At 40.4% G+C, this 107,946-nt stretch overlaps 3 protein-coding genes across 7 annotated transcripts; all 3 read left to right on the top strand.

Moving 5' to 3' along the window:
* The first annotated feature begins 8,877 nt into the window (after positions 1–8,877).
* Positions 8,878–24,817, top strand: LOC101594274 (putative dimethylaniline monooxygenase [N-oxide-forming] 6). 2 transcript variants are annotated; one of them, XM_045135346.1, is made up of 9 exons: positions 8,878–9,015; positions 13,285–13,473; positions 16,585–16,747; positions 18,061–18,203; positions 19,745–19,944; positions 20,922–21,277; positions 22,306–22,378; positions 23,895–23,899; positions 24,453–24,817. In XM_045135346.1, the coding sequence occupies exons 1-9, from the start codon at positions 8,884–8,886 to the stop codon at positions 24,815–24,817; spliced, it is 1,626 nt and encodes a 541-aa protein (XP_044991281.1). In that variant the 5' UTR covers positions 8,878–8,883. The 2 variants fall into 2 exon arrangements, with proteins under 2 accessions (XP_044991281.1, XP_004658946.2); XM_004658889.2 differs by lacking the exon at positions 23,895–23,899 and having other exon boundaries at positions 8,884–9,015; positions 24,475–24,817.
* An 11,785-nt stretch (positions 24,818–36,602) lies between these two features.
* Fmo2 (flavin containing dimethylaniline monoxygenase 2) lies at positions 36,603–63,138 on the top strand. The gene is made up of 8 exons (XM_004658794.2): positions 36,603–36,737; positions 46,539–46,727; positions 52,392–52,554; positions 53,946–54,088; positions 57,117–57,316; positions 59,078–59,433; positions 61,571–61,643; positions 62,787–63,138. The coding sequence occupies exons 1-8, from the start codon at positions 36,606–36,608 to the stop codon at positions 63,136–63,138; spliced, it is 1,608 nt and encodes a 535-aa protein (XP_004658851.2). The 5' UTR covers positions 36,603–36,605.
* Positions 63,139–70,950: 7,812 nt separating this feature from the next.
* Fmo1 (flavin containing dimethylaniline monoxygenase 1) lies at positions 70,951–103,975 on the top strand. Of its 4 annotated transcripts, none has more exons than XM_045142186.1 (9): positions 70,951–71,065; positions 77,589–77,726; positions 89,019–89,207; positions 92,263–92,425; positions 95,664–95,806; positions 97,685–97,884; positions 99,724–100,079; positions 100,681–100,753; positions 103,253–103,975. In XM_045142186.1, the coding sequence occupies exons 2-9, from the start codon at positions 77,595–77,597 to the stop codon at positions 103,593–103,595; spliced, it is 1,599 nt and encodes a 532-aa protein (XP_044998121.1). In that variant the 5' UTR covers positions 70,951–71,065; positions 77,589–77,594; the 3' UTR covers positions 103,596–103,975. The 4 variants fall into 4 exon arrangements, with proteins under 4 accessions (XP_044998121.1, XP_044998120.1, XP_044998119.1 ...); XM_045142185.1 differs by lacking the exon at positions 70,951–71,065 and adding an exon at positions 77,248–77,385; XM_045142184.1 differs by lacking the exon at positions 70,951–71,065 and adding an exon at positions 77,254–77,409.
* Positions 103,976–107,946: the final 3,971 nt, after the last annotated feature.

Genomic DNA, 107,946 nt, shown 5'->3' with positions numbered 1-107,946 from the left:
GTTCTGGAATCTAGATGGAGTCAAGTAGTCCAGAAAGCTGGTTTCTTCTGTGGCCCCTCTTTGTGGATTGTGTAAGGAATCTTCTCTCCCTCTGTTGCAGTCCGGTTCACATTGCTGGTAGAAATCACCCAACCAAGAACAGCTTCTGGGAAAAAGAGATTTGTTTTGGCTTACAGGCTCGAGGGGAAGCTTCACGATGGCAGGGGAAAAGATGGCATGAGCAGAAGGTGGACATCACCCCCTGGCCAACATAAGATGGACCACAGCAACAGTAGGGTGTGCCAAACACTGGCATGGGGAAACTGGCTATAAAGCCCATTAGCCCTCCCCCCAACAATATGCTCCCTCTAGGAGGCATTAATTCCCAAATATCCATCAGCTGGGAACCTAGCATTCAGAACACCTAAGTTTATGGGGGACACCTGAATCAAACCACCACATTCCACCCCTGGCCCCCATAAACTGATATCCATACATGATGTAAAATACAATGCTTTCAGTCTGACTTTAAAAAAATCCCCATAGTTTTTATCAATTCCAATGATGTTCATACATCCCCTTAGTTCAAGATTTTTTAACTGAGCCATAATACCAAAAAATAACCTCAAAAAACCCATAATGGCATAGAATAAATATTCACACTGTAAAAGATGGCATTGGGCATAGCAAAGAAACATTCAACCAATACAAGATTTAAAACAACCAGGGCAAATATCAAACTCTGTAGCTTCAAGTCCAGTAACTCTAACCAGTGACAAATCAAGTCCGATAATTCTAACCAGCAACAAGTCTCTGGCATTCCAATTCCGCCCCTCCAGCTAGGCTACTCACAGTCCTGGGAAACTTCATCGGGGCCGGCAGCTCCTTAGCAGCCATCTCATGGTCCCGGCATCTCGACTGGGTCTCCACTGCAAGCCATGGTTCATCCTCATGGCCCCATGGGGTCTCTATGCAGGCAACCAGCAAACCCGCTTCACATTGCCCATGGCCATTTCCAAAACACAAGACCATGTTGTAAACTCAATGACCCTCTTACCAGCATTTCTTATACTCCACAATACCAGGTAGGGTGCCAATCTGTTAATCCAGGGGGGAATAAAGCAGACTTTGAAGAACAGGACACCTTGAGCATTCAGGCCCCTTCAAAAGAGTCTACATTCTTCTTGTTGCCCCAGTGCAGGTCAGCTAGCCCAGTCTCAAAGGTCGTAATCTATCAGTTGCAGCTGAACGGGCAACAGTTCACCCAAAGATTTTTCTTTCTGTGCCATATCCCTCTGCTCACACCAGTTTATTTCTACGCAAAGCAACCCTGCACAACTTCTCAGGACATGGGCACAAGAGCAAGCTTCTCACACAAACTGCTAGCCCAGTCTAGGCACAGCTCTTTCTCACCCTCATAAGCCAAACCTCACAGTCCATAGTTGTTACTGCCTTCAGGTCTTTCAGCTCTGACCAGGATAGACCATCAAGCTGAACTTACAGCACTGCAAGGCATCTCTTAGTCCAAGGTTTTAAGTCCTCCCACATTCCTCTTGAAAATCAGCTCCAAAAGGCTGAAGCCACATAGTCAGCAGCAACCCCACTCCTGGTACCACTTTACTGTTGCAGTCCGGTTCACATTGCTGGTAGAAACCACCCAACCAAGAGCAGCTTCTGGGAAAAAGAGATTTGTTTTGGCTTACAGGCTGGAGGGGAAGCTTCACGATGGCAGGGGAAAACAATGGCATGAGCAGAAGGTGGACATCACCCCCTGGCCAACATAAGATGGACCACAGCAACAGTAGGGTGTGCCAATCACTGGCATGGGGAAACTGGCTATAAAGCCCATTAGCCCACCCCCAACAATATGCTCCCTCCAGGAGGCATTAATTCCCAAATACCCATCAGCTGGGAACCTAGCATTCAGAACACCTAAGTTTATGGGGGACACTTGAATCAAACCACCACACCCTCTCTCCACATGGTCTCACTCTGTTGGTGCCTATGTATGTGCTCATCTCACCTTCTTATGAAGACATCAGTCATGTTGGATGTGGACCCATCCTAACATTTTAAATAGGCTATGCCAAAATATAGTCTCATTCTGAAGTACGGGGAGTCAAGTCTCAGAATGTAAATTTAGAAACAAATAAATCAGATCATGGCCTCCTCCCATCATGAACTACTTTGTAGGGTCAGCAGAAGAGTATCTGCTGGGGACTTGGTTGTGAGAGAAATAGGATGATGTTGGTCAATGGATAAAAGCTCAGTTATGCAGGATGGATAAGCTCCGAGAGCTAATATACAGCATGGTGAGTTTAATTACAATACAGTACTGTATTCTGTTTTTAGTTATTTTAGAGAGAGGGAGAAAGAGAGAGACAGAGACAGAGAAGAGAATTGGCACACCAGGGCCTCAGCCACCTAGTGGGCATGTGCGACCTTGCACCTGCCTCACCTTTGTGAGTCTGGTTTATGTGGGATCTGGAACATCGAACATGGATCCTTAGGCTTAGGCAAGCGCCTTAACAGCTAAGCCATCTCTAGCCCACAGTACTATATTCTTAAATGTTCTCCACTTTAGAAAAACAAAGGTAACTATGTGAGGTGATGAATATATTAGTTAGTCTGCTTGTTATTACTTCACAAGGCATATTGCCTCACATTGTACATCTTAAATATACACAACTTTTATTTATCAGTATTACTTCAATACAACTTTAAAAAAATAAACCCCTTAATTTTTGCAACCATCTATACAGCAGCAATAATAAAGCTCCTAGGGTTTTCAAGTTAAATCAACATAAACCTATTGAGTGCCTATTGAATATTCTTTGTTGGGTGTTGAGGAAGATGAAGAAGGACTTTCATGTTGGCCCCTGACAGGAAGTCTGTCTACAAAGGGAATAATCAGCACTTATGTGACAATTCACAAAACCTCTTGATAATCTATAGCTGTTATGTAGTGTAGGACACAGCATTTGGATTTGGTCTAAAGAAACATCAAAAAGTAGGTAAGCTCTAGGAAGCTTTCTTTAGAAGAGTGAATTTTCTCAGCCTACTGAAGCATAGGTCTTGCTTGGAAGAGACTCCCATCCACAATGTCAAAGGCCTGTGCCAGGAGGGAGGGAGCATGCTGTCTTTCAGGGAGATGGAACAAAATGCAGTTGAGTGGTAGGCAGTGCTAGACATCATGGCACACAGATATGTGGAGAGACTGGAAAAGTGCGAGAAGACTGTGGATGTCAGTGTGGATGCTCTAAACCCTAAAGAGGAGCATCACAAAATCTGTGGTTCAGCCAGCTTCAGAGTCCAGTTTCAGAAGGCTACATAAACCCTGACTAGGAAAGGGGAAAAGCAAAGAAACTTCTACCAAAATCGAAAGAGCTCCATAGGAAGAACAGGGTTGAGCCAAAGTTTCTTTGATAGAGCAGGGGTGGTACCAAGAAGACAGGACGGAAGATAGGACAGGAAAGGGGATTCTAATTTCCACCTTTTACCTGATAAGAGAATAGCTGCTCTGCTTGAACTAGAACTTCCTCTTGGCTAACAAGAGGTCACTAAAAGGTGATGTGTCATAACATCTATTTACTGATGGAAAGCATTCCAAACAGAGAAAGGTAAAATTTCTTTTTGCTTTCTTCCTATGACTGGACTACAAGAACTGAGCAGGTATGGCTGGACCCAACGAAGTGTCTGCAGTGACAGTGAGCCAGAAAGAAAGGAATAGAGAGATGGACAGAAGTCTCAGCTGTTAAAAGCACTTGCTTACAATGCCAGCAAGTAAGCCAGTGGCACAAGCATCTGGTGTCTCATACACACACATAGGCATTAATACACACATGTACACACACACACACACACACACACACGCACACATACAAACATAAGTATTAGAGATAAACAGACATATAAAATGAAGCCCACAGATCTGAAATCATTATAAATCAAGGCCTCTGGCTATGGTTATGAATCCCCCAACACACTTTCAGTCCATAAAAATACACAAATAAGAATTATATAATGTGAACTTATCTGGAAAATCCCCCTGGTGTCTCATCGATTCTTTAGAAATTAGCTTGTCTGGAAAACACCAGCACTTCCCATGCTCCATCCCCTCAACTCCTTCAAAATCCAAATCCATGGCTCGGAGAATCCAGTAGAAGAGCCAGTAAACTGCCTGTCACACTCCCTGTTCTCTGTGACAGTCACACTGCACACCAACCACCAAGCTTAGAAAGTAGAGACAGGAATACTACCGGAAACCTAAAACCGACCAGGTAGTTGTGATTTTATCTCTCACAGTAACCTCTTACAGCTCTTCAGAAGAAGGGGTGGAGATCTTATAGACCTTCTGCTCCAACACCCTCATAAGACATGGAGCTCTGTAACCTCACAGCACACTACACTCCTTACGTCCTAAACTGCCACTTAAATGAAAGGTTTCTTTGTTTGTTTGGTTTTGTTTACTGCCAATTATGTACCATTTGCTTGGCTGGGTACCATGCAGAGGAATAAGACAATGAGTGAAGCTTGGTCTATAAGCTGAAAAAGCTCATTTTTGAGATGGAGCCAAGTTAAACACTGGTTTGGAACACTGTGAAACCAATCAGTAAAATTAGGAAGTCGGGAAAGGAAGAGCCTGGAGGAGGCTGAACTATGGGGGAAATTTAATTGACCACTAACTATCTGGGCTCCTTCCTGCATCACAGGGATGGAAAAGCTTAAATCATTTCTAAGGTTTCCTCTCTGTTAGAGCTAGCATGCCATCGAGATGTTGCAGGAGAGACAGACGTCTGTGGTCAGGAGGAAAGGGGAAGCAAAGACTGAAGTCTTCATGACGTGTTAAAGGACAAAAAAGAAAACATTTTAACAGATGTGCTCACATCAGCTGAGCCCACCCCTTCACAAGATATGGAAGTTGCCTGCCCTCTGGTGGTAGCTCTTGGTGGTGTGACCTCACCTGTTCTGTGCCAGTCCCCCCCTCACCCTGCCCTCCTATCTGTTGCAAGCACCCAGTTCCTTGTATTATATCCCTTTCCTCCTGAAAACTTGAGATGTTCCTTCTTCTTGTATTAAGGAATAAGTGAATGTATATGGCATAAACAAATCTAAAAGGATGGCAAGGACCTTTGAAACATCAAGCTGTAGTCAACAGATTTCCAAATATCCATGATCCAAATATTTTAAGTCCCATTTCATATAAATACATGAGAATTTTAGAACATACTCTAACTTGATCATATTCCCATCCTATTATCCTCCTTTGATCCCCTTACATCCCATTTCTATCATCCAATTCTTTGACACTGCTCTCCGGATCATTGATCTAAGCTACTGAAACAGTATGGAGTGTGTGTGTGTGTGTGTGTGTGTGTGTGTGTGTGTGCACATGCAGACTCTCCACCTTATGGTTTGAGGCAAGGTCTCTCAGGGAAACCAGAGCTCAACAGTTGAGTCATCCTAGATAGCCAGCTTGCCCCAGAAATCTGCTTATTTCTACCTCCCAAGCACTGGGATTCCAGGTGCACACCACCATACAGGGCACTTACGTGGATGCTGAGGGTCTGAACTCAGGTCCTCGTGTTGCATGACAAGTTCTTTATCCACTGAGCCATCTCCTCAGCCCCAGAGTGTAAGTGTGTTTTAACTAATAACATATTTTGTATTATCTCAAGAAAAACGATCCTTGGCTGTGATATAGCATCTGTAAATGCAAACACATTACTGAAAGTTTATTTTCAACTTTCTATCATCATGGAAATGAGTCTTCAGAAACTGGGAGATATGGTGGAAGTGAAATGTGTTCTGTCCTTGCTAATCTACAATTTCAGACAATTAAGATTAAAAAAATTACTAAAAATTTTTAAATAGTCCTCTCTCACCTCTTCTCCCCATCCCCTTCCAATGAACAGCTTCTTCTTTCCTACTTTCCCTTCTACCATATCGATATCTCCTTCGTTTACTCTCCTGTATCATCCATAACAAACTTACTTTTATGACAACCTTATTTTTATTAATTCATCTTTATTGAGTATATACTTTGTATGGACGCATTATTTGTTAATACCAGCATTTCCCTCCTCCCTGTCCCCATTCCACTGAGGGCTCTTCTCAGTGGAGTTGCTGGTGTTCACCATGGGTTTGGGGGTTATGAGTTGTGAGAGCAGCAATCAGCAGTCAATGTGTGATAGGGGAACAATGTCTCTGGATATGCCCTCTTAGCCTGTGCTCTTACAATCTTTCTGCTCCCTTTTCCACAAAATTCTCTGAGCCATGATGGGTGTGTTTTAAGTCTACAGCATCTGTCTCCTTCACTCTAGTGCTGATTTTCAGGTTCACCATTGAGGCAGCTCTGTTGCTCATCTCTCCAGTTCCTCCGTGGTTTCACTTAGGCTCTGGCTGATATACAAGGGGTGGTTTATCTCCACGGCTCTGGCTACCTTCTGAAAAAGAAAAACATATTTTCCAATAGAGAATGGTGTCAGCATAGGTTAAACAGAATAAGCATTGTTAATTTAGAGAGATTTTGATGGATGTAGGCCCTTTTTTATCCAAAGACTAGTGAGAGTGAGAGCTTCTTGATGGAGACCATAATCTTGGTCTTCATAGGATTGTGACCTGGTTCCCAGTTCCAGCTATGGGTTCCTTTCCAACGAAAGATCTCTTAGCCAATCATTGGTTACCCATCAAGGCTGCATGCCACCATTACATAGGTGTGTACTTCTTGTCAGGCTGGTTGCTTTTGAATAGTATTGTCCCCTGATACTCACAGCATTGTTGGCCACTTTTCCCCAGCAGCTCATGTAACATTTTCTGGCACGATATGGACTAACCATCTGGGAACTGGCTCCTTTCCTGATTCTAGCCAGATCTCGCAGCATTCTGTGTCAGCAGGATGTGATGCTGGGACAACCTTTTATGATGGGCCTAATATTCTACAAGCCTTGTGCAGGTAATTATAGCTACTATAAAGTCATGACTACAGCAACCAGTTTGTACAGTGTTCCAAAGCACTCCTTCCCATCCTTTGGCTCGTACAATCATTCATTCTATCTCTTCCACTATGGTCTTTGTGCCATTGGAAGGTATACTACAAATGTCTGACTAAGCACTGAAATCTCACCTATTACTACTTATCACTTTGATGAGTCTTGGGTCTCCCCAGCAGTCACAAATTTTTGAAAAGAGAAACTCCTCTAACCAAAAGTGAAATCAACACCAATATATGAGAAAAAAAACTTAAGTATTTAGAAGGAAATTTGGTGGGCATATCTATGTAACAAAATAGTAGTAATTTCCTGCCTAGGGCTTGTGATCTTCCCAGCCATAAGCTTTTGACCAGATTTTTTATGAATTCCCACCCATGGAGTACACTTCAAGTCTGATTACAGAGCAGTTGGTTACCCTCAGAGTAGCCCCATAGTTCATGAATGGATCACCGTAACCTAGAAGATAGCCAAACCTTTGTGTGTGTGGCATTCAATAGCCACAGAATTCAGTAATTCTGAGCAAATTACAGCACACTCTGTCATGTTCTCTATGTTGTGAATTTGCACATAATTTTTTCATTATACTTGTTCTATGTTAATTATCATCTATGAAAAGTTGTTGTTCCTTCAAAACTCATCTGTCTTCTTACTTCCTCAAGAAACCATTCTTATTCTTTGCCCAGATGGACTTGGGTATTCTTGCCTAAGTGCTGGCACTACTCTGAACCAAGCTTTCATTGTCACATTCACAGTTTCTCTCCATTAGACTTCCTGTTTCCAAAAGTAAAGCAGTGTGTCTGCTCCTCCCAAAACCCCTAAGAGAATGTTGTGATGTTTAACATATAAGGAGTACTAAAAACGTAGAAGGAATGAAGGAAGGGAGGCAAGGAAAGAGAAACAGAGAAATAGGAAAGGCAAGGATAAAGTTGGAGGACATAACACTAAATGGCTTCACAATTCTGCCTGTTTGTTTATCACTTTTACAAACTCTACAAGAGTCAACTTGGCTCCCCTAGTCAAGCCCTCTGAAGTTTCCAGAAATATGAGCTAATTTTTCAATGCTGACACACAGGCACTTTGCTTACAGCCCAGGTGCTTAGCTTTTGTTTATGTATTCTAGTTTATAATTTCAAAGCAAGAACAAATAAAAGAACTACTGGTGCCCTAATCTCCCAGGGGTTTCGCCTTACACCTGGGTAACCATATCAGTCACTGTTTTATTTTTTTTGAACCAACACCAGAAACCTCAGTTTTCCCTTCCTTCATCCCTTTTCTTAACCTCCGCCCATCCTTTCTCATGTTCTCTTATTCCTAGTACATTCTATTCTTCTCATGCAGGTTTTAACAGAATTCTACACCATGAAAAATTCTAGAAATAGAATTTTTTACTTTAAGAATAATAGCTCCTCCCCCTTTCTCCATTTTAACATCAAAAGACATTGTTTAAAGCCATTTGCGTCTACATTTAGACAGTTGCTGGTTCTCTGGTGAAGGGAAGGTGGCTGATTAAGAGGTAAGGTCCCTTATAGCCAGGCATTCCATGTACACAGGGGTGACTTGGTTCAGTGGTCCCTATACCTACTTTCTAGTTCTGACTCCTTTATGTGCTATCTCTGAAACCTTAGAGTAAATTGGAATTTCAGAATGTCAGAGCTTCATTTGAAAGTGAGAACACTGAGTTGATCTCCAAGGTCTCACAATAGCAATAGCTGGCTGGCTGTGTTATTTATTGGCATATTGAATAAGAAGAGGCCAAAATAACAAGCACAAACTTTTAATGTGCATCTATACCTTCTTATGTTAAGGTGAGGATCCTGGTACATGAATTTTGCCCAGCAATTTCTACTGAGAAACACTTAGCATTGAAAGGATATTCTGCTGAAGGCCTTTTCAGACTCTCCTGCAGCTAACCATGGGCAAGAGAGTGGCCATCATTGGAGCAGGTGTCAGTGGCTTAGCGGCAATCCGGTGCTGTCTGGAGGAAGGGTTGGAGCCCACCTGCTTTGAAAGAAGCACTGATGTCGGAGGCCTATGGAAATTCTCGGTGAGTCACACATCTCTGGAACACTACAGGAAGAGAGATGGGTTCCATTACAAATCAAATCTGATCAGTTCTAAGTCATACCTGGAAGATCAAGCACTAAAGTTCCAGAGCTAGAAAGTGAAATCTTACCTTTCTCATCATACAACTATTTAGCCTTCCCATCATACTAATAGCTGATCACTCAAACTACTTCACACCAGCAGAGCTTGTCCTGGAAAGAGCATTCTCAGCTCATCAGTTACCACCTGGCTGGTAGAGTCCAGGACTCCAGGCTGAAAGGATAACAATGTTTGGCAATTGGCTAAAAATACACCACTGCTTTCCTGTGTGATTTAAATTCTGTAGTGTGTTACTCCTAAATGCCAAGAATATGGTTGAAAATCTGGACTAAGATCAGAAGTCCTGAGCCCTCATGTCAGCGCTCAGGTTTTCTCAGGAGATTTTAAGCAAACTGCTCTTTTCTTTCTGGAGTTCAAGGGCTCATTGTCAAATGCAGAGGCTGGAAATTAAGCTACCTCTAATGGACTTCCCAATTCTAACAGGATATGACTCTATAATTACATGTTGATTTGAACAGACACAAACTATTATAAGTGTGCATATGTAGTTATTGGATAGTCTATCAATTCCAAGTAAAAAATGATTTTTGCCATCTAGTGTTATTGGTATAAAAATAATACATTCATGAATTATTCATATAAACATAACTCATATTTTAAAAGCAAGGTTTTTGAAAATTGTTAGCTTCCCTGTCTTTGAATCCCAGTCAATGTTACTGCACATAAATGATACATATTTTTGATACCAAAAGTATTACATGAGATATAGAACCAATGGTTTGTATTTTTCCATTAAGGAAATAGGTTTTATTGAGAATTCCATTTGATAGTTGTTTAGGAAAGTGTGATCAACTTAGACTAATTCATGAAATTGCTTTACTGTTCCATCATTAAACTAAATGTCACATGGACACTGAATGTGACAATTCTTTGCTAGGCTATAGGATGATAAATATGTGGCATAGTCATTCTATGTACATAGTTTCCACTCCATTTAATAAAGACAGCTATAATATAACTCTATAATCATCTGACAGCAAATGGGCAAGAACTCTTTTGTTAGAAAAACCTTTCTTGAGGTTATAAAACAAGAGTATAATTGACATGCAGCTATGTTCTCCTTTATGCCCTGCAGAAGTTTTATCATAGTTAGTTACAGATTGATATCCCAGATCTTATTAGAACTTTTATGGAACAAAATCTAAAATTGTACATGTTCTAAAATATGTCAGGTCCTACATATTTCAAGTAAACAACTGGAGAACCTTCAATGAATGTCAATCCAATGGATAAGTGTCTTGATTTTCTACAGAAAGGTGTGTACTACTGAAAGCTTAGTGAGTCAATGGTAAAATGTCTCCAGAATAGCACTTTGATTAACTTCAAAGGATACCCTCAAAGAAAGTAGAAGAAGCCTTCCATAGCCTTTGAAAGGTACTGAACAGACATATTGACTTCCCAGCAATGTGCCAATGCCAGTACTATAGGGGAAAGGCAGCAAAGATGATGCTGATCATGCTGTAGCCAGGGAGAAATCCATGAGTTGACCATTACTGCTAAATTAGAAAGTTTATTTAAGGAAGTAAAAAGTGCTATAAAGTCAGACTCTGGTTATCCACAAGAAGGAATGTCTCTTTTCCATAAGATTATGTATATGAACAAAATTCTACTCTGTTCCACTGCGGGGTGGGCAGGAGTGATTATATTCAAATTCTTGACACTTTAGCCTCCTCCACATACCTACAACCCTTCCCCTTTTTCTAAGAAATGTTGCTTGGCCCAATATATGATCAGACAGGAATTTTTGAAAAATGTGTTATATAAGCTTTCATCTAGCAAGCCCCTGCTAGGCAGAAGATGTGCAGGAAGACAGAAACCTGATCCTGCTGAACTTTTCACCATGTGCTTTATCTAAGAAATGCAAACGAAATGGAGTTTAATGGCCAGCAGGCTGAGTTTTTAGTTTCATATACACTTAAATAGAGCCTCATGTCCTCAAAAGATTTTTTGTTGATACTGCAATAAGAAACTTCTCCCATCCAAGCACTAAGGAGGCCTAACCCTACTTAGCTTCCAAGATCAGACAAAATGGGGCACATTCAAGGTGGTATGATCATAGATAGAGATAATAAATTTCTCAACAAGCACGCAATAGATTAGCAGCAATTTGACTGAAAGGAGGAAACAATAGAACCAGAACTGTCTAGACCCATTTATTCTTTCATCTCTCTCTCTTTCTCCCCTCTCTTTCTCTCTCTCTCTCCCACACACACTCTATCTCTGCATATGTATATGTATGTACATATGTATACATGTATATATGTTTAGTGAGCACACTATTTATCCCGTACTATGTTAGCTTCAGATATGAAGTGTGCCAGGCAGCCAGCATTTTTAAAGGAGAGAGGGAACTAAGATTAAAATACCTATGACATAAGAGAACATGTAATCGGGGTCATAAAGACAATAGGAAGTTGGCAGACACAAGGATGATTTGGCTACTGGTGAAGGGAAAGAAAAGGAGTGTAAGATAAAGAAGGCAACTTTTGAACTGGGACTTAAGGTTTATTTAGACAAATGGAAAGGAACAAAAAGTGGAGATGGAACATGGGAGGAAATCAAGGAAGACTGCTAAAATGCATGCACATTCTGGAATTAGAGACCGGCCTTGCCCTAGAGGGGAAGATATGAGACGAACACAGACATAACCCAAAATGGCATGACAGTTACTTGGACTCTGGTGCTAGATCAAGGGGTCTTAGGCCCAAGACATAGTCTGAGCTAAATTTCCTCCAAACTATCCTATATATTAGAAAAATGAAAAGGCATGTTCTGTGGAGCAACTGACTATTATTATTTAATACATTTGCTTTTCCTTTGAAGAATAGTCTTTTAGGGAAAATTCCAAGTTCTCTTTTTGTGATAAGATTGGCTGGAGTCAAGGGACAAAAGAGCAGAGACTTATTCAAGATGAAAACAATCATAGGCCTTTTCATCTCCATTCTCAGAGTAGAGCCTCACAACTTTTTAACCAGTCACTTGCCCACAGTTCAGCCCTTCATCCTTTCAATGGGCAGCTGAGCAACCTCCTTCCCTCCTGTGTCAAAACAGTCAACAGAAGGCATCAGCCATGAGTGAACAAGAATGACTAAGACTCAAATACTGGAAAGGAATGAGCTTTCACCCCTTTTCTGACTTCCACAAAATTTTCCAAGCAAGTAAAATTACAAGAAATCCAGCAACCATAAGTAGGCAGGTGTATTTTCAACTTGAGGAGAAGCCCAGGGGAGAACCCTGCCCTCCTTGAGACACAGACCTTACAATCCTTTCTAAGTCTTTGGTGTGTCTCCACCTTACAAAGGCTAGCCAGGGTAGGAGAGAGCTAGAAGTCTTGAATCCAGCAATAACATGACATCCCATCCTTTTCCTCTATTACACAAGAATTCCTTTGGGCTTTGGGGATGTCAAGGCTGCCAGCTTTTAAATGTATCCTCAAGATAGCACATTGTGTACACTGTTATCCTGTCCTCTTAAGAGACAGGAAATGTTTGTTTTCAATTTAGCTTTCAACTACTCCTCAACAAGAAGTCACTTTTCAATTACACAGTGGCTTCAAAATGAAATGACAAGATGGAACACATGTTCTAAGTCCTGTGCCGTTTCCTTACTGAAGAGTGAATACCCATACCTAGTGAATTAAAGAAACTTCAGACATAGAACTCATTTACAACTGTGCAGTGTTTCCCCAAGCGTGACTCCTGGACAAGCCACATCAACATCCTCTGGCACTTCTGAGACGTGCACATCCACAGGCCCTGCCTCAAGTGCAATGAATCCAAAACTGTGAGGTTGAGAAACCTCCTATCTTCTAAGCAACACTCTGTGATTCTGATTACACGGGGTTTTGTTACAGGTGAAGAGATTACTGAGCTGTTGTGCTCTTGCTGGTTTTAACATGGGGCAGAACAGGTGGCAGTGCAGACGGGAGGAGGTGAACCTGGAGCTAATGGTAGTAAAACTGTGGTAAAGGGACTAATATGCAGAGAAACCCAGTTCTGTGATTCGTACTAGGTAAAGAGCTTTCTATAGCATATCTTAAAGATAACTTAATTTTTTAATATTAAAAATGTTGTAGCCAATGAAGAATTGATGCTCCTCAGAAGGGAGCACCATTCTTGGCTTCTTTTCACAGCCTTGTTCTCCTTCCTAGGACCAAGCAGAGGACGGCAGAGCCAGCATTTACCAGTCGGTATTCACCAACTCTTCAAAAGAAATGATGTGTTTCCCAGACTATCCCTACCCAGATGATTACCCAAACTTCATGCACCACAGCAAGCTCCAGGAATACATAAAGATGTTTGCTCAAAAGAAGAATCTTTTAAGATATATACAGTTTGAGGTAGGGATTTCCTTGTAATTGATAACTTTGGTATTAATAGATACAAATAGAAGAGATAAAAGTCAAAAAGAAGTCCTCATCAAGTGTTTTGACACCTCCCCAGTCAATTTCTGTGTCAGGTTATAAAAGAGTTATGCACTGGTCTCCCCCAAATCTCATGCTCCGCAATTCTCTGGAGCTTTTTTAATACCTGTGAAAATTAGTGAACTTTTAATATTCTTATAAAATAATCTAAAATTTTCTAGTCCATATATAGACTTCTGTGGGATTAATGCCAATGGGTTATGGTTTAACCAAATGTGACATTTGTTAGTAATTCTAACATTATAAAGAGAGTATGAACTGAAATGAATGGCCAGTATGCTCATCACCCCCATCCTTCACCCATTTAGTTCATGAGATTTCTTCTTAAAGAGTGTAATGTTATGCCAGAGACATCGTTCCTGTTGGTGGCAATAATGTTGTGTGGAAGGCTTGCCTTGCTTACAATTAAATGCAAAACACATGCATACAATGAAGGAAACCATCAACAAAATTATGAGTTGAGGTTGTATTTTCATAATTATTTTAATGTATAGTCAAAATAAAATTTTCTAGTTGTCACTTCACTCCATTCGTTCATTGATGCATTTGTGGCATTCCAAATGCAATAAATGGTCAAACGTTAATCAAGTTACTAATATATGCTTGCATCATGCTGTGTGCTGTATGTCAAAGAAAAGCCTCACACTCAGTTCTCAAGAAAACCATCTAATCAGGATTCAAAATGAATATATGGAAAGTAACAATATTAGTTTCAAATAAATGTTACATTTAAAAAATTTTAAAGCTGTCTGTAGTTTATAAAATTGAATACTATAAAAAAATCAAAAAAGCAAGTCAATACTTTGGTAAAGGAGAATATAAAATTTAAAATGATACCTAGGGCCATTCCATCCTGAATGTGCCTGGTCTCAGCTAAAATGGGGCTGAGGTTATGACTGTAATTAAAATGTTTACCACACAAACATGAGGAATTATATTAGACTCATAAACTATATAAAAACCAGAGAGAGGGTATACACCTACAACCCTAGTGCTGGGGAGGTGAGAAGTTAGGAAGATCCATCACTGAGGCTTGCTGACCAGCAAGTCTGTATGAATCAGTGAGTTCCAGGTTCATGGAGAGCCTTGTCGCAAAAAAAATCAAATAAAATAGGGCTGGACTGATGTCTCAGTAGTTAAGATGTTTGCCTGCAAAACCCAAAGACCTGAGTTTAATTCCCCAGTACCTATGGATGTGTGCATATACATATATGCCCACACAGTCATATACACATGCTACACACACATGCAAAAAAAAAATAGAGGGTTATTTTGCAAGCATATCAATGATGGTGAGGTGCATACATTCACGATTGATGTGATGGCACAATATCCATCAAAGTCAGTTTTGCTTCTTATATCATCAAAGTTTTCTCATGATCAAAAACAGTTAGTGGAACTTCTAGACAGGACAAAAATAAAGGATAAAATTGGGAAGGCAGACAAAGGACATTTTCCATGCTGAAACAGCTCTTTTTCTCAAACTTTCTCAAAAAGTCTATGCAATATCTACTTATATCTCATGAACCACTTGAATTGCATAGGAGCCTTAAACAGGTACCTTTGCAGTGTACTTGGTAGCTTTGAACAAAATCAGGCTCTGTTAGTAAGAAAGAGGAGAGGATGGGTATTAGAGAAACCATTGGCAGTCTCTGTCCAAGAAATTAGTGAGAATATCAGAAAGTAAGACTTGAAAAGAACTTGGACCAAAATTATGTGTATTTTCTTTATCGCAATATGTTTTATTTATTTATTTGAGAGAGAGAAAGAATGGACATGCCAGGGCCTCCAGCCACTGCAAACAAACTCCAGAAGCGTTAGCCCCCTCGTGCACCTGGCTTACATGGGTCCTGGAGAATTAAACTGGGATTCTTTGGCTTCACAGGCAAATGCCTTAACTACTAAGCCATCTCTCCAGCCCTGGATTTTCTATCATAACATTAGTGGTGTGGAATAAATCCTAGAGTCTGCGAAGTATCAGAAATGCATTTGAGCATGAAGCACAGAATCAACACGGTCCTTTTAAAAGATCAATCCTACAAGTAGCACTCAAGAGGCAAATGCAGGAGGATTGCCATGAGTTTGAGGCCACCCCTGAGACTACAAAGGGAATTCCAGGTCAGCCTGAGATTCAGTTAGACCCTACCTCAAAAAGCCAAAAAAATAAAAAATAAAAAATCCTACAAGTAGGATGAGAGATGGTTTGTAAGGAATTGGCGACTGGAGGTTACCTAGTTGTAGACTCTTGAAACACTGTTTCCAAGAGTTGTACCAATACTTGAACCCTGACAGCACAAGTGATCACAGAAAGAAAGCATAGAATAGTGAGATTCTGAGAAAACAAACGATTATCTAGATATAAGGCAGAGATGGAAAAACCAATATACAAAACTAGTTGTGTGTTTGGAGTCTACATGGCCAGGAAGTTCATGTCATCTCTCAAAGAATTAACTGCAAAAGTCAAAGCCAGTTAGGGAGAAAGCAGAAGTAGGTCCATCGAGCATGCTTCCTTTGAAAAAGCACTAAATGGTTGCCCAGACCGAAAGTTAAACTAGATCGCAGAGGAAGAGTAAAGCTCAACATACATAGATGGCCATACAGAGGAGGTCAGTTATATTGCAAAGAAAGGGCTAGGATCAAACCCTGAGACACACCTATATTTAGAGTAGAAGGAAGACAAGACCAGAGAAGGAGGAGGCCATGTTGGTGCCAGGCAGCGGTAAAGAAACTACGAATTTGTTGTGTAGTACCACTCACAGAATGACTTGGTATTAATTGCTCCCATTGTCAACTAACCAGATGTCAAAAACTAAACAAACCCCAACTAGTAATTTTCTTTCAATGAAATCTGAAGGCTCAGTGAAGATTCACTGTGAGCTCTATTTCTGTGTCTTTCTATACAGTTTTCAATGACAAGGATAGCTCATAATCATTCTTTCCTTTACAAAATAAATGAATAAATAACTACAAGAAAGAAATAAAACAGATCTATAGATAAAGGTAATTCTTTTTCTAATTTTTGTTCAGACCCTGGTTTCCAGTATAAAGAAATGTCCCAGCTTCTCAGTCACTGGCCAGTGGGTTGTTGTCACTGAAAAGGATGGGGAGCAGACGTCTATTGTGTTTGATGCTGTAATGATCTGTTCAGGACATCATGTATACCCAAATATGCCAACTGATTCTTTTCCTGGTAAGTCTGAAAAGTATATGTAATAATATTGGGACTTAGATGCATACATTAAGTGTTGAAACATATCTTTACATAGATTATACATCATAATCATGTTTAAGGAACCAGAAATTTCAAAAGAAAATATATTTATGTCTGATGATACACTATACAAAGAGTAATAAATTGCCTCATAACCTGATATTTTCAAAGTATCAAGGAACTGTAAAGCCAGAGATAAGAAGACACTAAGTATTTCAGAGACAGTAACTCCAAAACAAATTCTGGCAGTTCATGAAGTCTCTGAGCAGACTTGTATCCAAGGGTGTAGACAAAATCCAGCCAGCAAATAATTTTTTTAAAGGTGCATCTTATTATATACAGGAAAAACTTCCTAATTTCATCTTCATCTATAATTAGCAAATGAATTTTAGTCCTATAGCATACTCCACTACCATCCCAAAATGACAACATTATGCAAATGAAATACATACAAAATCTTTCTACCCTCTTTTTCTTCCCTTCCACCCTTCTTTCCTTCATTCCTCCCTGCCTCTTTCCTCTTTCCTACTGTTCTTGCCAAAGATGTGCAGTAGAGTTAAAGATGGAGTATCACCTCTAGGCATGATGTTTATTAGAAGACCAGTGGTTCAGGAAGAGTAGACTAAACTGTTCATGCTAGTAGGCTGTACATTTAATGGTTATGTGTATGAAGTCAAACTACATGATTCCCTTAAGTTCTTTATCCAAGCTTCCTTATCTTTTTAAAACAGGTAACAGTGTATACCACTCAAGGATATTAGCATAATGAGAAAGTTGTTGAAATATGAAAAGCATTCAGCAGAAGATCTAGACTACAATTGGTACCTAATATTATTATTGGTAAAATAAAAGTTCTAATATCTTTATAAAACTTTAAGATACCAGAAGTGATCAACTAGGCACTTTAGTACCAAATAAAAATAAAAATAAGGGGCTGGAGAGATGGCTTAGCGGTTAAGCGCTTGCCTGTGAAGCCTAAGGACCCCGGTTCGAGGCTCGGTTCCCCAGGTCCCACGTTAGCCAGATGCACAAGGGGGCGCACGCGTCTGGAGTTCGTTTGCAGAGGCTGGAAGCCCTGGCGCGCCCATTCTCTCTCTCTCCTCTATCTGTCTTTCTCTCTGTGTCTGTCGCTCACAAATAAATAAATAATTTTAAAAAAATAAATAAATAAATAAAAATAAACACTACGTGGATAAATGTGCTTCAACTAGGGAATTTTTTGCAATTGAAACTGATACTGTGTTTAAACAATGAAAATTGAACCTATTGTAAATTTTTGAAAACCAATTTAGGCCTAGACCAGTTTCAAGGCAAATACCTCCACAGCCGGGATTACAAAGGTCCAGAAGTCTTCAAGGGGAAGAGAGTCCTTGTAATTGGCATGGGAAACTCAGCCTCAGACATTGCTGTTGAACTCAGTCGTCAGGCCACACAGGTATGCGATGTAAGAGGTTTTGGTAAAGGTGCATGCCATGTCACACCACCTGTTATCTACAAGATTTGAGTCAAGGATGCTGAGCATGATAGCACACATCTTTAATACCAGCCCTCAAGTGACCAAAGTAGGAGGACTGCTGTGAGTTTGAGGCCAGCTTAAGCTGACTACTTAGTGAATTTCAGGTCAGCCTAGACTAGAGTGAGATCCTACCTCAAAAAGTCAAAATAAATTGAGGACATGAGATATTCTCCTTAGAAATGAAGGAATGCATTCGCTGTTAAGTCCACGCTGATGACACTGAAAGTAAGTGTGTGTATACATGAATATGTAAATGTCTACTTTTTTGTTTTTATTTTATGTTCTGATTAATCTCAAATCAATTAGCCAGGCTCTGTCTTTATTTATTTAAAAACATTATATACCATCTAAAGTATGAAAGAGTGTGTGCTACCAGTGAAAAGCTCTAGAACATCACACAAGGTGGTTCTCACTATCCTTCATTTATTCAACAACAGGTATTCAATAAATATCAGGCACTATTATGTGTCAGAACTATGTTAAGCTAAAACCACAGGCAGAAGTTAGAGTCTCTCATGACTTCACAGAATAGCCAGTGGGTGGAGATGAGGTGACAGATGTGCAAATCATCATTAGAGGAAGTCACACGTCTTCCAGTGAAATTAGATGTGGCAACAGCATCACCAGGAAAACCTAACAACTTGATAATGTCAAGGAAGGCTTCCAGAGGACTCAAATTGCTATCATTAGTAGATCATTAAGAAATTCAGTATAATATTAAGAAAACAAGTATTTGATAAAATAAGAAATGGATATAAAGGAAACCTAACTTACTGAGTCTCTACCAGACCTGTCATCTTAGTCTATGAGTGTGAAAAAGTTAAGCCAGTCACAGTTGAATATAAACCCTCCTGTTCTAAGAGCTAGGATTATGGTTCTTTTTTATTTTAATTTTTGCATGAGCAGGGGCGTGTGCATATGTATATGCATGTTTGCATATGTGTAGGTGCATATGTATGCACAGGTGCATGTGGAGGCCAGAGGTCAGCAATGCTTGTCTTCCTCAATTCCTCTCGACCTTACCTTCTGAGATCAGGGTCTCTCACTAAATCTGGAGCTCACCCGTTCCACTAGGCTAGCTAGCCTGCAAGCCCCAGAGAATCTCCTATCTCTGTCTTCCCAACATGGGGTTACAGGCATAGGCCTCTGCACCTGCCTTTCACGTGAGAACTGGAATCCAACTTCAGGTTTGCGTACTTGTGTGGCAAGCACTTTACCAACTAAGCCATCTCCCCAGCCTCTATAATTATTTAAACTACTCACCAGCCCTTTGAAATGGCCAGCGAGGAATCTTGCTTCTACCTTGCTACAAGTATGACCTGTTCATCCGTACCTACATCTTTGAAAGTATTCCTAAGTGGATATTATAGTAATATATAGAAGTACCCAAAGAATTGTTCCTTTACTTGTATTATTTCTCACCGAGAGATACTAAAATCTGTGTTTTTTCTCCCTACCAGGTCATTATCAGCACAAGAAGTGGTTCCTGGGTCATGAGTCGGGTTTGGGATGACGGTTATCCTTGGGATATGGTATATGTTACCCGATTTGCAACCTTTCTCCGGAATGTGCTTCCTTCATTTGTATCTGACTGGTTATATGTCAAGAAGATGAATACGTGGTTTAAACATGAGAACTATGGCCTGATGCCTCTAAATGGGTATGACAAATAACACACTCTCTTTTTTTTTTTTTTTTTTCATTTGAAACAGTATGTTCTAGTTCAAGTGAATTCCTTCTGCCTAGCTCTTATGTTAGTCATTGAAGCTGGTGGGACTAAATTCTAGACTGCTTGGGTGACACAATTTACCCAAAGATCACGTATGGGTTGGAAATTAGTCTAGTGGAGAAAAGAATGGGGTTATGCAAAGTAGGGATGGATTAAGCAAAAAGAACATTTAGAAAAGATGGTTCATTTAGGGTAGTTAAAATCCATGGCATAGAACTTAGAGGGCTGGGCTGGAGAGATGCCTTTAGCAGGTTAGGCACTTGCCTGTGAAGCCTAAGAACCCAAGTTTGATTCTCCAGGTCCCATGTAAGCCAGATTCAAATGGTAACAAATGCCTCTGGAGTTTGTTTGCAGTGGCCACAGGCCCTGATATGCCCATTTTCTCCTTCTCTCTCTCCTTTCTCTCTCTCCTTCTTTCTGTCTCTAATAAATGAATAAAAATAAAAATTTTAAAGTTTTAAAGAACTTAGAGGGCTGAACAAACTAACTGGACTTGTTTGAAGACTATTATATCCATGTTCGTAAGTAAATGAGAGTATTATTAATAATATCTGCTTTCAAGACTGCAATATTTAGTAAGATAAACAATATGTGTCTGACTTACTTTGTAAGTGATGAAGCTTCACAAATATTGGTTCTTCTTAACCTCAAATTTTCTAATGTGCTTTGACAAAGCATTTAACAAAGTGCTATCAACCCAGACAAAGGAAGAGTTTCAGAGTTGCAGAGGTGATAAACAAAGAAATGCCAAGATTTACAACATTTCTATGTATGAGAGATACTTGGAGGAAATTCTAGAATCTCTGAGGGAATTTTAAGTCAACATGAAATATGTTCTCATGAAAAATACCATTGCTAGAATTATGTCAACTGAAATGCAAGAGCATTTCTGTCTTGTTTTTGCACAGTTCCCTAAGAAAAGAGCCCGTCTTCAACGATGAGCTTCCATCCCGCATCCTGTGTGGCACCTTGTCCATCAAGCCCAGTGTGAAGAAATTCACAGAAACCTCCGCTGTATTTGAGGATGGCACCATGTTTGAGGCCATCGACTGTATCATCTTTGCAACAGGCTATGGCTATGCCTACCCCTTCCTAGATGACTCCATCATCAAAAGCAGAAACAATGAAGTCACCTTGTATAAAGGCATCTTCCCTCCTCAACTAGAGAAATCAACCATGGCAGTGATTGGCCTCGTCCAGTCCCTTGGGGCTGCCATCCCCACAGCTGACCTGCAGGCCCGCTGGGCTGCTAAAGTATTTACAAGTAGGTAGGCCATTCTGCCTTTTTTGTTTTTGTTTTTGTGTTTGTGTTTGTTTTTTGAGGTAGGGTTTCACTCTAGCTCAAACTGATCTGGAATTCACTATGTAGTCTCAGGCTGGCTTGAATTCATGTCAATCCTCCTACTTCTGCCTCCCAAGGGCTGGCATTAAAGGTTTGCATCACCATGTCGACTGTCTTTCATTCTTTAAGTCAATAAGTACTTGCTATGGGCCAACTACTGGGCTTACAGATCCAAAGGGAACAAAACAAACATGACTTCACACATGTATCTACTGAGTACCTACTACATGCCAGGCTCTGTCTTGGCACTTAGGTCACAGTGCCAACTTAAACAGACCCAAATTTTGGCTCCTTCCTTTCTAGCTGAGTGAATAGCAAATAACAATAATAGGGTGCCATCAAGCAGAGGTAACATGCTAACAGTGACTGGGAAGTGTTCATGCACTACAAATGTCATATAGTAACTCTCTTTCATCAGTATAATCATCAGTCAGAAATAGTGAAATTTGAAAAAAAAAAAAAAACTAAAACTTTCCTGCTTCAGCAAAACACTAAAATCCCATGAATCTTTTCATTATCTATTCTACATATTATGTACCTTAAAGTCAACTATTTTTTCAGATTATTACTTGAGAGAACTTGTAGTTAGAGGATATGTACAAGAAATATGAAGAAATGATTCCACTATCATGTGCATGTGGGGTGCCGGAGGTATGCTAGGGAGTAAGCTCTCTATAATGTTACAAGCAATGTGTGATTTGGGTGATTTGAAGCCATCACTGCACTTCAGGCCAGCTTTCCCCTCTCCATGAATTCATCACCTTCTCAGGACTTTGTATCTGTGAATTGTTACTCTACAAAAGGTTTTCTTTAGTACACTTAGAGCTCACTGTAATACAAAATGTTTTAGGAATATGTCTCACAAGCACTGAATCAATTTAATCCCATGTCATCATATATGACTGATTTCTTTGTCTTTTTCAATGTTCTTTCTTCATTTTTTTTTCTAGACACATGTACCCTGCCAACTACAAACAACATGATGAATGACATTGATGAGAAAATGGGAAAGAAACTCAAGTGGTAAGCAACTACACTTGCTAATGAAATAAGTCATAAAGTGTATATAACATGCAGAAAACATTAATGTGCCCTGTAATATTGGTACCAGGAATAGGTCACATTATTTGGATTCTTGCTAAAATGGAACTACAGTAGGTGAGGAAAGTCATTACTCTTTGTCCATATAGCCTTAGTAGAAAGGTTCTCTAAACCTTGGGTGAACTTTGCCCTCTAGGAAACATGTGACAAATATCTGGAGACATGAATGTTCATTTCAAATAAAGATGCAAACTAGTGGCCCCCTATGAGTAGATACTGGAGTGCTGCTAATCATCCTATCAAGTGAAGAACAGCCACAAAACCAAGGAGTGATCCAGCTCTAGATGTCAGTAAATATCTGAGAAATAAATCTGCATCTTTCCCCAAAAGATCTCATAACTCTGCCAGCAAGCTAGCCACCTAGAAATGGTCTTTGGATCTAGTCTGCTACATAGAAACAAGGCAAATGAATCTAATCTGTTGTCATGAGAAATTCTAAAAGAAAAAAGTAGTCATGAGCTGGGCATGGTGGAACATACTTTTAGCCCCAGCACAAAGGAGACATAGGTAGGAGGGTTGCCATAAGTTTGAGGCCACCCTAAGACTCCATAGTGAATTCCAGGTCAATTGGGCTAAAGCGAGACCATACCTCAAAAAAAAAAAACTAAAAACTAAAAACTAAAAAGTCATGTTTTCAAGTACAGCATCCATGTGGTTAATCATTTAATGGCTGGATAGATGATATTTAAACACTCCATGAAAGAAAATCTTTTCAAAATAAAATATATATCAAAACCTGTGGTGATACATGCCTTTAATCCCAGTCATTGGGATATCAAGGTAGGAGGATCACTATGAATTCCAGGTCAGCCTGGGCTAAAACAGGACCATACCAAAAAAAAAAACAAAACAAAAAAAAAAAAACTGTTGAAATTTTAATAAATATCAAATTTTACTAGGATGAAAAATTATTTTATAGGATGCTTCTTTCATTTTCCAAACCTCCAATATGTTATTCATTGAATGTCACAGGGTAGACATCAGTTCAAAGGCAAGGGAAGAGAAGAAATGGAATCCTCAGATCCACATAACCTCATGCTACAGAGATAGGCATTCCTATCTGCTGGTAATTCGTAATTCATGCAGCTTGACAGCCTATCCTTTAGAGGCCAATAATAATAGAAAAGGAAAAGAAAGTTTAAACACCAATTTTGTTTCTTAAATAGCAAGCTTTTCTTTAGATTTCTGTAAATCACACAAGGCCACACTCCTACTATGAAGGTGTGGAACTATTTATATAAATATACTCCAATAGTATAAAACCGTATATAATATCTCAATTTTAAACAACCCCATAGAAAAAAATCTAACATTGGCAGATTCTATGCAATGCTATATGCAAAATACACCTGTGCACTCAAGAGGTTGAGGCAGAAAGATTGTCATAAATTTGAGACCAGCCTAGACTTAAGTTTCAGGCCATTCTGGGCTACAAGAGCATGTGTTAACTAGTAAAGCAAGCACACTTGCCTAGCTTTAGGGAGGCTGTGGGTTCAGTCCCCAACACCACACATTTACAAAAGCAAGCCAAGTGAATCAGTTGCTTTAATTCAGTCACTCTAGCCCATATTGTCAGAAGTAAAAGGTCAAAATTACAGCCACTTTACAGATTAGGAAAGAAAAGAAAGAAGAAAAATAACTCCATTAAATTCAAGTTTTTAAGAAAAGAAAGAGAGATAAAGGGGTATAGCTGGAGATGTTAACAAAATTTTATTTTCTTTTTTAATAGTTTTAGTTATTTGAGAAATAGAGACAAAAATAAAAACAGGCAGTTATAGAGAGAGTGTGTTTGTGTCTGCATATGAGCTCCACATGAGCCACCCTGTGTATCTGGTCCTATGGGGGAACTGGGGAGTTGAATTCAGACTGGCAAGCTCCACAAGCAAGTGTCTTTAACCACTGAGCTATCTCTCCAGCCTCTAAAATGTTATTTTCTAATACATAATTTTTTTAAAAAATGCAATACTTCTGTCTGCAACTGGGATATTCATTTCAGTTTGTTTGTTTTCTTTCCTCAGGTTTGGCCAGAGCCATACCTTGCAGACAGATTATATCACATACATGGATGAGCTGAGTTCCTTCATAGGGGCCAAGCCTAACATACCATGGTTCTTCCTGACTGATCCTAAGCTGGCCCTGGAGGTGTACTTTGGCCCTTGTAGTCCATACCAGTTTCGACTGATGGGACCAGGAAAGTGGGACGGAGCCAGAAATGCCATCTTGACCCAATGGAACCGGACAGTAAAGCCAACTAAGACAAGAGCAGTGGGCAAAGCCCAGGAGCCCCATCACTTTTGCAACTTGCTAAAAATGCTTTTTCTCCCAGTGCTCTTTCTGGCTGCTCTACTCACACTTTATTAATGATAAAATCTGGCTATCAGAGTTCAGCCTAGAAGTGTGATCCCAAAGTATAACTCACAGCACATGTAGACACACATAATCACTGCAGAGCTAACTCCTCCTTTCCTTCCTGCAGATGTAAAACCGAATTCTGAGTACTTTGAATCAAAGTACAAATAAAATGGAAAATACCAGTCTCTCTGTTTCTGATGACAATGTGTTCTCTAAGAGGCTTTTCACATGTTGAACTCAAGTTCAGGGGTGTTTGAGATAAGGAAAAGAGATAGGAAATTTAAAAGTCACAAGCACGGATTTTCAGGCTGGGCAAAATTTAACAAGCTTTGTAAAGAGCATTTTGTCTTTTAAGTTATAGGTAGCATGGTAACCCACATGTTTTCCATAATATTAACTGAAATGCTTGACAATAAATGAACAGAGCAAGATAAATTTATACAAATGTAACAACTTAAGTAAAATGAACAAACAGTAAACTGCTTGAAGGAGTTCTGGGAGAGTTTTCGGTGGTTGAGTGCTTCTTCTGACAGGTACAGAATTCAATTCCCAGCACTGAGGAAAACAATAAATTCTCCCATGAGCTTCAGGCCAAGTTGGCTTCACTCATGAATCCGATAAAACATTTTAGAAGGCAATAATGCCAATTATGTAAACAAATAAAACTCTGACAAATGATTAAAAAAACAGATTCCTCCCTGAACTCATATGAGTTTCAGTGCAATACTAATTAAACTTCCAACATGTCTTTGTAGAAATTGAAAGCTTATTCTAAAATTTTTTAAGAATGCAAAAGCCTAAAATTGCCAAAACAATTTTGAAAGAAATAAAGTATTAATCTATGATGTAACATTGCATTATTTTTAAATGTATTATTTTATGGAGACATAGTAATCAGGAAGTGTGTTATGGATAAAGATTTTAAAAACCAAATCAACAGAACAGTCCACCCAGAGGAAGAACCACACATAGGTGGACAACAAAAGACAATTCAGTGGAGACAAGATAGTCTATTCTTCCAACAGTGGGTTAAGGAGTTGAATATTCATAGAATGGTAGGAGGAGAATTTTGGGTCATGTTTTGCAAAATGTAACTCAGTTTGAATCAAAAAATTAAGGGGAAAAAAAGCCTTTAGAGAAAAACAAAGTAAAATCTTTGATTTAGGCTACATCTTAGATAAAATATCACATGCACAGTCCAAGAAAATACATATAAATTAGACCTCATCAAGGTTAAAAATAGTTACAAAATTCCATTAGGAGAGAAAATGTAAGTATACTGATATGTAGAACATCTATACTAAGTATACATCTAATAAAAGCAAGATTAATATTCTAACTTGTTAAACTGGAAGACTAAGACATAGAAATATTCTGATTTGAGAAAAAAAATAAATCCATACCAATCTATCCCTATTCAGTTGTAGATATAAAAATTTTATTTTAATTATAAAAATTGTTTTAAACAATATGTGGCTTCAGGGAATTCATGTGTATGTGTGTGTTTGTGTGTGTGTTTATGTTTGTTTTGTTTGTTATTTATTATATAACAGAACAAGAGCCTATAAAAGCCATAGTGATTACAATTACAGTCTATCAATATGTCTGTGACCCTGGGTGTCATCTGGGACCATGACTCAAGAGTGATCTATTGGTAAGAACAAGAAAAATGAAATTTTGAATGGGGATGTCTGCCTCTGAAGCATGTACTGGGCATGAGAGTATCTTCCTCCACTAAAGACTGAGGAACTGGCTTCTCCTCCATGAAAATGAGTGGACAAGCAGCTAACTTCAAAGTCTTGAGCCCATGACATTTGCAATATTTTTGCCAAATTGATACTTCTTTGGTTAATTAAACTTGATATCTTATTCATTCAAATGAATAGTCTTCTTTTTATCATTACAGTAAATTTGATGTAAAGCTATTTATGCCTTCTATGTACCTGGTCTTTATATACACATGACCTTCCCCATCATCTTTACCTATGGGGCAAAGAAGAGAGCAAAGAATCACTGGAGAATAGCAAAGGATGAAGAAATTTACTCACATAATGGACACTTCATAGGCTTCTGTGCATGTTCTGATCATCTGTGAAATCTGCTTGTGGACATATTTGGACATAGGGTGTACTTATGACTGAATCTAATGTAGTAGTTACCCCAAGCAAAGTCACTCACACTCAATAATACCCTTGTTAACAGGTCATTATGAAAGGCAATAATTGATTTTCACTTAAAATACTGCTCTGCTCTGTGTCTAATGGCCTATAAGATACTACAATTGGTGTTATAGTATGCTTCTAAAATCCTAACATAAATTAACATATTAAATAAAATAGCAGAGATAGTACTATTATCCTATAACTTGATGTTGACTGTCTTCTCTCTTATGTTTGTATCTTGTGTCATGTCTGAATCTTCTACAAATATGTCTTCCTTAATCTTTAAGGTATGTCCTCTAATTACCATTACCCTGCCCTACTTTACAATGAGGAAATAAAACTTGGATATATCATGAGGATTAAAGGCAAAGCTAAGCCTCTTGAATATTAATCCAGTGTTAATTCCCAAAGCTACTTGCCTATCATTTCCTCTAAACAGCTCATGAGGGCACTGCAAATTAAAACAACATAATTGTGTCACCAACTGTGTAATATTATTCATATATAAAGTAGGCAGCACTCTGTATAGATATGGTTAAATGCATTTTTTGTTTTATTATACATGTATGCAATACTTATATATGCATTCATATATACAAGCATGTATATGTATATGACAGATTATGTATACATGTGTATATGTACCATCTATACATACTACATCTATGCATGAAATGGGAACAAAATGTGTAATCATGCCTATGAGAAGTGTTACCTACTTCATATATGAACAATATTACATGAGTACTTATGTATACATGTTATACACATATATGTATGCATATTGACATAGAATAAAAAATAAACATTTGGGCTGGAGAGATGGCTTAGCGGTTAAGTGCTTGCCTGAGAAGCCTAAGGACCCCGGTTCAAGGCTCAATTCTCCAGGATCCACGTTAGCCAGATGCACAAGGGGGCGCATACATCTGGAGTTCATTTGCAGTGGCTGGAGGTCCTGGCGTGGCCATTCTCTCTCTATCTACCTCTTTCTCTCTCTCTGTCTGTTGCTCTCAAATAAATAAATAAAATAAACAAAAAAAATTTTTTTAAATAAACATTTGACCAAGATTACAAAGGAGATGTGAAGGGACTCAATGTTCTTAACTTCAAGCAATGTTCAAAGGTAAACTACATTTACAATTTATATTTTGAGCTGTGGCTGCAGTTTTTTTTATTATTCTTTAAGATTATACCCCTATATTCCCTGTCCCTTGTTTCTGTTTCCCTAGGGCCCTCCTCTGTGGAGTTATGGGATTTACTGTGGGATCATGAAGGCTTCAGTCAGTCCCCATGGGATAGTGGGGGGACTGTGACTTTGAATAATCCCACCCACTCTGTAGCTCTTATAATCTTTCTGCCCCACTTCCACATGATCACTGAGTCATGGCAAAGCCTGTTGGCAGTCGGATTTAATGTTGAGTTCTTTGTAGCCTCTGGATTTCTGCTTTGATATGTTGTGCTTGATCATGTCTGCCACCATCACCCTGGAGCTGGTTGTCAGGTTAGCAGTAAGCGCAGGTGCTGCTTTACTGCAAATTCTCCTGGGCCCTGGCAGATGTGGAAGAGGTGGCAAGTCTGTGATAAGCAGTCAGCTATCTTCTTGACTTATTGATGGATCTCAACTCTCCTCTGTTCTAAAATAAAGCAGATTCTCCAAGCAAGTGTGAGAGCAGCTTGGGTTAAAAAAGGGTATGCAATGATGTTTTTTGTGGGCAAGCCTACTCTCCTTTTCCAGAGAACAGTGGGGTCTTCTCTGTGAAGTATGATCTGGTAGCTTTAATAAATGTCCCCCAATAGATTTAGAAGTTTTATTACAGCTTCTTAGATATCCAGCTGGCTGGCTGGAGGAGTTATCACTGGGTGGATCTTAGGGTCCAGCCTAAGTGGTAGATTTGGAATTCCAATCTAAAGATACTTAAAGTGTCTGAGTTCCACCTGGAATTCCTAAGTGTGCTTATGTGTGCTGTGGCTTTAAGAATATTTTTGGCTTGGGGCTTCTCTCTGCTTGGTCTTTTAAGAGGGGTTCAACTCTTCTAAAATTATAGAACTTCCTCTGGATCTATAAGCTTCAATAAATGTTGGGTCTTCTGTAACTGTGCCTGGTTTGGAAGTTCATCTCAGTGACCTGAAGCTGACTACTATAGAAATTGGTACCAAGAGCGGGATAGAGTGCTGAGATGAATCTGACCATGTGGATTTTGGTTTTTGGGAATTTGCACACTCAAAGAATGGGAAACTTGGTGTTTGCAACTGAAGATGCCTTCTGGAGTAGTAAACCAAGTATTATGGACAATTATGATGAGAGTTTGAGAATGCTAAATTCAGAGAGAATTGAACTTAGAGACTTGGCTTATGAACTTTCTCTTTTTTTGGTTCATTTTTATTTATTTATTTGAGAGCAACAGACAGAGGAAGAGGCAGAGAGAGAGAGAATGGGTGCACCAGGGCTTCCAGCCACTGCAGATGAATTCCAGATGTGTGTGCCCCCTTGTGCATCTGGCCAACGTGGGTCCTGGGAAACTGAGCCTCAAACCAGGGTCCTTAGGCTTCACAGGCAAGCGCTTAACCGCTAAGCCATCTCTCCAGCCTGGCTTATAAACTTTCTAAGGGGAAGGAAGACAGAAAACCTTGCTGGACCTGGGCTACTGACATAGGATGGCCACATTCTGCTTCCCATGCCCAGAGAGTTTGATTAACATTAAATTTGTAATGGACATTGATGTGCATGGCTAATGATATTGGACTGAGAGATTTAAGGGTTTTTTTTGTTTTGAGGCAAGCTCAACAGACTAGCCTTCTATAATGAGAGAGAGAGAAAGAGAGGGAAAGAGGGAAAAGAAATTTGACTCTACTCTGGTCCACAGAATATTTCCCTTTATCAGTGTTCTTAGGTGTACATTTTTGCCAAGCTCCTTCACCACTTCTATGAGGTGTGAAAAGGAGAAGTAAAGGTGCTTAACCATTCACTTGATTGACCTGAATTTCTAAAAGGAACTGCCCTAGAACATACAGGGCACATAGGTAGTGATGGAACTAAACACATCACATAGTAAACAAGGATGGTTCATCTAAAAAGAAAGCAAGGATGATTCGTCTAAAAAGAAAACAAGTTTGGCTGGTGGTTTACCTATGCTATGAAGTGACATAATGAGAGCACCTGTTCTCCCAGCCTACAGTAACAAGGCTTTAAGACTTCTGAGAAATGGCTTAAAATTAAGGAGGGAATGAACATGGCTTATATGTTCATGTTCTCACTGGTGTTCCCAACAAACTGAGCTTGAACACTTCCAGGAATGGTTTAGGGTCAGTCCAGGACTCCTGACCATATGAATCTGTGAATAAGCCTCTCATTCCCCCAAAGTAACCAGATGTCCTCAGCATGTGTACACCTCTTGTACAGCATTAACTGATAATGATAGAATTTCTGATCTCAGACCCTGGACTCATTAGTGACAACTTTATTTCACTGTCACATACTGAATCTCCCTATGATTCTTGCACACTTGTTCCTCTATCTGTTTAAATATGCACAGTAATGTTGAATTCACTCTCTTATAAAACACCTCATCCTATATTTATACAGCACTATTTGCTAGTAAAGTCTTCCTCAGATGGAGGGCTAATTTAATGCAATTTCTCTGGTCCTAGTTAGATTTACTATGTTATCAAGAACAGGCTTCCATGATGTTTCCCACAGATCAGACTTCTTTCCTTTTATTGGGGTGTGTGTGTGTGTGTGTGTGTGTGTGTGTGTGTGTGTGTGTGTGTACATGAGGGAGGGACATGTTTGTACAAGTGTATGAATGCCAGAGAACAATCTCAGGTTTCATTTCTCAGAAATGTTGTCCAACTGTTTGATGGGGGTCTCACAATGGCCTGGCATTCACCAAGTAGGCTATATTGGCTGGCCAGCAAAGTCCTGGAGTACTACTGCCTGTCTCCACCTCCCCAGCATTAATATTACAAGTACATGCCACTACACCCAGCATTTTTACTTACTGTAAATTGAACTCTGGTCCTCCTGCTTTCAGGGCAAGCACTTTATTAACTGAGCTATCTCTTCAGCCCCAGATCAGCCTTCATTTTTTAGCAATTATTAAACAATTATAATGCATATCCTCTAGGCTAGACTAAACCCCAGTTTTTTTCCTCAGTGTGTCCTGACGTACTGTTTACAGAAGCTTATTACTATACTGGTTATTCTTAATCTCTGTAGCAATATGGAATAGATTTCTACTTCCAAAGACCAGGGGTGATAGTGATGCCTGTGTTCCTGTACTCATAAAATGAATCCACATAGGTGAAGGTCTTTATAACTTAAAAGACTTTGAAGTACAAAACACTATTAAAAAACCCATACTTCAGGCTAAAGCAATGGCTTAGCCATTCAGGCTGTTGCCTGAAAAGACTAAGGACCCATGTCCAACTCCTCAGATCCCACATAAGCCAGACACACAAGATAACACATGTGCAAAGTCACACATGCACACAAGATGGTGCACAAGTTCAATTACAGTGGCTGCAGGTCCTAGTGTACCCATTCTCACCCTCACTCTCATAATAAAGGCCAGTCTGTTGGGCTTGCCTCAAATATATATGTGCCTGCTTCATAAAGGCAGCTGGGGAAGGCCTATTAGAAACTTACAACTCAAGATGTGATCTAAGAACACACCTGGAATCACCAGGAAGCTTGTTAGAAATAAACTTAGACCAACCTTATTTCTGTTAAAAATTTATCGGCATGTTAACACCTCCAAGTGTTTCCTATGTACATTAAACTTGAAGGAGTGCTATAGGCTCAAAAATCTGCACTTTCACGCCGCAGTTCCTGTTATATACATTTATTCTGAGAAAATGACTTAGTGTAGAAGAAATGTATAATAGTGCAGATAGCTTTTAAGACAGCAAAAATATGAAAACCATTAAGGAAGATCTGCTAAGAAAACTGGCCAAGTGCTCACTGGTTCACTTATGAATGATCTCCTCCCCGCCCCCGTGTGTGTGTGTGTGTGTGTGTGTGTGTGTGTGTGTGTGTGTATGTGTGTGTATGTGTGCATGCAGGTATGTGTCTACCAGGAAGCTTATTTGTACTTTGCACACCTAAGAACCACTGGCCAGGCAGCACTTAACTCTGTTGGGCATGCTTATCAGCTGATACTAGTTCCAAGAAGATGCAAGTTTCTGAGGAATAAGGTATGCCTGGGACAGAACAAAACCACTTGCCTCTGCCATCTCCCATGGATCCAATTGGTTAAAAGTTTTCCCAAAACATCTAGAAACTTCTTCTGAGTATGATGCTCAGGTACAATCACTATCAACAGGGCTTCTGCAACATCATAACTTAATTATAGAGGGCATCATGAAGACATAATTGGAGAATTATTCATAGAATATTTCCAAATATTTGTGACCCAGCTGTCCTTTGAGTAGTAACTGAGAAATGAGTTCACCTCTTTTGAATCTTAGTCACTGAACATAATCTTTGTTGGTCTGTTACTCTTATCATAGAATTGCTGTATTTATGAAACAGAGAAGCTTTCCATTATGATCAAGTTAAGCTTTAGTGAAAATGCTATCCCTTGGACACCTTATTTAACACTATTAAATTGCCCTTGAGGACTGGAGGTATGGCTTACGTTTGACTACAAAGCCAAAGGACCTAGGTTTGATTCCTCAGGACCCACGTTAGCCAGATGCACAAGGTGGCACATGTGTCTAGAGTTCATTTGCAGTAATTGGAGGCCCTGGAGTGTGCTCTCTCTCTCTCTCTCTCTCTCTCTCTCTCTCTCTCTCTCTCTCTCTGCCAAATAAATAAATACATAAAAATAAAATATTAAATTGCCTTGACTCCGAGTCTCCAGTGCTTCCTTCCCGTCTGTATTTTTCTCCATATTGCTCATCAACATCTACTGCTGATTGGTTATCTGGCTCCTTCCACTAGTGACTGAGTCAAGGTCCACAAAATAAGGAGATTTGCTCATCATTCATTACTGAATCTACAGCCTACAGATTTGTGGCACCTAGGAAGTGATTGATATTTATTTAATAACTTATGTAACTAAGTATTAATAAGTACTGTGTGTATTAATTTATAGGAAACATCTCAGGGCCTCTAGTCTTCTCATCTTCTCAAATCAGAAAGCAGAGTCCCTTACCTTCATCATATTTTTAAATTTTATTTTTTTGCTCATTTTAATTTATTTATTTGAGAGCGACAGAGTGAGAGAAAGAGGCAGAGAGAGAGAGAGAGAGAGAATAGGCACGCCAGGGCCTCCAGCCACTGCAAATGAACTCCAGACGCGTGCGCCCCCTTGTGCATCTGTCTAACATGGGTTCCGGGGAATCGAGCCTCGAACCAGAGTTCTTAGGCTTCACAGGCAAGTGCTTAACCACTAAGCCATCGCTCCAGCCCACCTTCATCATTTTGACTAAATTCCAGATACAAAAGGGCTTTTTAGCTCTTGATTTACCCTTCTAAAGCTCATCAGTACTGGGGCTGAAGATGTGACTATGGTTAAGGCACTTGCATGGATATCCTTACAACCTGGGTTCAGTTCCCCAGTACCCACATAAAACCTGATGCACAAAGTGGCACATGTGTCTAGAGTTCATTTGCAACAGCTGGAGGCCCTGGAGTGCCCATTCTCCCTCCCTCTCTCTCTCTCTCTCTCTTTTTCTCCTTGAAAATAAATATTTTTAAAGTGTCAATGCTAAATGAGATTAGAAGCAAGAAAAGCTATCCAGTTCTACATCAAGGAGAGCACTGTATAGGAAACTTGAGAAGTCCCAGTAGGCTTGCCCAAGCTAGCATACACTAATAGAGAAATGCAAGAAAAAAGGGGGATCTGAGCATAATGAGCAATTTATGAACAGGTGACCATGGAGGGCTGAGATTCAGAAGTCATGAAGTCTAAGAGATCCAGGCCAGAATAAGAATTCAAATTCCATGAAACCAAGAACACAATATGTTTACCCAGACCAAGTGTGAGGATAGAAATAATGCTTACATAACTGAGTATTAGTTAGGTGGACAACAAACACCATCAACCAAACATAACTCATGCAATCATTAAAAATGCTCTCATAGAACCACCCCATCATACCTCAAAAGGGCCCCAGCTGAAACTAAGAAAAATTGGCGAAACAAGCAAGGGTGATGTTTTCCTGGTGAACTGGATGCCAGCACAAAGGGGAAGGAGACCAACACAGAGAAAAATCAACTCCTACCAAATCAGAGAGCCAGAGACCCAGAGGCCCCCAACACCTCATCACTGAAGCAGACCAAAATTGAACCCAACATGGCTCAGGGAAATTTTGTGGAAGAGGGGGTGGAAAGAATGTCAGAGCCACATGTTGGTTATGATATGCAGAGACTCTTATCTTACCCGTAACTGTGGGCTAACTCCACAATGCACGACCCATATACCTCAACAAGGAGGAGCCAAGGGGAGGGGGGAGGTCATGGATGAGCCTAATAATGGTACCAAACTGACTGTATTTGCTGAATACAAAACTAATTAATAAAAAAATTAAAAAAATAAAATAAAACATTTTACCTAATTTAAAAAAATGCTCTCATAGGTACAATGTTATTGGTGTAATGGAGTAAAAAAAAAATCAAGTTGGAAATTATACTTAATGTGTGATTCCATTTTGGAGATTATATATCTATATCAATATATTCTATAAATAGGTAAATTTATCTATTCCTATCAATTTGTGAATGTGTATTTATTATACCCATTATAAAAAGAATTCTTTTAAACTATCTGTATGCATTATGCTCATTGTTGTTGTAACTGGTATTCTGTAATTACTCTTGATCCCAAGACTTGAGCATCTTGCTTAATTCCAGTACTCTTATTAAGCCCTTGAAGGTTCAGTTGGCAGGGCTTTCAAGGAAGAGGGCAAAGCTCCTCCCATTCCTCACAGCCTCTACCATCCCCTATAAACTTCCTGTCTCTCAAAACAAGCTACAGAGGAAACTTGTCTGTCTGAAGGACCGTGCTCAAGGCAAAAAACAAAGGTAAGAATGATAGCTGGGAAAAGAAACAGAGGAGGAACTTCTCAGAAACTCTAGGGAACATAGCCAGCTTTGGATCACACCCCTGGGACTGTCTTATTGGATAACTTGGCTTTATTAGATGGGGTTCTTTTCCCCATTAGTTCTTTATTTATTAATTATGGACATACTTAATATGGATACATCGTGAGGTGGTACCATCCTTTGCCTCATCCCTGCTCTCCCTTCTGCTGGAACCCCTCGTAGTGGGCATGCAGATATTCTCCATGGAGTTGTGGGTAATGTGTTGTGAGAGCAACAGTCAGTTGTGGGGGGAGGGGGGAGGGAGCAATGTCTCTGGGCATGATGTACCAGCCTGTGGCTCTTACAATCTTTCCACCCCTCTTCTGAAAAATTCCCTAAGCCATAGTGGGTGTGTTTTAAGTCTACTTCAATGATGAGCTCATAGGAGCCTCTGGATCTCTGCTTTGGTAGGTGTTGAGTATCCTCGGGGTCTGTCTCCTGCGCCTTGGTGCTGATTGTCAGGCTCACCATGGAAGCTGCGCTCATGCTCATCTCCTCTATTATTCTGCGGTTTCAGCTGGGGTTTGGCTGAACTGCAAGCGGTAGTTTATCTACTTGGATCTTGCTCCCTTTTGAAAGAGAGAAAAACAGATTCTCCAGGGGAGAGTGAAGTCTGCAAGGCTAACTGGCATAAGCCTTATTAATTTAGGTAGAATTTGATGGATGTAACCCCTCTTTTAACCAAAGACTAGTGAGAGTTTGACACTGGAGAACATAATCTTTGTCTCCATAGTATTCTGATCTGGTTCTCAATCCCAGATATGGGTTCCTTTGCACTGAGGAAACCTCTTAGCCCAAGTTACGTGTCGCCATTTCACTTGTCTTTACTTCTCATCAGGGTGTTTGCTCTGAGTAGCTTAGACCCCTGATTGCTCACACTGTTGTTGACCACTTTCCCCCAGTAGCTCATGTAGTGCTTTTCAGTATTAAACAGGCTGTCTGGGAATTGGCTCCCTTCCAGATTACATCCAGTTATCTCCATGTTCTGTGCCAGCAGCATATGGTGTCTTCAGCAATAGGGTCTCTTACCTTTTGCCTCAGGTGGGTAATCAAGAGCTTTGATAGAAAGCTATTTTTTTGGCCGGGGGTGGGGAGGAGCCTCATAGGTCTCTCCAACCAACAAATCACTGTGGGTAGCAACCTCATTCTGGTCCTGTAAATTATAGAGCTTAAAAAGAAAAATTAAGGTTAGACTTTATCCTATTCTCTCCAGGGCCCTTCTTATCAGGTGCTCTCCCCATGCTCCTGTTGAGGATTCAATCTTTTAGTCTATCTTCAGGGATAAAGGTTTCTCTGGTAATGAGGTGCTTTTTAATGTCAAACCAGACCTTGCAAACAAGTCTGCAAGTCAAGTCCATAAGAGGTCAAGCTTCTGGAAAGGAAGAAAGAGACCAGGATTTGAATAATGAGATAGTTTATTCAATTAGTGCCACTTATTAAATTACTACTGATACAGTGTTTAAAACTACTTACCTGACCACACCATAGGATCCTCTTACTTTTTTCCCAGGTGAGCAGTACTGGCTTGTAGACTCCTTGACAGGAGACAATGGCAAAGAAAGTGGCAGTGATTGGAGCAGGGGTCAGTGGCCTGATCTCTCTGAAGTGCTGTGTGGATGAGGGGCTTGAGCCCACCTGCTTTGAAAGGACTGAAGATATCGGAGGGCTGTGGAGGTTCAAAGTAAGTGACATTGGTCTCACTTGTTGATAGATTATGCTGCTATTTCAAGATGACTCGTAGCTACTGATGGGCCTTATTGAGAGGTTTCTTCGGGAATTTTAGTTCGATTGTCTTTTTATTTATTAGTAAAGCTATACAGAAACTAAGTTCATAGGTTGGCATTTCTCCTCAGGTCAATAGTATGCCAATCCAAGTAGACAACCCAGGCATGTAAAAATAAAAATCTCTTTTGTACCGAGCAGTTGACATATTGTCCATATTTTTGTCCTTCTCTGATATACTAGAGGATATACTAATAGTAGAAAACATTTTATAAAATGTAATGGACAGTCCTTTCAAGGCATCCTTTATATTCCAATAATTGAGCCAAGTATTTCTTTAGCAAATATACCTGCATCACTTCTGACTTTATTTTCCTCTGACAAGTAAACATTTGTTTGCTGAGCATTACTGAGTATACTGAAAATAATTACTGTGAGATTCTATTAATTAAATTCATTCTATTCATCATACCCAAATTTCCATAATGCTAGCTGTCCTCTGGAATTTTATTAAAACTATACAAATACATGGAGAACTACAAAGATTTATAATTTTTCCTTGCTATGTTGAACAGGCTAGTAGCTTGCCCCTTCCCTGCTTTGAGATCTTGAGCAAGTTATTTTTATCTCTGTGTCTCAATGTACTCAGTTGTATTAGGAATAGTGACAAAAGCATAGAGTTTTCTTTTAGTATTGATTTGAAAATTAAAGGAAATAAAACACATAAAGAATTTAGAATGGGGACTGGCGAGATGGCTTAGCAACTAAGTGCTTGCCTGTGAAGCTTTAGGACCCTGATTTGAGGCTCAATTCCCTAGTACCCACAGTAGCCAGAGGCAAAAGGTTGCTCATGCATCTGGAGTTCATTTGCAGTGGCGCATCGAGACCCTGATGCGCCCATTCTCTCTCTCTCTCTCTATCTCTCTCCCTCCCTCTTTATCTCTCTGTCTGTCACTCTCAAATAAATAAATATTTATAAAAAGAATTTATAATAGTTCTTGACTCATAATAGAGTTTAACAAATTAGCTCCTAATAAGATCTATATATTTTATAGATAAGTAGAAAATGAAGAAGGTTAACTGAGAGCCAATGTTACATTCAAACCCAGGCCTACATGACTCAAAAACTATCTCCCTGCAGCGTGAAGCACACAATAAGCAAAGTTGCACAGGTAGCCACTGGGCGTTTGGAGGCTGGGAGACTAGAGTGTCAGGCAAAGGATAGCCTGATTGTAGTGCTGGGCACCGCCATGCTTGTCCAGGGAAACTCTGATCTTCACAACTCTATTGTCCAAAATGAGCTGTGATTTGTTCTCAGGTTCACACACAATCCTTCTGGGATCACTTAATACATACAGTCCTGAGGCGTTAAAAAACAAAAATTTAAATATGTATACCAAGGCCAACTTGGTGCTGGAAACTTCCAGCACATTCTCTAGCACCCCCTAGTGTCATTTTTGGAACACAAGCAGGGTAGGTAATGTTTCTTATATTTAACAGTTCTTCAGAAAAGGTGCACATCATTATTCTTCATAATGCCCTCGGGAAGTAGGCCTGATTCTCACTGACATATGGGTAGGAAACTAAGGTTTGAGATATATAACTTGCACCAAAAATAACAAAAATGAAAGTCTGTGTGATTCCTAACCCTCACACTTAATCTTACTGAAGTATTAGGAAAGGAAAAAATAATTTTTCTTCAGCCATTAACTTCCTCTGCCTCCTTTACTGTTCCAGATACCTTGTCTTCACCAGAAAATTAATACATAGCTCCTTTTCTGATTTTTTTTAATACATGGACTTTCTCTTTCCCAGTAACATATCTTCTGTTTCAATTAAAGCTTCATGTACTAGTCTGTAAATGCCTTCTTGTTCTGGTCTCTTTCCTCTAGAATCAATCTGAAATGCCATTTTGTCTCTAAAACTATAAGTCTACTAAGATCTGGTATTTAAAATTAATTTATTTTCTCAAAATATGTTTTTCAAGATCACTTCACTAGACAATGAAGAATGAATCACACACAATCACTTCCCTCAACAAATTTGTGACCTACTGGTCTACTGACACTATGAGTTGCATTGTACTTGGTGTAGATACACCAGCTCCCCTAGAATAAAGTGATTAATAAAATGCAAGCTAACGTTTATATAGTTACTGTCTTATATATTGTCCCCATAAAAACCTTCTACACGACTTACTACAAAGCCAAGAATAGCTATCTTTCCTATCACGATTAATTGATGTGTTAAGTCTTAGTTAGAATTGGCCATAATATTGAGAACAGATAAGTGAATTCACCATCATGCTTCCCCCCCATATGGAAGAGAATTTTTCACCCATTAATGATTCATATTGAGATTGGAAGCTTAGCAATGGGTGCATTCATGACTCCATGGTAGTTACTGATATCACCACTAGACCTGCATTGTCCTGAGCCCACCAGCATTGTGACATGGAGGACAGAGGTGGACAAAAGGAATGAGACAACAAAACAGAGGAAGGACCAACTTGAAAGAGGGTCCTCAGTAGGTGGGGGTATGAAAGAGAGGGGACAAAAAAGTAACTGGCCAGGAATACTGTCAAACTATAGTATGTTCATATATAAAAGTTATAAATAAAAAATAAAATTCATGGCTGGAGAGATGGCTTAGCAGTTAAGGCATATGCCTGCAAAGCCTAAGGACCCAGGTTCAATTCCCCAGGACCCATGTAAGGCAGATGCACAGGGGCACATGTGTCTGGAGTTTGTTTGCAGTGACTGGAGGCCCTGGCATGCCCATTCTCCTCCCTCCATCTCTCTCTCTCTCTCTCTCTCTCTCTCTCTCTCTCTCTCTCTCTCTCTCCTTGCAAATAAATAAATAAAAATAAATTTTAAAAATATTTAAAAAATAAAATAAAATACAGACATCTAGGTGCTACACATACCAAATCAGATTTTAAATTTTTTGAAGTTCCCCTGAATTCTAATACAACTGCTCCTCTGACAGATTTCGGGACCATAATTTTTCCCTCTAGCTATAGATCAAGGAAGAAAAAAAAAAACACATTTATTTCAAGTAATGGAACAGAAAGACATAGAGTGAAAAGATAGAATGATAAAATATTTTTTAAAGGCATCATACCCTTTTACTTCCAATTTTCTAGAGTAACTGTGCATGAGAATGAAGTATGACTGGTAGTGTCAAGATAATGATGCTTCATAATGAAAAAGATTAATTTTCAACTTTTTGTATTTCATACTTGTAATAAGTGAATCTGTTTCTACCTGATAGGTTTGTTCCCTTGAATAGCTTAAATATTAGCCCTTGTAATCTTCTTTAAACTTGGTTTAATTTTCATCACTCCTTTATGCTTATGGAGTCAAAGATAAACTTTGAATCAGCCCATGCTCAAAAGATCCTCATTTCAAAACCACTGTTCTCTGAACTAACTTTGCTTTGTTATACATGGCTCTGATAGCCTAAACAATGCAAATTAAGAAAAAATTAACACAAAATTATATCTTAAACAAGTAAACTATAACAAATTCTACTCATAAGAAAATGACTATTTTCGTTTTATATGAAGATCTCTTCAGGCCATAACTGTCTTTTAAGTAAACATGGTGGTTGTAGTTCTGTCTCCCTGTCTGTCTAGAGGACAGCAAGGACTCTCTTCTTCCTTGTATTCAATTTCCTGCCTTGAGGCCCATGCGCATTTTAAGTCAACATAAAATAAGCTCCAAGAAGATAAAAACTGGAATGTGGGCCTGGAGGGATGGCTTAGCAGTTAAGGCATTTGCCTGCAAAGCCAAAGGACCTTGGTTCGATTCCCCAGAACCCACATAAGCCAGGTACACAAGGAGGAGCATGTATCTGGAGTTCGTTTGCAGTGGCTGGAGGACCTGATGCGCCATTCTCTCTCTCCCTCTCTTTGCCTCTCCCTCTCGAATAAATAAAAATAAAGTTAAAAGAAAACTGGAATGTACTGTTCACATCCTATCCCTAACTCCCAATACAAGGCCAGGCAAGATGAGCATTTGATTAATCAATATTAATCAGCTTTGCTTTATAACTCTAGGAAAGTTGTGCCAGTTTTACCTAAATTTGTCCAAATACATAAACATAAAATATCTACTCACTTCAGCCAACTAAATAACACTTGTTTTTTTTTTTTTTTTTTGAGTATGGTTGGAGATGAAACACAGACAAGGCCTCATACATATGAGACAAGCATTCATTCTGCCACTCCCAGCCAGATATAACTTTTTTAAAAAGTGCCATCTTGGGAATGTGGCTCAGTGGGTAGAGTGCTTGCCTGGCATACACGAAGCCTTGAGTTCCACCTCAGGAACCAGGTGTAATGGGACACACCTGTAATCACACCACTTAGGAGGGTGAGTCAGGAGGATCAAGATTCAAAGTCATCCTCCACTACATAGCAAATCTGAGTCCTAGCTGAAAAAAACAAAAAACGTCTGTCTACCACTGAAACTCACAGTAATGACTATCACTTGCTCTTCAGAAAAAGAACTACACTGTCATTGCTACTCTCTGGTAGACTATACAAGTAAAACCCAAGGACAGTTTTGACCTGCCCCTAAAGTTAATAGAAGTCAGAATCATTTCTTATTCTCAAGTGCCCCTGACAATTAAGCCAATATAGAGTCCAGCTATCTTTAAACCCAATTTATTGAGCCTTGAAAATGTCTTAACATTTGGCTTTGTTTAACTCTAGTGGCCTATTACAATAGTGGGAGAGGAAAACATTTACTTTTCACATATTTTGAGCCAAGTTTGTAGTAAGCACTTTATCTCATCTCAGGAAAGCCTCATTGATGTTGGAGTTATTAACAAGTCTCTGGTTACAGAGAAAAATGGAGGAACTGGCTTATGTAATTTGTCTGTGTTTGCAAAGCCATTAAAAGTGGTGAAGTTAGGGATCAACCCAGTTGGCATGACTCTAGGAACTTCGTTTGCTCAGTGTGATCTTGAGGAGAAAAAAAGTGTTTCTTTGCTTAATGAAAGATTTCCCATTTTGAGACTCTGGTTGGAAAAGAAACTCTCAAGCGTTCAGTCTTGCCAAGAACATTCTGTTCAGTCTTGTTCCAACAACCACGAAAAAAAGAAAGCTTATATATCAGTATAACTGTAGTATCATGCAATTTGAAGCTAGTATTTAAAAATGAAAAACACCAGGGCTGGAGGGATGGCTTAGCAGTTAAGCTGTTTGTCTGCAAAGTCAAAGGACCCAGGTTCAATTCCCAAGGACCCACGTTAGCCAGATGCACAAGGGGGTGCATGCGTCTGGAGTTCATTTGCAGTGGCTGGAGGCCCTGGCATGCCCATGCTCGCTCACTCTCTCTCTCCTCCTCCTCCTCCTCCTCCTCCTCCTCCTCCTCCTCCTCCTCTCCCTTTCCCTCTTTCTCTGTCAAATAAATAACTAATATTTTTTAAAATAAAAACACTGTTACCTCTTCATCTAAAGCTCAGATAATCACATCCCCATGTATAAATCAGAAAGCCCACAAAAGTCTATTGAAAACTCCTTTGGGATTATATGCTTACTTTTATTCATTATATTTATTTTTGATGGACAGAGGAGAGAAACAGAGAGAATGGGCACGCCAGGGCCTCCTGCGTCTACAGATGAACTCCAGACACATGTGCCACTTTGTGCATCTGGTTTTACATGGGACATTGGGGAATCAAGCCCAGGCCTGCAGGTTTTGCAAGCAAGCACCTTTGACAACTGAGCCATCTCCCCTGCCCTCTATATTTACTTTTAGTTAACAGCACAGTAAATACTAACAACCCAAAAAAGCCTGTGTACTCTACTTTGACTCCCTTTTTCTTAACTGTAACAATGTCATTCATGTTTTTATTCTGGTTCATAAAACTCAAACACAATGCTCATGAAAGAAATCCTATCTCAAGCATGAATGAACAGAAAAATAAATAAATGGTTGGGTGTGGTAGCCCATGCCTTTAATCCCAGCACTTGAGAGGAAGAGATAGGAGGAGCACCATGAGTTCAAGGCCAATCTGAGACTACATAGTGAATTCCAGGTCAGCCTGAGCTAGAGCAAAACTCTACCTTGAAAAACCAAAAATAAATAAATAAATAGAAGAGAGAGAGGACATGAGAGAAAGGTATATTTGAAAATAAGCCTACTACCCAGGCATAGTGGCACACAGCTTTAATCCCAGCACTTGGAAGGCCACCCTGAGAATTTATAGTAAATTCACAGCCTGGGCTAGAATGAGACTCTACCTTAGAAAACTAATAATAATAATAATAATAATAATAATAATAATAATAATAGGCCTATTTTAGCAAGAATTCTGAATGTTTCTCTTAAAAGACATTATGAATGAAGCATCATGTTGATGTTGATAACTCTTGAAATTAGGACAGTGAGAGTCCAAATACATAGAGAGCATTTATCTTGGATAATAGACAATAAATCACATATATATAATTTTGCTTTTTTTAACTCATTGAGATCACATGCAACCTCATGTATAGAAAAATGTCAGAAAACTCATGTGTAATAACAAGTGTGCTGGGTCTGCTATTTGAAGCTGCCTAGGTAACCTTTGGTACTGCTGTGAGCTGTAATAGCTGTGCAAGGCTTTCATGTCCTTAGTAACAACAGACCACACTACCAACACCTCATATACCCCTCTCATAGAGGAGGGGACTGAAGCTCAGGTCCAGATGTCAGTGCTTACTGGTCCAGACTTCTCTCTTTAAAGAAAAAGGGTTTGCAGCTGCTGAAGGTCCTACCATGCCCATTCTCTCTCTCCCTCTCTCTCTGTCTCTCTCTCTCTCTCTCTCTCTCTCTCTCTCTCTCTCTCAAAATAAAATTCAAGAAAATTTAGAAAAATAGATGGATTCAAAGTCCCACCTCACTCTAAGAAACTAAGCTCCTTTTTCTAGTCTAGACTACCTCTTATTTTTTTGTTGTTGTTGTTATTATTTTGAAGTGCTTGCTGTGTTACAAGTGACCTTTCTGCCTCCCCACCCCTGCCCAGGGTGGCCCACACACCCACACATCCTCCTCATCCTCAGCTTCTGCCTACAAACCCTCTATATCTTTACACCCACCCTAATGCAGAATTAAAACCAAGCTACCATCCCATTTTTTGTCTTTTTGGCTTAAAGGTATGCATATTTGTATGTGTGTGGGCACATATGTGTGAGAGAGACTGTATGTGCAGTGTTTGCACATGAGCACTAGCCATCAATAACAAGTACCTTCCTCTATCACTCTCCACCTTGTTTTTCTTTTGAGACATGGGTCTCTCAATTAACCTGGAGCTCGCTATTCAGCTAGAATACCTAACCAACTTGACCCAGGGATCCTCTTGTTTCTGCCTCCTGAGTGCTGGGATAACACACCTAACATTTTCCACAGCTCTGGAAATCTGAATTCAGGCTCTCATGCTTACACAGCAAGCACTCTGCCCATGTAGCCATCTTCCCAGCCCCAGAGACTACCACTTCTCTGGACTGTGCCTTGGTTTCTGCACATGCAGAGGCATCTGTTGAGGAATTCTTGGAAACCATTATTTAAATGTTCTATAAAAGCCTCTTTGACATATATATGCTGATTTCACAGCCTCCATATCATCAAAATGTGACTATTCTCATGATTTAGCATTAAGCACATGATGCAAAACACTGCTTTAGAAGAATGAGAATCTCAGTCATAGCACAAGGGGTGTTGGTTTCACCCACATACACTGGATAACATTAAAAATAAAGTTTAAGCCAGGTATAGTAGTGCATGCCTTTAATCCCAGCACTCAGGAGGCAGAGATAGGAAGATGCTGTGAGTTTGAGGCCACCCTAAGACTCCATAGTGAATCTAGGTCAGCTTGAGCTAGAGCAAGACCCTACCTTGAAAAACCAAAATTCATAAATGAATAAATAAATTTAGGTCAAGTGTGGTGGCACACACCTTTAATCCCAGCAGTGGCAGAGGCAGAAGGATAGCCATGAGTTCAAGACAACCCTGAGACTACAGAGTGAATTCCAAGTCAGCCTAGGGTAGAGCAAGACCCTACCTTGAAAAACCAAGAAAAATAAATAAATAAAGTAAAATTTAAGATTTAATTGGTACAACTCATCTTAATCACCTGAAGAAGCTTGATTAGAAAATAAATAACACAAAGTAAAGATGGAAAGATTCAAATCAAGGTGTGGAAACTCCCTACTCCCAAAAGCACTTATATGACCTTAAATTTTCTATTATGTTTTTTGCTCAATGTCCCAGAATTTATGAGTTCTTAAGAAGTAGAGTGCAGCAGTCAGATTCAGGTTTGCTGAGATGAACTTCCAGACCAGGTACAGTTATGGAGGAAGAAATTTTTATTGAAGCTCAGAAATCCAGGCGAAGTTCTATAATGGCAGAAGAAGATGGCCCGCCTTCACAGGACCAAGCCGAGAAAGAGAGAAGAAACACAAGCCAAAAGCCATACCACACTTTAGTCCATAACAAATTTATTTATTTGGGGGATTTTTTTGTAAATATTTTATTTTATTTATTTATTTGAGACATAAAAAGACAGTGGTACACCAGGCCATCCAGCCACTGCAAATAAACTCCAGATGCATGTGCCACCTTCTGCATCTGGCTTACATGGGCCCTGGGGAATCAAACCTGGGTCCTTTGGCTCTGCAGGCAAGTGTTTCAACTACTAAGCCATCTCTCCAGCCCTTGTTTTTGTATTTTTTTTAATATTTTATAGAATAAATTTAACCTTGCTCAAACTCTCTAGGCCTGGGCAGCAGAACACAGCCAGCCCTTATGCCAGTAGCCCAGTTCCAACAAAATCCTCTGCAGTCTTTCCTTCCCCTTAGAAAGTTCATAAGCCAATCCTTAAAGTTCAGTACTTTCTCAAACTCTCATCAGAATAGTCCATAAAACTTGGCACACCACTCCAGGAGGCATCTTCAGTTGCAAGCACCAAGTCCATGCTCATTCCTCCAAAACAAAAGTTCCAAAAGACCAACACCCACATGGTCAGGTTCATCTCACCCCATACCTGGTACCAACTTCTGTTGCAGACAGCTTCAGGTTTGCTGAGATGAACTTCCAGACAAGGCACAATTATGGAGGAAGGGATTTATTGAAGCTTATGGATCCAGGGGAAGTTCCATAATGGCAGAAGAAGCTGGCCTGCTCTCACAGGTCCAAGCAGAGAGAGAGAAGCACAAGCCTAAAAGCCAAAAGCCACACAGCACAGCACATTTCAAGAACTCCAGCTAGGCAAACTTTTCATATCTTTAGATTGAAATCCCAAACCCATCACCATACCTTAAGACCAGCCCAGTGACATCACCTCCAGCCAGGTCTGCAGATACAAACTACAAACTAATGAAACACTAAATATACTGGAGACTATCTATTCAAACTACCACATAGAGGATCTACGAAGCCTCCCTGAGGGTGGGAAATTTGGGAAGGCAACTGGTTCATAAACAACTGATATTAAACAGGTAAAAGTCTGAGATGCTAAGTGTTCTTGCAATGTGCTAAAAGAATTGCCTCCACCCACGCCAATGGCACTTTGAGTGAGCAACTTAAGCAGGTAACAAACAGATTCCATTACACAGCATGATGGACCTATGTGGCACCCATCACTCAGGCATTCCAGCCATGTCCCAGCTAGAAAGAAAATCACACCACTGGGGAGTCAGAGGCAGGAAGATGGAATCCAAGGAATTGTTGAAATGCATGAAAAACACTAATAGTTTCACTTGCTCCTTTAGGAAAATGTGGAAGACGGTAGAGCAAGTATCTACCAATCTGTCATCACCAACACCAGCAAAGAAATGTCCTGCTTCAGTGATTTCCCAATGCCTGAAGATTTCCCAAACTTCCTGCACAATTCTAAACTCCTGGAATACTTCAGGATTTTCGCCAAAAAGTTTGATCTTCTAAAGTATATTCAGTTTCAGGTACTGTATTTTCATGGAAAATTGATTTCTCTATATAAGTTCAGTTGATATTTAAATAGGAAAGGTATCCTGGTGTTGAAACAAATTTTAAAAAGTTATCCCACTTTTATGCATTTATTGAAAGGAAAGAATATAATATTGAGCCCCCCAAAAAGTGTCATTCCTCCAGTTATGACAGATGGTGTACATGAACAGAAGGGAAAAACATCTGTTAAAACTGGAAGTTGGGGTGATGATAATATTGACGGTGAAGGCACACTGGAACTTCAATTGCATTGATCCTAGCCTCTTATCTCTTGAAAGGACAACAAATGCAACAAAATCAAAGTATTCCTTTTCAACATCATTCTAGAATGTATTTCTTAGATATGTGCTAAATAATTTTCTACTTCATTTCAGAAGCCTGTGGTAACTATTTTTGCCAACTGTTTTCTGGTTGTAATCTCTAGCAACATAAAAATAATCAGATCATTTTGAAGTATACTTAGAATTATCTTTTCCTGTGCTTTCTCAAAAAATAATAAGAAGAAACAATATTCTGGGCTGGAGAAATGGCTTAGCAGTTAACATGTTTACCTCCAAAGCCTAAGGACCAATGTTCAACTCTGCAGATCCCACATAAGCCATATACACAAAAGATGAGGCAAACATAAGGTCTCACATGCCCATTAAGTGGTGCAAGCTTCTGGAGTTCAATTTCAGTGGCTAAGGTCCTGGCACACCAATTCTCTTTATATATCAGTTTATCTGTCTTTAAAATAAACAAATAGGGCTGAAGAGATGGCTTAGCAGTTAAGGAATTTGCCTGCAAAGCCAGAGGATCCTGGTTTGATTCTCTAGGACCCACTTAAGCCAGATGCACAAGGGGGTGCATGCACCTGGAGTTAGTTTGCAGTGACTGGAGGCCCTGGCATACCCATTCTCTCTCTCTCCCTCTTTCTTTCCTTCTTTCTCTCTCTCTCTCTCTCTCTCTCTCTCTCTCTCTCTCTCTCTCTCTCTCCCTCTGCTTCTTTCTCGGTCTCAAATAAATAAATAAACAAAATATATATTTAAAATAAATAACTAAAGTTGAAAAAGGAAGCAATGTTCTTATTAAATATGTTGTAATGTGTCAATGACCCTCACTGTGAAAACAATGACTACACAGAAATTTGAAATTACATTCCTGAATAAGTAACTATTAGTAAGGCTTTTTTTTTTTCTTGGTGAAGCAAAGTTTTATTGGGTAGAAAGAAAGGAAAAGAGGAAATCTGGTGTACCAGGTCTGCATCTCAGAGTTCAGGATCTGAAGATGCAGCCAGTAAGGCTTATTTTTAACATACTTCATTTTCTTAGTACTTCTAGCTTTGCATGTATCAGGTTTATATTGTGTTAATTTAAGCTGATTTTGAAGGAAGTCTGTATTTGCAAATAATATTTTTACAATTTTCAGTTTTGCCTAATGTGATTTTCCCCAATTTGTGGTGGGCCCATCCTGTGAATAATAGGTTCTTTATTTTAGAGCCTTTGGTAGGTGTTCATAGATTTAGCTATCAACCTACCTAACATATATAATGCCCTCTTATTAATTGTGACTTATTTTTCCTATTCTTGTAAATATTATGCTAAAGTTGCAAAGGAGTTATTTCTCTTGTTCACTGTGCTGCTGCTGCTGTTTTCTGGATGGTGGAGGGAATTGGGAAAACTCTTTTTCATTTCTGAGTTGATACATCACAGATGTAAGGGCTCAACTCAGTAAGAGACAAACTGTAAAGGGCCTTGTTGCTTAAGTGACAATGTAGTCTACTTCACTGCTTATACGTCAATATGTATAAATTGTAGATTGGGACTGATTAAGCATATGGAGAGTTCTGAGATCCTAAATGTCTGACAAGCTGTGGATAACGGTAAAGAGATGGTCCTCAAACCACATTTTGAATAGCAAGGATTTACATAACCTTGGCTAATATATCACTCTGATCTATACATCTAAAATCTTTACTCTCCACTGAAAATTGTATACTTGCAAGTCCTTTTGCAAGCTTTACACATTTAGCACATATGCATTTATAAATTAAGAGACCTTTAAAATTCCCTAATTTAGTATGTTGAAAAGCATCTGAAAACTTCAAAGCCATATTGTGTTTAATCACCTTTCAGAAACTGTGACATACTTTTCAAGTAAGTAAACTTGAAAAGAATAAAGGGTGTTTATGGATCACAGTCTCAGAATTCCAAGTTCATGGTCATGTGGCCTCACTGACTTTGGGCCTGTGTCAAGGCAGTACAGTGTGGAGGAGAGTGCACGGTAGAACAAATCTGATCGGGTCATGACAGCTGGCGAGCAGGAGTGGGGTCAGTTTTAAAATGCCCCTCAAGGGCACACGCCCCATGACCTAACCTCCTCCACTAAACCCCATCTCTTAAAAGTTCCATCTCCCAAAAGTGCCATGGGGGACACTTTTCCAAACCATAGCACATATATAGAAGACTTCAATACTTTCAAATAGGAGTGGCATGTCATGTCCTCTAGAAATGTAGCAAGCTTTATTTCCACTTGATATCACTTCAATACAACAGAGGTGAAACATTTATGAACACTTTGTAAGATACCTCTAGACTGCATTTTTTATATTTTTTTATTAGTTTCGATTCAGCAAATTCAGGCAGTTTGGTACCATTATTAAGCTCATCTGTGACCTACCCCCTCCCCAATGGCCCCTCCTTGTTGATGTAAATGGGTCGTGCATTGTGGAGTTAGCCCACATTTATTAGTATGATAAATGTCTCTGCAGATCATGACCCAACATGTGACTCTGACATACTTTCTGCTCCCTCTTTCGCAAAATTTCCCTGAGCTATGTTGGATTCATTTTTGGTCTGCTTCAGTGATGAGGTATTGGAGGCCTCTGGAGCTCTGGCTCTCTGATTTGATAGGAGTTGATTTTTCTTTGTGTTGGTCTCCTGACCCCTTGTGCTGGTATCTGGTTTATCAGGAAAACAGCACCTTTGCTTGTTTTGCCAATTTTCCTTAGTTTCAGTCAGGGCCTTTTTGAGGTATGATGGGGTGGCTCACTCCTTAGGATCTGCATCTATCTGAAAAAGAGAAGCAGAATCTCCAATGGAGAGGAAGTTAGCACCAGGACAAATGAGATAACCCTTACTTTTTTAATACAGAGTTTAATAGGTGTAGGCCCTCTTGTACCCCAGAATTGATGGTAGCTTGATATTGGAGAGCGGGCTTATGTTTGGATATGGTTCTGACTTGTTTCCCAGCTCCAGCTATGGGTCCCGCACCACTGAGGGGATCAGCTAGCCAAATCAAGAGCAGTTGGTTCCCCACCATGGCTGTGTGCCACTATTGCACTTGTGTGGGCATCACAACAGGTTATTTGTTGCTAAGTAGGTTAGACCATGAGTTGCTTGGAAAGATATTGGTCATTTCCCCCAGTCGCCCATGTAGCACCTTCTGGCACTAGACATGCTGACTGTCTGGGGACTGACTCTCTCCTGGCTTCCAGCCATGCTGTTCCATTTTACCTGTCAGCTGCATATGGTGTCTTCAGCAATAGGGTCTTACCACTCATCTTTGATGGGCCATCACGTGTTCTGACAGAAATCTGTCATTCTTTTGGGAAACCTTGTAGGTTTCTTTGATCAAAAGCTCATTGTGGATGATAGCCTCATGCTGGTACTGGGAGTTACAGGTCAGTGCCCACTAAGAAAATAAGGAAAAAGATAACTAATATACAAGAGTTAGGGAGGAGAGAAAGAGAGGGGGTGGGGAGAGGGAGGAAGAGAAGATGTAGAAGATTTAGGTTAGTGTTGCAGTCCGGTTCGCATTGCTGTTAGAAATCACCCAACCAAGAGTAGCTTCTGGGAAAAAGAGGTTTATTTTGGCTTGCAGGCTCAAGGGGAAGCTTCACGATGGCAGGGGAAAACGATGGCATGAGCAGAAGGTGGACATCACCCCCTGGCCAACATAAGCTGGACCACAGCAACAGGAGGGTGTGCCAAACACTGGCATGGGGAAACTGGCTATAAAGCCCTTAAGCCCGCCCCCAACAATATACTCCCTCCAGGAGGCATTAATTCCCAAATATCCATTAGCTGGGGAGCTAGCATTCAGAACACCTAAGTTTATGGGGGACACCTGAATCAAACCACCACAGTTAGACTTCATCCTACCCTCTCCAGTGTCTTGTGGTTTAGCTGTTTCCTGTAAGGGCCTGGTGAAGGTTCAGCCATTTGGTCTGCCTTTTAGGAAGTAGAATTTTATGGTACCATTGCCATTTGGGTCTAGATTAGTGTTTCCCACCCCTTCGATGCCCTCCTCTCCCTCCCCCTCCATCCTAGTGTCTAGTCCATGAGATGCTTGCTGGGTATGTAAGGTATCTTGGGTAGATTAAGGTTAGGTGCTGTAGGTGACTGAGACTATGTGGCGATTTTTTTTTTTTTTTTTTTCTGTGATTGGGTAAGTTCACTGAGAATGATCTGTTCTAGGCTCAACCATTTTTCCTCAAATTTATTTGTATCATTTTTTCTTACTGCTGTATAGAATTCCATTGTGTAGATATACCACATCTTCGTGATTCATTCTTCTAGTGATGGTCATCTGGATTGATTCCAGCTCTTAGCTATTACGAATTGAGCTGCTACAAAGATGGTTGAGCAAATCTCTCTGGCCTGTAGTTTTAAGGTTTTAGGGTAAATGCCCAGTAAGGGAATAACTGGGTCTGTTGGTATCTCTATAGTCAGCCTTTTCAGGAGTCTCCATATTGCTTTCCAAAGTGGTTGTACCATCCTACATTCCCACCAACAGTGGATGAGTGTTTCTACTTCTCCACATCCTCCCCAGCATTTATTTTCATTTGATTTTTTGATGTTTGCTGTCCTTATTGGGGTAAGATGGAATCTCATAGTTATTTTAATTTGTATTTCTCTGATGATTAGGGATGATGAACATTTTCTTAAGTGTGTATTTGCCATTTGTGTTTGTTCCTCTGTGAACTGCCTGTTCAGCTCTTTGCCCCATTTTGTGAGTGGGGTGTTTGACTTCTTACTGTTTAGATTTTTGAGTTCTTTGTAGATTCTAGAGATTAGGCCTCTATCAGTTGGACAACCCACAAATATTTTCTCCCATTCTGTGGGTAATCTATTGGCTTTGCTTATTGTATGCTAGACTGCATTTTAAAGAATTAGCCAATATGTTATTTCATCCAGATGAGGTCATGAGCTATATGGAAACTAGCAGCAATCATTCAGCTAAGGGCTAATACACCAGGCAGTCTATAAAGTGCTTTGTGTGAAATGGTTTCTCTGATACAGTCCACAGAGGTGGACAGAGAAAAGTGTCTTGACAAATGCTCTCTGTGGAATCACTTGAGTGACTGGTAGATATTTTGTATCCTTCCATCTCTTTTCTCCCTGGAGTCCTTATTCACTACTTAGATCCCTTAACACACTGGTTCCCGCAGCTGAGTCAGCCCTTTTGCACAAAGCAGCTTGTCCTAAGTGCTGCCCACCCAAAAATAAGACGGGCACATTTGGCAGACTTTGCCCTCAGTGCCTATAAATGAACTCAAAAGAAAACTAAATGTGTTACGCATTACACCCTCCCCATCCCTACTTCGCTAGCCCTGAGCAATGCTAGAGTAATTAATGATGACTTTGTGTTTGTTCAAGACAACAGTCCTTAGTGTGAAAAGACGCCCAGATTTCTCATCCTCTGGCCAGTGGGAGGTTTGTACTCAGAACAACGGCAAGGAGCAGTGCGCTGTCTTTGACGCGGTGATGGTTTGCAGTGGCCATCACATCCAGCCCCATATCCCATTGACATCATTTCCAGGTGAGGCGGGTGTCTGGGTGTTCGAGTAGGTTTCCCGGAACCTCACATTCAGTTTGGGTCATCATCAGGCAGGGGAAAAATAGTAAGATTGGAGTAGAGTTGGAAAAAATGTAAAGCTCTGAACATCATAATCATTTATTTTGGTCTCTTTGAGTCTTGAGAGATAACTCTTCTAATTTCTTCCAGTGCCACTAATTTTTTCATATAAATTCAGAGAGTTCTCACAAAAGGCAGTTCTTTGTTAGTGGTCTTTTGAGCTATGTGCCTTCTTGGTGTCTTTCTATCCTGCTAAGCCCATGTAAATTTGTTACAACTTTGGATACTTTTCCATCAGGTAGGGGGTACTAGAAAGAGGGATGGAGGGGGGCTTCAAAAATATAGCCAGTTGTCCTGTTGCCCCCGGCCCTTCCCTCCTGGTGCACTTCCTTCCCAGGGATGTCAGGAGAGCACCTGACAGTGAGGAGGCATAGTTCAGGCCTCCCAGGATAATCACCCTTGGGGCCTCTACAGCCCTGAGGCCTGGAGCACTTCCCTCAGAGATTCCAATGCCCAGTTAGAAAACAGCAGTTTATTCAGGTGATTTTGATACGCATTCACGACAGAGCCCTACTATTCTAAAGCCATGTACCCCAAACAGAATGACCTAGATGATCTTCAAAAACGCAAGTTGTTGGTTCACATCCCAGGATTTCTGGTTCTGATTCTGTTTGCCTGGCACAAGGCTTTGGGTTTGCTGGTGCTGCTAGCCAAGGGACCTCATTTCAAGAACAAATGATCAAACGGTTCTATAAGAGAACTCCACCCCAAAGACAGAGAAATATTCTAATAAGGTCATGAATTCCTGGGAAGTGTGAAAGTGGCTAACCAGGAAGGACACAAAGAGGAGTAGAGTGATTAATCATCAGAAGGTTACTGACTTAATGTGTGACTTCTCTGTGCCTGCCTGGTTTTAATGTATTTTCATTTACTTTTGTGAAATGATAACTATCATTCTCATTGTTGTACAATTGTGATAATAGCATGCAAAATATTCATAATGATATATACTATGTGAAATTACAGTGTCATTAGACAACCAAAAATAGAATAACAAGCAGCCACAAGTTGGCCTCAGACCTTGGTCTATGCATCAAAGCCATTTGTTTACCAATGATAAATACATATCTTGTAGCCTCTGTATTTAGCTTCTCATGTGCACAATACCCAATATTTCTTCTGTGATTTTTTTGTACTTGAATTTGACTGTTGACAATTATAACTTCTGTAAGAAAAGATAAGAAAAAGCAAATGACTGATGTCCAAAAAGGAATGACAGACAATGTAGCTTTCTCAAAATTAATTTGATATATTGCTAACTTGGAAGTTCACAGCCCTCCCTTCTTCCCTTAAAGGTATTGAGAGATTCAAAGGCCAGTATTTCCATAGCCGCCAATATAAGCACCCAGTTGGATTTGAGGGAAAACGCATCCTGGTGATTGGAATAGGAAACTCAGCCTCAGATATTGCCTCTGAACTGAGTAAGAAAGCTGCTCAGGTGGGATGCTCTACTTATCCTGCACTTTGGGGTGGGGGCCACAATTGGAGCACCCAATTGTACAATCAAAGCTCCATGACCCATGGGAAGCTTCCCACTGTCATATCATAGAAAATCTACAAGTCAAAGAGAGAGTTTAACTCTCAGCTCTGCTACTAACCAGCCACATATACTAGAATGAACCATTTCACTTCTCTGGGTTGTGGCTCCCATTTAATAAATAGGAACTGTCAACTAGATATTTCTTTGTTTGTTTCTTTTCTTTTGTATTTTTGTTTTGTTTTGTTTATTTGTTTTCAAGACAGCATCTCACTCTCACCCAGGCTGACTTGGAACTCACTCTGTATTCTCAGGCTGGCTTTGAACTCACAAAGATCCTCCTACTTCTGCCTCCCAAAAGCTGGGAATAAAGGTGTGTGCCACCACACCCAGCACAACTATTTCTGATACAAAGGGTATAGTTTTTAATAAGAAGCTGACCCATTTATATTTCCAGGAACTCCTTTTAGAAATTCAGTGTTTATGTGAATAAAATTTGAAGTAAAATAATCCTCATGTACCCAAGTATCATGAGAAGAAGACTAGATAGTAAGACTCATAACCAAGACCGCAGATATTTAGCTGCTCTCTTAAGCCATCTTTATACCTGCTCAGAGGTGGCACTAGCTGAACTAAAAGACTCAAATGGTGCAAGATGGAGATCATGTTAACCAAGATGGTCAGGCGTGTCAGAAAATAAGTCCCTTCTAGGGCAGACCAAGGCAAAGAGTCCTTTCCCATAGCAGTCCCTCTCAATAGGCTTCCTGCCATGCTGGGTTTCATGGTACATCCCCATAATCCCAGCACTTGGAAGGCTGAGGTAGTAGGATCACAAGCCTGAGGCTAACCTGGACTACACAGTGAGAATTTGCCTCAAAAAAATAGTGAATAAATATCAAACTTTCCTCCCTAAATGTTATACTCTGAGAGCTTGTGATGTCTAGTAGCAAATGTGAAAAACAAACTTGGTACTTTCCCTGTAGGTGAATGAGGGGTTATAGTGGAACATTTCAGGTTCACTCATCAGTATTGCTTAGAGCCAAGCCTGAGAACATAACAAGTCACAGCACCAAATATATATATATATTTCTTTGAAAAGTAAGTCAGTTTTCACTTTTCAAAACTTTAAGCCCTACATTTTACTATGACCTCCATTTTACTATTTATTTTACTATTTATTTACTATTACCTCTATTTTAAATAAGGAGAAAAGGAGGCAGAGGGGGTTGCCAATAACTCACCAAAGCACACAAACACAGTAAGTATTGAGGCTAGGAACGTGAAGTCCATGATCGTAACCTTTTAAGTGTGTTGGATCCCTTGTAAGTGAATCTTATTTATAAAGGACAGCCTTAAACAACAAAACTAATAAAATGATATGTAAAAACATGAGAAGTTGAATTAGGCATTTGGACAACTGATGGAATAAGTAGAAAAAAAATAAACTTTAAAAGAGATTTAAATGTTTATTGTGAAAACCAGGTAAATCTTACCCAAGATTAAAAAAAAAAAAAATCTGAAAAGAAACTCAGATGTGCGCTTGTAGAGAAATAGAGGAGCTATGGCACAAGCACAGAGGCTTTTAACTGTGGTCACAAGCATGGGGGAAGATAATTTAGCCCCCAGAGATATACAGATCCATACCTGTGTGTCCATTCCACAGTGGTCACATGGATGCAAGGACATGCATGTGTTTGTGGCCATTCCATATGGTCACATGTCCCAAGGACATGCATGTGTATGTGGCCAATCAGATTGTGATGATTCACTAGCACTGTCAAAGAAAGGTGCTAGAGCCAGTCATGGTGGTGCATGCCTTTAATCCCAGTACTCGGGAGGCAGAGGTAGGAGCTCGAGGCCACCCTGAGACTAGTCAGCCAGCCTGGACTAGAGTGAGACTGTACCTCAAAAAACCCAAAAACAAAAGAAAAAACAAAAAGGTGCCAGCCTTGGGTGGGCAAGGTGAGGAGAGGTGGGAAGAAACTCTCAAGGAGCAGTCAACCTCAACTCCAAACACGGGAAATACTGGTGGATTGATGCTGCAATTTTCTCATGTCTCCATGAAGATCTCAGGATTTTGTTGCACTTGTCTCAGTGCAAAAGCCACTGGGTACCCCTTCATGACAGTTACCAAAGAACTATAAAAAGGAGAACTTCACTTTGAGGACAATTTTTTAAATATATTTTTTTAAATATTTTTTGTTCATTTTTTATTTATTTATTTGAGAGCAACAGACACAGAAAGAAAGACAGATAGAGGGAGAGAGAGAGAATGGGCGCGCCAGGGCTTCCAGCCTCTGCAAACGAACTCCAGACGCGTGCGCCCCCTTGTGCATCTGGCTAACGTGGGACCTGGGGAACCGAGCCTCGAACTGGGGTCCTTAGGCTTCACAGGCAAGCACTTAACCACTAAGCTATCTCTCCAGCCCAATTTTTTAAATATATTTTATTTATTTGAGAGAGGCAGGCAGAGAGAGAATGGGGTGCTAGGGCCTCCAGCCACTGCAAACGAACCCCAGATGCATACGCCCCCTTGTGCATCTGGCTTACTTGGGGCTTGGAGAATTGAGCCAGGATCCTTTGGCTTTGTAGGCAAATGCCTTAACCACTAAGCCATCTCTCCAGCCTGAGGACAATTGTTTTTTAAGTGGAAACTCAGCCAATTGCCACTGAACACATTACATATCTTCTGTACAAAAGAGTCCCCCAAAGGGATCAAAGCCCTGGTGTTTGTTTGTTTGTTGTTTAGCTAAATAGATATGTTGTTTACCCATCTAATCACTCTCTAGATATGGATGTCTATGATCATAGATGAGTACTATTCTCATTTGTGGTTTGAGAAGTTTCTCAATGCAGATGGTGGTACTACTGATGACACTCAAAACTCTTCCAAGTGCTATAAATAAGTGATTCTGGGGTATTTAGTGCAAAATGAGATGACTTTATCAGCCTCTCTGAGGTCCTTACTACATTCCCTTTTGTTTTCCAGGTATTTGTCAGCACCAGACAAGGGTCTTGGGTCATGAGCCGCATTTCCAAAGATGGCTATCCTTGGGACATGGTGTTCCACACTAGGTTTAGCTCCATGCTCCGAAATGTCCTGCCACGCATGGTTGTCAAATGGATGATGGAACAACAGATAAGCCAATGGTTCAACCATGAGAATTACGGTCTTGAGCCTCAAAACAAGTAAAGTTATTTCTCTTTTCTATGGTACACTCATTGGTCAGCAAGGGTTGTCAGAAGTGCCTCTCTTTTCATTTCTAATGTGGTACTATAACATGAAAGTATATATATATATATATATATATATATATATATATATATATTATTGCCTGGAGAGATGGCTTGGCAGTTAAGGTGTTTGCCTATGAAGCCAAAGGACCCAGGTTTGATTCTCTAGGACCTACGTAAGCCAGGCACACAAGGTGATGCATGTGTCTGGAGTTTGTTTACAGTGGCTGAAGGCCCTGGTGTACCCATTCTCTTCTCTCTCTGTCTCTCTCCCTCTCTATATAGATAGATAAATAGATAGATAGATAGATATACACATATATATACATATATACATATATATATATGTATATATATATATATATCCCTCTTTCTATCTCTCTTTCAAATAAATAAAATAAAATACATAATTTTAAGTATATATATTATATAAGCCCTGGAATTTAAATTCCACATTCATACCACATGTAAAAATACTTAGGAAAATATTGCATAATACTTATAAGCTATTCCAGATAGAAAATTTGGATTGGTGGAAGAACTTTCTAACATGCACCCACCCCCAAGATAACCAACATGGCAGCTTGAGGAGAGTATGCCCTGCACAGAGCAGTGTGAGAAGCTCATAACTCTCCATCTTTCCAGTTATGCTTTTTATAATTCTATACACAATGAAGGCTGTTCCCATGGACAGCTTTTGAGAACTCATTCCATTCTCTTTGCCAAAAAACAAATATTTGTTTAACCCAAAGTTACACACCATTGATATTGTAAGCATTAATAAACATTATGGTGGCTTATTTTTCTTTAGTTGATAACAATCTCCTTCTCTTAAATTCAGAATCTTATAACAGAAGCCATGTTATTGCTGTATTCTGAGATGCAATGCATTTGAAAAATGAACCATGTATTGTAGAGGGATAATAGGGCTGGAGAGATGGCTTAGCAGTTAAGGTGCTTGCCTGTGAATCCAAAGGACCCAGGTTGGATTCCCCAGTACCATGAAGGCAAATGCAAAAGGTGGCATGTGTGTCTGGGGTTTGTTTGCAGTGACTAGAGGCCCTAGCATATCCATTCTCATTCTCTCTCTCTCTCACTGCTTCTTTCTCTTTTTGTCAAATAAATATATATTTTAAAAAAAGACAGTACCTCACAAATCAAGAACTGTAGCAATAAAAGCAGTGTTTGCTCCAACAGTCATGCTATCATAAATAGGCTTTCCATGGATCAACATATATCAACAAATATAATTTTATGCATTAATTTTCACATTGATCCCATAGTAGATCACATTGCTAATTTAAAGTGCATGCCCTTCCTTACCTATGATCAGACAGACATGAAATGAAACAGCATGGTTATAAAAGCTAGATTACATAAGAAGCAGTGAGAGTACTGGTGAGGTAATAATGACCAGCAAACTCCGAGGTTAGCCATAGGTGCTGGCATTTTATCTAAGCCCTTGGGGATGCTTCCATCTTTGATACACCTTTTTCTTAATATCATCTGCATGTTTTCCTTTGTTTATTGAGGAAAGTTACTAGCAACACTAGAATAATTTCAGATAGCAAGGGTTGGGGCATGCCATCTAGCTGAAATAGAATTTTGTGTATATTTGGGAGACTCCTTTGTTTCCAGAGCCACTCCTACAAGTACCACAAGGATTCAAGATTTCTCAGTCTAAGATCCTCTGTTTTCTCTTTCTGTGGGTTGCAGATACCTTATGAAGGAACCTGTACTAAATGATGATCTTCCAAGCCGGATACTTTATGGAGCCATCAAGGTGAAAACAAGAGTGAAAGAGCTCACAGAGACTGCTGTCATTTTTGAGGACGGAACAGTGGAGGAGAACATTGATGTCATTATCTTTGCCACGGGATATACTTTCTCTTTTCCTTTCCTTGAAGATTCACTTGTTAAAGTGGAAAATAACATGGTCTTGCTTTATAAATTCATGTTCCCGCCTCAACTGGAAAAGCCAACCCTTGTGTGTATTGGTCTCATCCAGCCTCTAGGTTCCATTTTCCCAACTGTTGAACTTCAGGCACGCTGGGTGACAAGGGTTTTCAAAGGTGAGTGGGCCACCTAATCTCATAAAGGCATGAAAATCATCGAAAGGTTTCCTCTGCAGCATTCTGCCCTCCTCAGAAAGATTACTTCCCTGCTTCTAAGGTTCAGTTCTGTATGACAAACATTCATGCATCACCTAGACCTGATAAGTATATGCCTGGACCTGATAAGTTAGAAGGAAATTTAAACAAGTCGTTTTTAACATTCCCTGGTTGATGCTGTGATGGAGGAGCAACATGCATGCTATTAGCAGGGGAAGGTTGTGGGAAGGCATGTGGTTAAGGAAAACTTCCTGGACACCTGAGCTTCTCAGGTGCAGAAAAGGAATATCCTGAGCAATAGTGCAGAGGCAGGATGCATGTGGAGAGCTACACTACATGACACTGCTAGAGATGATGCATGAGGTGGAGAGGAAAGGAAAGATTAATTGTAGAGAAGAAGCAGGCAGGACACAAAAAAAAACTCTGTATGCTAAGCTAAGGACCTGGATTATAATGTAAGCGTATTGTCAGGTATAGTGCTTTGTGGCAGGAAGGAGGGAGATAGATTCTCATGGTAGCCCAACTGGTTTCCTACTCCTAATATCATCTCATCTCTACTTTAAAAGGATTAAAGATTGTAATGCCCATGCAGAGAGAGACAGGAGCATGGCCAAGAGTTCAAGACCAGCCTGGGATACATAGAAAGTTCCAGCCTATAGCCAGAGATATACAGTATAATGAAAAAAAAAAAAAAAGGAAGAGAGAGAGAGAGAGAGAGAAGAGAAGAAAGGAAAAGAAAAGAAAAAGAGAATGGAAAGAAGAAGAAAAGAGAAAAAAATGTAAATCAGTTCTCCCCTAATTTGGATGTACATAAGAATCACATGACAGAAATTTAGGAACTAATGATTAAGTCTGACCTGAGGAACTAGAAACTGTGTTTCAGGAAACTCTTAAGCCACAGGCACCAAAGAGAAGGCATGCTCAAAGATGGGCACTGTCCGATGTGCATTTAAGGTGATGATTGCAGCAGTAGAGTGGATACAGACTTGAAAGGCAATAATAGCCCAAAGACCACCGAGAAGACTGTTACGCTTGTCTGTGCTAAAATATGTTGCAGCCTGGACCAGAGCAGGGAGGCAAGGCAGAAACGAGAACAAACATGAGAGAAATAGTTAAGGATAAAACTAGCAGGACTTTAATGGTTGGTTCAATGTAGGAAAAGAGAATAATGAAGGTCTCTAGCATTGGAGACTGAGTATATGGCCATGCTGAAAGTAAAGGTAGGAAGGTCTCTGCTAGCAACAACCTAGCTTTGGACTACTTGAATCTAAGATGTTGCATGAGTGGAATTTGACCATTTTCTACCTTTGAAGCTCATGGGACACTTAAGCACAGGAAATGGTACCCAACACACAACAGCTTGTGTACTGGTCTAATTGCTCTGCATCCACTGCCCTTCCTTACATAGGACCACTCTCGTCTCCCACCGGGTTTATTTCAACAGCATCTTTACCTGTTCTCCCTGACTATGGGTTCATCTCCCTTGAGCAAATCTTCCCAAATTCAGTAGCAAAACTGATCTCTCCAGAAGGCAAATCCAATCTTGTCACCTCCTGCAAAATATTCTTCAAGTTCTTGTCACTCTCCAGATAGAACTCAACCCACTGGGCAGAGCTTCCAGGCTTCTAAAGCATGCTTGCTTCTCTCTTTTTTAAAAAATATTTTCTTTTTATTTATTTGACAGAGAAAGAGGAAGAAAGAGAGAGAGAATGGGCATAGCAGGGCATCCAGCCACTGCAAACAAACTCCAGACACATGCACCCCCTTGTGCATCTGGCTAACATGGGTCCTGGGGAATCAAACCTAAGTCCCTTAGCTTTGCAGACAAATGCCTTAACCACTAAGCCATTGCTCCAGCCCCTGGCTTCTCTTCTTTGTCCCCTCTCCCTCTTCTGTGTCACTGACTTTGCTCTGTGGTCTGCATCAGGTACATATAACATGATGGCAATCTTGCCCTTGGAGTTGAAAATCACAGTAGCCCTTCCTAGTATAACATGATTAAATGGCCAGAGATTAATTTTAGAAAACAATTATTAAAGTAATTATATTGAATCAAACTCACTATTTAAGCCAAACTTTTTTTTTTTTTTTTTTGTAGGCTTATGTGGCTTGCCCTCAGAGAAGACTATGATGGAGGACATTATCAAAAGGAATAAAAAAAGAATTGACCTGTAAGCATGTTTTCTAAACAAATTGGTTACATATAGCAGTGTTTTGCAAAGTACAGTGATCTCAATACCTGTAGGAAAGTCCTAGCTGTTACTAAGGCAATTCTGGGCTACAAGCCAGCTCTGTGTATGAGACTGGGAATTTGCATTTTGATACCCTTCTTAGAGATACTTGTACATTCCATATTAAGAACAATGAAATTGTGTTATTCAAAGTTGTACCAAGTCAGAACATTTTTCCTCAGGTTAATTTCATTTGTATTTTATAAGATACTCTGTGAGATTTCACAAGTTCTCTGACCACAAACATTCAAGGGAATGTGATTAGGCAGTAGTGGTGACAATAGCCCAAGGATTCCTGGAAATCTAACTGCATGTTCCCTTCAAAATAAATCAGGAAGGAGTTCCTATGTTAACATTCAAGGATTTGTCCTTGAATTTTTGTTGCGCTGAAACAGGATTCAACAGTGATCAAGTACCCTTGGAAAGTTGACCAGGAGGCCTTATATCTGGTATAAGGAGTTAGCTCATGTTCAAATTCCAATTCAACTAACATTTAGTGAGCATCTAGAGCATGCCAACCAGACTGCAGGGGACTTTAGTAATTTAACAGAGTGAATACTAAGCATTCCTTCTGCAGCAGACACTAGCTATGTCATCTCAGGAATCTCTGCAGCAATCCTGAGTTGTATATTTGGAGATTTACAGCGGCTTTTAAAATACTAAACTAAGCCGGGCATGGTGGCGCACGCCTTTAATCCCAGCACTCGGGAGGCAGAGGTAGGAGGATTGCTGTGAGTTCGAGGCCACCCTGAGATTACAGAGTGAATTCCAGGTCAGCCTGGGATACAATGAGACCCTACCTTGGAAAATCAAAAAAAAAAAAAAAAAAAAAAAACTAAACTATAACCACAGTTATCCATATTGTTACAACCCTAGAGTTTCTACGAACTCCTATCTATTCATTTTGTAGCTTTCTCTGATTTTGAGATATGGACCTTCTGGTAGGACAAAAGCTGAGATTCATTCAAAACTCTTTTATTCCTTCACCCACTCATTCCTCTATTTTCTTAACAGGTATGAGTATACCATATTCTTATATAGTTTGAGCATTTTGTGAATCTGTCTTTCTCTTTCTTTATGAAGGTTTAGAGAAAGCCAGAGCCAGATATTGCAGACCAATTACATCGACTACCTGGATGAGCTTGCCTTAGAAATAGGTGTGAAGCCAGACTTCGTTTCTCTCTTTTTGAAAGATCCTAAACTGGTTCTGAAACTCTACTTTGGACCCTGCAACTCCTATCAGTACCGCCTAGTTGGACCTGGGCAATGGGAAGGAGCCAGGAATGCCATCCTCACCCAGAAGCAAAGGATCCTGAAGCCCTTAAAGACTCGGGCTCTGAAGAAATCATCCAGTGTCTCAGCTTCTCTCCTGCTTAAAGCCCTGGGCCTTCTTGCTGTTGTTGTAGCCTTCTTTTTCCATCTTCAGTGGCTCTAAACTTTCAGCACAGCATGGCCTTTATTATTTTGTCTGTCAGTATCTCTCTTTTTTTCTAAGGCTAAAGAGAAGAAAATCATTGCATCTAGATAAGACATTTTGGAGTTAAAAGGAACAAGTAGGGCTAAGTGCAGGGAAATTAGAAAAACTAGGACTATATATAAAACCAAAATTATGTCATGAAATTTCTTTCTTCCCTGTCTACAAGTTCACCAGACTTTAAACAGTACTATAAAATAACCCTGGCCCAGAAAGATAGGGATGACATCCTTGGCAGGTTTTGAGTTATGTGAAAAATGCAGTAAAATTACACAGAACAAAAACAGGTCCCATAATTTAAGTGACTGAACAATGAAATTGTGGCGTGTATTTAAACATTCTGCACAATATGCTCAAAAGTATTCCTACCCAGACTCTAGTAGTAGAATTATCAGTTTTGTCCATACTTCATTGTCATGATGAGGCTCACTCAAAAATACCAGAGAACGGGCTGGAGAGATGGCTTAGTGGTTAAGCGCTTGCCCTGTGAAGCCTAAGGACCCCAGTTCAAGGCTCAGTTCCCCAAGACCCACGTTAGCAAGATGCACAAGGGGGCGCATGCATCTGGAGTTCGTTTGCAGTAGCTGGAAGCCCTGGTGCGCCCATTCTTAATCTCTCTCTGTGTCTCTTTCTCTCTCTGTCACTCTCAAATAAATAAATAAAAAATGAACAAAAAAATTTAAAAAATACTGGAGAAAAAGAAGGATAAAAGACAGAAAACAATACTGAGAGAGATTTTTAGGACCTTATACTGAAATCTATGCAAAAAGTTACATTTCTTGTATTTGATGCAACTGCCAGGCATGGGGGCACATGCCTTTGATCCCAGCACTCAGAGGCAGAGGTAAGAGGATGACCGTGAGTTCAAGGCCACCTGAGATTGCATAGTGAATTCCAGGTCAGCTTGGGCTAGAGTGAGACCCTACCCCCCCCAAAAAAGAAAAAGAAATACTGATGTAAAAATAAGTAGACATACCCTAATAACTAATTAAAAGATATATATAGCTATGAATATGGATATAATGATAGGTACATAATGCTTTTCACAGATTTGACATTGTACTATGTGTTTGTCATGTACACATATATGACTTAATTTTCACAATTCTGAAGTGGGTACATATATTATGTCCATTTTATAGATGATGACACTAAGATTCAGAGAACTTGTGTAACACACCCAAGACAACAGAGCTGGTCTTGAGATGATTATTTGTAGGCAAATGCTTTGACCACTAGGCCATCTCTCCAGCCTTCAATATGGTCATTTGTGAAACCTCACTGTTGATAAAGTACTTACTAATAGTTACTTTTATTCACTATAACATTATAATATAGTTTTACTCAATAACATAAGGTTTCCAAAACTTATATAGAAAGTAGCACTTTCCTTGCAAATATGATCTGATTAATTTTATTTATAATATATTTAGGTTGTACTTCAACTAGATCTAAGAAGGTATTTGAAGGAACTTATAGCAAAAGGTGCCTATGCAATAATGCTTAAGATAATCATTAACATTTAAAAAAATAAGAATTGAAAGAAAGTGAATCTCCCAAGCAGGTTATAATGGTTGAGCCTATGCATAGTGTATCATTATGGATAACCAAGGCAAAATGCTCAACTGTTGTTCTTTGCCATCCAGTGAAAGGAAGTGTATTGGTTATGAGAGACATCTTCTTGGAACTGAAGATTAAGAGACAAGCCATTTAATGTCAATAAACATTGAGCAATGCAACGGACAAACAAGGACTGGGGAGCATTCATTCCAGCTTCCCTTCCCATGAGCCTCACTTGGAGAGATAAGCTGTGCCCTGAGCCCAGGCCAAAGCCTTTGAACAGAGGGCAAAGATCAGGCATACAAACTATTTAGGTAAATTTCTCTTCTTTATTCCTCCAAAACTTTCATGGTCATTGTTCTTACTTTTGGCCTGGGTTGTTTTTTCTCAAGGGTGGTCTGATGGCTTTCTCAATCAATGGAAACATTCAAGTGCATTGAAATGGAGCTGGGGAGATGGTTCAATGAATAAAGACCTTGCCACAAAGGCATAATCATGGGAGTTTGGATTCCCATTATCCATAGGCATGGTGAGCAGGTGTGGCGACTACCTGAAATCCAAACACTGGGGAGAGTGCCCCCTGGGCAAGCTTGGCTAACTAGACTGACTGAGCCAGAAAACTCTATTCAACTGAAAGACCCTGCTTCAGTAAATAAAGAGGAGAGCAGAGGAAGAAGACACCCAACATCACCCGCTGGCCTCCACACACATATGTGTACACGCGCTCGCGCGCGCGCACACACACACACACACACACACACACACCACATCCATGCACACATTAAAAATGTACACTGAGGGCTAGAGAGATGGCTTAATGGCTAAGCTACTTGCCAGCAAAGCCAAAGGACCAAATTCAATTCCCCAAGACCTATGTATATGCACAAAGTGGCACATGCATCTGGAGTTTGTTTGCAGTAGCTGGAGGCCCTGGTGTACCCATTCTCTCTCTCTCTCTCTCTCTCTCTCTCTCTCTCTCTCTCTCTCTCTCTCTCCCTCTCCCTCTCCCTCTCCCTCTCCCTCTCCCTCTCCCTCTCCCTCTCCCTCCCTCCCTCCCTCCCTCCCTCTTTCTGTCAGATAAATAAATAAATAAAAATTTTAAAGAACTGTACTCTGCAATTGCACCACTTCATACCATTTTACTGAAAGAAATTTCCCTTATTCTGCAAGTATGTGTGTTGTGTGTGTACATATAGGAGTGAACAAATGCCTTTAAAACATCATAAATGAAATATACAGTTAATTATTAATTTTAAAACAGATTGCTTTTTCAATTACTAGAGCTTCTTAATAATCACTTTTAAAATTATCACGTTTTAATATCAAAAGTAGTAGAACAACCTCCTGTGAGCCAGATCCTATCATCTATTGCTGTAAATAGTTTGATCCAGTACAGACACACCCATTCCTTTGCTGTCTTTCCATGGCTGCTTTGCGCTACAATGGAAGAGTGCAGCATTTGCAACAGAAATGTGTGACCCTTAAGTCCGGAAACATTGACTATGTGACCCTTTGCAGAAAAGGTTTGCTAATCTCTTCTTTACAGGACACAAGGTATTGTCCCAATTATTTCACATAACTTGCCTCACTTTATCATGACCACTGCCCACGGAAGCAGCAACAGCTATTATCCCATTTCTACAATGGAAGAGACTGAAGAACATTCGTGAGGTTGATGCTAAAACAGTGGGGGGAAGAGTTCCACTAAGACAAAGTATTATTTAAGTTACGGTACCAATCTCCTGAAGTCTTTCCAATTATCAGATATCCTTTTCATCTTTGTAATTATTAGGTTATTATATTTATTTAGAGAAGTATAAAACCAAAGGAAGGAAATAGATACACCCATATAGTCTGACAGCCAATATGGTGGGCCTGGAAGAAACATGAAAAGGGAGTTAGAGAGGAATGAAAAGGAAGTGCAGAGAGCCCCTGCCATGTGGAGGGCAGAAGAGGGTAGAGAGACCATGTGGGATTAAGGGGGGCAGGGGAGAGTCTTCTGTCATTGCAGCCAGCTGGGCTGAGACAAGGAGAGATTACCAGAACATCGGAGTTCAGCTGCCAACCAAGAGAGAGGCTTGCAGGCATCTATTTTATAACCTTATTGTGCAGGGTTCACTTTTTGCTCAGGTGAGCAAGCATGAGAACTGATTAGTCTGGGCTAGGGGCGGGCTCAGGAAGAGGCCAACCATGACTCCAAGTTCTGGGGGCTGAACTTGACCAACCACAATGTCAGGATTAGATTTAAATTCTAGATTAGATAGATAGATAGATAGATAGATAGATAGATAGATAGATAGATAGATAGATAGATAGATAGATAATCAAGATATAGATTTAAAAACAACCATCCAGCAGATAGCCTTTTAAAATACAACAGTCATTCATTTCCAAAGAATGGTACCTCCAAGGAGGACTCACTCAGTCCACCCTTCTGCCTCCATCCAACCTGAACCTGAAACTATCAACCTAATCTACTTCAGAACCTCTCAGTAGGCATACAGAAATACATTATTGGGCTCGAGAAATGGCTCAGCATTTAAGGCACTTGCCCACAAATCCTAAGGCCATAGGTTTGATTCCCGAGTACCCATGTAAAGCCACATGCACAAACTGGCATATGCATCTGGAGTTTGTTTGAAGTTTCTAGAGGCCCTGAAATGCTCATTCTGCCCCTCTCCCGACCCTCTCTCTCACTCTCTCAAAAATAAATTAATTTTTTTAAAAAAGAAATACACTCTTGAACATACACATAACAGCAACCCAGACCTGCTAAATTAGAATCTCTGCTGGGATTTCACAAGCCCCTGTACTCATGAAATTCAAGAACCAGGAGTTTGTGGTATAGCAAAAAAACAAGTAAAAATACTTTCAGCCAAGTGTGGTGGCATATACCTGTAATTTTAGCACTCCAGACTCAGACACAAGGATCATGGTTTTGAGGCCAGCCTGGAATATATAAGAAGATCCTATCTCAATAAAAATAAATAAATAAATTTGGTAAAGCTGCTTTTAGAGATGAGCCCATGACATTTAGCTTTCCTCAGGGCCAAATTCCTCCTTAGGTTTGGCTTCAGTGCTTCCGGCTGCAGGTTGGCGTTTGCGACTCTTCATCTCCACTCTCCTCAAAGCTCTCCCCTGGACTTCTCCTTACTAACCTTCCATGTGAACACTTGACTGATGCTATCAAGGCCAAACATGTAACATCTGTTCTGTATAGAGAAACAAATATACTGTTGAAGAGAAAAACCCCGACTGTGACATAAAATAAAATTTCAAGCAATAACTCAGAATAATAAAGATTTTTAAAACTTAACCAGAAGGAACACTCTTCTTGAAAGCCTCATCCTGGAGGATGTGGCCACTGGACTGCAGCTTTGGGCTATTTCCAAGAGGTGAAATGTGGTGGCCCTAAACAAAACTCATCCTCTTGTCCATTCTGCCCACATGACCTGGGAATGAATTCATGCAGCTAATGGAAAAACTCCTGAGATTAGACTCCACTTGATCTAGGGCAGGTGCTAAAATGTGTCATAGTCTTGGAATCCTCTCCAGCTTCCCTCAGGACTTCAATTCTGCAAGTGCCTAGGCACCAAAGGGAATGTATGTATGTATGTATGTATGTATGTATGTATGTGTGTGTGTATATATATATATCCTCAACATGTAAGGAACTTAAGGAATTACCTCCTGTTAGAAGTGCATGTGTTTTCTTGAATAGACTGCTGACCCAGGTTCGATTCACCAGTATCCACATAAAGCCAGACACCATATGTATATAGCAGCAAGAGGCACTGGTGTGCCCATTCTCTCCCTCTCTCTCTCTCTCTCTCTCTCTCTCTCTCAAATAAATAAATAAAAGTAAAATATTTTTTACAAAAATAAATGGGACTAGAGATGGCTCAGCAGTTAAGGCACTTGCCTTCAAAGCCTAACGACCTAGGTCCGATTCCCTTGTATTCATGTAAAGCCAGATGAACAAAGTGGGACATGTGTTTGGACTTCAATTGCAGTGGCACTATGCCCTGGCATGCCCATTATCACTCATGTTCCCTCCCTCCCTCCCTCCCTCCCTCCCTCCCTCTCTCTCTCTCTCTCTCTCTCTCTCTCCCTCCCTCCCTCCCTCCCTCTCTCTCTCTTTCTCTCTCTCCTTGAAAATAAAAAATAAAATTATTTCTAAAAGGAATGTATGCTTGCTTAATAAATCACTAAAAGCAGGAGAGTAAAAGAAGTGGGGTTTAAGAAGATGGTTTAGAAACACAATGAAGGAGCCCAGAACTTCAGCCAGTAAGGCTGGGGATAGTACATTAACGAGCACTCGCTGATCTCAGTGCCATGGAATAAAACAGGTCCTTTGGGGTAGGCTTTGTTCTCCAGTCTCTCAAGAATCCAGGCTAATAGAATGGCTTTCCTGAAAGTTAATGATTGCCACACTGAAGAAAAAAATATCACATAGGACCTTGCTCTGGCCATCAAATGTTCTGGCTTTCATGGTGGTTGCTTTGGCTCACAGTTCTTTGAGCAGACTAATCACGCTTCCAACCAGCCACTAGGGGGCCATGAAGTAAAATCTAACCGTGTTCTCAAGAGGCACAAAGTCTGTCAATTTCCTAAAGAGATCCTGTCTACCAGTTCTGCCTCTTGGGGTGGAGATTCTCTTGATTAAAGGGCTACAATGCTTTCCTCAGCCTGTGTCCTAAAGTTTGACTAACTGAGCAAGAAAAGTGAAGCTGATAAGCTGCCACTGACAGACAGACTTCTCATCTGACCCATCATGGATGGGAGACAATATGATAAAAATGATCATGATTATGCCTAGCCAACAGCTTTAAGCCCTTGAATTCCCCCATCCTTGTGTTGGCAGGGTCCGGGAAGCACGTGGGTATGCTCCATGTACACATAAAGATGAATGCTTGAATACTAAGTATTGAGATACTAATGGTATTCCTAACTCTCAAGGTTAGAACAATATCAACTTGTTTTTATGTAAAACATACTTGAACTAATAGCAGTCTTGATGTCTTATTTTGTGATGAAATTTGTTTGAAATCATTCAAATGCTGTCATCTTCAGAGCTTCAGGAAGACAGCTGACCTTAGCGCTAACAATCTTGTCCCTTGCCAACTATTCAGTAAGCCAGAAAGAAGGCCAGAGGTGAGCCCAATAAACAAACAAATGCTCAGTAATTTATCAGGCCAAAAGCGGTGACAAAATGCAAGGCTTTATAGCTGTGATTAAATAACACTAAAATCAAGAGAAAAAAGTCATCCTTCTAGCACCTTCTCACTGCTTCTTTCTACCAATATCTCGTGGAGTTTATTGTCACTATATGTGGGATTTGACACTATGAATAGAAATCATCAGGCACCTTGTCAGGCAGTACTGTCACCACCACACACAGCGCTTTCTGTTCATAAGGCTCTTGACATAGATGACCTCATCCAATCCCACAATAACTATATGAAGCAGACATTATCGTGTCTATTTTAAATTGAGGAAGCTAGAGCTGAGAAAAACTATACAGTATTTCCAAGCTTATCTGAGAATAGGTGACAAATACAATATTTGTACCCTGAACTTGTGACTTCAAAGACCATATTCTTAGCTGAGCATGGTGGTACACACCTTCAATCTCAGCACTCAGGAGGCAGAGGTAGGAGTATCTCTGTGAATTCAAGGCCACCCTGAGACTATATAGTGAATTCCAGGTCAGCCTGGGCTAGAGTGAGGCCCTACCTCAAAAAACCAAACACACACACACACACACACACACACACACACACACACACACACGTTCTTCTCATACATCTGTCTTGTGTTCCCCATGTGATTGGTCAATCATCTGCTCTTCAGAGCTTTGATAATAACATTTAATGAGGTGAGTGACATATGATTGTTTTAGAAATAGCAATTTCCTCTAAGTATGAAATGGATCAAAAGTCTTCGAAGTAGCGTTTTAATGTAGCTGCAGTTATCATGATGGCCCTGTTTCATCCATAGCCCTTTGAAGAATGAAATTCACAATGCCCTTGTAAACACCTAACTTAATTTGTAGTTTGAAAACAAAAAAAAATGCATTTAAAGTACATATAACCAGTCTTTGTCTTAGCATGTCACTGTTGCAATTAATCAGCAAGTTAAAATATAAACAACAGCTAACCTTGGATTCCAATTTTTGCATAACACTCCTTATCTCCTAGACCAGGCTCGTTCTGTGTGCTAGGAGCTCCTGGGCCACACTGGCTCACAGAGACTAGTTTGATTTTTGCTAGCTCCAGAGTCCTACCTGTGTCAGGGCCGTTGGCACAAAGAATTACAAGTACATAAAGTAAGTATCTAGATAAAATCTCTGATTCCTCTGGATGAAGAAGGTGGGGCTAGGATTGTCTTATTTTGTTATTGCACTTCAGAGAAGAATCAGCTCACCAGAGCTCTCACAGCTCCTCTGCCAGTTAGCCCGGAGCAACTGTAAAGCCACTCTTTACTCTAAAGTAATCGTGCTTGAGCACCCGTCACAGGAAAGTAAAGTCAGATATTAGTAAGACCTCTGGGCTCACTGGTAAGTCCTCGGCTGGGTAAATTATTGTTTCCTTCCACAGTTTCTAGCATAGTGAGCGACAGTGGCTTGTCTACTAAATATGGGTATCTCAAAAGAAAGGACAAGAAGAAGGCCACTCAAAATTTGGTTCTGTCTACATGTTATCAATGTTCTGATGCTTGATGTTTTGTGTCCTAATAATCAGAATTATAAGTGCTTGAATTTTGTGTTATTGCCAGATCTTTTCTGCTAACCCTGCTCCCTGTTCAATTAAGAAGCTTATTAATATCAAGGGGTAGAAAATCACTTCTATATAACCAGTCCAATGGCATGTGTCTTACAGATGGAAAAACTAAGTGTCATTCCCTGCTTACTCCTAGAGTTTCTGCTCTGTCTTAGTGAGCCTGCTCCATAAGTGACAGAATGTATATCGGATGGTGGTTGTGTTCAGAATAGAAATGAGGGAGTGGGAGGCAGAATGTGGTCCTGTTCCAATCCAGGCCTTACTAGCTTCGGCCGCTGTGTTGCCAGGGGCTCAGTGGTACCTTCAGCCTCCTTCAGTTATCATCCAGCTCAATCTTGTCTGTCTGAGTACATTCGAAGTGACACCGCCACATAGGAGATGCTATCACTGTGCAGTCTGTGCCAGCCATTATTCGAGACATTTGCACATTGTAAGGGCGTGTGTGTGTCTGTGTAGGGAGGAGGGCAGGGAAGGAAAGAAAGTGGGATGGAGAATGCATAAATAAAGTCTTACAGCTCCAATGAAAATGGCTTCCTAGTGCATGCACAGGTGAGACACAGTGGAAACAATTAACTCTGGTTAACTGATCCAGGGCTGTGCTCAGATAAAGAATCATTTCCTCACGTTGTAGATAAGGGTGCCTAGTCAACTAAAAACTGCAGAAAGTAAGAGATTTGCCTCGAGGTTTCCAGATTTTCTAGGTTCCAGGTGCTCTTAGTGTGCAAGTAATTCTTTTACAGTGCTCTCAGATCGAAGCAACTTAATATGCATTTATGTCCTAACAAAACTCACAGTTGCTTAAACAAAAATAATTAAATAAAAGAAAAATCGTATTTTTATTTCACTGTTAATCACAATTATCCTATAATGGATTTGTATGCCTGCTGAGTACTGACAACCTTTCAAATGTTGGCCTCAGACAAGATATGTCCTCTTCATATCTATTATTACTCGATTTTCTCACAAATGTTGCATGTGTGCATAGAGTATGTGTGGAGTAGACTCGCAGATGTATGTGCCACCATTGAGCATGAGGCGGTCAGAGAACTCCAGGTGCCCTCTCAACCACATACTTCCTTGGAACATGGTCCCTCCCTCAACCCAGAGCTGATGGTTTAGGTCAGCAAGCCCAGGCAATTCTCCTGTATCCACCCCACCCCACCACAGGTGGGCATGATCAGTCCCAGATGGTTTTAGAAAAACTGAACTCTACTGGTCTCAGCCCCTCCTAAGCCTTTATACTTAAGTGGCAAGCACTATTAACCACTAAGCCATCTTTCCCACCCCAATTTTCTTACTTTTTTACATGAATACTTCCTTTGCAAAGATACTACATCATGAAATAGATGTTAAATTGTGAGATGGGCACCAGGCTATAACCTATAACCTATAACCCAGCACTCAGCTTAGGCAGGAGATTTCCAGATGTCTGAGACTAGCCTGGACCAGCCCTCCAATGACTAGTAACACTATGCCTGTTAGCATCAGTCTCTCTCTCGCTCTCGCTCTCGCTCTCTCTCTCTCTCTCTCTCTCTCTCTCTCTCTCTCTCTCTGTACCCTAGCTCACCCCAAGTACTGTGCTAGGTGATTTTTATACACTGGCTGATTCATCACAATATAAGACCAGATGTGCTTCTAGCTTCATGGTAAGGAAAGCGAACTTCAGACACAGAAACATTGAACTACTTGTCTCAAGTCATACCACTGATAATTATCCAGAACTGAAATTCAAATTCAAGCCTGGTCTCTGACCTATAACTCCTTAAATATGCATGCAAAACCCTAAGGAGACACTTCTCTCAGAGGAGACTTGGTGAATCTGATCCACATGAAGTTACAGTGCAGCCTGGTGAGACATTTCTACGTATTGTATATTTGATAAGAGAGCATTCTGAGGCAATACCCTCTGACTCAGGATATTAGCTGCCCAAGCAAATATTTGCTTAGTTAACTTTTAAATTAAAAAGTATACAAGATGATAAATCATTCATTTGACCCAATAAGAAATCAACCCATTGCCAAACATTTATGCAACAACTATTAGAGCCATGCTACTAGATGCTATGGAAAAACAGAGTCAAATCCAAGAAGATACCCTTCTTTGGGAAAACACAGTCTTGTGCAGAGAATTGACCCATGGACACAGGTAAGTTATAACATATCATAGGCTGCTCTTGTGGGAACCACTGCAGTTTCCCTATGAGTTGAGTGAGAAATGAGCTCATCAGAGTCATAAGGCCACCCATGTGGCAGGGGACCACCACCAGCCCTGACATTTGCTGCTCCCTAGCTCTGGACCCAACTCTTTCCCCTCCTATGTCTACCAAAGTCCTATACATCCGTTCAACTCCTGAAGCACATAGTATTCTCCTCTTTGGTTTTCCTTCCCCCTCTAGAGTCAGTATTAGCTCTTACTGCAATTTGTACATAAGAAATATCTCTGTCCCAGCACTTTACACAGAATACTGAAATGCATTATTCTCAAGTTTTACCACCCTACCTGACTGTCACTACCCAACAGAAGGCTTCCATCCTGCATTATCTTTAGCACCTGCAATACAATTACTGAGGCTTAGTAGTGCAGAAGGTACTCTCTGAGGGCTGCAGAGATGGCTTAGCAGTTAAGGCGCTTGCCTGCAACGCCAAAGGACTCAGGTTTGATTCCCCAGTACCCACGTAAGCCAGATGCACAAGGGGGCACATGCATCTGGAATTTGTTTGCAGTGCCTGGAATCCCTGGCATGCCCATTCTCTCTCTCTTTCTCCCTCTTTCCCTCTCTTAAATAAATAAATAAATAATAAAATGTTTTTTTATAAAGAAGGGACTCACTGAGTGGGTGATACCCAATTAACTGGAGAAGGAGCCATGGGATCTAAGTCTAGGACCCTAGAGGACAATTGATTCCATCCTCTCCATGAACTTCTAATTCCATGTTTATGCTGTCTCTAAATATTGTCATCTAGACTCTACCTAAATAAGCAATTGCAGAGCTTTAACTATTAATGCTTATGCTGAGCCTCTTCTGTTGCACCACAGGCCACAAGTCTAACCCTTTTCTCTGTGACGTTAAGGCAAATGTTTACATTATTGTGTCAGGCCCTTGGGTTAAGAGTCATGACTACATGTTATTTTGCAGAGTGATCCTAGGACAATTCAGTCCCTGACCAAGGCCTCCACAGGTGGACAGCAGCTGACCATCCCTGTGCCCGCATTAACAACTAGAGTAGATGCACTCCTTCTTACTTGCTTTGTGGAATCAGCAAGCCCACGCCTACAGCTTCAGCTCCCTGGACAAGGAAGTAGACAATGCAGGGTCGTGCTGTATCACTGTGCATGCATCCTGCCAGGACACCTTCCCTGGACACTCTGACAGGGAGCACCACCAACATTTTTCCAGGGAAGCCACTCTCCCTGCTGACCTCTTCTCCAGTTTCAATAGAGCCATTGGGGACATTACCTCCCCTTCCTTCTTAACCCAGCCCTGGAAGAGGACTCCTTGCCTGCCCAGAAAACAGCCTGCATTCCTTCCTGTTGCCCTGCCAAGGACACAAATGTGTTGTTCTAATCATACTTGCTGGCTTTCTAGAACCATCATGCTTCTGTGCTATAAGCATAGGGTCACTGTCCTCCCTTGTACCCAAGGACAGGGAGATTATTAGATAAGTTCTTGCTTGACTCTATAGTATCCATTATAGAGTAGCAAGGCTTTTCCTAAAAAAAAAAAAAAAAAAAAAAAAAAAAAAAAAAAAAAAAAAAAGAAAGAAAGAAAAGAAAGAAAGAAAAGAAAAAAGAAAAAAACACCTCCTCTAGTCTTCTTTGGTAAATCATGTCCATTTAATGTGTTACAGGAAGCAACCAGCCCTCTACCACTCTCACAGACTCCTGCAAAACTGGACCTTTTTCACACAAGATATGCATCTAGTATCTCGTATTCTCTGTACTTCCCTTAGGAAGCAGGACATGACAGAGGACCAGTAAGATTAATCCTATGTAGTTGAATGGCTTCTTTCAGGTTTCTAACCCTAAAAACACTACTAAGCATATCCAAGTTTGAGGAGAACTTATGTGTGAAACAAGAACATGGAAAACATTCAGGACAACTGCGTATGTGGGAGCACTTTCCCATGCTTTTAAAATTAACATACTGGATGGCTATGGGTATGACTCAATTGGTAGAATTATTTCCTAATATGCATGAGACCCTGGGTTCAGTTCCCAGCACCACATAAGCCAGGTGTGGTGGTACACACAGCACGAAGGAGGTAGAGGCAGGAGGATCAGAAAGCCAGTGTCATTCTCAGTGACATAGCAAGATGGAGGCCAACCTGGGGTACATAAGAAACTATGTCATCAAACATTTATTTTACAATCTAGAAGAGATAAAATTGCCTCAAAAAATACTAGGAGGCTGGGGAGATGGCTCAGTGGGTAAGGTGCTTGCCATGAAAGCCTGAATACCTGAGTTCAGATTCCCAGTACCCACTTAAAATGCTGGACATGGTGGTGCACACCTGTAATCCCATCCCTGGGGAGGCAGAGACAGGGACTCACTGGGGTTCAGTGACTAGTTAGTCTGACAAAACCTGTGAGCTCTAAGTTCAGCAAGAGACTGTCTCAAAGAATAATAGAGCTCTACTGGAGAAAAGCCCCAACATTACACTCTACATACATACACACACACTTGCACATACACGCACACATGCACATACACACACACATGCACCCACACTTGCACATGCACTCACACACATGTATGAACCCACACTTTTCCATACACCCGCCACACATATACACACACACACATGTGCACCCTAACTTGCACATATACCCACATATACATGCACCCACACTTGCTCATACATTCACATATATGTGCACCCACAATTTCACATACGTACACACATGTGAACCCACACTTGTACATGTTCACATATATGAACATGCATATACACTCATACATATATGCAAAAAAAGAAAGAAAAACATACTAAGAAACAACATCTAACATTTGGTGGAGGCTGAATGTGCCTGCTATTCATCAGAAATGCAGAATAATGATGTAAAAAGCAGAAAAAAGGACAACTTTGGATATAGCATATATTTAATGAGCACTTAGAGTGTGCCAGGAATTGTTAAGACACTTGACATGTATTAACTTCCTTGATTCTCAAAAACACTTCAAGGAAGCTATTAGCATTTTCTTCATTTACATGATTCCCAAAGATGGTAAACAATTTGCTGAAGTTTTCACTGACAAGAGCTAGTTGCTTAACCAACATTCTATATTACCTCACAGTGTTCATACAAGCCCATGCCATTAAGATATGTCCAGAAAACTCTCATATCTGTGCCAATGGAAACTGTGTCCTTCTCCCCAGAGGGGAACTGGTGTCCAACAGAAAGAGGAGGGGCTATGTTCCGTGCCTGCCCTTCCACTCCACATCCTCATTGGCTGCTACCCTCTCTCTTCCACCTGACTCAAGTAAAATTTATATGCCAACAGTACAGCTAGGGCCTTGGCAGAATGCCAGGGACAGACCCACACAGGGCAGTTCTGTGACACCTGTGGTGACCACAAGTATCTTGGCTCCTAGTCCCAACTCCACCCCACCAGCTGCTGTGCAGCTTTGTGTGATGTCCCCACACCACTCTCAGCCTCAGAGTTAATGTGATAAAAGAATGTGTTTGACAAGACCACCCTCTTGTGTCTGCTGACCGACTCTGCTCTGGGGTTGGAGCAGAAGGGATGGAGGCAGGCCAGTCCTGCATGCAAGACTCTGCCCACCAGAGGGTCCAATTTCAGCCACTCTGCCAGAAGCTACAATTGCGTTAATGACCACAACTGACTCCAGCTTCGCCTGAGGGGTGGGGACAAAACCAAGCACAGGGGTTAGACCAGTAACCTGGACATTTTCCTCACATTTACACATCTCAGTCTACAAGAGAGAGACACAGAGAGAGAGAAAACAACCTTAATCTTCCAAATTCTTTTTCCTGGTTTGTTAAGTAGCCAAGGGTTGGGTGGGGCTTTTGTGAATATAAAGCTCTCCTTCATTTTCCCCTCACAGAAGAACATGGCCAAGCGAGTCGCAATTGTGGGAGCTGGAGTGAGTGGCCTGGCCTCCATCAAGTGCTGCCTGGAGGAAGGACTGGAGCCCACCTGCTTTGAGAGGAGCGATGACCTGGGGGGACTGTGGAGATTCACAGTAAGTGAGGACTGAACTGCTTTTATTTGTCTATTGGGGAATGGTTTAGCTGGTGTGAGAAGAGACCTGTGTTTCTTCCACAAGGGCTGGTTGTCCAAGAAAAGACTAAAATATTTGTGGAGGGACCACTAAAATTGTAAAAGGTAGAAAGGGCACAGGCTGAGCCCTAGAGGAAGATAACAGGAGCCTTACATTCTGCCCAGGGTGAAGAGGAAGAAATGTTCCCCCAAAGGCCACAAAGTGTGGAGAGAAACAGATGATTGGGTCAGGACAGAAAAATTTAAGTCAGGAGGGCAGGACCAGAAGCAGGGGTTGGAAGCAAGACCAGAGGAAACAGCAAGGATTTCAGCCTCTGCCTGCAAAACCAAACTGCTTTTACTCCACATCTATGTGACAGTGAGTACCCAGGGTTCAGCATCGGAGGAGTCTTGTAACTTAGACCCTGCTGCCTAGGCAAAAACAGCCCACGTAGCAATCCAAAGTAAAGAATGTAAGTTTGGAGTCTTTGAGTTTCCTGAGCAAAAGGAAGGTGAGAGTCTCACATCAAGGCATGGATTGGAGAAGGGTCTAATTAAGGCAACTCTGGACTGGCTGAGAGCCCAGGAGGATCACAACAGCTCTGCTGCAGACAATGAAACCCCAAAGCCAGGCAAAGAAAATACTGCATGAGCTTCAGCATTCAGCCAGGGACTCATTTATATCAGGCCTCTCCAAAGCTTTGAGGCAAAAACCCTTCCCATGAACTTTGAATGTGCAAAGGAGCAAGTTGTCAAGAATAACTCCAGAAAGCAGAGTGTCAGATAGCCTGGCCTTGGGTCCCCTGAAGAACTCCTCCATTACAGAAGGGGGAATTTGGAACTAGAATATAGTAATTATTTTCTAACTCCAAGAGCAAAGCTTCGGAAAATCCAGAGTTGCTGGTTTAGGGACTATCTTCTAGGACAGGCCACCCCGACTCACATAAAGAGGTGCACGTGCTTGCCTAGAGAGATGGCTCAGTGGTTAAGATGCTTGCTTGCAAAGCTTGATAGCCTGAGTTGGATTCCTCAGTACTCACCTAAAGCTGGTGCATTGTGTCTGGAGTTGTCTGCAGTGGCAAGAGGCCCTGGCATACCCATTCTCTCTCTTTCTCTTTCTCTCTCTATCTCTCTCTTTCTCTCTCTCTCTCTCTCTATCTCTCTCTATCTCTCTCTATCTCTCCCTCCTTCTTTTCCTCTCTCTCAAAAAAAAAATAATAAATTAAAAAAATTTTTTTTGGTTTTATTGAGGTAAGGTCTTGATCTAGCCCAAGCTGGCCTGGAATTCACTATATAGTCTCACACTCTCCTCAAACTCACAGCAATCATCTACCTTGGCCTCCAAAGTACTGGGATAAAGGCATGCGCCACCACACCTGGTGGTGAAATTATTTTTTTAAAAAAAGAAGGGCTCAGGGCTGGAGAGACAGCTTAGCAGTTAAGGCATTTGCCTACAAAGCCAAAGGATGCCAGTTCCATTCTCCAGGACCCACATAAGCCAGAAACACAAGGGGGCACATGCATCTGGAGTTTGTTTGCAGTGGCTGGAGTCCCTGGTGCACCTATATTCTCTCTCTCTCTCTCTCTCTCTCTCTCTCTCTCTCTCTCTCTCTCCTTTATAGATAGATAGAAACATAGATAGATAGGATAGATAGATAGATAGATGATAGATAGATAGATAGATAGATAGATAGATAGATAGATAGAATGAATGAATAGATAGAAGTGAATATATACATATGTATTTATGTCTCTTTCTTTCTCTCAAATAAATAAATTAATTAAATATATTTTATAAAGTAGTGCTCATGCCATCAGAAGAGATAACCATCAATATATGGAAACCTTCCAAAGGGACGGAGGTATAAGAACACATCTGTTCCCACAACTCAAACTTCTTCTGTTCTGGCAGGAGGGTAGAACCCCGACACATGTACTAAAATGCTCCTCTTCTATGCTCACTTGAAGACGTTGCTAATCAAAGCAATTGACCTTTTCCATAAGGAGCTTCAGATTCCTTCGTAACACAGTACTCCAAATCAGGGTGTGTAATCCATGAGTTAAGAACTGGCTGGATGAAACCACCCAGTTAAATGCCTAGAGTTCTTTGGCTAAGATAATTTCAGTCAATGCAAAAAGTGAGTTCAAAGACCAAAAGCTATACTGAGCCTCTTGAGACACCAGACAAAATGCTCCTCATCTAGGTCACAGACACTTAATCATTAACACTAAACCACACTAGTTCAAGAATCGAGAGAAATGGGTCAAGATCCAGTTATGCCCAGCTGACATGGGGATATCATGGAAGCACTGTAGAGGACACAAAAAGGGGAAGGATTTCCCCTGCTCTGGAGAACCAATGACAGTGAAAGAAGGCTAAGATCTTACAGAAAGAATGCCAGGGCTGTTGAAATGAGGGCAGGATTACAATCACTGCTGGGAAACCAGGGAGGCTGTGTAAATGAGACAGATGGTCCATAATGGGCTTCAAAGGATGTCAACAGACAGAAGATACCAGGGAAGGAACTAATAAGAACAAGTGCCAAGCATGTTCACAAAATAAAAGAGTTTATTGGAACGTAAGGTAGATAGATGTAAGAGAAGTGGTGGAAGGGGAGAGTTTTCTGGGCAAGAAGGTCATGTTTTAACTTTAAAAGTAATGTGCATAATGAACAAACTTTAGGAGATCCTTTGTTGTGGTCATTGCTGTTGTGTTTGAACATGTGCCTGACAGGAAGGTCCAAAGATGTCTGCAGGCAAAGTGAAAATCCCTGAATGACAGGAAATGATTGAATTTGCATGTCAAGGTTGGAACGAGATCCTGGCAGAAAAGGGAAGAATTGGATTATGGGCACAAGTAGAAGGTTAGCCCTGGAAAGGCAGAGAGGCAAGATACACCTTGATCAGAGACAAGAGGAAAGGGAGAATGATCATGAGAGAAGCCCACTGGAGTGGAGAAGGAAGGCACAAGAACCCACATCAGTGGTCTCAGTTCTTTCTGGAAACAAGGCAGTCTTGTAGGGTAAAGAGGGCACTAGGGTGCCAAGTTGGAGAATGAAAAAGATGAAAGTCATTTTAAAAATTGTGGGGAATGTAATAGACCATCAGAAAGATGACTAACAGGATTATTTAGCTAGGTAAAATAGCTCTTCATGATCAAGCCAGTCCGTCTCTAGGACCTCTTTTATAAAATGGAAGCAGTTTGAAAAGTAGATTAGTGCTGAGTTACCATGGACCTGAGAAGTAGGAAAATCCACCCCACCTTTATTTAACAGCCTTCTCTGGATACAGCAGCCTTGAGGCACCTCTGCAATACTTTGGGGTTCTCCTAATGCTTCCTTGAATGTCCTTCAACTTGGTGGCTTTGAAGGTGTTTTTCAGCTCTAGTTAGCCCTGCATTTACTGAGTCTTTCCACAGGCATTTATTCTCTCCCTTCTTCCTCCCTCCCCCCCCTCTCTCTCTCTTTCTCTCTCTCCCTCTCTCTCTCAGTTTCTTTCCCTCTCCCCACCACATACACACATACACATACCACTAAAGATCACTTTACAGTATCTTGGGATTCAAGGAAGGTCAGGTAGCCCGTTCAGAGGCTGCAGAACTAAAGAGCCAGCTCTAGGAATGGCTGTGCTTGCCAGAAGCCATGTATTCACAAAGTGGGGTCTTTGGTACCTGGCATAAGCAGAAAGGGCCATAAGGAAAAGTAGAGAAGCAAGCTGCAGAAATCTAACAGAACACACAGGAGACAGCTTCCACTTCCAAACAGGAAAAGTGTCCAGAGACTATAAATTATTTCATTTAATTGTCCACTGCCAAGGGTATGACTCTGGCACTCCTAGCTACCACAGGAGTTAAAGGATATAATGAAAAAATAAGGGCATCATAGATTGGAGCAAGGGAGAGGATAATAATGACTAAAAACAAAAGCAGGGCTGGAGAGATGGCTTAGCGGTTAAGGGGCTAAGGTGCTTGCCTGTGAAGCCTAAGGACCCAGGTTCGATTCTCCAGATTCCATGTAAGCTAGATGCATAATGGTGGCACATGCATCTGGAGTTCACTTGCAGTGGCTAGAGGCCCTGGCGTACCCATTCTCTCTCTCCCTCTCTCTGTCTCTAATAAATAAGCAAATAAAAATAAAATATTAAACAAAAACAGTCTAGGGGGATGGCCCAGTTGCTAATATGCTTGCTATATTAGCATGAAGACCCAAGTTCCCTCCCTTGAACTAACAGAAAAATGTCAGGTGTGGTGGCATACACTTTTAACCCCAGTGCTGGCAAGGAAGAGCCAGACAAATCCCTGGAGGCTGATGCCCAGCCAGTCGACCCTACTGGTGAATCTAGTCCAGGGAAAGACCTGTTTCAAAAAAAAAAAAAAAAAAAAGACCATAGTGTAGTGGAGGGCATTCCTGAGGATGACACCCAAGGTTGTCTTTGGGCCTCCACATGCACCAACTGCACACATGCACACACGCATGCACAAACACACACACACACTTTTTTTTAAGGCAATGCTGATTTAAAAGAAAAAGAACTGCCTGTGACTGGCCACCAGCTCAAGTGAAGCTAGAACATGCATGGAGAGCGTGTCACAGCCAGCCTTCTCAGCGACATCAGAGGGAGGGGGCTCAGGGCACTTGCACTGTAGGTTGGTTGTCTCAGGTATAAACAGCAGTTGAGCAGTTGGTCATGTACTTGACTAGCAAGCACAAAGTCCTATAAATCACTGAAGAATTGTTCCTCAGCTATTGTGTCCTTGCACTTCCTAAGCCTTTCCATTAAAAACAAAAAAGCCTTATTTCTAAAGCTTCAGTACTCTTATTAGGCTTTACTTGATGCATATATTCAATAGACATTAACTGAATTTCTGCTTACCCATATTGAGAAAAACTGAACAGACCCCTCAGGAGTAATATTCTCTGATGGCACCAAATTTCCTTGAATACAGATCTGTCTTCAAGGAAAAGTCTCACTGTCGCCAAAGAAAGAGGCAAAGATGATAGCTGTGTTCTTTCTCTCCTCGCTCTTTCTTTCACACACACACAAACACTGCAGCCAATTTAACTTGCCTTTGGCTATTTTAGAGCCATGGAAAGTAATATTCTTAAATAACAAGAGATACGAATGTTGTCCATAAGAAGAGAAGGTCTCTAGTTGGGAACTTTGTTACGTCTTTTTTTTTTTTTCCATTTGATTTCAAAATGAGAAAGGAACGACCTTTGATCTGATAACTTTTTCTTCCCATTGCCAACAGTCCACTCTGAAGGACACCAAGCTTAAAACAGTAAATCTCCTTAGAAATTGTAGAATAACACAGCTTTCAGTTTTGAGTGATTACCAGACACTGTTCTAAATGCCTTAGAACACTGTGTCCCAGGGAATATGCACATACTATTGCTGTTCCTGCATTTAGATGGAGAAACTGGGAAAGGTTAAGAAAATGACCCAGTGAAAATGCAGAACTTGCATGTGGACCTAGGCAGTCTGGCTTGGGACTGTACTGTCGATATCTACATTTCATGCACTTCTAGTCTGTTTCATAGCTTTGAAAAAAGAAAAAGAACAGACATCTTGACTGTGATTCATGAAGTACCACCAAGTATCCCAGTGGGTGATAGGGACAGCCTCATTGTGCTGAACAACCAAAGAGAACCAGCAGCCACCATTCATGTTCATGCATTTTTCTCCACAGCCCATCTCTCTCTTCTTCAGCCTTCTCATTCATTTTTCCCTTGACAAGAACAAAACTGTTCCCCTAAATGGGCCCTGTTAATTGTCAGGAGGCATGTGCTCCCACAGTGGGAGCGCCAGGGCAATTGGCACACCCACACAGGGACAATGCCAGGAGTGTCCACAGCTCTGCAGGGCTGAGCTACAGGTCCTGGGGGCCTGGGCACCACTGGGGCACACTGCTCATTGAGAACACTGAAGAGGGGAGGCAGACCCACAAATACCACAAAGAGGTCACAGAGATCTGTGCTGGCTGCAAAAGTGCTCCATATGACAGAACTGGTATTCTTCCAGAAGAAACAGTCAGTGGGAGGAAAGAGAAAAGCAAGCTGAGTTCACCCTGAGTTCCATTCTAAGGGTTAAGCACGTTTTCTGAACTACAGTTTCTCTGCGGCTAACATCTGTGATGCATTATTTCACAATGGACTCCAGGGTTTCCTGGAAGTGTCTCTTCTTTCTGCCCTGACAATTATCTTCCTCGGTTTTGCAAAACAGAAGGCTTTTTCCCCTTTTGCTTTGGTTTGTTCATTTATTTTAAATATTCAAAAATACATGGTTCCTCGACTTTATTTAGTTTCAATGAGTCCCCTTTGCTCCCTGATGTTTAAACATACCACTAAAAAATGTTTGAAATTTTTTGAACTATTTTTTTTTAAATACAAAGTTTATAATACATATCTCTACCTTTCTTAAACAGCATGACTGAAAGTGTGAAAATGTGTGTGTGTCAAATTTAGCCTCAGTAAAAACTGTATTAGCAATAAAGGATTTTCTAGGAAGCCAGAGAAACATGAGGAACCCTGGCCCTACACAAACGTGTTTCAAAATGTTTACAACTGCTTTTCTGCTTTTTCGCCAGCCATCAACCCTCATTTATCAGCATCATAACTTTTTGTAGCTGCTCTTCTCATTCCTGTAACGCACAGGACAGTGTTACTGAATTGCATTCAGTTCCAGTGCTTCCCTTCAAGCCCAAGGATGTTCCCAAACTATGCCCTCCAACACAGTGGCCACTGACCACACGTAGCTACAGAGAACCTGCAATGTAGCCACAGTGACTAAAGGACTGGATTGTTATTTCAGTTGGTTTTATACTCAGTTAAGTTATGGTAGAACTTGCAAGCATTTTTGGATCAACTCATGTATGTGAAGCCAATCTCCCTGCCTCCACAGCCTATCTTTCCATTGCACCCTTCTCATTCGTTTTTCCCTTCTTGAGAACAAGACTGTTCCCCAATGACAACAGCAACTCTCAGGGGTCCTGTGTTTCCACACTAAGAGTGTCAGGGCAATTGGCAGGCCTACACCAGAACAATGCCAATAAAACTTAACATTTGAATATACAGCTTTATACCACATTTTGAAGACTTAGTATAAGGAACGCAAGATGCTACATTAATAATTTTTATATTAATTACACATTCACATTTCAACATTTTGCGTATGATGAATTAAGTAAATACATTTTAATTAATTTCACTTGTGTTTTTTTTATTTTTGAATGTGCCTACCAGAAAATTTAAGAATACAAGTGGGGTTTCTACCACATTCCTCTTGGGTAGAGCTATTGAGCCAGCAGTGCATGAATAAATGCTGCAAATGTATTCAGGAAGCCCATTAGAAATGCAGAGTCTCAGGCCCATCCAGACCTACAGGGTCAGCATCAGCATGTTAATGTGATTTCCCATGCAAATCTTAACCACATTCAGAGGCACTGGCAAAAACCTGTGATTCTCAAACTGCATGGAACAACTGTGGTTGTTTTGTTTTGTTTTGAACTTTCAGTTAATTATAGACAATTGTCAAGTACAATAGAAATATTTTTTAAAAAAATGAAAATGAAACAAAAATACAGAAATAAAAATGAATTCAACTCTTATATTGAGTGAAAAATCACAAAATTAATTTCAATAAATTCCATTAACCACACAGCATAGAAAGAAAATTATAAAGAATAGAGGGCTGAGGGCTGGAGAGGTGGCTTAGCAGTTAAGGCACTTGCCTGCAAAGCCAAAGGACCCAGGTTCGATTCCCCAGGACCCACATAAGTCAGATGCATAATGGGGCACATGAGTCTGGATTTCATTTGCTGTAGCTGGAGGCCCTGGCTTGCCCATTCTCTCTCTTTCTCTCTCTCTCTCTCCCTCTCCTTCTCCCTCTCTCTGCATCCTTCTCTCTTTCAAATAAATAAATAAAACTAAAAATATTTTTACAAAGAATAAAGGGCTGGAGAGATTGCTCAGTGGTAAAGGCACTTGCCTACAAAGCCTAATATCCCAGGTTCCATTCCCCAGTGTCCATGTAAAGCCAAATGCACACAGTAGCGCATGCATCTACTCATCTGAGGTTCATTTGCAGTGGCTGGAGGCCTGCAGTACCCATTCACTCAGTCCTTACAAATAAATAAGAATAACATTTAAAAATGAAAAAGATAAACACAATGTTCTTTGAAAATGTACACAGAGGCAATTAATATAGTCACTAGTACACTTGGACCTTTTGGCATTTTGTATAAAATAGTACCTCTCCATCTTAAACATCTCTAGGCACACTTTATACACTTCTTATATTAATGGCTAACATGTTTGGTTTGGATTGGATTCGTTTGGGGAACTATGGATAGAATACAAGGCCTTGGCATGATATAAGTGATCTACCACTGATACATCTATCTCCAGCCCAATGTCCAAGGGTATTTGCATGTGTGTGTGTGTGTGTGTGTGTGTGTGTGTGTGTGTGTGTGTTATCCATGCATGTATGTGTGTTTTCATGTGTGCGGGCACACATGTGTGCATGCACCAGATTTCATTTGGTATATTCTTCAATCACCTTCCACCTTATTTGAGACAAACTCTCTAAGTGAACCTTGCCATCATGTACTGGGTTACACAAGTTGGTCAGTGAGTCCCAGGGATTCCCTCTCTCTGATGCCCCAGTGCTGGGATTACAGGCACATGCCACCACGCCTGGTATTTTATATGGATGCTGGAATATGAATTTACCTTCTTATGCTTGCATGGCAAGCATTTCAACCACGGCACCGTCTTCCCAGCTCATGAGATTTCTACTGTGACAAACTTTGTAGCAAACAGCAAATAATATAAATCTAAACTATTTCTAAGTTAAAAAAAAGATTCACAAAGTTATGTTGACTGAAATGAAAGAAGAGATTTTAAAACAGTATCAGCAAGTGCATGGTAATCTTTTTAAAAACTAGAACTGCTATCCAAGTGAAGCAAACTGCCATATATACATATATATATATATATATATATATATACATATACATATATATATATATATATATAATTCTTATTTATTTATTTAAGAGAGAGAAAAAATGGGCATGCCGAGGCCTCCAGCCACTGCAAACGAACTCTAGACTCATGTGCCACCTTGTACATCTGGCTTATGTTGGTCCTGGGGAATCAAACCATGATCTTTTGGCTTTGCAGGCAAACACCTTAAACGTTAAGCCATCCCTCAAGCCCCAAACTTCTATATTTTTAAATTTTATCTTTGGTCCTTTATGATAGCCAATTCAAATAACTTGTCCTTTAAGCTTACAGTTAAATATAAATATTTTTCAGTAATTCTAGATTTTATGCATTGGTGGATAATGACTTTCTAATTAAGTTTAAGACCTTTCACATTGTAATGTATTCTGTTTTGTATGGTTAAGACCCAGCTCAAATTCCATACAATTCATCACACAAGTTAGACAACTGCAAGACTTATCTATGTCCAGTGTAACCAAAAGCAGTCCATATTCTTAAATCCTGAGCAATGTTAAAGCATTGCTATAAAAGGTTTAACAGCTTACCCTTGTTGATCTCTGTATTTGTCTCATCACAGACTGGTAATAACCAGCTCATACTGGTACTGCTTTGCTCTGTAGACTACTTTGGTTAGCATTGCTTCAGAGATTTCAGTAGGATGAAGGTTTAAGATTTAAAGTCATCTTTCAGCACCCAGTCTTCTAGCTATATTCTGAAAACTGAGGTTGTCAGATGTGGGATCACAGAAAAGTAAGTCACATTCAATGCATATCGACTAATGAGATCAGTAATGTCAATTTAAATCAGTCACGTTCATGTTTAGTCATAATTCAATTCTCTATCATTGTCATACATTCCATATAGATCTAGACTGATATCCTTTCAGGTAAAAGAATGAGCACTCTTTATATATGAGGTTTATGTTCTTGTTTCCACTTAGTCATATAAATAAAATAACTTTTATTTTACAGAAGAGAGAAACTACACATATCTAATATTATAAATGATATTGAAACACTAAGGACTTTTCCATTAAAACCACAAGCACAATCCTCCACAATACCACCCAAAGGACAGAGATAAGAAACTAGAGAAAACACTTTACTAAAACTAAAGACATTATTAAACTTATTGTTCCAACTTGGAGCAGTCTAATAAGATGTTGGGTTTACTAATTATTTGAACAAAAATTTGTTAGTGTGTGCCATGTACATAGTTGTCCAATCAGGAAATCTTTGACCTGCTTATTCTCTCAGTTCCTAAATCAAATCAGCCTTGTAACCCTGTGCAATCTATGTTACAGGCACCTCAAGAATCCAACTGTCACTATCTCTACTAGGGTCCTCATCAGCAATCAAATGGATTTGCATCTTAGGTTCTTAACTAGCTACCTTCCTTTTTTTCCCCTATACTCTTCATCTCTAATGCATCTTTTGTAAGTCTTTGTGTGTGTGCATGTGTATTGTTCACATGTGTGAATAGGAATGCATGTGTGCCACAGTATACATGTGGTTGTCAAAGGAAAACCTTAGGTATCAGTCCTTGCCTTTCGCCTTATTTAAGGCGGGGGTCTGTCATGGTTCATCACTGCGATTGCCAGGATAGCTGTCCCCTGAGCTTCTGGGAGATCATCCTGTCTCCACCTCCCCTGCTGCTGTAACAGGTGTTCTGGGATTACAGACACTTATGCTATAGAATCCACCTTTATGTGGGTTCTAGAGATCCAAACTCAGGTACTCACATTTGCACAGCAAATATTTTATCCACTAAGGCATCTCCCCAGCCACTTCTTAAAGTTGAATATAAATTGTTTTTATGTTCAAACATTCATCAATGTTGCCATGATCTTCCTGTAAAAACAGAAAGCCTTCATAGTCTGAACTCTGCTTCCTCATATAATTCCAAGAATACTGAATGAAAACAAAGTACCTAGCATTTGTTCATTATCTAAAAACTTAAAAACTACTTCCAGGTTCTTATCCAATTATTTCTGTATGTGCAGCAATAGTGCATAATATGGACAAGTGGTTCATCTCAGGTATACTTACCCCACAGTGTGAATGAGATGTCCTATTCATGAAAATTATACTGGGGTCCAGTGTTCCTCATTTCCCAAATGCAAAACAGCAAATCTCATTATAACAATGGTGGGTAGCACACATGATCTGGATCTCCTTAAGCTGGGTCAACGTTTGAGATTTCTAACAAACCAATATCCATTGTGTTCACCTGCCTGCATGTATGCTCATAAATTTTCACTGTTCATACAGGAACATGTTGAGGAGGGCAGAGCTAGTCTCTATAAGTCTGTGGTTTCCAACAGCAGCAAAGAGATGTCTTGTTACTCAGATTTTCCATTCCCAGAAGATTATCCAAACTTCGTGCCAAATGCTCTGTTCCTGGAATATCTCAAATTGTATGCAAATCGGTTCAACCTTCTGAAATGCATTCAATTCAAGGTAAGACAAAAGCATCAGTTAGTAGTCAAGAAGTATTCTCTTACCTATTTTCTACTACTGCTCTGTAGGATAACTCTGGGCTTTATAGATGAGAAATTGTAAGACTAAAGACACTATTTCTAAGAAAGAACTGACAATGCAAATGTAAATGCCTTATAAGCACTTTGAATATTTATAAACCAAACACAGAACCCAGTAGAAGGGACTTGAGAAACCCATCTCCTTTTAGAGGTTTGAAAAGGAAAGAAAGGTCAGAAAAATTCTTTGTTTATGACTAATTTTTGCTTATAAGTTTGTCTTGTACTAGATTTATTGTAAGTAGCTTAAAGGTAGAGTGCTCACCTAGACCTGAGTTCGATTTTCAGCACTGAAATAAGTAAGTAAACATTCAAAATATATTTCTGCCGGGTGTGGTGGCACACGCCTTTAATCCCAGCACTTGGGAGGCAGAGGTAGGAGGATCACCGTGAGTTCAAGACTACCCTGAGACTCCTAGTGGATTCCAGTCTGGGGCCAGAGTGAAACCCTACCTCGAAAAAAAAAAAAAAAAATATATATATATATATATATATATTATATATATATATATATTATATATACATATATATATATATATGTATGTATGTATGCATGTATGTATGTATTTCCTGAATTGGAATTAATACTCATGGGCACATATGCATTTCAATGAGAACAAAAATAGACTATTTGAACTTTGGACTACTCTTTGAACATTTAGGCTATAAGTTTGTGCTTTTCAATAGATCTTGAAATCTGAAGACACTTCAGGAACATTATCTATATGATTTTCTATAAGCCAAGATAACTGGGACCAAACTTGTGTTTTCAATGACATACAATCCTTATCTTTATTTAAAAGAAAAAAAATGAAGAGGGCTGGAGAGATGGCTTAGCAATTAAGCACTTACCTGTGAAGTCTAAGGACCCCAGTTCAAGGCTCAATTCCCTAGGACCCACGATAGCCAGATGCACAAGGGGGTGCACACATCTGGAGTTCGTTTGCAATGGCTGGAAGCCCTGGCACACCCATTACCCCTCCCCACCCCACTCTTTCTGCTTCTTTCTCTGTCTGTTGCTCTCAAATAAATAAAAATAAAAAACAAAACCAATAAACACTTGCCTGTGAAGCCTAAGGACTCCGGTTCAAGGCTCGATTCCCCAGGACCCATGTTAGCCAGATGCACAAGGGGGCACACGTGTCTGGAATTTGTTTGCAGTGGCTGGAGGCCCTGGCACACCCATTCTCTCTCTCTCTCTCTATCTGCCTCTTTCTCTTTCTGTCTGTTGCTCTCAAATAAATAAATAAAAATAAAAACAAAAATATTTTAAAAACAAAACCAAAAAAATGAAGAGAAAACTTTGAAAAAATAAGGTTGCATAATAGAAAGAATAGATTTTTCTCAAAGGAAGAAATACAAATGGCATATAAGCATCTAAAAATATGTTCTACATCACTAGTCATCAGGGAAATGCAGATTAAAACTACATTGAGATTCCATCTCACTCCTGTCAGATTGGCCACCATCATGAAAACAAATGATCATAAATGTTGGCGGGGATGTGGAAAAATAGGAACCCTTCTACACTGCTGGTGGGAATGCAATCTGGTCCAGCCATTGTGGAAATCAGTGTGGAGGTTCCTAAAACAGCTAAAGATTGATCTACCATATGACCCAGCTATAGCACTCCTAGGCATATATCCTAAGGACTCATCTCATTCCCTTAGAAGTACGTGCTCAACCATGTTTATTGCTGCTCAATTTATAATAGCTGGGAAATGGAACCAGCCTAGATATCCCTCAACTGATGAGTGGATAATGAAGATGTGGCACATTTATACAATGGAGTTCTACTCAGCAGTAAACAAAAATGAAGTTATGAATTTTGCAGAAAAATGGATGGACCTGGAAAGGATTATACTAAGTGAGGTAATCCAGGCCCAGAAAGCCAAGTGCCACATGTTCTCCCTCATATGTGGATCCTAGCTACAGATGATTGGGCTTCTTCATGAGAAGGAAAATAATTAGTAACGGAGGCCAGTAAGTTAAAAAGGAGATATAAAGGGAAGAGAAAGGAAGGGAGGAGGGTACTTAATAGGTTGGTATTGTATATATGCAAGTAGAATGATTGAGATGGGGAGGTAATATGATGGAGAATGGAATTTCAAAGGGGAAAGTGTGGGGGGGTTACCATGGGATATTTTTTATAATCATGGAAAATGTTAATAAAAATTGTGAAAAGATAAAAAATAAATAAAATAAATTTAAAAAGAATAGATTTGGGGGTTGGATTTTTTTAATTTATTTATTTTGAGCAGAAGGAAACAGAAAGAAGATAGAGAGTGGGCATGCCAGGGCTGGTAGCCACTGCCAACAAATTCCAGATGCATGGGTCACATTGTTAATCTGGCTTTACATGGTACTGGGGAGTCTAACCAGAGTGGTTGCATTTTGTAGCCAAGCACTTCAACCTCTGAGCCATCTCCTCAGCCCAAGAATAGTTAAATAATTTAAATGCTTTTATTTTTATATTTTTATTTGCATTTAGAGAGAAAACAAATGAACAAACCAAGGCCTCTTGCCATTGTAAATGAACTCCAGATGCATATGCCACTTTGTACATCTGGCCTTACATGGGTACTAAGGAATCAAACTCAGTCCATCAGGTTTTGCAACCAAACACTGTTAACCACTGAGCAATCTCTCCAGCTTGAAGAAAATAGTTTTTAAAAGTCACTATGATCTTACATTATAATCTAAGATTTGTTCTATTGTTTACAGTGAGAATTTGAGCAAATCACTGGAAGACTTCACCATTTTTCTTAGATTCCCCTCTATGACTCCAACCTTAAGACACTCCCATCCAAGCAAGCATGTTTCATTCGATAGCCTGACTGGTATTCTAGGGTTATGTTTATTAGTTGTGTTTGGTCTCTGTTCTGGAACTTTTGAACTTTGAGAGCTTGCATGCCAGCCAGCAAGCCCTTCAAGGGAATATGGCACTTGTTAATCATGCCCATGCTTCTTGTTTTCAGACCAAAGTCTGCAGTGTAACCAAACGTCCAGATTTTGCCATCTCTGGACAATGGGAAGTTGTTACTATGCATGAAGGGAAGCAAAGCTCAGCCATCTTTGATGCTGTCATGGTCTGCACCGGTTTTCTCACTAACCCTTCCTTGCCCCTGGATTCCTTCCCAGGTAGAGCATGTTCTTAAATGACCTTAAATTGTCTTAAGGGAACTGTTTTGGCACTCTTTGGGTCTGGCCATGAACTCCTATGTCTCCTACTCAAAATAGTTAAAATAGTGAGATGACAGGTTGTTCTAACTAGAGCTTTTTCTAAGCAGCTAGGTCTTTTCACACCATGGATGAATGCAGAAGAGAGTGACAGAGAATGTGCTAAGCAGTTTCATGCTTCACTGATGCTCAATGTCCCTCCTTAAGTAACAGACAGTATTAAGGAAGTTTGCTGAAATATGGAAGGCTTATGTAAGCCGCTCACCTCAGCAGCTGCTGCACGTTGCCAAATCTAGGAGGACACAAAGGTCAATCCATGGATAACAGAAGAAGTTACTTGACATTTCATGTTTGTTTGATTATTTGTTTCACATGAGCCTAGCAGGAGCTAGACCAGATCTTTATGGTACTGCACAATTGTCAAGAAATTTAAGTGAATCTTGGCATACAAGTTAAGATTCTTGGGTGACTCGGTTTCTTCACCTGACTTTTTCAACCATGCTTTGTGTTAATCTATGGCAAATTTCAACTAGCTGTCAGTTCAAGGAAATAGAAAAGGCAATGGCTTGAATACAAAATCAAATCATTTATTTCCTCTATGTTAATCACTCAGATGTTAAGGTGAAGCAATTTTTCTACAAATCATATAAATGTGGCCTGGAGGGACTCCCTGACTCACTTTAGAACAAATTTATATACCTCCATAGGTCCTGGGGCTGCCACAGAGACCACTCATATCAGGTCAGATTAGAACAAAGCATTGCCTAAAAACTGCCCTAGAGCAGAATCACTGAGTTAAAAAAAAAAAAACCTTCCAGTGCTAGAAATTGTTCTCTAAGACCTCGAAGCCTCTGTTTGCACACATTCAGCAGTGGACTCCTATTAGTCCGCAAAGCAATACAACTGTGGGCATTCCAGCCTGCAGAGCAAGGTCCTGAGCAGCCAGCTACCCTAATCTCTTACTAAGGAGCATCTATATAGGATCACCCCAAGAATCCAGGAAGCCCCATAGTATAGGGAAAGGAGGATTTATTCCATACCCACAGAATATTGCACTAGGTGCTAAGAGTACATTAGTAACTACAACTGCTCACAGCCTCTGTTGAAGGCATGAATAGAGCTTCATAGTAGTCCAGTGGAGAGATCACAGTCCTCATGGGATCTCAAGTGATCAGTGATCATGTGCAGTAAACACGTGGGCTTATGGTCTTGGATCTGCCCTGCAGCCCATAAGGAGTCATGTCAGGTCAGGACCCCATGAGTGCATGTAAGCCAGTGTGCCCAGTTTAAACAAGATGAACTTGGGATCAGGAAACTATAAACTCTAAGCAACATGACTAACTAGTTTATAATCTTTGCCCTCCTCCTTCATCTTCCTAAACTCTGTTTTTTTCACCCCCAAATTAAGGAGCTTGGATTATCTTACCCAACTTCATGTTTCACAAATCAAATGAGGAAGGTTGTAAGAGGCCTACAGTCTTTCTTTATATCAGCCTTATCAATCTATCTATTTGGGATCCCTGGAATTACTAAGCCTAAGAATCTGTGATTCTGAATTTGAGTAGAGCCATTCCAATTCTACCATATCTATTCTTGCCTCACAGTACACTTGCTTAGTATGCACATGCTCATTGGGGTTGGATATTAACCATGGCAAAAATCAAATTCACTGAAGATATTCGAAACATATAACACACTTTCCTCTTAAAAGCAATTCTGAAGGAGGTGTTCCAAAAAGTCAGCAAAAATAACAAGCATGGTGACACACGCCTTTAATCCCAGCACTCAGGAGGCAGAGATAGAAGGATCACTGTGAGTTCAAGGCCACCCTGACACTACATAGTAAATTCCAAGTCAGCCTGGACTAGGGTGAGACCCTATCTCAAAAAAATAATAATAATGATAATAATAAAATAAAAGTTAGAACGAGTGTGTAATTTCTCCAAATAACTAGTTTTATTTATTAACACAGCTATATTCACCTAAAACATATTCTTACTCTGCCCTAGGAGATAAGACAGGAAAGGGTTAGCCCATAGGAGATACCACCACACAGTGTCATTTTTTATCCATTTATAACCGAAAACAGCCTACTCTAGAGAGACTCTAAGACACACACAGATATTCCATGAGTCTCCTTGGGCTCTCCTACCTCAACAGCCCTCTGATCCACATGTGGCTTTTGTACTGAGTTAACATTTCATTTTGGTTGCATCTCTACCAAATTCTAAATGCCTTGATGATAGTCAGGTTTTAACTAGGATCTGCACTAGATTTCTAATGATTCAAGGAGGACTAAAGAGCCACCAGGTCTTAAGAAACCCATTTCCCACAAGCATATTTATCCCCTGTGAATTTAATCCCTGTGAGGTGTTTTACCACATTTCCTACAAAAGTGAGGTTCTTCAGCACATATTACCTCCGATTGTGCAACATGGACTTGAGAGTATTTTCAAAAGCTCTCCATTTGTGTTTGATGTCTCAGTGGAATTTGGTACCAACTGCCTGAAATATCTAGTTAGCTCAGGTGTAATCCTGACTTACTAACATAATCCTTCTTTTCTCTGAGCCAACTCTGACTGACTCAGCAAATTCAGCCAGAGTTGCAGTCAGTCACCAAGATGGCCTATCAGCAGATTTCTCCAACTTATATGGGCTTTTGTGAACAAAGACTGTGGTTCATTGTCTTATTTCCCCCATATCATATAGCACAATACCTGGGACATAGAAGACATGCCTAAAAGTTTACTGGATAGAGGCAGTGAGTCACAGTTTCATTTAACGTTTTTGCTTTTGCTTCCTGTTTGTGAAATTAACATAAGTAAATCAAATGTAGTATAGAACGTTATTATTATCCCCTTGACTTTTGTCAGCTTTTAAGTAGTAATGACTTCATACATTCTTCTTTAATATGTGCTATATGCCACAATACTTCAGCTTAGTAGTTAATCATATAGTAAGTAAAGCTACAGGTGAGATGGAGTAATTACCCTTCTTTACCCATAAATGCATGAAGTGAATAAATAAATGGTTACTAACATGTTAAAGTCATGTGCTTGTATTTCAGATTTTCTCAACCTTGAGTACACTAGCAAAAGTAACCTAAATCATCTTTCAAGAGGATGTTATCAGCTGAAAAACATCCATGCTTCATTCATGGTTTCTATAAATTCCCCATTTGACTTTGTTTTTTCTATAGGTATAAATTCGTTTAAAGGCCAGTACTTCCACAGTCGACAGTATAAACATCCAGACATATTTAAGGACAAGCAAGTTCTTGTGGTTGGAATGGGAAATTCTGGCACAGACATTGCTGTGGAGGCCAGCCACCTGGCAAAAAAGGTACTATACAACTTGATGTTTCCAAATAAAAGTTTTTATCTCATAAAAATAGTATTTAACACTATAATAATTTTTGAATGAAGGGAAATGCCTAACACACAACAGATTTTTTTTTAGTTTTTTTTTTAATTAGTTTTCTATTCAGCAAATACAGACAGTTTGGTACCATTATTAGGCTCATCCTTGACCTACCCCCTCCCCAATGGCCCCTCCTTGTTGATGTATATGGGTTGTGCATTGTGGAGTTAGCTCACAGTTATTGGTATGATAAATGTCTCTGCATATCATGCCCCAACATTCTGAGAGAGAGTATTGTTAGGCAGCTCTGGCTAGCCTGGAACTGGCTATGTCAACCAAACTGACTGAATTTGTGGCAATTCTCCTACCTCTGCCTCCTGAGTTCTGAAATTACCAGTGTGCACCACCATACCTGTCTAATAACAGATTTTTAAAGTGTTTTAATATATATTTTTGTTGTGTTTTGAGGCAAGGTCACATGTAGTCCAGGCTGGCCTCCAACTCTATGTGTAGCTGAGGACCTTAAGCTCCAGATCCTTCTGTCTCTAGCCCCTAGGTGCTAGTGTTACATTAGGCATGGGCCATCTTGCCCTGCTAAGTATCTTTATTAAGTTGTCATATACTTTCCTGTGAACCCCAGTTGTCGTAGTCTTCCAAAACCGACTTCTTTGACCGTGTGTGTGTGTGTGTGTGTGTGTGTGTGTGTGTGTGTGTCATTTTCCTTACCACCCAACAAGAGCTATAGGACATATCCCGTCTTTATTCAGTCTCATGGGTCAGAAGGCCCTGGCAACTCTTTCCTTAATGATTGCCCCATCAGGTCCATATTATCTCGCACTGAGGCTGCTGCTCGGCCTTCCCAACAAGAACTGTAAATATGTTGATCCGGATTCCCCTTCACCAAGCACTGCACTATGACTCTTACTGCACAGAATTAGATGCTATTAGCATTCCTGATTACAAGGAAACAAAGAATTAGAGAGGTCATGTAACCTGCCTAATAGTCATACCACCACTAGCTGGTGGTAGAGCCACCCCTCAAACTAAGTCTCTTCACCTCAAAGTCCCCAACTTTGTTCTTCATTCCATCACCCCTATCCACAATCCCTCTTCCCACTCTCAACAATCCATTCAGACTCCAGACCACCAGCCAACAAATCCTCTGGAAAGCCTGCTTTCACATGACACCCTTAGTCTGAACAACTAGCAACTCCCAGAAAGAAACAATAAAGGAAACATGCATGAGCCCTGCATCCTGTCATAATCCAGCTCAATCCTGCCATGTTCACCCCCCGAGCACAGTCAGCAACCTCAGTCAGGTGGAGTAACCATGGCCTTCACCCTGGCCCTCTCCACCTTTGGGTCCCTTTATCCCCTTTTCCCACACTCAAAACAGCCAATGTATTGAAAGAAAGTAAAAAGAAAGAGGAGGAGGATGTTAAAAACAAACATCAAGACTAATTATTTTACTGAAAATTATTGCCGTGATTTATATTGATATTAACTTTGTACAGAGCTCCTGATTTCTGCCATGCCCTGTACTCATTGCCCAGAATCACAGCTAGTAGCTCCTGATTCCCCATGGCCTATAATTATAGTTTGTACAGAACACTGAAACCAACGCTCCCTGTGAGTTGTTATAACTAGCTCGAGGCCTGGAAGACAATAAATGCTCAATAATATGTTTTTGGGTGTTTTGCTGTTCTGTATTTTCAAACTTTTATCCCAAAAGAATAACCTTAAATAGTAGTGGGGAGAAAACAAATAAGACAATCTTGTCAGGAATGTATTTTCATAATGACAGGCATATCGATGATTTTTTAATCCATGGCACTTCTCCAAACTCTCACTGTTTCCCAGGTGTTCCTCAGCACCACTGGAGGGGCATGGGTGATCAGCCGAGTTTATACTTCAGGATACCCATGGGACATGGTGTTCATGACACGATGTCAGAACATGTTCAGAAATTGTCTCCCAACGCCGATTATGTCTTGGTTGCTAGCAAGAAAAATGAACAGCTGGTTCAATCATGTGAATTATGGCTTAGCACCAGCAGACAGGTAAATATGGCATATCTGTCAAAGGATTTAAGAAGGTGGAGCTTGGATCTTCTCAGTGGTATACATAAACCAGGCTAAACAAGTGCTTTAAAACACACACACACACACACACACACACTTTAGTGCTAGAGAGATGGCTTAGTGGTTAAGGCACTTTCCTGGGAGGCCTAAGAATGCATGCTCAAATCTCCCACCCCCTTAGCCAGACGCACTGTGACACAAGCGTGCAACGTTGCACATGTGCACAAGGGGGTGCATACATCTGGAGTTCATTCACAGTGGCTGAAAGGCCTGGGCATGCCCATTCTCTCTCTCTCCCTCTTTCTCTCTTTCTCTGTCTCAAAACTAAATAGTAATAATAAACACTTTATACAAATTTAATACCTAATAATAGTTAACAATAGCTAACTGTTGAGTGCCCCTTTGGCAAGAGTATGTATTTCACCTTCTCGAGAACTCTTGAAGGTGTTATTAGAATCTATGACTGTGGGGAAACTGGGGCTTAGAAATACGTTGCCACTTACTCTAGCTAATTCAGGAGGATGTGACACTTCTGCTCCAGTAAATAAAAGAGTATAACTTGTTTAACATCTTGTTGACAAGACACCCTTGCATTGTTTTGTTCAGCTGGCGGTGGAGAAATCCTCAATTCTAATTGCCCTTCACCATCTCTCCAGTAGTAGTGCTCTCTTATTCTCTCATGATGACTTTGATGTCTGTCTGTTCTTCAGTTAAATCCTGTATCTTAGTCTACTAGCAAGGACCAAGTGTCATTTCCGCCTTCATTAAGTTTGCAAAAGTCAAATCCATCCCATGTGACAGCGCACCTGACATTCCTCTCTGCTCTCCCCCTAGATTTCACTATGATCCAACATGAATCAGTGAATCCAGGCCACCCCTGGGGACTTGCAACCCCTTTTCTATCACACATACTTCTGCCTTCATCTTGCCACTTCTCTCACTTTGCTGTCTCTTATCTTTCCTGATTTCTTGTGATCCTCTCTCTTCTATCAAAGGCTTCTCTGGAACTTTAATTTTTTTTCTAGTACAGTTTTCTCTTCCATAGGTTTTATCTAGCCTGGATGGTGCCTTAGGGACTAAAGAATTATAACCCCTTCTCTCTTTGATACAGTTCCCTTACCATTTCTGATGTTCCTATAAACATATTACTTCATACGCTCTTTTATTAGACCCAGTAAACTAAGGGATAGAATGTTTTAGTAATCATGTTTCACAAATGAAGAGAGAAAACACTGTGAGGACTATAATGCCTCTAGTCCCAAGACCGCTAAGTATATAAACAGATGGAAAAGTAACCCTGTTCAGTACCTCCTACTCCCTGGCTATTTCCATTTTACTATACTGTCTCTCTGTATCTTTGCCACAGCCCAAAGAATGGCTCCACTTATACCAAAACAGCTCAGCGAAACATTAGTATCTTAGGAGATAATGTACAGCTGAAACAAAATGATTCTGCACTTGTTCTTTTGGGACACATACATGTTTTCCTTACACAGTTGATCTCTAGGAGAAAGGGTGACAACATAGACCTTCCAGCAGTGCTCACCAGATATGGACTTCCCCCATAGCCCCTCACCATTTGGCTATCTGTAAAATAATAGCCAAGTGCTAAGAAACATAGCTTAAGAGAGACCTAGCTTCCTCCTTGGCTTACAAATGCTAGTAAATAGTAAGCATATTTTATCGATGCATTGGATGTCATTACTCCCTTTTGAAGAGTGGTAACCCTATTCCAGCCAAGAAGAAAATGGAGGTGGGGGTGAGGACCAGCTCCACAGTTCACCCGGAGAGCTCTACCCTGTTCACGTTTCTGTTTAGGACTCAACTAAGAGAGCCTGTGCTCAATGATGAGCTCCCAGGCCGGATCATCACTGGGAAAGTCTTAATCAAGCCAGGCATAAAGGAGGTGAAGGAAAACTCTGTCATATTCCACAACACAGCAAAGGAAGAACCCATTGATATCATCGTCTTTGCCACAGGATACACCTTTGCTTTCCCCTTCCTTGATGAGTCCATAGTGAAAGTTGAAGCCGGCCAGGCATCCCTGTACAAGTATATCATCCCAGCACATCTGCAGAAACCAACTCTGGCTGTGATTGGCCTCATCAAACCCTTGGGCTCTATGGTACCCACGGGAGAAACACAAGCTCGATGGGCTGTTCAAGTCCTGAAAGGTAAATGCATAAGAACTCATAGGTCATAGGCACTTTGTTTACCATGTGAGTTTTGATATCAGAAATCTTGAGACTACTACCCAACTCCTCTTCGAAAGAATGAAATCTTTAAGATAAAGATGCATTCCATTCAATTATCCACTGACTTATTATAGTAGAGTGACCAGCACAAATGATAAATCAGGATGATTTTATATATATCTATCTCATATATATGTATGTATGTATGTATGTATAGTGCCTTCCTGTTATTTTGACTGAATCAACTGACTCAATGAAAAATTTAAGTTTTAGTCAAACCAGTTACCAGTTGTGAGGTTATGTCATATTAAGTGACCAAGTGCTCATTAATATCACTTAATGTTTTCTGTTAATATTAATAATAATAATAATCAGTTAATATTTTCTGTTAATGTTCATGTAACATTTTCTGTTGATGGCCTGATTGTCAGGAACATCACCATTCAACTTGGGCTCTAATATTTTTGCAAAAGAGCCAATGAGTAGCTGCATACTAGCAATGAAAATGAGCAGTCAAAAAGTAACCTTATCCATAAGTCAAAACCTAGGCCTGAAGTTCAATTTCCACCTGTGTTTGTAGGTACAGTTGCATTACCTCCCCCAAACGTCATGATACAAGAAGTTAATGAAAGAAAAGAAAACAAACATAATGGGTGAGTGAACTACTTGGGCATGTGTTATAAATCATAACCAAACCTGGCAAAACATTATCAGGAAGGTGAGTTACAGTACAGAGAGAAGCATCTGAAAGTGGCAGAAAGGAGGAAAAGGGCGTGTTTGAGGAGAGAGGAGGCAAAGGGAAATCGAGAGGTTTTGTTGTTCCCAGAATGAACACTTCAGGTCACATCTGCAGTCACCTGGCCTCACTCGGGGCATGAAGTAGACCAGGTACATCCCCCGCATCTTATTCACCCTTGCCAGGTAGACAGCATGCTTGTGTCTGCTCACACAAGTGTGTTTTTATGAGCACTGTGGTTTGCAGTCTGTGGGCCACATCCACTGACCTGGTTGTTGGTTTTCATTTTCAAACAATGATGGGTGTTTCTTTGTAAGATTTTGTAATATATGGAACGAAGATAAAATTTAAACCACAGTGACCATAAGCTGTTTTGCCAAAACATAGTACATAACCTTATGTTACCACAAGACTCAAGAAGTAGGGCAGAATCTGTGTTTTGGTCCTGAGAGCTGTTAGCATTTCCAGATGGCCTTCTCCATTGGGTGAGTGCTCCATGTCCCCTGTTCTGAGGCCCCACCCAAGGGTCAGAGATAAGGGAAGGCTGATGAGCAACTAAGAAGAGAGTCATGGCCAAAACACCCCCTACTTTATCTACCTTTACTGTCCGCTGGTTTGGGTCTTTGATGACAATTTTCATTTGAAAGAAACAAAAAAGAGCTAGGTATAATGGTGCAGGCCTTTAATCTCAGCACTGGAGAGGCAGAGGTAAGATGATCTCTGTGAGTTCAAGGCCATCCTGAGAATACATACTACAGAGTAAATTCTAGATCAGCCTGGGTTAGGGTGAAACCCTATCTTGAAACAACCCCCATCCTCCCCCAACAAAAAGGTCCTGTGAAAGAACACAGGCTTTTTTTGTTTTTGATGTTTGGGGGGAGTTTTTTGTTTTTTTGTTTTACAAGGCAGGGTGTCACTCTAGCCCAGGCTGACCTGAAATTCACTATGTAGTCTCAGGGTGGCCTTGAACTCACAGCAATCCTCTTACTTCTGCCTCTCAAGTGCTGGGATTGAAAGCATGCACCACCACGCTCAGCTGGTTTTTGTTTTGGGTTGTGTTTTTTTTTTTTGTTTTTTTTTTGTTGTTTTTTTTGCTGTTTGTTTGTTTTTGTTTTGTTTTGTTTTGTTTTAAATAGCCAGGTATAATAGCTCATGCCTGTTTCTAGCTCATAGGAGGCTGAGGCAGAAGAACTGCCATAAGTTTGAGACCAGTCTGGGATACATAGTTCCAGGCTAGGCTGGATGACAAAGTAAAACCTTGTCCCAAAGGTAGAAATGAATGAATAAATGAATGAAATAAAGAAAGAAAGGAAAAGAAAGGGAGAGAGAGAAGGGAGAAGAAAGAAAGAAAGAGAGAGAGAGAGAGGAAGAAAGGGAGGGAGAGAGGAAGAAAGGGAGGGAGGGAGGAAGGGAGAGTGGGAAAAAAAGGAGGAATGAAAGAGAAAAAAGAAAATTATTGTATTTAGGCAACTTGTTGTTGTTTCTCTTTCATATGTATTATCACACTTAAAAGGTTGACCTATCCTTGTCAAGGAGCCAAAATCTGGTGCTGGGGAAATGGCTCCATAGATAAAAGAACTTGCCAAGCAAGCATAAGGATAAGAGTTTGGATCCCCAATACACACATACTGTTGGGCAGGCCAATGTGATGTGGTGGTGCACCGCAATCCCAGAGCTCAGCGCTTAGAGCAGACAGGACATCCCTAGGACAAGCTGGCTGACTCTGAATTCAAGTTTGAGTAGGTCAGTAAATAAGAAGAATATTGTTTGAGACCCAACATCCTCTGGCCTCCACATGCACATGCCCACACATACACCCACACACACATGATCTTGTATATATAACACACACACATACAAAGCCAAACCCAAACAATAAAAGCATGTAAAATATTTCTTCTTTATCCTTATAGAATTTCAGTAAAATAAACAAATAAAACCACCACATGGTGTAAAATCTTCCTATTATATAAGCCAGCCAATGATTCTAAAGACTAATACAGCAACTCAGAGAATTTTTCCTACAAATTTTTATTGCTCTTTACATTGCACAAATAAAGAAACAATTGACTTTTAAGAAAAAGATGAAATTGGGTGTGATGTCTCTCTCATGACCATAGATCCCAGTACTAGCGAGGCTGAGGCAGAGGGATTGCTTTGAGGTTCAGGCCAGTATGAGCTAAAGTTTGGGACTCTTTCTCAAAAAAAAAAAAAAAAAAAAACAGGAATGACAAAAGATAAAATTAGATGATCATATATCCATGAAGGAGAGAATATAACCAGGAAAAAAAAATTCAAATTCCATAGCAACATTTGTTTGAGTTTGATAAATATCTAAAGCTTATCTTTACTTGTCCTAGAGTCATTATTATTTTAACCATCATTCTTGCCCTGCCCCCATCTTCCTTTTGTAAAGGTATGGTTTGTGCTACTGCAAGGCTTTGCAAACTGACTATATACCATACATAGATGACCTCCTGAAATCTATCAATGCAAAACCCAATTTGCTGCTCATGTTCCTGACGGACCCACGCCTGGCTCTGAGTGTCTTCTTTGGCCCGTGCTCACCATACCAATTCCGTCTGACAGGCACAGGAAAGTGGGAAGGAGCCAGACAGGCCATCATGATGCAGTGGGAACGAACCCTGAAGGCCACCAAAACTCGATTTGTATCAGAATCCCCATCTCCCTTTGACTATTTGCTTAAACTTTTTAGCTTTCTCATTCTGCTTGTGGCTGTATTCTTGATTTTCCTCTAGGTACAGGTCTTCTGTAACTGGCTTCTCAGGTGCTTGGAGGTCAATGCTGTGACTCCTCTATTACATCAGTGTTCCCTTCATAGTCATAAATTGCATCCAGAGAGTGAAGGCCAGCCCAGCTCCTCCCCAGCTGATCCTTGGAATTTCTAAGCCTTTCCAAGCCCCATGAAGTGTAATGCTGGAGGAGAATGCCTACAGTGTTGAGAGTTTCCAGGTCCACTTAAGAAGGGAGCTGTTCCAGACAGCACTGTCAACAATCATTTATCTTTCCCATAAAAACTATGCTCATAGATCTCAACTAAAACCCCTACCTCACAGAAGATTGGGTTGCACTAAAATGGTATTGGCTAACTACAAATAAAATGAAACTTAGAAACTAATTGCTTCAAGTGCTCTTTTTATTCTCTTTTGGTCTTTTTTACTAAATATTTTATTTGGTATCTATTTGCAAGGAGGCAGAGACACACACACACACACAGAAAGAGAGAGAGAGAGAACGGGTGTGTCAAGACCTCTTGCCACTGCAAATGAACTCCAGATACATATGCCACTTTGTGCATCTGGCTTTACATGGGTATTCGGGAATTGAACCCAGACCATTATGCTTTGCAAATAAGTGCCTTTAACCACTGAGCAATCTTTACAGCCTTTATTCTTTTTTGTTGTTGTTGTTGACTGGTAGAAAAGAGGATAACGGGACAGTGAATAAGGGCCCTAAGAGGATGGATGGGTCAATGAGCTAGTTTGAGAGTATCCAAGGGAATTGTATCTACTTGGGAATGCTCATTCCCTGAGAATGCCTATGTAATAAAGTTCATGCTCCAACTGGAAATAAAGGCCAAATGAGGTTTACTCCACAGAAAACAACCACCTAACTCCACCTCCACCTGCTTAGAGCTGCCTCCAGCAGCCAAAGGACAAAACCCTCATGTGCACATTCTCTTTTACAGGAGTTCTAAGAGGCAACTGGAGCTACCACCTCCTCCTAAGTCAACCCAATTCAACTCAAATTCATGAGAGAAAAACCACAGCCAGGAGAACTTAACAACTGATAGAAAATGGGGGGAGGAAAGGAAAGGAGAAGGGGCAAGGAGCCAAAGCAGACACCATACCTTATCAGTTACTTGCCTCTTTACTATTTCAAAAGACCTGACAAGAAACAGCTTCAAGGAGGAAAGACTTATTTTGGCTTACAGTTTGAAGATACAGTCCATTTTAGTGGCTCTTCCTTTCTCCTTTTATTCAGTCTAGGACCCCAACCCATGGAAGTTATGATGGGTCTTCCTACCTCGATTCACCTGATCTTAAAATTACCTCACAGGGGCTGGAGAGATGGCTTAGCAGTTAAGTGCTTGCCTGCAAAGCCAAAGGACCCCAGTTCGAGGCTCGACTCCCCAGGACCCACATTAGCCAGATGCACAAGGGGGTGCACGCATCTGGAGTTCATTTGCAGTGGCTGGAGGCCCTGGCACGCCCATTCTCTCTCTACCTGCCTCTTTATCTCTCTGTCTGTCACTCTCAAATAAATAAATTTTAAAAAATGAACAAAAAAAATTATCTCATGGACATGCCCAGAGATTTGTCTCTTAGGTGGTTCTAGATCCTGTCAAGTTACAATCACTATTAGCCATACAATGTCAAAAAGCAGTTTTTGACCAAAATCCAATCTCACAGTTGTATTGGATGAAAGTGCCACACCCAGCCAGAGAAATTTGGGGCTCACTTCACCTCACTTATGGGCTTAGATGGAAAGCCTTACAGAGAGACTCAAGGATTGGATAGGGGAGGTGATTAAGACATGATGGAGTCAGGCAAGTGTTCATTCTGCAAGGGAATCATTTAGGGAAGTAGTATCATCTTTATAATTCAAGAAGAAAAAATACCACTGGGCTGGTGAGGATGATAATTCAGTTGTAGAGCAATTGCTTAGCATGCACACAGCCCTGGGTTTGATGCCAAGTACCCTTCTCCCAGTTGAATAAATAAGCCCAGAGAGAAAATAAAGTATAATTTGTTCCCAGAAATCTAACAAAAGAGAAATACATAAGACTTTGCTGACTCTGTTTCTTGCATAACTCTTAAATCAGAAGAATTTCTGAAGTGCTTCATCTACAAAGGTAATTTTTTATAGCTTCTGAAACTCATTCTAATGTATACAGTGAGCACCCTCTACTGGACCAGTCTTAAACTGAGATGCCTTTGTCTGTGCCTCACTGAGAAGAACTAATGCTTAGATAACATATCTCAAAACCTGGTGTGAAGCCAGCACAGGTTAAAGCTGAAACTACAGAGGCACTGTACAAATGAGAAAGAGTGCTGCTTTCTCAGTGAACCTGATATGGGCACAAGGGTGAAGGAGATAGACACTGAGGACACTCAACACCTACTAAAGCAGAGATCCAGAGGCTCCTAAGAGTTCATCACCAAATTAGACTTAAAATACTCCCAGCATTTTAAGCTCAGGGAATTTTGTGGGAGAGGGGACAGAAAGATTGTTACAGCCACAAGTTGGGACATTATGCACAGAGACATTGCCTCTCCCCGATAACGGACTGCTGTCCCCACAATGCATGACCCACAATCCCCATGGGGATGGCCTGCATCCGCAACAAGGAGGGTCCCTTTGGAAAAGAGGCAGGGATGAGGGAAAGAATGGTATCAACATGTGTTGTTTACATACTAAGTATGTCCATAACTAATAAAAAGAGAGAAAAAAATCTGGTATGGCAGTACAATCCGTTAATCCCAGCACTCGGGAGGCAGAGGTAGGAAGATCACTGTGAGTTTGAGGCCATCCTGAGACTGCATAGTGAATTCCAGGTCAGCCTGGGCTAGAGCAAGACCTTGTCTTGAAAAACCAAAGAGAGAGAGAGAGAGAGAGAGAGAACCAATCTCAATGCTTAGCATCATGGACTCTATAACCTATTAGCTGTATGACTTGCACCAAGTCAGTTTATTTTCCTGAGTCACAGTTTCCCCTTCTATTTCATGAAAGTATAATGCAGCCTGCTTCATGGGGCCTCAGGGTTGGCTTACACCTGTAGCTTCATGTCATTTCTCTGCTACTTGCTACCGTCTTCTTTATCCTTTGCCCAGCCTCATTCTTCATATGACAATAGAATAATTGACACAATTCCACCACAATTACACAGTAGTGTTTAGAAAGAAGAGACAGAATTACTTCCGGACCTTTCCCAGAAGAATCTCACATGTATCTGTACTCCAAACTGAAATCCCTTCTTCCTAGTCACTTGGCCACCTGTCCAGAAACTGTGTTTCCCATCCTTCTTTGCAAATGGGACTTAAATTACTAATGTATGCAGTATCACCCTTATTGGCTTAAAAAGAAGATTGCTATACTGGACTTTAGTTTTTCTTCTCTGCATACTATATTGTCAGGACAGCAATCCAACTTCAACCATACAGACAAAGATGAAGTCTTGAGAGGGGACAGAAAAAAACAAAAAAAGAGTAAGTTTCCCTGAACAATTTAGACCATACATTGCTTTAACAACATAGATAACCAAATTGTTGTGTAATAGAGAAATAAATTGTCATATTCATTACACTGGGGAGTCTCTAAGTTACATCAGCTCAGCTTTTACACACATACATGCATGTGCATGTGCCTAAGTCTAAAGTATAATACTAAGGTTAAAGTCAGTTGCTTGCAAAGTCTGATGGCTAATGTATTTGTACAAAGTAGCAAATACACCTGAAGTTTATTTGCAATGGCAGAAGGCCCTGGAGCGTCCATGTATCTCTCTCCCCCTTTCTCTCTCTCCTTGAAAATAAATAAAAACAATTTTTAAAGATGTCCACAAGGCCGGGAGTGGTGGCACACACCTTTTATCCCAGCACTCGAGAGGCAGAAGTAGGAGGATCATCAAGAGTTTGAGGCCCACCTGAGACTACATAGTGAGTTCCAGGTCAGCCTGAGCTAGAGTGAGACCCTACCTCGAACAAACAAACACAAAAAAAAAAAAAAAAAAAATGTCCAAAGCAACCAAAATCTACTGACAAGAAAAGATATCTGAGTCCCTCTTGTGAGATGAGCTACCCCTCACACATCAGCTAGAGCCCAGGTGAAACCACAGAGGAAATGGAATGTGGTTAGGGAGAAAGGAAAGGGTGCCAACCCATGAGGTGTCCATTCAAAGTTTCTACTTAATTAAAAAAAAAAAAAATCCACAGTATCATGGGAAGCTTTAAATAAGTTCCAAGACCTTCTGAGCATATTACAGTATGAACAGTAGTTTAAGACCTTTAAACAAGAATATATTCATGTGTTTATGTATTCATAAGGAAAAATCAAGAAATACTATCATGCTATCACTCTGTAGAGTAAAAT

The sequence above is a fragment of the Jaculus jaculus genome, chromosome 1 (assembly GCF_020740685.1).
Source record: "Jaculus jaculus isolate mJacJac1 chromosome 1, mJacJac1.mat.Y.cur, whole genome shotgun sequence".
Taxonomy (NCBI): domain Eukaryota; kingdom Metazoa; phylum Chordata; class Mammalia; order Rodentia; family Dipodidae; genus Jaculus; species Jaculus jaculus.
This window is presented reverse-complemented; position numbering and strand designations above follow the sequence as displayed.

Coding starts and splice junctions, on each gene's coding strand:
- Fmo1 (XM_045142186.1), top strand. CDS start 77,595: ATGGCCAAGCGAGTCGCAATTGTGGGAGCTGGAGTGAGTGGCCTGGCC. Junction 77,727..89,018: donor GGGGACTGTGGAGATTCACA/GTAAGTGAGGAC, acceptor CTGTTCATACAG/GAACATGTTGAGGAGGGCAG. Junction 97,885..99,723: donor GGCTTAGCACCAGCAGACAG/GTAAATATGGCA, acceptor GTTTCTGTTTAG/GACTCAACTAAGAGAGCCTG.
- Fmo2 (XM_004658794.2), top strand. CDS start 36,606: ATGGCAAAGAAAGTGGCAGTGATTGGAGCAGGGGTCAGTGGCCTGATC. Junction 46,728..52,391: donor TAAAGTATATTCAGTTTCAG/GTACTGTATTTT, acceptor TGTTTGTTCAAG/ACAACAGTCCTTAGTGTGAA. Junction 52,555..53,945: donor CCCATTGACATCATTTCCAG/GTGAGGCGGGTG, acceptor CTTCCCTTAAAG/GTATTGAGAGATTCAAAGGC.
- LOC101594274 (XM_045135346.1), top strand. CDS start 8,884: ATGGGCAAGAGAGTGGCCATCATTGGAGCAGGTGTCAGTGGCTTAGCG. Junction 9,016..13,284: donor GAGGCCTATGGAAATTCTCG/GTGAGTCACACA, acceptor TCTCCTTCCTAG/GACCAAGCAGAGGACGGCAG. Junction 13,474..16,584: donor TAAGATATATACAGTTTGAG/GTAGGGATTTCC, acceptor ATTTTTGTTCAG/ACCCTGGTTTCCAGTATAAA.